We start from the raw sequence: 125,952 nt of genomic DNA, 5'->3' as shown, positions 1-125,952 counted from the left end.
CTGCTGACAGTTAATCTCACACTCTGTGAGCTTCCAGACCCTGAGCTGGAAGGAATGCAGTCTCTAGAGATCCAGCCCCCACCCCCTAGGATCAAATGGGACTAGAGAGTTTGTCTGGGCCAATAGGAAAGATGTCACCAGCAGCCTTACCTTGTCTGCTCCCCATTATGGGCACAGAGCAGGGGCACTTCAGCCAGGATGTACTGACCACCAAATGGGGGCTTGTTTCAGCCAAGCAGAAGGTTTAATCAGGAACACAGGGGTACTCCTTATAAGGAGTTTAGGGGACAAGGCCACCCCTGAAAATTGAACTGCTACTTTCGCAGTACTTGAAAAGCTGATAAAATTGTTGCCTGTGCAAGTGTGTGTGCATGCAGGTCTATACGTGTGTGGGCACACATGTGTGTGTGCACATGAAGGTGGAGGCCAGAAGTTGACATCTAGCTCTCCCTCCAGCACTATGTATTTTATATGTTGAGGAAGTGTCTCTAACTGAACATGGGGCTCCCTGATCCTGATAGTCTAGCTAGCTAGCTTTGGGGAACCCTGTCTCTGACTTCCATCTTGAGAGACTACAGGTGGGTATTTATGTATTTATGGGGAGCTAGGGATTGAAACTCCAGTCCTCACGCTTGTACATTGAGCGCTTTACCTGTTGAGCCACCTACCTGGCCCTAGTTGATAAATTAGACTTCATCAAAATGACAAGCTCTTCATGACACATTCCCAAGAGACTCAAGAGAAACAAAGAGCTAGGAGGCAGGCATGATGGGTAAGACCCATAACATCAGCACAGGACACTGAGGCAGGAGAAATGCTGTGAGTTTGAGACCAGCCTGGGTTACACAATGAGTGCCTGGACTTCATAGCAAGATACCTTCTTATCTGTGTCTGTGCAGGTGTATGTGTTTGGGCACATGTGTACATGTATGCACACATGTGTGGGGAAGGTCAGAAGACAACCCCAGGTGCCATTTCTCAGGTGCCGTACACTTCTTTTTTTGGGATGAGTTCTCTCTTTGGTCTGAAACTTGCCAAGTGGGCTAGGCTGGCCAGGCAGTGAGTTTCGGGGATCCACCCATCTGTGTCCCCCCCCCCCCGCCGTGCGGTAGTTCCAAGCACATACCATGATGCTTGGCTTCTTTTATTTAATGTGTATTCTAAGAATCAAGTTCAAGTCCTCCTGTTCGTATGGCAAGCTCTTTATCGAATAAGCCATCTCCTAGTAAAACCTTGTTTGTTTGTTTTTTTAAAGACAAGAGGAAATGTGTTTGAATTTTAAACATATATCAGATAAACAAATGTATCTAGACTATATGTAAAAACACTTAAACGTTATATTAGGAGACTATAACACTTTTTACGCATTTCAAAAATGGGTAAAAGAATATGAAAAGAAACATTGCTAAAGAAAATATATGGATAAAAAAGCAACACACAAAAAAACACACTCAGACAAGCAGGCTTTGAGAGAGTCTCATCCTACATCCAGTTTTCTCCCTCTGCCTCTTCCTTGCAGTTAAAGATGTGATCTCTCAGCTTCCATGCCTGCTTGCTACCATGCCTCCCCAGCTTGATAGACACACCCATCTGGAATGGTGAGCCCAAATAAACCTTTCTTTATATTTAAAACATACACCCAATACTGTTTGTCATTAGGGTAGTGCAAACCACAACCAAAATAAGATACTACAAAAGCAATCAAGCAAAGCCCCACAGAGCAGCAAGAGTGTTCCCCTGCATTGCCAGTGGGGATATTAACACAGTACACAGAGGCATCGAACAGTTTCCTATAAAATTAAACATATTACCCAGTGATACAGAAGGTCCATCCTAGGGATTTACCCAAAAAGAACGAAGGCTCCCACTCAGTCATTAAAACATGCACACACTCGCTATGGCGACTCTGTTTATAATTGCCCCAAACTGGAAGGAGCCCTGATGACTTTCAGCTGGAGATGCCTCTAAATGAAAAGGGATGCACTGGTCATCCACAAAGCAATGTGGAGGAAAGCCAGGCCCCAGAGCTACAGCTTATGTGATTCTATTTATATGACTTGAAATGGCAAAACTGAAGGGAAGAAACAGACCAGAGCTACCAGGATGTGCTGAGGGGTTCAACAACGAAGGGGTAAGGAGAGGGTCAGGTGGTGAACAATATGTCATGCATGTGTCAAAGTCCAGAGAACACTTCCAACACATCACAAACAATAAACACTACTACATGTGGAATTAAAAAAAAAAAAAACAAACAGAATGTAGGGTAAAGAGAATACAGGCTGTGACATAGGGCCCCCCCCCCACCAAGATTGCATTCTAGGTAATGAACTTGTGTCTTAGTGATTCTGACATGGCTTTTATATACTAAACTGAACAATAAACGAGTCTATTGTAGATAAAGGAGCCACATCCCCCATCGCTATCAAAGAAACAAGAAAAGAGTGAGATTAGAGCAAATATGGTATTTGTTGGTCTGGGGACCAGTTATGAGCTCCTGACACTATAATAGCAACTGATAGATGGAGAAATAGAAATAGATAATTCTGGAGGGATAAAAAAAAAAATGGGTGAAAAGTAGATGGCATGGAGTCAGGACAAGTGTCAACCTGAAAGACCACTTGGGGTTCAAGAGAAGAGTGATGGGATTGGATTGGGACCTACAGAATGAACAGAACACAACATTCCCACAAGGAAAACTCACTGGCATGTAAGCAAGAGTTTGGGGAGAAAAGGATTATTTGTAGAATGTCAGTGTCCTCTTCTCCCTGGATGCAAACATCACCCAGGGCTCCCGCTTTAGTGAGCATCAGTGCTAAGGCACGCTGTTCAGCATGGCGACTGCAGGCACTCCTGCTTGGTACATAAAGGTCCTCGCTGTGCAGTATGCTCACCTCAAGTTAACACGAGAAAGCACAAGGCAGATCAGACAGACAGAGGGACAGTACAAAATAACCCACATGTTAATGTCATCTCAGAAATGAAGAGGAAAGAGTGAGAATGGGCACCGCTGAGTGGAGAGATACAGTGGCTGACACAGTCTGGGACCCAGGAACAAAACGTCTTTTGTCAGAGGAAAACAGTCACGCCTGTTTGTTTGGAACATGCCTCTCGAGGCATTATTAATGATAGTAACACCAGGAGAAGCTAGGCAAAGGTCACACGAGTACTCCCACAGGCAAGTGTCATTAAAAAAATATACCTGCCACCCACCACTTGGAACTAGAGACAAGAGGACAGTGAGTTCAAGACCAGCCTGAACTACATAGAAAGAAACAGAGTGGGTAAGATGGCTCAGCAGGTAAAGGCACTACCAAGTCCGATGATCTTTTCACCTGTTGACCTGATGGTCACCTTTTGTCCATACCCATATGATAGGAGACGGCTGTAGCCTGCAAGTTGACCTTTGACTTCTATATAGCACCACGGCATGAAGATCATACACGCACGCACGCACACACACACATACACACACACACACCACACACAAAATTTAAAATTTAAAACAACAAAACTCTGTACTTATTTTTGCAATTTTATATCTAAACTCATTTCAAAATAAGAGATTTTTGAAAAGCTCACTGGGGTGCTTAACGTCAGAAAGCAGATGAAGTTCCATTACTGCACTCTCTGTGCCAAACATACAGCAACCAGCACCTCCCAGAGCTGCGTCTGGGGGCAGAAACCGACACAGAACCCTGGCTTTGTAGTCCTCAGTGAAGAGGGGGCTTCAGGTCCTGAGCCAGGAGCTGAGATTACAGCATAGATCCCTCACAAATGGCCTGGAGACTGGCAACCATGGGAGAGAGTCCCAATGCAGCAGCGTCGGGTGGTCACACTCACAGCCAGCTCCTGGCCTCCTCACCTGGAGCCTCAGGAGTCAGGGCTCCGTCCTCTCCTCTCACCTCTCTGGTCCATGCAGCTGGCTCTGGGTATGGTTCTGGCTCACTGTCTCTGACCCACCAAAGGTGTGAGCCTGTAGTGAGTGACTGTCCTTGTCTTGAGTGTCTTGAGCCTTTGGGGCTTGGTACTTCTGCAGGTACCAGAAGATGCTATTGTGTGCCTTTTCTGACCAACTGTATCTGAGCATCCACTCTCTCTGATCAGGATGGGGATGAGGAAACTGTTTGCTTGTTCCAGCACCATGCTTAGAGTCAGCCTCTTTTCCAAGAACGCTCGTTCTCTTTATTGTACAGTATGCAGGTCAGCCAGCTGGCCTCAGAGAACCTCTGCCTCTGGTCCCTAGGCTGCCCTGTAGCATGCTGGCTCCTAAGCTAAGAGGTAGCCACGATGTCTCACGCTCTTTCCCTCCACCTTGACCACTCCAACGTTAGTGTGCAGGGATCAGGAGATGCTTTGAGTCGTCTCTAGATCCCAGACTTGCATAATGCTTTTTGGGGAAATTGGGCCCTGATGGTCATAGTTCAAACACAAAAATCTCCCTCACAAGCTTATGCTGTCAATCATGCTTGGTCACTGGCTAGTAGCCTTTGTTTGTTTCTGTTGATGGTGGTTGTGGTGGTTTGAGACACAGGCTCACTATGTTGCCCAATCTAAGCTGAGACTCACAATTCTGCTGCCTCAGCCTTCCAAGTGCTGGAATTACAGGTCTGTGCCATCACGCCTGGTTGGTGGCACTATTTTGACAGGGTCTAGAATCTTCAGGAAGCGGGTCCTAGCTGGGGGAAGGAGGTCATAGGGGATGGGACCTTGCAAGTGTTTTGTCCCTGTCCCCTTTCCTTGCTGCTTCCTGTCTGCTCTGAGATGAGTAGCTCTGCCACACCCTCCTGCCATCAGGATCTATGCCTCCCCACAGTCCCAGAAACCGTGCAGCCAGCCACAAAGGACTGAGACCTCTGGACCCTGGAAGCTATCCCACCAGGCTGTTTTGGCCAGAGCAATACAAGCATAACTAATAGACTGTCCACGTCTATTAATGTCCAGATGGGAAGAAGCATCTGTGAGGGTCAGCCCTGCCCACACTTCCAGCCCTCTTCACCTGGCCCTCTTTTCCCTCTCTCCTGGTTCTGGTTTTTGTCAGTCTGACACAAGCTAGAGTTATTTGAGAAGAGGGTACCACGATTGAGAAAAATGCCTCCCTAAATTGGCCTATAGGTGAGCCTGTGGGGCATTTTCCTAATTAGTGATTGATGTGAGAGGGTACAGATCATTGTGGATGGTGCCAGCATTAGGCAGGTATGTAAGAAAGTAGGCTGGGAGCTGGAGAGATGGCTCAGTGGTTAAGAGCACTGGCCGCTCTCCCAGAGGACCCACATTCCCAGCACCCACACAGTGGCTTACAATCACCCATTACTCCAGTTCTAGGGACCCAACACCCTCTTCTAGCACTGAGAGCATCAGACATGCACTTTGTGTACATACAAACATGGCATTAAAACACTCGTGCATTAAAAGAGGAAGAAGAGGAGGGGAAAAGAAAGGCTGAGCGAGCTGGAAGAATTGAGCGACTAACTTGGATGATGGCTTACATGTAATAAATGCTTTCCTCCCAAGTTGCTTTTAGTAGTGGCGTTTATCACAACAATAGAAGTTCTAACACAACTTCACGTGGGAACTGTTCACACTTAAGGCACAGTCACTCTGCAGGCTCTAGAGGTCCACTTGCCCACAAGTGTAGGAATGGTTGCAGCTAATGGGACAGGCACATCCTGTCACCTAGGGGCCTCTCCAGGAACTTAGGGCTGTTCCCATAGGAAGATGGCATTACCAGAAACCTTTAAGGCCAAAGGCCAGGCACGTGATAATTCCAGATTGGGATTGTTTCTGCCAAGCAAGTAAAAAAACTCCACAGTGACAATGCCGGATTGGGTACAAAAGGCACACAGCAGAAATTTAGATGGCCTGAGACTGTTGCTTAGTCATTCAGCGTTTGCTTGGTTGGAGCACCCCCACATGGCTCATGTTGGCATTTTCTGTAGGGCATAGCCAGGCAACCTCCTCTCTTTTAGAATAAGCCTTTAAGTCAGCTTTCTGACTGTTCCTATAGACACTAGAGGCCACAGAGACCACATACTACCCTGCACAGGGAAGCTGACACACACACACTGAAGACAAGGGAATGGTATGAAATATGCTTCTAAGAACATGCACCCCAGCCGGGCATGGTGGCACATGCCTTTAACCCCAGAACTCAGGGAGCAGAGATAGATGGATCTCTGTGAGTTCGAGGCCAGCCTGGTCTACAAAGCACGTTCAGGACAGCCAGTGTTACACAGAGAAATCTTCTCTCAATAAAAGAAGAAGAAGAAAAAGAAGAAGAAGAAGAAGAAGAAGAAGAAGAAGAAGAAGAAGAAGAAAGAAGAAGAAGAAGAAGGAAAGAAAGAGAGAGAGAGAAAGAAAAATCATGCACCCGAAGGTGACGTGGAAGATGAATAAATATCTCCTATCACCTGCTGAGCAGACAGGTCTCCCAATCTCATGCTCTTTTCACACAGGGGCACCTCTCCAGAACAAAGTTGTCTCATGGAGTTCTGCTGCACAGCACCACCAGAGGAAATGCCCACAGCCCTGGGAAGAAGCCTAGTGTGGAGACCCATCTTGTGGAGTGCTTGGCATGCCACACAAAAGCTACTCTCCACAGGGCATGCTAGTCTTCCCGGACTCCGCTGCCCTTGTTTAGAGACTCAGATTGTGGAAGAGAGGCTTAGTTTAGAGTGGCCAGCCTATAGGGCCTATAGGGAAGACACATGGGAGAGACGGATGCAGGGCCAACACACGGGCGCTCATGAAGAGAAACATGTGCACATGAGAAAGGACTCGTTGGCTATATGAAATTTCTCTTCTACTGCAGGTGGAAAGAGAGTGAGCCTACACTCTGAGGCATGTGTTGGGTCTCCACATGTGACGTATCCTCAGTTTCCATCCCTGTCTCTATAACCTCCCATCCTCTATGCTCACTAATAGGTTCCACCATGTTCTCTGGTAAGTTCTAGGCTCTGCTCTGTTGGTGGGCAGGACAGGTGACCTCACCAGGATGACTCACACATTCCTAGATGGTGGGCCGTCTCTGTCAAACAGATACTGCTGAAGCTAAACACCCCACTGCAAGCTGTAGGTAGCCCTGCACGCCCCCACTGCAAGCTGTAGGTAGCCCTGGATATGAGGACTTGGAACTTCTGTGCCCTTCCCTAAACTGGGCAAGCGCCATTCCTCAGAGGAAGCTGAAACCTGCTGAGGCCTCCCTGTCTCAAGAGATACACACATGTGGACAGTATAATCCTAATTCCCAAAGAGCCTCAGAGTGTCTCTGGGAAGTCTTCCTTGGTCACCTCTTCCCCACAATGGTCTTGATGTGGCCCGGAAGGGAGCAAGCTCTTTTGGTTTGTCACGGGTCCTAGGGCCAACAGGACCATCCTGTCATGGGAATCTGTTCAAAATGCATAGTATAGCTAAGACTGTCATGCCAGCTGCTAGGAAGGCTGTGACAGCAGGATTAGGATTTCAACCCCTGGGGTTCAGCGTGAGTTCTGGGCAACTTAATGAGACACTGTTGGAGAATAAAAGGTGGGGCTGGAGAGACGGCTCAGAGGTTAAAGGCACTGACTGCTCCTCCAGAGGTCCTGAGTTCAATTCCCAGCAACCACATGGTGCCTCACAACAATCTATAATATGATCTGATACCCTCTTCTGGCCTGCAGGTGTATGTGCAGTCAGAGCACTGTATACACAATAATAAATAAATAAATCTTGAAGAAGAAGAAGAAGAAGAAGAAGAAGAGAGGAGGAGGAGGAGAGGAGAGAGAGGAGGAGGAGAAGAGAAGAAGAAGAAGAAGAAGAAGAAGAAGAAGAAGAAGAAGAAGAAGAAGAAGAAGAAGAAGAAGAAGAAGAAGAAGAAGAAGAAAGAGGCCGTGCAGTGGTGGCACACGACTTTAATCCCAGTACTCGGGAGGCAGAGGCAGGTGGATTGTTGTGAGTTTGAGGCCAGCCTGGTCTACAAAGCAAGTCCAGGACAGCCAAACAGCCAAGGCTACACAGAGAAACCCTGTCAAAAAAACAAGAGAGAGAGGGGGTGGAGAGAAAATAAAAAATGAAAAAGAGGGTTAGGGATATTATCTCAGAGGTAGAGACTTTTTCTCGAACATGCCAGACCCTGGGTTCAGTCCATGTTATGTGTGTGATAAATGGATACTGTTTTCACCCACACTGTAGCTGTTTCTTCCATCTTCAGCGAGGACTGGGCAGGTTAGAGGGCTTTGTGTCTCAGAGAAGAGTGTCCAGTCTGTATGGACGGGGACAAGGGTACCCTGGTTTCGTCTGAGCTCACCACTGCCCTGCAGACAGGGAAGTTCCTACTAGGTGAGGGGGCGGGCCACAGGCACAGATGGATCCACGGATTAAAGTAGAAAAGCTTTGTTTCAGAAGTTTTGCTAGCATCCGGGTGAGGCTGGAGTGCACTAGCCATGGCAGCTCAGCTGCTTCCTCAGAGAGCACACTGGCATCTGAGTAAGCATGAACAGGGAAGGCGAGGATCTTACATCTTGGGCTACATCTAGAAATGGATATGGGAAGCCCCCAGGCCAATACCCGCTGGCCCACACAGCCACTCCTGGCTCCTCTGGCAGGAGAGATCTCATTCACAACTCAAAGAATACATTCAATCTGGCAAAAACAGGCTGGCAAACAGTGCGGGAAGGAGGGCTGTCCCCAGTGGACAGATGGTGCCACCTACCTGTAGGCCGTTGTACTGCAGCTACCTTCTGAAGTTCACAGAACCTTAGGCGCATTGTCTTCGTCTTCTCTCCGGGCCCTGTTTCCTATGTGTACAGGCTCTGGACGAGGCCATCTTCAGCTATCTTTATCCCCTGACCTTGTCACCTGAAGTTCCCAGGCTAGGCCCACCTGCTGAGGCTCTTTCAGGCCAGGAGGGCCACACCTTCACCGTGTCTGGGCTGTGTTTTGATCCACATTCTTCGAGGCCAGGCCTCTGCATACTCATCTCATATTCCCCCTGGCCTCTCCTCTGCTCTTTCCACTGTGTTCCTGGCTAGTAGACTGGGTTAGAATTCTAGCCTTGGTGTCTGGGGGGTGGGGTAGAGGGCCCAGTGGGAGGTCATAACTCTCATCCGTCCTCGCAGAGACACCAACGTAACAGAACAAGGTTGGGCATGGGATCTGTCCATCAGCAAGTGCTCAGGACCACAGTGAGTGACTTGAGTGTGACACCCAGGGTCACCACTAAGACCACAGCCTTCATCTTGCCACTTAGGAGCAAGTCTGGGCAGTTCTGAGCTCGTCTTCCAAGATGGTCACTAAGGGAATGAGGGGAAGGGGGTGTCCAGTGTGGGCTCCAACAGGGGAGCAGTTCTTCCCCCTGCATGGCAGGGAACGTTGCACATTGCTGTGATCGGGATGGGGCCTGCTCTCTGGGCTGAAGGTCACGAGGACCCAGCAGCCAAGGTTAGGCCTCTCCTAGAGAAGCACTAGTTAGCAAGACCAGTTCTAGTCCTGGCTCACCCCGAGTGGACAGTGGCTACAGGTCACAGTGTTTTCGCCCTCATCCTCCACAGGGCGGGGCACAGACCCCAAACACTTCCGAGTCTTCAGTGTTGAAATGCAATTTCCCATGTTTTCTCTGCCACCTGCTGCGCTCTGGTCCCATTAGAGGACAAAGATCCACCTTCGCAGAGGGCTGGAGGGAAAGAGACACAAGCACGGGACTTAGGGGATGAAGAGAGATGGCAGATATGACTGCTGCTTCCCTGGAAAAGCTCTCTCTGTACCCTCTGGATAGCAGATCCAGAGGCCTGAGATGAACTGTGTCATCATGCCATAAGTGTCATCACCTCTGAGCAGCATGTGGTGACCAAGTGTGTGGCATATGCTTTGTGTGCAGGCACAGCAATGGCTCTACCATTCCCATGATTGTGAGTGACCCAGTGACTTGGGGATCTGGAATATGAGCTACAGAAGACACAGAAAAATCATAAAGCTACCTTCTGCTGCCTAGTGAACCCTGAGTTCTGTACCAGGTTCCAGTCATGAGCCTGCCTTATACCCTCTCATGGGCCCAAGGCCTGGAAAGGGGCTTCTGGTTTCTGAAGGGAAAGTAGCTTTTCAATGAGCCTCTGGAAGAGCCAGGAGTGGCCTTTCTGCTTCTCTGAGGGCAAGCAGGCAGCTGCCTAGGTGGCAGGACCACCACTGTCTCCCAGGAAAGGGAGCAGGATCTTCACTGGCAAACCCAGCCTCTAATGTACTTACCAGTTCAGGATGCCAAGGGCAGCTATGACCAGAGAATGAAAGCTAGGGAGAAAAACAAGAACAAAAATAAAAACTGAAAAGGAAAGGGGGAAGGTGGAGAAACACAAGGAGAGAAAAAGAAAAAGAAGAGTTTGTAGTTTGTCTGGAAAGAAATGTGCCATGATCATAGACAGAGAGGGACTGTGGCCAGCTGAGGAGCAGGCAAGAACAGGGTGTGTGCAAAAGGCTTCATGAGAAGGCCAGCTTAGGGTGACAATGCTGCCCCCAAATGGGAAACTAGGCACCATCCAAAGGCTCAGCAAGGTGAACTTCCCCAGGGCCGGAAGTCTATGGAGAGTCACTGAGCTGGGGATGATACTGGAACAGCAAGACTGTGTTGGTACCCAGCAAATACAAGTACCATAGTTTAGGTGGTGGTTCCTTTATAAACAACAAAATATACTGATACTCTGAGTAGATCTGACACTTGAAATATTGGTTTGGGTTGGGCGTGGGGCCAGACTAACTGGAAGAAAACCAAGCAACTATATTTAGGCATTTAGTTAAATTTGAAAACCCAGACACCAAACTTAATGATTGCTCTAGTGTTAATTCAAATATGTGCCCTTGGGTTAAGACACAAGATGAAACAGCATACAGTCTGGGAAATACTTTGAGTTGCATTTATTGAATCAGAAGTACCCCATAGAGTAGCTAGCATGCTGGCCCACGCTTGAGCTACCTAGCAGTCCCCAACTTGTAACTTCTCTCTAAATAGAGTGGAAGTCTTTCCACAGGGCTCTACCTTTGGGGACTGATATCCTAAGATTGTCAGGTCAGAAATTATAATGTTGAAAACTAAGGTGAATAGCAAGACCATGTCCTTTCTAGGCCTCGCTGGATGCCCAGTGTGCATGTCAGGTGTTTGCCCATGTGGCCTGGAGTTTGTAGGGAGCCTTGTTGGTGCCTTTTTTCACATCCTCTGCCCTGCTCAACTCTTGGGTTTTATCTTCATGGTAGACTTAGGAATTTATGTCAAGTCTGCTGGGCAGTGACAACAAAATGCCTCACAGATGGCAATTTGTGTCACTCTTAAGGTGGGATGGGCTGGCTGAAATGGCCAGCTGCTGGAGACTGCTCTGCAGAGGGCAAGGAACACTTCTGAGTCCTGGCTAAGACTGGTGAGGAGGTAGGAGGTCTAGAGGCTTTCCTGCTCAATTGTTGCCTCCTGTTCTCCCTAGAAGGAACAACCTGGCAGGTGGGTCCCGCTGCCCACCTCCTGCAGCCTGTCACTCTGATGAGATCTGTCCTACAGGCAGGAGAAATCACAAGCCTCAAGAGAGAAGCCAGGTCTGGCTCCAAATCACACAGAATATGCAACTGCCCTGAAAAGAAAGCACAACAGCCCACAGGCGTCCAGGTTCTTAGGGCGCATACTTTTCAACTTGGTCTGGGTAGCACTGAGTTTGTCCATACCAGTGGACAGAGGCTCTGCACCCCAAGCTACAGAGCCAGAGTCTGGAGAAAGCACTTGAACTCCTGTTCACTTGAAGCCCAGCATTGCCAATACTGAACACACTGCCTGGGGATCAGGGGGAAAGGTTCCTGTGCCCTGTGAGCAGCTCTTGGGGATCATGGGCTGTCTTTCTGGAAACTTATCTTCAGATGGCCAAGCATGAGGGACCTGGAGGGTTAAATGCTTCTGCACTGCCCAGGGCACCAGCATGGAACAGGACCCCAGGTCACTGGTCCAATATATGGATCCAGAGGGGAAACTAAGGCAGTGTAAAGGCCCTGTGAGGGGCTTCTGGTTCTGGCCCAGTGTACCCACAGCTCCGGCCCAATGGGCTCCTTTTTGTTCATCTCCACTCTGCTTTGCCTGGGCTGCCTTGCAGGTCAGCCCTCAGGGGAGCGCAGCTCCCCACCCTGCCACATCCATTCATTTTACCTTTTCTTCCAGTTCCTTTATTTGTCTCTTCTGGGTTTCTATTCTTTCTTCTAACTCTTTGATTCTCTGAAACATTAAAAGAAGGGAAATATTCAATAGTCAGAGAATTGGGTGTGCCAATTATAAAAGGGTCAAGCTCTCCCCCTCACTTTTTTGGTGACCTACAATAGCCCACAAAGCAGCTACTGTGTCGGTCCAGCCTTGCACCACTTCATGGTCCCCAGTTTACTTCTCAAATAGAGTGAGAGTCCTTTCCCACTTCTCCTATGGGAAGGACAGGGCCAATGACCTCTGACTTGGTCAGTGTTTACATGGAAGAGCAAGGAATTACTCTACGGCCTTTTCCCAGGCGACCAGCAGTCAGAACCACCAACCAGAAGAAACTTGCTTCTGTGGCTGAGGCCTGAGGCCTTGGAAGCAGCAGAGTGCTGATGAGAGCCCATTGATGGACCAAAAGCAGAGGGGTGACCCTCCTCATCCTGACCACCCAGAAGCCCAAAAGAGTCCATGGTGGGTTCATGAGCGAAGTGGCTAGTGGTTGACAAGCTCTGTCAGATGGCTGACTGACCATAAAGGGACAGCAGCATCCAGTCTAGTAGCTTAAGTAAATCTGTACTCCAAGCTTTTTTTTAAAGGATGGTCTGGCGTGGGTGGGCTGTGTCCATAGAAACTATTTTCAGGCTAGCCCCACAAAGGCAGAAGCTGTGCCTGTCATAAACCACAGGGCTGGGTGATGGTTAGCTGCTGTCCGCGGACAATGCTCTTACCATTATGGGGCGGTGTCGTATGGAAGACCTGGAAGCCGGTTCCTGGAAAGCTGCCACTCAAAGGCTTTAGCAACACAACTGCTAGACCAGGAGCTAGTTAGGAAGAGCTGCAGCCTTGAGTGTGAAAGGTGGCTGTTGTGTGGTCACTGGAGGACACGGCTGTCAGACCCCTGGGAAGCTGGGTCTTGGGGAGCCCACCCGACCCTCTCTTCCCACCCCCACTGCCAGCACCTGCTGTGCTATCTGCAGCAGTTCCATGCGCTCTCTCAGGATCTGTGCATCACGCTCTCGCAGCTCGCTCATGACCTGGCGCTTCCACTGCTCCACGGCCACCTTGAGCTTCTCCCGCTCTTCTTCTGACAGCAGCTCGGCCACTTTGGCCCCGGCTTCCTGCTGCAGGGCATCATACAACATGGCTTCCAGCTCCAGGATGTGCTGGGGACAGGAGACAGGCATCAGCCCTCCCCTTCTTCGGGAGTGGGCCCATCCTCTCCTGGGTGGACAGCCTTGCCTCTCAGCAGGGTTCCTGCTGCTGAGGGAGTGTGCCTACTTATCTCTGGGGAAGGGCCTGAACTGTCAAAAGTACCTTACCTATATTCTAGCAGGCACCATAGAAGAGCCAGGCCAAACACCAGCCAGGACTCCCTGCAGATGCCCTGGTCCCACAGTGTGCTTACACTCCTGCCTCAGCTGCTGATCAGAGGAAAGGGAACGTAATAAAAATCAGAACCCCACTCTCCTATTGTTTGTTTGGTGCTGGGGATGGGACCCAGCATCTCAGACATGTTGGGCAATAACTCTATTGGTGAGGGTCAGACCCAGACCCTGAGCACCAGCCTTTTAAAACAAGTGTGATTACACATGGCTAAGAATAAACACCAAAGAGGCCTCACATATTCTTGCTATCGAGAATTTTAACCCTCGACTTCATTCATAGTCGAGGATATACCAGAGCATGAGCTGTAGTCTCCCAGACAGACTTCCTTGCCTTTAGACTATAGTCTGAACTATACCATCCTGAACTAGCAATGGCCCTAGAGTAAATATCACCATCATCTGACATACAGCCTTCTGCAACATCAGGGAGTAATCCCAAGGACCTACAGATGGTTGCTCACGTAAGTTCACCACAAGATCATTCTGTGAAGATTGCTGAAATATAATAAAGATGTGTGCTACAATAAAGAGAGCTGCGTTCGAACAATAAATTTTGAAAACCTAGGATGGCACCAAAACTGGAAGCCATCATCATCACTGCAATTACCACCATCATTATCATTATGATTATCACCATGCTACCACCATCATGACCATTAGTCAGCATTACCACCATCACCACAGCTACCATGAGCATCAGCACAATTGCCACTATTATCATCATCATTGCTACTATCAGCAGTACCAGCACTTTCACCACCATCACCATTGCAACCATCACCATCACTGCTAGCACCATCTCATTGCTACCATCATTATAATCACCACCATCACCATTGTTGCCATCACCATCACTGCTAGCACCATCATCATTGCTACCTTCATTATAATCACCACCATCACCATTATCACCATACTCCCACCATCATGACATTAGTCAGCATTAGTCAGCATTAATCAGCATTACCACCATCACTGTCACCATCCCCACCATCATCACTACAGCCACCCCTATCATTGCCACTACCATCATTATCATCTTACCATCACCACCACTGTAATCATCATCGCTCCCATCATTACTACAGCTGCTCCTATCACTACAAATACCATCGCCACTGCCACCACCATCACCTTCACCATCACCGCAATAACTGCCACTATCATCATCCCCACCACCATTAATGCTCAGTCATCCTTATCCTCGTGGCTCTGAGATCTCCCCACTTGAACTGAGTCTCAAGAAGGAACATTTTCACAGCAGTCGGCTCTCCTATACTTCAAGCAGCCAAACAGGTCTCCTCAGAGGCATCAGGACTACCTGTTGGGCATGTTACCCAGGTAGTGTTTGGGGGCAATAGTTTTCAATTTCTAGGTCTCCCTGGCAGTGTCCTCCCCCATATAGCAGGGAGCCAGCTGTATGCGTAGTGACAGGGGTGTGATATTAACTATCCTGGGGAGGCAGCTTCTCTCTCGGGACCTAATATTCATAAGCCAAATTTTCAACCTAGAAAGGGCTCTATGCTCACCCCAGGCACCGGAAAGCCACATACTGTACTGCTGAGCAGATAGCTATAGTTACAAACCCTAGCAGAACTGCAATTGCTCAGGATGTAGCAAGGTGTATGACAACCCACAAAGACATCCTAGCAACGTGCTGGACTCAGACCAGAGTAGGTCTTTGATTCTCCTAGCAAGTTCAGGAGGAAGAGTCGATATCTTTACTTGTCAAGAGGGGCAAAGGCCCCAGCTTCCAGTCTCTCTGCTAGTGAGTGACCAATAAGGCCAAACTCAGACGTTGTCATGCTCCAATGCCCGCACCTGCTCTCAGGCACACTTAGATGACTAGACGCTGTTTCTGAGCTATTGCCATAACCTCTCTGTACCTTTAAGGACACTCAACTGGACAAGACACAGCCTGCAAGATAACAATCCTATACAAGTGTAACTAACTCCTAGAGGGAATATGTGGGCTTTGGTTTCCCCTAGGAACTCTCCTTGTTAAGTGTCCCTATTTCACCAACTATGACCCAGCACTTGACTGAGGTCAGTGTCCTCGGAACAGAAAGGCTAACAAATGTTCCAGTGCAACTCCTTAGTCTCTCAAGCTGATGCTATCAAGGACTGGCTTGTCGGAAGCGACACGAGTGCTGCCTGGTCTGGAAATGGTTTGCGTGTGTCTCTGGAGGTTTGGGGTGCCAGAAGTTTGGTTCCGAACATACTAGTACTAAGGTGGTAGAGACCATTTAGTCATCAGGGTGCTATCCTTAGAAGGACTCAGTGTGGCTCTCAGGGACTCAGAAGTGGATTGCTATAAAACGGGCAACCTTGGCCTCCAAATCCCTCTGGCTGGCTGTCTTGTCATGATCTCTCCCTTCCCCACATACTCTCGCCATGATGCCATGTTGGAAGACAAACAGATTCTTTTGGGGGGGGGTTCGAGACAGGGTCTCTCTGCGTAGCCTTGGCTGTCCTGGACTCGCTTTGTAGACCAGGCTGGCCTCGAACTCACAGTGATCTGCCTGTCTCTGCCTCCTGAGTGCTGGGATTAAAGGCGTGAGCCACCACCACCCGGCGACAAACAGATTCTTTACCAGCAGACGTAGTTGCCTAATTTTGGACTTTCAGCTTCCAGAACCGTGAGCTAAATAGACCTGTCTCCTTTACACATTTCCTGATCTTGAGTATTTTTTTTTAATAGCAACAGAATGCAGACTAACATAGGTAATGATGAAACATCATTGGGCTTTCAATGTTCTCTTTCAACAGGAATATTCCCTTTAGGTTAGACTCCCCAAAGGATGACCAGATAGACGGCACAGGTCAACCTTGCATTTCTCTGAGTTAGTTCCTGATGAACAAAGGGAGGTCTCCAGTAGATTCATGTTCCCTATGAATGTTCAGCTGTGTTCAGTTAACTCCGAAATGCACTATGTTCTCACTAATTGTCATATCAACTAATTCACTGTATCTACTAGTTCTCAATGTGCCTACACTCGTGTGTCCATGTGAGTCCCCCTGTGCTTGTTCTCACACTCATGTGTCCATGTGAGTCCTCCTGTGACTGCACTCACACTCATGTGTCCATGTGAGTCCCCTGCGCCTGCACTCTTGAAGTATTTGCTGAATGAACAGTAACACGTCGTCAGAACTCAGGCTGAGAAAGGCAGAGAGTGACCACATATCCTGTCTTGGTGCCTCTTAAGGGGTTTGAGCCTGGCTGCACAGGCCTCCGAGATGTTCACTGGGGTGGATAAGCAGGCAGATGTCTGCCACGCCTCTCACCTTGTGGGCTTGGTCCAGCACCTGCTTCCTGTAGTCCAGCTCCTCATCCAGGTAGCCTTTCTGCTTACTGAACAGTTCCTGAAACACAGAGGGCCAGAGCTTGGCCTCAGGCACTCAGACCTGGTAACATCAGTTTCAGGGGCACTCGGGGAGATTGCACTGACCTTCTCGCTCTCCAGATCTACCATTTTCCGCTGTAGTGCTGACTCTGTCTCTTCAATCCTTTGGAGCCACTGGGCACAAACACAATGAACAGGTGACGGTGACTCCTAGCATCTCCCTACGAATATCAATGCCAACACCCTCCCACCCAACTTTAAGGAGATAGCCTAGAAGACGATCAAGGGAGGCCTGGCTACGGAAGGGGAGTTAGAATTGAGCTGGCATAGTGGGCTCCAGGTACCCAGCTAGATCCAGGACCCACTAAGCATCCACCTGACATTCAGATCACCTGCCACTCCTGCCTTCCCTGGGAGAGAAGGGACATTTGGTTTGGGGAGCAGCAGAAGCAGGCACATCTTAGAACTCTACCAGGAGAGACTGGATGGTCAGTTTCCCAATATCTTTGTTTACCTGGATCCCCTTTTCCTGCATGGCTAGAGGGCTGAGGAAGAGCTGGTGGCCCACTGAGCAAGTCTAGGCTAAGGGCAGGACCAGGATGAGGCTGGGAGGCTAAACAGAATTAGATCAGGGAACCAAGGACCACTGTCACTTTTACAGACTCCATCCAGCTTCCAACCTCTGGGATGAGATAGAGAGGGGAGTCAGCAACGGGGCAGTGTCTGTGGGAGGAGGTGGAGGTGGAAGTCAGCATTGGGGTAGCATCTGTGGGAGGAGGTGGAGGTGGAAGTCAGCATTGGGGTAGCATCTGTGGGAGGAGGTGGAGGTGGAAGTCAGCATTGGGGTAGCATCTGTGGGAGGAGGTGGAGGTGGAAGTCAGCATTGGGGTAGCATCTGTGGGAGGAGGTGGAGGTGGAAGTCCGCATTGGGGTAGCATCTGTGGGAGGAGGTGGAGGTGGAAGTCTGCATTGGGGCAGCATCTGTGGGAGGAGGTGGAGGTGGAAGTCAACATTGGGGTAGCAACTGTGGGAGGAGGTGGAGGTGGAAGTCAGCATTGGGGTAGCATCTGTGGGAGGAGGTGGAGGAAGAGCTGTTTGGACCAATGTTTGGCTGCATCTCCTCTTTGCAGAGGTATATAGCAGTGCTGTTTGACCTGTGGGGACCAGTTCCCCAGATGGACAAGAAAGACCTAGGGACCATGCCCCTGCCCTGAAGGCCCTCCTTCCAGGGAGAGTATCTATCTACAGGACCCTGGACCCCTCCCAGATGTCTACAAAGTCCTTGTTACCTTCTCTGCCAAGGTCAGGACTGTCCTGGCTTGAATGACAACCACTTGTTCCTCATTGGTCAGATTCTGTGCGCAAAAGCAGAACACAGAGTCAAAGTCAGAGGTGGGGGTGGGGTGGGGGTGGGTGATGAAGGGACATGGAGCTGGGGCTAAAGGTACTTTCATGCATGCAATTATCCACTGCATCTCTGATGCCCTTTACCCCCATCTTGTCCACTCTGGGGCACTGTGCACATCACCCTTCCCTCCCACTGCCAGAACATCAAAAGTCTAAGTGAACCATGCGGGGCCACGTAACCAGCAGGCAGGCTTAAACTACATCTTGGAGACAAGTGTTTCTCTGGCCTGCCCTATCTTTACTTAAAGCCAGAACTATGCTCTTGTAGCCATAGTGAGGATTAAGTATCCATGGCTATAAAAATGATCCCAGTTTCTGTGGGGTGTTGGTTTTGCTTTTTTGGTGGTTCCCCCCCCCCAAAAGAGCTTCTAGGTGATCTTCCCTTAGGTGGTCAAATCTCAGTATTTGTCTGACTTTGGGGACAACTGGGTCCTCTATCTGGATGTGGCGAGCCACACACTCAGAGTAAGGCTGCCAGCTGCATCAGATCTGGCTGCCCAGTTCCCACATGCGATGAACTAAGAGGAGCAGGGGTTGTGGCCAGCTAAGGCTAGAACAGGGGCGCCCCCTCTCTAGAATGTCTATGACTGGCTCACTCAGGAAACTAGCTCTTTCCTCCTGGAAGGTGAGCTCCATAAAGGAAGGTGTCTCTTTCCTTTCCCCAACCTCAGTCAGAATGAGATTCCTCACACATCACTGCTCTGGCAGGCAGGCATGTGGCTGGCACTCCCGGGGATAGGCAAGGTGTCAGCCTTATATACTAGTGCGGGGCCTCAGTCTCCACTACTCCCTTCACCCATACTCTTCTCCCTCACATACCTCCTCACTCAGCATTACTGCTCCTCATCCTTCCTTGCTTCTCATCACCTCTCCTACTCTTCACCATTCCTCCTAGACTCCCTTAGAAGCTTCTAGAAACTCATTTCTTTCTAAAGGCAGAGCCGGGTGGCCACAGCTTTGTCTGCTGGGCAGGATAATGACTGTTGAGGAGGCTGACTACTTGGATGATTCGAAACAGGTTGAAGTGCTGTTGGTGTCATTTTTTTTGGTGTACAGTCTAACCCTCTGACCCCTAGAGATCAGGTCCTAAAGCCCGGCTTTGTCAGAGTGCTGTTTGATTAGTCTGTAGCCCTCTCTGCCCCAGGTGACAGTAGAATGACTGCAGCAGCTTGAGCAGTACCATCTGCAATTAAGGATGGGCTTCCGGCCTTACTGCTTTCTCTACTCTGCCCTCGGTGTCCTGGCTCCTGGGGAACCTGGGGCAGGTAGAAAATGCTCTGGGATTTGTGTCTGATGATGGCAGCCATAGCACTCATGTACTGTGACTATGAAGGTGATAGTCACTTGGTTCCTCACTAGCAAAGCCACTGAGTGCTTCCAGAAAAGGCTCACAAGCTCAGAGTCTGCACAACACACTGCTGGACTGTGACAAGTGCAGAAGGGACTGCCAAGGTCCATATCTGTCCATATTCCTGCTGATTGTAATCCTTATCTGCCCTGTGGTCTATGAGAGTGACCTCAGAGGCTGTATAATAATCCTGAGGTAATCATGCTAAGTGGTACTTTTAAATGAGCAGCTACTGGGTTAAGGAAGAACCCTGACATGCAACTGGATGGGACCATTACCCTAACTGCCATTAAATCAGCTGTGTAACCTTCTGAAGCTTCAGTTTCTCTAGCAGGAAACCAGAAGTTAGAATCCATGGCAGAACTTAAACCTAAAGCTAGACCCCAAGGTAGCTATCCTCGCTATGGTATGGGGATTCACCATCTTTGCTATAAGAAGACCACCAAGAGTGGTTAAGGGGTAGACATGGCCTCAAGGAACTCCCTGACGGTGAGTCTCCCAGCTCTGCTCCTCACTGCTTCCCAGGAAATGGGTAGATAAAGAGAAAGGTTCCTGTCAACACCAAGCCTGACACAGGGGGAGTGGGACAGATCAACAAGTGTGTGATAAAGAGTGGAGGACAAGTAGGTAAGTGAATGCAGGATGGAGGGAAAAAGAGAGAAGGCGAAGGGAGGAAGGGAAGGAGGGCTGATAGAGGACAGATGAGTGGAACTAAGATGTATGGATGGGCCGGGCATGGTGGCGCACGCCTTTAATCCCAGCACTCGGGAGGCAGAGGCAGGTGCATCAATGTGAGTTCGAGGCCAGCCTGGTCTACAAAGCGAGTCTAAGACAGCCAAGGCTACACAGAGAAACCCTGTCTTGAAAAAGAAAGAAAGAAAGAAAGAAAGAAAGAAAGAAAAAGGATAGATGGAAAGAAGATAGATGGATAGCTATGTGGTAAACAGAGCATAGCATGGATGGAACTGGATAGATGGATGATAAAGGGTGGGTGGGCCTGTGTATGGTAGACAGAAGATGCTGCGGATATTTGCTAGGAAGCCGATTGCTGCGTATGGCGCCCCCTCCTGGCTGGTCGCCGCTGGCTATCTTGCACGTCCGTGGCTTCTGTCTGGCTGCTGCCCGCTGGGTGGGTGGTCCTGACTCGTCTCTTGCGGAGTTTGCTGTCTCCTGGCCTTTCCTCCACATTAGCTTTGGAGATTGCCTAAGGACTCTACTTGCATCCCTAAATCAAGGAACTGAGAATCCCAAAAATCCTGAGTTGCCTAAGAATGACACCCTCCCCCAAACAGCCTGCTGTAGTCATGAAAGAGCTATGATCCAAAGAGGGTCCAGACACAGCACGTGTGACCGGAAGTAGCAAGGACTGCAAGGCTGAGCCCTATGGGTATAGAAACAATGAGCCAAGATCAGACTTTCCCCAAATTCAGGGGGCTGTTCCAAGCAGGCTCTTCACCTCAGGGAAGGTCTTTGTCCAGGGTAGCCTGTGATGGGACTGGAGTAGGCTCAGGGGGCCCCTGGGCCTGAGGGCTGGGCTGGGGTGGTCAGCATGAAGAGGCATGCACAAGGCAGGAGAGCAACATACACTTACGGCGTTGTCCCCCAGGATATCGAGCTTCTTCATCAGCTCTGTGACCAGGATGTCCTAGGAGGCAGACAGAGAAACAGGGCAATGTGTAAGCGGCAGCTGGATGGACCACGGGAGGTGCAGCAGGAGAGCATCTTACCGTCACACCTTCGGCTTCACAATACACCTGCAGGGGGCTCTTCCCATCCACGAAAGGTGTATGATGGAAGTTGATGGCAGGTGACTTCCTCTCCCTCTCCTGAGACAAAGAGCAGAAGTTGGGCATGGTAGGGGTGGCCTGGCCTTGCCCTATTGCCTCTCTCTGCTGTCCTGAGCTGGGGCCAGGGGAGCGCTGACCAAGACCCCCCCCCCCCCACTAGGAGTCAAGGTGATGTGGTCCACACTCAGCTCTGGTAGAGTCAGTCCTTGGACAGAAACTTCCATGGATTTGCCCAGAAGATTGTCTCTGTGTGCTTGCTGCCCCAGGTGGTAGGATGCTGGCGTTATGGAGCCTTGGCAATGTGGCCTATGGAACCACTTTATAGTTCACTTGCTCTTCCATCCCCAAGTCCCAGGGAGAAGAGGAGGCTTAGAGGACAGATCTCAGATAGTCACCTATGGGACTTGCACAATGAGCACTGGAGACCACTGATGGTGCTCGTGGACCTTAGACAAAGGACACACACCGGAGCTCAGGACTCATGGAGAGCAGCCAATCAGCGTCTAGCCTTTTGGTGCCAGGAAGGTAGATTGGGAAGACTCTGAGCAGTCGATCGATCTGGACTCAGGCCTGTGTGGGAATGTCCATCAAGGACACACCTGTGCAATAGTTTCCTCTGGATTTAGTGAGCCATACTGCTCATCTGTCTTCACAGTGAAAGGTGGCAGGGTGACCTGTTCCCCCCCCCCCCCCCCCATGCACAGCTTGACCTTCTCACAAGAATCACTGCCTCTCCTCCTCTGTAGGTCCCAGGGGAGGGCACAGGTCAGGGGACAGCAGGGCAAAGTTGATACCACTCCCCCATGGAGCAGCTTCTATGAATAAGAAGGGATGTCTGGTGAGCTGTCCCTGATATGGGTCGCCTCAGTTCACCTGCAGCCACAATGCTTTGCTGAGGTCGTAGGTCTGGAAGCAGTCCTGAGCTTTCTGTTTGTTTTGTTTTCCTTTCTCTTTACAATGATGGCTTCCTGTTTGTCACCCCTCGTCCCTACCCTGGTGACCTCACTTTACCCATCTGCCCCATCCTTCCTGGGAGATACACAGGCCTCTTTCTCTTCCCCATGTGGCCTTTGGGATTCTATTTATAGACTCAAAAGAGCTGAGAGGTCTGGGAAGAGGAGGCCAGCTCATGGTCCTGTGGCCCACCTGCTTGGGTGCCCCGCCCCCTTAGCCTACCCTACCTCAAGCTCCAGGATCCTGAATTCCAACAGCTCATTCTGGTCCTTTCCATCCTGGACCTCGTGCTTCAGCCTGGCCTCCTCTGTTTCCATCTGTTTTATCTGAAGAACAGGAAAGTGGATAAAGTGCGATGGCATCTGATTCCCTCCAGAAGACACAGAGACTAGCTTTCTGGTCATCTGCTTGCTTCTGTGAGAACAGGGCGCTTGCCCGGAACAAGGCTGTCCAGAGAAACAGGCTCCACAACGATGTAGAAGGAAGGAAGCTATTGAGGACAAGTCCATGTGCAATTCCTGAAGCTCAGGCTGGTTCATGACCCCGGGGGAGGAATAAACGGATGTGTGGTTACCTGGTCATGCTCCAGATGTGACATGGATAACTCAGGTGTGTTTAATTAGGCCTAGTACTGAGTGAACCTGATGTAGGGTCCCGCCTTCCTGAGAGCGAATGCACAGGGCTGGTATGTAACTCAGTGTTAAGTGGCAGGGCGTATGCCTAACATGAACAAGGCCCCCGGGTTTGATCACTGGCATCACAAAACAAGACAAAACCCAAAGGTTAACACAGTGTCTGCCGCCAATGGTTCACATCCTCAGCAGCTCCATGGAGACAGGAGGTTCACTGTGGAGCAGGTGGCTGTAGCCATCTCTCCCAACACTGAACTTAGAGGCCCGTAAATTTGTCCTAATATTCAGGAGACCAGCACTGTTGACATCCTCTGAGTGAGCCAAGTTAGCCAGGACTCATACTGAGTGCTGACAGTTCCACAGTGCCAGTACTGAGCAAACCTGTAAAGCACTGCAGATGGAAGACTGTGACTTTGTGCTCATCATCTCCAGAGGAGAGCACAGGTGTATGCGCCTGTGCATGTATGTGCACACACCAGTGTGTGATTTGCACATCTACATGTGTGCATGTGGATGCCCGAAGTTGGCACAAAGCATCTCCTTCAATTTCTCTCTGCTTTGTCTTTTGATACAAGGTTTTGCATTTAGAATTTACTGATTCAGCTGGCTGACAAGCCTCAGAGACCCTCCTGTCTCCAGCACCCTGGTGCTGAGATTGTAGACACACGCTGCTGCACCCAGCTTTGCGGGCGTGCTGGGATCCGAACTCAGGTCCTCATCCTTGCTCAGCAAGCTCTTTACCAACTATCATTCATTCAGCTCCCTGGAGATCACAGATTTTAAATGGGCGTGAGCATCTGGGTGTGCCCATGGGCATTTAAATGTGGGTGTGCATGAATGGCCATGTGTAGTGCTAATGGAATCACACCTTTCCTGTCCAGGCCCACCTAGCGGAAGGTATGGTAGTACCAGGAGGCTGCTGAGGCCCCAGTAAGAATAATGTGAGGGCTCTTCTCATGTGTTTTCTGACCTGTTTTAATTAGATAGACTATATCACAGCCAATAAAGCTACGCCATGAAAATGGGGTTGACATTTTTTGAGTCTCTTATTATCAGAGACCAAGAGAGCCCATAGCTGGCGGTGCTACTAGGTGGTGTCCTATGAGTCGCACAGTCAGGAACAAAATTGCAGGTTCACCTGGGGACTCTCAAAGGGGCTGTAAGGGATGTAACCTGAGGACATTCAGCTTCATGGTGAACTTTGTTAGAAGTTCCCTGACCCACATGGCTCAAAACAAGGTGGTTTCAGTGATCTCTCCAGCCATCCTTACCCATCAGCAGTTACTACAGTGACAGCAGACACAGCTCTGTCAGACCTGGGAGAAGCTGCCCTGGTTTCCTCATCCAGAAAGTGGCATGTCTTGGGCGGCTACAAGGCGAACCAGAGAAAGGCCCAGAACGTATGCCCAAGTCTACTACCAGCCCAGAACGTCTCCCACATACTCCACAAGCATAAAGGTGTCTTTCCAGATGCATGCACAGCTGGGAGTGGGGGGGGGCATACCTTTTCTACAAGCTCTTGATTCCTTCGGTACAACGCTTGCTTCTCCTCAATCCACTTCATATCCTTGAAAATAGAATTGGAATGCAGACATGAGTGCCCTACAGGAGACCACGGCGGGGACACCTCCAGGGCACTGGGCAGAACGGGACACACCAGAACCTGCTTTCACCATGGCCAACCGTGGGCAATGAATGGTAAGGAAAACCTTTGTGTGGTGCCCATTCTGTCTAAGGTCTTGAAAAGAAATCAGGTATAACTAGGCCTGCATCAAGAGGGCATCGCCATGGTGTCATGGGCTACTACACAGACAGCATCCCAGGCCAGGGTTACTGGACCAGGCTCTCAGTGAAGTGGAACTGTCACAAGTCCAGTCCCAGGCAAGTGGGAATTGGTGGCCACGCGGAGTGGAGTCCTGTCCACTATACACTCAAGATAGCACACAGGCACAAATTTTAGGCCTTGGGTTCTGTCAGAAGACACGTATGGGTGCATCTTGACACAGCCTCTGGGTCTGACTTGGGAGGAAATCCAATGTCCCCAACACATCCTTCTTCACCTGGACCCAATGTCCACCCTCCACCACCATTCTTAAGCTTGAAGCCATGTTGGGAAGATAGCAGGCTGCCTTAGACACTGGCCCTCATTGGGAAGTTCTTCCCCACAAAGCCCTGCAGAGGTGTGACCAGATCAGGTCTAGACTGTGAAGGACATGGTGATCTTTTTTGTTTTTTGTTTTTTGTTTTTTCTGTTTTTCGAGACAGGGTTTCTTTGTGTAGCCTTGGCTGTCCTGGACTCGCTTTATAGATCAGGCTGGCCTCAAACTCACAGCGATCCACCTGTTTCTGCCTCCCAAGTGCTGGGATGAAAGGCATGCATCACCACAGCCTGGTGATGATCTTTTTTTTTTTTTTTTTAAATATTGAAAATAGATTTTTTTTCATACACTTGAAACTCCTCCCAGATTCTCCCCACTTCCCCACACATTAAATCCACACCCTTTTTTTCTCTCTCTCACTAGAAAACAAACAGGTATCTAAAAAGAAATAATTACAAAAACAAACAAACCAAAATAGGACAATACAACCAAACAGGAAATTAAAAAAGAGAGCCAAGGAAAAAGTACATGAAACACATATTAACATAGAAACACACACATTTGCACACACAGAAATCCTATAAAAACACAAAACCAGAAACCAGAATATACCAGCAAAAGACCCGTAAGGTCTTTAAAAAAAAATACCATTGATTTTGTTTTGTGTTTGCCATCTATTGCTGGGCCTGGGACCTGCCCTTAAGAGTGATTTGAGGGCTGGAGGGATAGTTCAGTGGTTAAGAGCACTGCCTGCTCTTCCAAAGTACCCGGGTTCAATTCCCAGCACCCACATGGCAGCTCACAATTGTCTGTAACTCCAAGATCTGACACTCCCACATGAACGGACATAAATTAAAATTAAATAAAATATATATTTCTTAAAAAGAGTGATTTGAATGTCCAGTGAGAAAACCAATTTTCTTTACAAGTGGTTATCAATTGGAGATAGCTTCTGGATTAGGGATGGCGCTTGGAGCATGATGTTCTTATCCCTCTTCCCTGACCAGTTTCCTTCTTCTAACACAAACAACAGAACAGCAGCCACCTGGGACACGTCTGTGCTGACTAGACCAGGCATGGTGTGGTCCGAACACCATTGATGTATGGTGACCAGGGAACGGAGGCAAGTGGGTTCTGTGTGCCAAGAGACAAGTGGTTCTACAGCACCGAATCCTGGGGATACTGTCCATAGGGTGTCTTCCTGCATGTTCGTCTTGCATTTAATACATTGAGAGCCAGCTGGTATTGGGGCTGGACAAGGGCCACGGGAGCATGGCCACTGGGGACAGATCTCTCTATGGGACTGAAGCATCTGGAGGTGGTGTTCTGGTATGAGAGGGAATGATAAAAAAAAAAAAAAAATCTTGAGCCATTTGATTCCAGGGGGATGATGGGTCTAGGGCTAAGCCACAAGTAGCTTGAGGCTTCTCCCTCTGATGCCTATGGTGAGGGTATGTAGGAAGTCCTGGAGTTCTGGCCCTGGATCAGAACAGTGGTGGACAAGCCAAGGAGATGCCTTGTTCTGTGGGGAAGCAAATCCCTGCTTCACTCGCAGCATCCTAGGGCATTCCTTCTGGATATTAGAAACTGTGACATATGCTATATCTGCTCAGCTTTGCAGCATGCAGTGAACAGTTCCTATATAGGTGTGTGCTCATCCCCCTCCATCCTTCTTGAACTGGAAACTTGGAAACCACTGAGGGCCATGCCTATCCCAGGATCCCCTAGTACAGATATAAGATGTTAACTCCACAGGCAACCAGAGGAGCTCACCTGCCCCTGCTCAGCCAGTGCCTTTTCCAGGTCTTCCACCCGTGTCTGCGCTCTCTGTATTTCTGCTTGCATCTGCTCACGGGTCTGTAGGATAGGAGGAAGAATACATCAAATTTTCTCTAGGAGCCCAGACAGACAGGCGTACTCGGAGATGCAGGCTGCAGAGCACTCTGCCTCAGTGCAGCCCATTGAGAAGTATGGGTTTTCCCAAAACCCTTAGTTGTAGAATCGCCTCTTTCCCTGCACAGTGAAGAGGAAGAGTGTGGCCAACCAGAACCATGGCCTCACAGCTGCCTGCTTAGGAGAGCCCCACTTCCCCAGGAAGGGGCCTGTCTCCTTACTGCCCCAGCCATAGTTCCTAAGGCGGCTGCCCCTGGAACGCAGTGAGGAAGATCCTCTTCCCTGTGTCCCTCCCTGAGACTTGATGCTCTCATTGCCTTCAATAGCCAGCAGATAGCACCCCCCTCCCTGCCCCCGCTGCCATCCTGACACACATCCACTCCCAGCCCTGCTGGTCAGTGTTGCCTGGATGATGTTGACTGATAGGACATGCCCAGAGGAGCAGACAGGAGTTTTGCAGCTTCTGCTTACAAACCCAGACTCCCCCACTGTCCTTAACCCAACTCTGTGCCTCCAGAGGCTACAAAGGTGGTGACATCTTAGAGGATGCAGGCCCCGTGCACCCAGTTACAGCCTTTGGTAGAGACAAGGACTCCCACCCATATCTGTGCTTCCACCATCTGTGCCAGTCCCACTGCTAGCTCAATTTGACCCAGCCTCAGGTTCCATAACACTGGTTTTTTAATGGCTTCAGGGCTAACACCCAGGACCCAGTAACTATGGGATAAAGGAGTTTAGCTCAGAAGTCTAAGCAAGTGGGGTATCCCTGTAGGGCTTTGGGGACAAGTGGGGACAGGCTGCGTGGGAGTTGGAACGTCGCAGAGTAGAAGTCAGTTAGACCTTAACTTCTCGCTCTGCATCCAGCGTCCCTCCGACTTGTTCCTGCAGCAAGGCGTAGGCTCGCTGCAATGCCTGGTACTCCATGGTCAGCTGCCGGAACCTCAGCTCCGTCTCTTCCTTGGCCATACCCTAGAGAAACACAGGGCACCACGTAAGCACCACATGTGCAAAGAGAGATATAGCATTAACCTGGGCCCCACACAGCAGCACCCCGCAAACAGCCAGGCTCCACTCTTCCCAGTGAGATATAGTGAATAATCTAAGAAGCGAGTCAGGAAGACTTTGCAGCAGCCTGTGAGGAGGAATACTACTTGGGACCCACTTCTTCTTGGAAGGATGCTTTCTTGGGAGGTGACTTTTGACTCCTGAGGTGGGTGGCTGAACTAGCCATGATAAAACCAGGGTAAGCTTCATTGGTTGGTAGCCAGTGACCAAGGAACTCAGCTGGAACTCCTATTTGCCCTGACCTGGGGAGGGTCTTTATGATAGACTTTATGACAGGGTCCCCCACAGTTCTGCTGGCAGAAATGGGTCATGAGATGTACAATTGGGTTTTGTGAAAGGAGTGCAGTTCCAGACAGTGCAGCCCCCACAGACCTGTGCCAAGATTGTTTACCTCAGACTCACACTGGCAGAATCCCCCCTGAATATGTGCTTCTAGCTGCTGCCACAGCGGGTCTGATGTCACCAAGGAGTTTCAGAGTAGGCCATATCTAGGGGTAACTGATATTTCCACAAGGCTGATGGGAGTGGATATGCCATGATAGCTTTGGTTTCTAATAAGCAAGTCTAAAGTCTTTGGGCTGGACTTCCGGCATCCACCAGAGATGGCCATGCTTAGCCTTGCCACTGGACCTGGTCAAGACTGGGAACCACCACTTCTGGTCCATGGGGGCTAGCCAAGCTAGAGGAGTCCCCACAAAGACAGGTCTTGATTTTTATGCCTGGGAGCTGAGGTGGTTGCTGGACTTGACATGACCATTGTCTGGCGGGAAGGGCTAGCCAGACAGGACACTTGGCTGTTTTAACACGCTAAAAGGCTCCTCTCGATACACGGAGGCCCTGATGGGCCCTGGAATGGTGCTGGCTTCTTGCTTGGAGGTTCAGACCTTTCTTTTAAGAGACTTGGGGCTCCCCCCTCTACACCCCTCATAAGGGGTTCAAGCTGAATGGAGGGACGAAGCATGACCAGATAGTGGGGGCAAGAAGTAGCCCCCAGCAGCCCACATACCCAAGTAATATAAATGGTGTTTGTCACTGTGTCCATGGAAGGACTGCCAATGGTGGGCCAGAAGGACTCAAAGGGAGCAGGGTTAACGTGAGACCTCCACCCTATCCCTTGTCACACCTGACCCAGTACCTCACCAACCCCTAAGGACTAGCTAGTCAAAGGACTCTATGGGAGACCCAGGTTACCTCTTCCAGGTCATCCTCAGGGGTGCAAGGGGTCTGATCCGTCCTGTCAGTTTGATAAGAAATGGAAGAACCATCGGATTCCAAGGAAGCTTCTTCATCATAGCCAAAGAAGGTCTCCACGACAACCGGCTTCTGAGTCAAACGCAATGCATTAGTGCAAACCCAGGTGGGCATGGCGGACAGCCCTAGGCCTCCTTGGACCAGGTGTGGGGTCACAGCTGAGAAGCTGTCCCCCCTCTGACTGCACAGCCCCAGTGCAATCCACACCCTTCTCTTTCAGAACCTTGCTGCTGTCCTTCAAAAAGGGCTGGGGGCTGGTCTCCCACAGGCCAAGATAGAGGTCTGGGCCTTATTAGCCAGCTTAGCTATCCTGGAGGAAGGATGGTGGAGGGTAGATGGAGAAGCAGCCCATGGTCCCTGGGTAAGTGGTTCTTGGGCGTGACCTTCTTGCCTGCTGAACTCACACGGGGTGGACAGTGAGGCCCACTCTGCAGTGCATTCACTCCGCAAACACGCCCACTCTCTGCTGTAAGTTTACAAATATCTGCCCTTGACTAGAAACCAAGCAAAACTGGCCCCTCTACTCGCTAGATTGAGAAGCTCTTCCTTCACAATCCTAAGGTTCATCCATCCAGGTCTTAGGAGTACTACAAAGTCCAGAAGGCCCCCATCTTATTTCAGCCACACTTAGGACCCCCTCCTTCCCCAACTGATCCTGCACCAGTGATTGGCCATTGTAGCCTTGGGGCTCTCTGTTGGTCCCTCCTTCAGAACCTTGCAGGGAGTCTTGTACCTGGGACCTATGACCAGCAGGTGCCTCACAGACCACCTGTCCTAGCCCCTTTCCACATTTCCCTCCCCACATCTTCCTCCCACCTAGCAGTGCTCTGGGCTTTTATCCTGAGAGCTGACTGCTACCCTACACCTTTCCAGGTTAATGACCACCAAACACTTGCTTAGCGGAGTTCTGCCTTTTCAGGAGAACTTCCCTGTGCCCCAACCTTCCCCCACCCCTCCTAGGCAGGTTTTCCCCCATAACCCAGTCTTTCCCAGATTTCTCCATAGAAATGTGCAGAAAAGAGGCAAGCCAAAACCCCCACAAGCTTTAGGTGTTTTCATCTCAGCTCCCCCTGGCCTCTGACTGTGAACTTAAGCTGCACCAGTGGCCTGGTCTCCTGTCACATCATCCTGTCTCTGAAGACCCTCACTCTCACCCACTCCACCTCTGTCTTGGCTTTACCTCCTGCTGTCCCCCTCCTGTCCCCCCTGCTGGTGCTGCAAGAGCATCTGTGTGTGCGGAAGCCCCACCAGCTTTTTGTGTTTCGGCTTTTAATTCTGACCTTCTCCCACTTCTCACACACTGAGAACGGAATGGGGGTGTCTTGGTGGAACAGGTCCCAGGTCTGTCCAGTGCCCTGACTGTTGACCTCAGTTGGCTGTACACACCACTGGGCTACACACTGACCTCTGACCTTGGGGACTCACCCACATCAACTTGGGGAAACAGTTTTCACTGCCCATCTCCCCACCTGTGAGACCACCCCACCCCTCCCCAGTTAGAGCCCGAGTTTCTTTCTCCCATTTTGCCAAAATAATGAATATTTCTGACAATGAAGTTAACATGACCTTGGGGCTTGAGCTGTAAAAATTGTCAAGGCCTCTTTATAACCCACTGAGTCCATCAGCGCTGTCTGTGGATGGAGAGGGGGTTGGGGAGGCAGTGAGGGGTCGATACGATCAAAGTACATTGTATAAAATCCTCAACGAATGAATGAAAATTGAAAAAATAGATATCCAGGGCCACAAACAAAGCAAAAAACCTGGAACACACTTTGAAGGCCACTTGAATTTGATGCTCCCAACTACAATTCCACACCCCTCAGATAAACAAAGTCCTGACCTTGGCTGGCAAAATTTAAAATGATAATCAGAAGATTTGCTTGGAGTCCTACGTGGGTTATTTCAGAGTGACATTTTAAATAAAATTTTCTTTCCATGTGTGAAGGAAAAAATTCATTCTTTTTTATTTTTATTTTTATTTATTTATTTATTTATTTTGAGACAGGGTTTCTCTGTGTATCCTTAGCTTTTGTCCTGGACTCACTTTGTAGACCAGGCTGGCCTCGAACTCACAGCGATTAGCCTGCCTCTGCCTCCCGAGTGCTGGGATTAAAGGCGTGCGCCACCATGCCTGGCTAAATTCATTCCTCTTATATGGTTTTTAGAAGCTTGCATTTTATGCCCGAGCCCTCCCCTTCTTTTACCTTGGGTAGTTTTGCCATTTTCTTTCTTTGTTTCCGATATCTCAACAACTTATCACGTTCCTGCAAAAGCCAGTTGGAGAGATCTGTTTAAGTAGCTGAACAGCTGGCTGTCTGGCAAGCGCACAGGTTTAGGATTGCACATCGTGGGGGTCTTGGCCATGACATGGCTTGTTTAGGCAATCATGAACACTATCAACCCTTCGTCAGCCTGAGGCCAGCAGCCTCCATGTAGGTGAGCCCTGGGCTTGGGGAAAACTCGACATTCAAAGAGGATGGGTGGTCCAGGTCCCTTCTGCTCCATGGAAAGGGGTCCTTGTTTATGAAGAAGCAGTTCCTGAGACACTGCCTCCTTCATTATTGTGAAGTTACTCTGTGCCTTTGTGTCTTTGCTGTCCTGAAGGTGGGAAAGCTAAGCCAACACAGCCTGTTCATGTGAGTTGGGAGAAACTGGTTAGGGTGGCAAAGGTGGCCTCTTGGTTATGGCCTTTAGGAAAATCACTGGAGCTGGTGTTGTGTCACCTGGGGCAGCTGTTCCTGTATGACTCAAAAACTGGCTCCCAGGCACCACCACTGCATGCTTGGTCAGGGGGTACTGTGGTGAGTCGCACTCAAGGCTGATGCAGTGGCTTCTGTCTAGACTATAAGGGGGCATGGGCACAGAATGGGTCCGTGCAGCTACATGGGGTAAGGGGAACACATGGCAAGCAAGGCAGTGCCAGTCAGTACTTACCAACACACTCTTCACATAGCCTGCTGTCTCCAGGGTCTAGGAGAAGAAAACACCAATCACACAGTGGGCAGTGCAGACCTTGCTCTTCAGAGGCCAGACAGAATGGCCCCCAAAGTCCCTGAACGCTAACCTCAGAGTCACGTGGCTGGTAGAAACCTACAGGCCATGCACTCACTCCCCAGAGGGAGGTTTAGGCCCTAACGCTCCTTCCTCTTTTCTGGGAGCTCCTTGAACCTTCCAGAACACCAGGAGTCTTTGTTCACAGTGGTATCCTGTTACTCCCTCAGAGCAGGATGAAAGAGGCCATCAGGAACTGCCATGTCATGTACCTGAAATCAACCAGGATTTCAAACTTTTTCATGCTGGAGGTGTGGGGGCTGGCACAAGGACAGAGACATGGAAGCAATGACATGGCAGTCCCCCAAAAGGTGTTCACAACTCTGTCCCCAAACCTGTGAATGGTACCTGATTTCCAAATAGGGTCTTTGAAGGTACAATTAAGTAAAGATACTGTGATAAGACCAGACTAGATTAAGATGGACCCTAAGCCCAAATGACAAAGTTCCTTTAATAAACGGAAGAGGAGGGAGACATGATGGTACTGAGAGGAAAGACATGGCTACAGCTGGGAACACTGAAGTCCACAAGAGCTGCCCAGGGGAAGGAGTGGTCCCTGCCAGAACACATGGATGGAGTGCAGCCACCTGCTCTTTGTGTCTTTGGTCTCCAAACAGATTATATGGCACGTTCTTAAATTATCTGGCTATGGTGGCTTGTTATCAACATGGGCTGCTGGCCTTGGGCTCTGAGGTCCACGGTGTTAGGAGACGCAGGGGCAGAGAGCTGATTAGAGAAGGTCATTTTAAGTGTTACCGTGACGAGGGACAGCTGAGGAGATCCCACAAATGCACCCCTGATCTCTCTTACCTCCATTTCTGCCCTAGAGAACTGAGGTCAAGAGCGTAGCAGTGGAGAATAAAGAGTGTGTAATATGTTGGGTGTGTGGAGCAACAGAGGACCATGTGGGGGCTGTGGGTGGGGTGCAGGCAAAAGCAGAGGATGGGTTAGCAGGGATACTGCTTTAGAGGGACACGGGGTGTCAGGGGAGTACAGCTCCAGAGGGCACAGGGCTGCAGGGGAGCTGGCCGCAGGGGAACTGGCTGCAGAGGGCACAGGGCCACAGGGGAGCAGGCTGCAGAGGGCACAGGGCCACAGGGGAGCTGGCTGCAGAGGGCACAGGGCCACAGGGGAGCAGGCTGCAGAGGGCACAGGGCCTCAGAGGAGCAGGCTGCAGAGGGCACAGGGCCACAGAGGAGCTGGCTGCAGAGGGCACAGGGCCTCAGAGGAGCTGGCTGCAGAGGGCACAGGGCCGCAGAGGAGCTGGCTGCAGAGGGCACAGGGCCACAGAGGAGCTGGCTGCAGAGGGCACAGGGCCACAGGGGAGCTGGCTGCAGAGGGCACAGGGCCTCAGAGGAGCTGGCTGCAGAGGGCACAGGGCCGCAGAGGAGCTGGCTGCAGAGGGCACAGGGCCACAGGGGAGCAGGCTGCAGAGGGCACAGGGCCGCAGAGGAGCTGGCTGCAGAGGGCACAGGGCCGCAGAGGAGCTGGCTGCAGAGGGCACAGGGCCGCAGAGGAACTGGCTGCAGAGGGCACAGGGCCACAGAGGAACTGGCTGCAGAGGGCACAGGGCCACAGAGGAACTGGCTGCAGAGGGCACAGGGCCACAGAGGAACTGGCTGCAGAGGGCACAGGGCCGCAGAGGAGCTGGCTGCAGAGGGCACAGGGCCACAGAGGAACTGGCTGCAGAGGGCACAGGGCCGCAGAGAAGCTGGCTGCAGAGGGGGCACAGGGCCGCAGGGAGTGTAGCACACTCACCTTAGAAAGCTCGTCAATGAGGTTCTGCTGCTCCACAATCTGGAGCTTTAGGAAGTCAATCTCTCTTTCGTCTTGACTTTGGTCAAGGTCATTTAAGGAGCTGGGTCTCCGGATGATGCCTGCTCTCTGCCTCTGAAACACCAAGCATGGTGGGTACAGTAACTGACCTGGATAGTAAGAACTGGGGGCCTCCCTACCAGCCTGGGTGATGGTTCAGATTTCCTTGGTGTGGCAAGGACTGTTCTGCTTGGGCTTGGAGCAGCAGAGCACAGGGGAAACCAAGACCTATATCTTGGTCAGACACCAGGCCCCAGGTAGCTTCCCAGATAGCCCAGACAAACTATCTGAACTGTGTTTTTCCTTCAGCTCAGGATCTGAGGAGATGAGTTGTTGGCTGGAAAGGCTAGCAACATGACTCCCACCACATCCTCGTGTGTCACTCACTCTTAATCTAGTTTGCCTCATGGCCTCTGGGACTTTTAGGGCACGAAGGAACAAACAGACAGGATTAACCACTCTGCAGTCTGTCTCAGTGGCAGGGGCAAGAGTGCAGCTTGCCCTGGCACCTGGCTTGGTGCTCCACACCAGGCCTGAAAACCCTGTCCCTCTATATACAGGGCCTCTTGCTATCTTGTGCGTGGGATGTTCAGGGCTATAAGCTTGCTTGCCTGAACCTCTTATGTTAGAGGAGCCCAGTGGAGATGAGATCCTGCCTCGTTCTGCCCAGGCTGCTTTCCTGCAGACCTCACAGGTGCTTACCATTTCTATGTTCTCCTGAGTGACGAGTTTCAACTTGCTTTCTATGCGCCGCAGAGTGTGAGACAAGTCTTCATTTTTCCGAGAAAGGCGCTTGTTCTTATCCAGCAATGGCTTGTACTGACTTTCAGCTTCTCTCAGCCGCTTTAGCTGAAACGATATTCATTGCATAATGTGAGCTTTCAAATGCCATAGAACTGACAGGCCTTTATACAGAGACAACAAACTGACCAGTCAGAGCTCTGTGTCTGGGATATGCTGAGGACCCACAGTCTGCAGGTGCTCAAATCCCTTGTATAAAGTGACATGCTGTTTGCATGGAACCTATGCCATTCCTGGTATACTGTACATTATAATAGTCTGCTTAGAGAGTAAATATAGTTAGTTAATAGATGGTATGATTTAGGAAACAAAATGAGAGAGAGATTTATTGTGCAAGATGGATGCAATTTTCTTCTTGGTCTTTTCGAGATAAGGCTCTTCTGTGTAGCCTTGGCTGTCCTGGACTCGCTTTGAGGACCAGGCTGGCCTTGAACTCACAGTGATCTGTCTGCCTCTGCCTCTCTGAGTGCTGGGATTACAGGCATGCACCACTGCACCTGTACTGGATGCAATTTTCAAGAAATATTTTTGATCCATAGCTGAATTCATGGATACATACAAAATCTATAGGTGTGTAGCCTTTCAACACATAACCGTAGATGCAGAGTATGTAGGTTAGGGATCTATGAATACAGAATCTGTAGGTGTGAGGCCTATGGATTCAGAACCTGTAAGTGCTGAACTTATAGGTCCGGCCTGCAAAATGTGAAATTTGGCTCAAGCTGCAGGTGGAGTTTTCAGGCAGGTAACTGCTGTCTGCCCACTTAGGGACACTTAGGTGAGCCAGAGGTATCTCAGGGGATGCATCTCAGTGCATCTGAAGATGGACAGAAAGGGGAAGTCCAGCAGGGTAGGGCAGATGCCCTACTTACCAGTAAGTAGGGGTGTGATATGGCCCAACACCTGCTTTTGTTAATAAAGTTTTATTGTATCATGACCAAGACGCCTTGAGGAAAGGCTATCCCTTCACACCATCACTCCTCATGTTCAGGCTGCAGTTCTAACTTATGGAATACAAAGCCCCATCACCACCAGTCACTCACCAGCTCATTCCTTTCTTCAGAGAGCAAGGCATTGCGGTCTTCCAGTTTACGGATGATGGCACTTAACTCAGCGATTTTAAGTTGGAAGCGCCTGGCATCCTTTTCATCCAACTGCTGTTCCTAAAACAAAGATCAACTGCAAATAACTGTTCCTAGACGCAAGTCTTCGCAAACCCCAACCCAACTGGAGAGTAACACACTTCTGCACTGTGACTGCCTTTGCTTCCCAATGGCTGCTGGCGGGGCCCTCCTGGCAGAGGCTCCTTGGCTTGGAGCTCATGCACTGCGCACAGCAAGATGGGAAAGCAAAGGTGTCTGCAATATGCAAATGTGGCGGGTGAGGTTGGTCGTGCAAGTGTGGGAGCCCGGCGTGCAGGTGAGGACCAGCTGCATGCTTCCTCTTGGCCGCTGCCCAGCTGTACATTCCAGACAGGCCTGCTCTGCCAAGCGGCAAGCCACTGTCAAAGGATGAGCACAGGAAAAGACATCCCTTAAGAGACTTTCTAAAGTTGCTTTCCCAAGAAATGTGCTCCCTCAAATTGAGTTTCTAGAACTCAGTTTTGGAACCATGGGAATGTTAAAAAAAAATTTTTTTTTAAAGATAATGCACATTTGGCATCTGGAGTTTAATGCACTGGTCTGTCAAGAACCAGGGCAGGCAGGGAGGGTTGGGTCTAACTCAGTTAAGCCGTTTGTAATATGCTTATAAATGATATTCTCCAAAGTCAATGGCCCAAGGCTGGATCAGCTCAAACTTTTGCCCCTGAATCAAAGAAAAAGATGTCCAGGAAGGGACTGGACGTGGCTCAAATTCCTCATTCAACAGGTGCAGGAGAGGCTGGAGGCCAAAGACGTAGGGCGATACACCGAGGGCCTCCCAGGCTACTGCGGACCACCACAGAGAATCTGAATCAGAAGTGGTAAGGAGACCATGAATGCGCTCGTGGCTGCATGGTTGCTGGCTGCCCCACAAGCTCAGTGGCAGCCTGGGAAGGAGCAGAAAGTGTCGCGGTCATATGAAAAGCAGGTGGGCAGTGACTGGCGATGCTAGCAACAACCGCAAGAGGGGCCAAGCCAGAGACATGGGTGAGGGAGAGCTGGAGCCCGGGCACAGTAGGATGGAAGGGAAGGGAAGCAACTCATGCTTGGAGTGGGTGACCTTCCCACCAACCAAGGGCAGGGTGTGACTGGCGAGTGACCGTTAGCAACCTGGGCCCCAGGAGCCAACAAGATCAGTACTTCTGCTGGGCTGATGATGATGGAAGGAGATGGCCCTCCTGGCCAGAGCCAGGTAAGTAGGGCCTGGCTGTACAGCATCTGGGGCAGGAGGGGCTGGCTGCATACAGGATCTGGACTCCCCCCATGAAGCTGCCACACTGGGTCATACAACTACATGGCACTGTATTTCTGCCACTCGGGGCTGGCTGAGACGAGACCTGGGGGGTGCTTACAGGGCTTCCTGAGTGGTCTGAGGCGTCTCCTGCACCGCTTGCATAAGGAAGTTCCCGTCTGGGGCTGCCTGGGTGCCGCTCAGCCTCTTTGGCCTGGGAAAGCTGCTCATCTAGAGCCTCTTTCTGAAGCTGCAGTCTCTGGGCATGCCCGGCTTGAACCCCTAACTCTCTTTCCAGCACGAAGACTGCTCTGTCTTTAAATCTTATCTCCTCCATCTACAAGGAGAACAGAACACAATCACACGCACAGGCAGGGTACAGATCCGCAGTTACCATAGAAACGGGCAGAGTAGCATTAGGAGAAAATGTCCCTGTGATGGGTAGCCCCACCAGCAAGCATCTTGGGTTCTGGGACCAGAAGCAAAAGCAGACATTCTGGATGAGAGCTGGGTACCCATGATGCACAAAACCCAGTCCAGGGCCATTCAAATCCAACTGGTTCACCCTGGGCTGGTCCTAGTGAGGAGTCCCTTCTAGAGGCCTCAGGTAATATGTGTTCTTGCACTGCCAGCCAGGGTGGCCCAGCAAAAAAGCCCCATCCCTTGCTACACATGTCTGTGACATTGGGCATCACTGGGCAGGCTTGAAAGACCTGATGTTTTTGCTTCCTACAGTACAATGGGCAAAGCAGAGATTCACCCTGACATATCCACACCTGCCACTAAAGGTATGGTGACAAGAGCCTTCTTTAGAACAGGTAGAAAGGAGGTAGACTTGGCTCTAAAGTACAGCCAAGAGCCGAACACACCACAGCCATGCATTTCCAGGCCACATGTACTTCCTGTGAATTTTGCTGCAGGCTAACGGCTTTCAGGGTAGGGTAGGGGTAGCTGGACAAGCTGACTCCAGAAGGCAACACCCACCATATCTAGCCCACCATAACCCCTGGATGCTGCTGGGCTACTGGTGGCCCTCCCACCTTCCCCCAAGGGGCAGTGTGTTTTGTGTTTAGCCTAATTATGGCAGCAAGAAGCCCTTTTGGACACTGATGCTCCCTGCATCCTGGGTCTCTTACTGGGACTGCCCAAGCAGGTATGTGCTCTACCTGAGGCGAACCTAGGTGATGAGGGACCTGGGTGCTGTAAGTATCATAACCAGCACTAGGTTTGTAACAGGACATCATGGAGGGGAATGCCTCAGTGCAAAGCAGATTTCCCAGGACTGCTTCTTTGCTTGCTGTTTAAAGTTTAAAAATACAAATACTTCAGTTATTTGCTGAAGTTAGCTGGAAACACAGACGGATATCTAATTAATCCAGACCACGAATTCCAGGCAAGCCATGGGCAGAACAAGGTGAAAGAACCCCTCCCTGGCTCGATTCCTGTTCAGTGGTAATCAAGAGGGCAGGCTACCTTCCTTTGCTTGCCATCTCCACACCTGGCGAGCACCACCCCTGTGAGTCTGAGCTGAGGGGTTTCCAGTGTGTGCTTCCTGCCACTAAACCCAAAGGAATAGGCCATCTATGCTACTCTCTCTCCTAGACATCTGTGGCAGCTTCCAGACACCACACGCCACCACGTGTCCTCTCCAGTACCCACCCTGTTCTACACTAGAACCAGCAGATACAAATGAAGCCATGTGCCCCTGCTCCTGTGGTGGGAATACCCTTTCCAGACTGAAATTCAGAACCATGCTGGAGGCCACTGGCAACCAGAAGGATTCCTCCTGCTTTTTGCCACCCCCTTTAATACTCAGTTATAGACAATGTCTAGAAAGCACAGAGAGGTTCCTGGGAACTGTGTGCGAGTCTCCAGGAAGAGGTGTTCAGGAGGATGTTTGTCCACAACTTATGATGTCTCATACCCTGACTCCAAGAGCATGTGCAATACAGTGTTGCCCCACAGGAGGCCTTAGGAGCTCTATATTGGAGCTTCTTGGAGCCTTGTCAATGGGCAGATCCTCACCCTTGGACCCAGAGGTAGAGCTTCTTGGGGCACCTCCCCTGATCCCCTGCTGGCTGACACATCTGACACTTGACATGATCCATCTCAGTCCTCCAGTACAGAGAACCATTCCTCCATTTATACCCCAAAATTGTCACCAGGCGTGTCCTCTACTCGGGGCACACTTCCCTCCATGGTGGATCCCTTACAACTGTGGCTGCTTCCATTTGAGCTAACCATGACTTGGTTCCCAGGACAGGCACCTGCCACCCTACCTCAAATATTCTTAGTTCTGCACAGGCTCTAAACTAGGCAGTGCTTCTCCCTGGTGACAGGGGCCGCTCACACCACCTGTCTTCTTCCAGTGGATCTCCAGGTTCTACATAGGACCCCAAACAGATAAACATGCCTTCGGCACCAGTGATTGCTGCTGTTCATCGGGGAGGATGGGAAATGAGGAAGGACACCGTACTTTGTAGTGGAGGCTCATTTTCCTAAAAGCTGGTCCGGGAAGAGCTTAGTCAGGTGGTTAAGAGTAGGCAAGAGTCCTTGAAGGTTGAGATTGAGAAAAGAGACAAGAAGAGAGATGAGAAGAGAGAAGGAAGAAGATGCTGACCAGATGGAGAGCCTGGTGCTGGCCCTGGTACAGCCTAGACACCAGAGGCTATGAGGGGACTAGCTGGGTCGGGACTGAGGATGCCAGAATGACAGCTGCCCTCGCTTCAAGTCATCCTCAGAGGCAGTCTGAGAGTTAGTATGGAGAGGGTAAATAAGATATTCTAGGCTTTGCACACGAGCCCCACCCTCAATGTTTCAGAGACACAGGAAGGTTTGTGGCATGGCTAAGAATTGGTTACTGAGAACTTGAGCTGTGGAAAGGATGCTTGGGGTACCCACAACCTTGTGGCAATCTGCCAGTACAATGACAGTGTTGGATCCCACCGGAATCTTCTAGAAAAGCCCTTTGACATGTTAGCTCCAGACACGGAGGGGGAAATTAGCACTATACTTAGCCTTGTGCTGTCAGCAACTCAGTGGACTAAACAAGCACACAGTGCAAGGGTGGGGTGCTGGAGACAGGGAAGCATGTGGGAGCTTTGGCCTAGCCTTTCTCTAGGGTCTCCTTCCCTGGACACAGCTAACCTTGGTGAACGGGGTGGGCATTAGGCTAGAAGCTAAAAAGGCTGCTGCAGAGTCCACACTACACACTATAACCCAGAACTTCAGCGCGATGAGGGTGAAACAGACCCATTCTAAAACCCAACCAGGTCCAGAAGGAAACTAACTCATTCTGCAGAACCATAAGAACAGAGTGTCGGGAATGTACCAAAATGACAGCAGTTGTTGGGAAGCACGGAAAAGCAACAACCATGAAGATTAAAGCAAGTGTAAAAGCGGGCTTGGAGATGAATGAGCTATAGGAGTTAGCAGGACAGCACCTGAAAAATAATTATGATCAATATACTGAAATGAATCGATAGGGTTAGCACCTGGAAACGTTTTCCTTGCCAGGTGTGAGGGCACACGTCGGTAATCCTAGCTGTTGGAAAGCAGAAGAACAACTAGAAACTCAAGGTCTTCCTCAGCTGCATAACAAGATTACCTGAGGCTGGGGCAATATGAGGCCCTGTCTCGAAGTAAAACAATGCTAGAGAGATGCATTGTGGGTAAGGGGATTTGTTGTATATGCACGAGAACCCGAATTTTGACGTAAAAGGTTGACTGCATCTGTGTATACCTGTAACCCCAGTGTTGTGTGGAGAACAGAGGCAGAAAGACTGCTGGGGCTTCCTGGACTTCAGCCTGTCTCCAGGTTCACTTCATTTCTCAAGGAAATAAGCAGAATGTAATACAACCAGGTACCTGACATCTGTCCTCCTGTTGCCTTCACATGCATTCAGGAGCACATGTACCCATGCACACATGTGTTCATGCAGCACATGCAAGACAACCAGCAAATACACATACGCACACAAATAAAAATTTAAATTAAAAAAAATAAAATATTTTCTCTTAGACATAGAAAATGGTTAAAATGCAATTCAACATCTAAATTGGGAATTTCATTAGCACACTGGACACAGTAGAATCGCAAACCCAGGATAAAAAGTCATAGAAAATACCCATGAAATAAATAGAAAAAACAAATACAAAAACAGTCACTTAAGAAGGAGGAGGGTGGAGGCTGGAGAGATGCCTCAACGGTAAAGAGCATCAGCTGCTCTTCCAGCACACGCATGGCAGGTCACAATTGTGTGTAACTCCAATTCCAGGGCTTCTGACACCCTTGAACAGACATAAATGCAGGAAAAACACCAAAGCACATAAAACAAAAATAATAAATTATTGAAAAGAAGGAGCAGGGTGTAGTTACAATGTTTAATACACACTTGAGTGCACAGAGAGAAAACGGGAAGAAATAGTTGCCTACGTAACGGTCAAGAATTTCTTAAACCCACTAAAAGACTCTTATAGTGGAGTGAGGAGATGGAGGGGAGAGAGAAGGAGGGAACAGAAGGCATAGAAGTGTGGGGGAGAAGGAGAACTCAAGCAGTTATAGATTCCTCAGACACTAAAAAAATAATCAGAGAACACTCAGAGCAGTTTTAATATCCATACACTTAAAGCTTTATATGAATTGAACACGTTCCTTGAGGAACACGGGTTTACAAAACTTGACACAAGAAGTAGGGAATATGAAAATATTTCTATTTATTAAATACATTTCATTCATAATTTGAAAAGATTCCACAAAGAAATTCCAGTCCCAATGATCTTCACTAGTGAATTTGTCCAAGCACTGGAAGAAGAAATAAACTACTAGTAATAATGAAAGAAGCTCAAGGTAGGGGTGGTGGTGCACACCTGTAGTTGCAGCACCTGGGAGTCTGTGTACTCATACAGAGGTGAGTTCAAGGCCAGCCTGGACTACAGAGTATAAGATTCTGCCCACTCCTTCACAATTTCATATGGAGAATAGAAAAAAATGAGTTATTTATAAAAAATCATCTGATAAAGCCAGCCAAATGTAGAAAGCACAGCTTGGCAAGAATCCTGTAATAAAATGGGGGCGGGGCGAGGGGGAGAGGGAATCCTCAATGCTGTAATGAAAATCAAAACAAAACAAAACAAAACAACAACAAGCAAACTGACCATCAACACCAATGTATCACGGCCAAGTAAGATTTATCCCAAGCTTGTCATGTTAAGTTTGCATTTACAAAGCCATGGATGTAACTCCTGTCCTCAGTGAGATAGAGAGACAGCCCACACCATCAGCTGAGTTCATGCGGAGTAAACGCTTGACGAGATTCCAAAGCCACTCCTGGGAAGAGTCTCCAGGAAAGTATCAGGGAGCCCCTGATGGAGGGGATTGCTAACCACCCCGCGCTGACAGCATCTTCAGTTATAAAGACCGTGCTGGTGCCTTTACCTGAGCCGGGAAAGAGGAAGGATCCAGGAATAATCTGCAAAATTATACTTGTGATCTGAACCAGTACACTAAGACAAGACTAGAAACCAAACGTGTAAGAGTGAAAAGGGAGGACCTAGCTGTCTTTCTCCATGGTGGTACGATTACATGAATAAAAATCATGTTTTTTTTTTTTTAAAACCCTTGCACAGGCAGGCAAATGTTCTTGTCATAGAAATATAACCTTGACTCTCTTTCACTGTTTATTTTGAGACAAGTTCTCACTAACGTTTCCAGGCAGGACTTGAACTCACAACCCTCCTGAGTAGCTGGGATTATATGCCTCTGCCACCCTGCCAGGCCACCGCAAATCCAAAGCCAATCTACACATAGGCTATCAGAATTACCAAGAGAAGGCTGAAAGGTTGCAGGTGGAAAAATCAGTTTAAAAAGCAATTATGTACCTATGTATCAGCAGCAAAAGATAGAAAAGACATTCTGAAAGGTCGAAAAGGCAGCACCGAGTCAAATAGCATCAAATATGAAAGACAGACAAGCCAGCAAAAGGACGCAAGACTTAGAGAGAGCTACATGAAGCACTGCTGAAAGACCAAGAAACCCTGCAGGACGGTAGCTTTTCCTAAAAGCAAGGAGAAGTGTTTCTCTGAGGAAACTGATACACTGATCTGAATGGCCCAGGGAAAATTAAGATAATAGCATAGGAGAGAAAGAGCAAAGCTGGAGAGGTTACACTTGGCGAGACTCTGAGGCTTACTTCATGGTGACAGGATTAAGATGAGGAGTGCCATAAGAAGACCAACAGAGCCAACTAACCCAGGGAACATGCTGGTGTGGTTTCCAGGAAGTCGAGACAAGCACGAGCGGGAAGGGTGCCTCTGGGAAGTGTTGTAGGAACTCGCACTCAGCTCACTGATGGTTACACTCAGACACAAGCTGCAGTCACTGTACTGTCCTCTGGATTTGTGCCTTTCTTGCATAGCTGTTATCCCTCAGTCCAAACAAAATGGATTGGCAAACAAGTATGTGTGCGCAGCCTTCAGCTCCAGCTAGGCCTGGATATGGTCTATCTATGCATTGAAGTTTTTCATGCTCGTGGTTTGCCTAAGCACGCTGCAAACAAAGCATCTCCAGTGGACATCTGTGTCCATGGCCTTGCCCATGGGATGGTGCCTTGTCCTCCATATGATTCCCAGAAGTTGGACAAATAGGATGTGAGTTTGGCAGCTGGGCTGTGGTGGCTTAAATTCGAATTCACGGGTCTTTGGCAAGACCTGAGGCACTGCCAGAGAGCACCCAGGGACTTGGGAAAGCTACCGTCACATTTGGTGGCATTGTTTTCAAAGGGAACTAGTGACTCTGTCTGCTCCATTGGAGAAGAGGGCTTCCATGCCTCCCTGACCACCTCCCTGAGACACGTGTCCTTGGTGAAACAAAATCATGGAAATTCAAGGCCAAGCCCAGCCCTCCACCAGGCGCTCTGGGGATTGGTCTGACTTTTATAGCTTTCTTTATAGGATTTTCATTAGTGATGTATATTAGCACATCACATTAGCTAACTGCGCTGAGGGCTGGCAGAAGAAGCTAAAGCTATAAGCCACAGACTTTTTATGAGGGAGAGGAAATTGCCTTTTGTCTGTAATTCCTCTCTTTTATAGAGGTTTTTAATAATAACAGCCCAAGGTTGTGTTTTAGAAAATGTACTCTGCATGCACACAGCAGAGCCCTCCCAGGCTCAATGGCAACTTGCACAAATGCTCCGGCGCTCAGCACAGGCCTGCCCTTGGAAGTATCGTGGGCTGGGGACCCTGAGGAAGGCAGGATTGTGTGGTGGTCATCGTCCCTATCTGAGATTGCAGTGAACGGGTGCAGAAAGTTCCAGAGCCTTTGAGCAGGAGACTCCCTACTTTTTCCATTTCACTATGAAATTGCTAAAAATTTGTACTAGAAAGCCACCTGGGACCCGCCTACCCAAGAGCACTGAGTAGGGTGTGCACACGTGAAACCATGAGAGGTGAACAGGATCCACCTATTACCAGAGACTTGAACTCCCATGCAGGGCAGGAGTGGACATACAGACATAACTCCTCACTCCCAACACTGTGTGGGAGAGATGTGTCTAAGCCCTCACTGTCCCAAGCCCTGCCTGCCTACCCCGGACAGATGTGTCTTGGATGTGTTTCTGGTGGCATCTCGGCCATGCTTCCTTGTCTGACTTCTCTTGGTCAGGAGAGAAGCCTTTCTCTGAGGCTCCTGGGTTCTATCAGGCTACATCCTAGCCCATCATTTAGGGCCCTGGAGATAGCACCCTGCCGGTTCTGATAGCAGATGTGGCTCTGCCTGGCTCCAGATTAGAGTCTGAGTATCAGATGGGCACTTCCTAAAGGCACTACGTTGAACAGACTTGAATCACAGTCCGACAATGCCACTGGCCAGGTCAGAGTGACAGCACTTCAAATTACAGTGCCTGTTTTGGGGGGCTGTGAGATGAACCCAGAGTCTTCTCAGTTCCCTTCTCTAAGCCCAGCTATCCCAGAACATCTGGGCATGGGATCTTGGTCCACTGGGTTGTGTCCCCAGGGTTTGGAGGTCATCAGGATTCCCAGGCCTGTGCCCCACAGCAGCCCCAGTTGTAGCCATGTCCTCTGACTGATGTGCCATTTCTCTGTGGGGCCACAGCTACTGTTCAAAATCTCTAGCTTAGATGACGCATGAAGGGATGGCATCCATCTGTGCAGAGCTCCCAAGGCCCATTGGTCCCTTTAATAGCGTCACTGCTGGTACTTGGCTTTTGTTCATACCACACTGGTCTAAGGCTGCATGCTAACCATTATGCTGGATAAAGAAATGACAGAGTCTCTGCCAAATGGTGCAAGGAGCCTAAGACTGTTAAGTGTTTCCAAATGTAGCTGCAGCCAAGCTTTCTCCAAGGGAAGACTCTGAGAGTCCCAAGCTTATCTTGCCATGTGGGGCTCCTTGATCTCCCCCTACATGAGTGAGCTGAGCTGGTCTGCTGCCTTGGGACTTAGGGATAAGCTTTTTCTGGCCTGCTGGGCCCAGGGAGACCATTGCCCTATCTCTAGGTCAAAGGTCCAGCCAACCTCTGTACTCTCAGACAGACTGGGACTGGGACTCAAGGACTCGGCCACTTCTCTCATCCAGAACCACACTCAGCCCTGTCTCCGGCCTCTGGGGTTAGGCTGCCTATGGGTGACCTCACCTCCCCCTCCTTCTTGCTCTGCCCTGTATCAGCTTCTGCTCCAGATAGCTTCTAGCTCTGGTATCCTCAGAAATGCCTGAGGCTCTTTGTCCATGCAAAGATCTTGCCCTCTCTCCCCAAGCTATAGCAAGCACCTGGGCCTTTGCCCTGCTGGTGTGACCTTCAAAGTACACCACTACTTGTTTAGAAGCCTGACATCCACCTCAGACATATCTGCACTGTGGAGTCTGGAGAGTCAGCCCAAATTCACAATTGAGTTTCAGGCACAGTGTTCTCTTACAAGCTAGGGGCCGAATGAGACAATATAGGCAGTCCTGAGGCCTCCATCAATAAGGAGGCCTTCCCTGGACAGTGGCACAAAAAGAGATGGTCCTGCACCAGGAGCCTTGAGCCTGGCTTCTGGATTCATTAAGTAACAGTGGCTTGACCCAGGGTGACACTGACTTGCTCTGCCATCTCCTGCCTCCTGGGCACAGGGTCTTGTCTGTTTGAGTTTTTCATTATGTCATCAAATTGCACAACACAATTTATCCAAGGCTGGTCCCTGGACGCAGTGGCTGAGGGTGGACTCCAGAGTAGGGAAGAGGTGAGCTGCAACCTCCAATGGCTATTAGGCAGCAGCTGAGGTCAAAGGCCAGAAGAAAGCCCCTATCCCAGCATGAGCGTATGAACAAGTGTTCAATAGTGACACCTGGTGGGAATGGTGAGTAATGCAGCAGATGGGATTGGATGAGAAACCGAGCTCTTGAACTTTTGGGGTGTGTATGTCTTCAGGCATGGAAATGACAGGTAAAGGATAGTCTCCATACTGACTGTGGACGCTATAGGAAAACCCTGAGAGATTTTGACGAAGGCAAAATCACTTCCTAACTGTCTTTTCAGTAGAATGCCTGGCCTTTGGGGACTGTGAGGTCTCTTAAAGAGGTGCACCTTGTGCGTGTCTTGGATATGCCATGGCTCTGCGGAGAGAGTGACTGTCATGAAGAACGCTGCTGCCATGCCCTGTGTGCGCACATCTGAGCGCCGTCTCTATGCTTGTGTAGGCTCTTACTTGTTTTCTCTTCGGTTTAGTGTGTTCTGGGGATAAAACCAAAGCCCAAGGCCTCAAGCAAGGCCCTACCACCTTGCTACATCTTCAGACTTAGTGCATATATTTGTGTATTTATTAGGATGCTTTACAGACAAAGTCATGTCACTTAACAGTGAAAGGCTTAAGTCTTCCTTTCCTCCCTGATGCCTTTAGTTTTTCTTTCTCCAACTAAGGCGACTGGTATTCTTCTTCGGAAAGAAAAGAAAAGGAAAATGTAATTTTTGAAAGTTCACTTTAGATTCCCAGATATGAGACCCCTTACACATTACACACATGCACGCGCACGCGCACACACACGCGCCGTGTGTTTCCCCAGATAGGGTGGATAGGAAAGCTAAGAGAATTGCTCAACAGGAAAGACAGGAATAGAAAGAGGCTCTGCAGTGTCACAGACAATGAAGGAGCTGAACATGTGAAAATAGAATATTCTCAGGGAAGAATTGCTGTTACACCCAAGACTGGAGGAGAGGGAGCCAAAGGGTTGGCTTCAGAGAGCAAGTACCTTTGACACTTAGAATGACTGAAATAAACAGGGAAGTTGAGGACAATTGCTAGAAAATAGAACAGAAAGCTAAGATTGGGAGAAAAATTAATAAATTCAGTGGGAACTCAAAGGACCAACTTCTGATGAGCAGATACGGGAGGGAAGATGAGATACAAGAAGGGGATTTAGACACTCACGGTAGGTCTCCCCAGCTGGAGGACAGTTAGCGGGAGCTCCTGCCGACCTGGTGTGGATGAGCAAGGACCTGTGTCATCCATTCAGCACAGTGACATTTCAGAGGTGTCCTGAGCTCAAGGAGAAGGTAGGGCTAGTGGGGAACAGGGCAGAGGACAGGGCATGGTATTTGAGCAATGCAGAAGAAAGGCCCAGAATTATCAGGCTGTGCACTGTTTAGCCATGTGATGGGGCAAGTTGCAGCACTTTAAGGAGATATCTCAAAGGCGAAGGGTTAAGATTCTGTTTTTGACACATAGAGAGGTTTACCATACTACTGGAGATGTAGACTGCATTAGTGACATAGACACTTAGAAAACTAAGCAAAGGGGAAAAAATAACTCAAAGGAGTACACACAAGTGTCTGAGCTACAAGATACAACTGGGATGGACCCTGAGTGACTGTGTGGACCACAGGTGTGTAACTCTGAGCAACAGGGATGGAACTGCTCATCCTTGCTTTACCCAAGATAGAGCTGCACACTGGATGCTCTCTCTCCCCCTGGATCTTCACTCTACCCTCCTGTCAGGCTCTGTAACCCAAAAGATGGAGCGCTGTGGATGTGGTTCAGTAGTATTGCTTGCCTAGCATGTGTGAGGCCTTAGCCTCAATCCCTACCCTGGAGGGGGGATCTGGTCCCTACGATTGCCCTACCTGTCCCCTCATGTTGGCCTCTGGTCTATGCATCAGTGAGAAGTGAGCAGTTTGGGCCCATGCTCCCTGCTCCCTGTTGGGTTTGGAATTGACAGTAACTGTTTGGGTCCTGCCCCTCACGCTCTCCTGTGCTGCAGTGTTGCCCTTCCCTCTGGATCTGGAGCTCCAGTGGCCAGAGCCAGTGATTACCCATCATGCCCAGGAGTCTTCTTATCATCCTCCTCTAACTTTTCTCAGAAGGATGCCACATCTGTTTCCTGCTGAGATGTACCCAGTATGCTCTAGTGAAGCAGGGCTAGGAGCAAGGAAGGTACAGCACTTTGAGAGGGAGGCATTGGGTGCAGGAGAGAGAAGGCAGCATAGACTAAAGTGAGGTCATGGCCCAAGCATGCTGTGACAGTCTGGGATAAGGCTTGGGGACACCAGATGAAGGAGTCACAGGTATTTGCCTCTGAGGACCCAGAACAGAGTGGGAGGGTACTCTGGAGCACAGTTATTTTCTGTTACAAGCTTTGTGGAGAAGTAAGGTTGTTGTCCTCTGCTACAGGCACTGACTCCAAGCGGGACGAAGGAAAGGGTAGACAGAGCAGGTGCAGTGCATTCTTTCCCAGCAGCCTGACGATGTTTTTCTCACTTCCCCAGAGCCACACAATGTGACATCCCATTATGTGGGGTCTCAGGCCTCCTCCTGTGGTCACTAATAACAGCATATGGTTCTGAACACATGGAGAATGGTAGAGGTATTGGAGTAGGGAACATTCTGGAAAGGGACGGGGCTTCCAGGTTAGCAACAGGGTAGGCACCCTGTGTTCATCATGGCAAAGCCGTGTTCCCGTCACAATGCCCAGATTCTTCTTTCTGGCAATGTCCAGAAAATTGCTGCCATCTCCTGAAATTCCATGACGTGGTGGCCTATAGCATGCCTCTGGACACCAGGAACCCAGGTAAGTCGGGGAAGGATGACTCCTTGGGTACCCTAACTGGAAAAATGGCTGCATACTACCGAGGAGTACCTCATGACTAGGGTACCTGGATTCTCGTGACGGTTTGAATGAGATGTCCCTCATAAGGATCTGGTATTGAATACTTGACGCCCAGTTTGTAGCTGTTTGGAAAGGTTAGGAGGCATGTCACTGGGGGGGCAGGCTCAAGGCTCTAGAAGCCTCCATCCCTACCGTCTCCAGTGCTCTCTCTGTGTTTCCTGCTCCAGACCTGCCACCTGCTACCTCCACTCAGATGCCGACCCTTTCTTTCTTTTCTTTCTTTCTTTTTTTTTTTTTTTGTTTGTTTTGTTTTGTTTTGTTTTTCGAGACAGGGTCTCTCTGTGTTAGCCTTGGCTGTGCTGGACTCGCTTTGTAGAGCAGGCTGGCCTTGAACTTATAGCATTCCGCCTGCCTCTGCCTCCTGAGTGCTGGGATTAAAGGTGTGCGCTGCTACGCCCGGCTAACCCTTTCTTTTATAAGTCACCTTGGCCATGGGGTCTTATCACATCAATAGAAAAGTAATCAATGCTGTCCTGATGGAGTGCAGGATGGGTAAGTGGCACGTGCCTCTAAGGTGGAACTCCATCTCCTCCCAAAATGTGAGAAATACGCTTCTCAAGAAAGGAGTCACACCCAATTCATTTCCCACAACTCCTGAATTTTCTCTTCCACTTTTTAACACTGGGCCTGAAAATGCTGGCTGTGCCAGCCGTTGCCTCGGGATACCTGGTGTGTGGGCTTCTTAGGATACACAGCTGCTCTCAGCCATCAAATACAATAGCCTACAGAAGCACAATGGCCTATGAAACTGGCCATCTCATGGGGTCAGGCTTAGGAGAATGTCTTCCTCAAGGTGCACACAGCACAGGAATCTCAAGGCTACTCCAGGCACCTTGCCAACATGGAGACCTCTTAGTCTCTCCTCTCTTGATTTGGAGTCCAGCGACTCAGAATCCTCCTACCATTAGTGTGTGAGCCTCACCTGGCTTCTAGCTTAACCTGGGACTCCCCCATAGCTTCTTGGAGAAGACAGGATCTCCTCCTGTTCTAAGAGGAGATCAGGGACCACTGCTGGCTATGGTGGGAGGGCAGGTGGGGTCTCACCTACCTGTGGGTACCTGGTTCTGGATTCCTGCCCCTCTGGGGTCCTCAGAACTAATACAGAGGGTGTGAGGCAAGTGAGTGAGAAAATGGGCTGGTGAGGGACCAGAGCCATGCCCTGCTGCCCACCCTCCCACCTGCCCACCAGCCACGTACCAGCCTGCGGATCTCACGTTCACACTCCTTCTTGATGCGGATGATTTCTTCCTGGTGCAGATGGTAGACACTCCTGATCTCCGCAGCCTTGATCTTGTCGGCCTGGATGACCATCGTCAGCGCCTCTTCCACCTGCCTCTTGGCCCCTTTGAGCTCTGAGATCTCTTGTTGCATCTTGACCTTCTCCACCTCAAACCCCTTCTTGGCCTCCTCCTTAGCCTCACACAGAAGCACGGTCTTCACCTTGTCGGGCGCGCCATCCCGCAGGGTGTTGAGCAGCACCTGTAGCCGCTGGTTCTCGTTGTCCTTAATCTTAATGACCCTCAGCAGCTCGGCTTCGTGCTGCCGCAACAGCGCCTCCCGCACGGCCTGCAGCTCCTTCATCTTCTCCTCGTGCAGCTTGGTCTTGAGCTCGGTGACCAGGACCGCGTGCTTGCGCTGCTCGTGCTCACGGACCTGTTTCAGTTCCTGGCTCTTCTCCCGCTCGACTTTGCTGACCTGAAAGACAGGTGAGAATGAGGCTGTTGGAGCCCGGAGCACCTGCACCCCCTGAAACGTGCCTGCGTATGTAAAGGATTGCCTTCCTGCGCGCTTAGGTGTTATCTGACGCTCCAAATGTGCTTTTAACTGCTGGTTAAACTAAGTCACCCTGCTCGGTGGATGACATGGATGTGCGTGGTGGTTCTGTGGCATACACGGGCCAGCACTGTAGCTGGAGAGGAGGTCATGCCCACGGAGACTGCCCATGGACATCTACCACAGGTCCTTCTAGGAGGAAGCTGAGCAGGAGAACAAGGGGAGCTTCTCGATGGACAGGGGAGGGGCACTGGAGGGCTGTGCCTGTGAAGAGCTGCGAAGCTCGCTCCCTCCGGATCCCATTTCCTCACACAGAAGGGAACTGGTTGCGGGTAACCTTCTATGGCCTCCTTGGCAAATGGGGATGCCCTCTTAGCGGCCAAGCCATTTGTCTAGAAGACATCTAGTGTCTGGGTTTTGGAAACACTGTGACCACATGCTTTGTGTTCATCCAGATGTTTGGGGCCTCTGGCTAAGTGGTCACCACACTATAACAGGTATTATGTAATTGGTAGTGGATAAAATTCCCATGTACCCTGTCTGTCCTGTGCCTAGAGACCCCAAGAGCTCCCCTGGGGTCCACAGACCCCAGCTTTCCCTGATGATCAGCTAAGCTCCGCGATGTGGAGTCCTCAGTGGTCCGTCCTCCTGGCAGCATTTGCCTTTGCATCCCTTCATCAGACCCACAGGCTCTGCTTGGCTGCTCCCACAGCAGGGACTGCCCCAGCTCTGTAGCCTACACCTCTCTGACTACTCACTCCGCAGGCCTCCAGGAACCCACATACACTGATCCCCAATCACTCTTTGTCTCTCCGGTCCTGACTCTCTCAGAATTCCAAGAGCCAGTTTACTTGGGAGTGCTAAGGGCTGTACCCCACCACCTGCACCCCGGAGGGACCTGCCGCCTGCTGTGTGCTTAATGGCTTTCCTGGCCTTCTAAGCCCCTCTTTGGGATCATCCACTCATGCCCTAGAAGGATACAGGGATGATGTCACAGCCCCCTGCATCCCACTGCAGGGAAATGAACAGCCTATTTCTCTTAGAAAAACATTCCTCTCCCAGGCTGCTACAGTTCTGATCAACTTCCTGCTCACGTAGGTGTGCACAGTCCCCTTAGCAGCTTCTGGAAGACAGTGTCTCTGTGCATCTCAGAGACATGCCTGGGGGTCCATCCACTTCCTTCCGACCCAGAAACAGTCACCCTATCCTGAATTTGTTCAAAGAGGGCTCCCCAGGTCTTGATTACCTTCAAGTCTCTCCCTCCCATAGGGGGCATCTTCAGCTGTGATATGACTGATAGTTTCCACATACCACTTTTCTGTTGCAGCCAACTCTTGTGACCCTTTCCTGGGCTGGATATCTATTTAACCCTTGCGTGCCCTTCATCTTCTATTTCTTCTCCTTATATTCTTCGGGAAGAATCATGCTGGTACCATCTTTGAGGCTCCCGTTTTCCTTATCCAATGCCACCAAAACGGTAGCAAAGCTGCCCGCTCCATGTCCAAGTACACCTAAGGCCCTTATGCTCGCACAGCAAGTATTTACCTACTGAGATGTCTCCCAGCCCAGGCCTACTTCCTAAAGGCTCCTCCAACTTAATTACTGCCTTCGTCTTGGGACCAAACCTTTAACGCAGGGGTCTTTGGTGACATTTAAGATCTAAACTGTTCCTAGCTTATTTGCCTCTGCGGCTGTCCTTTCTGACTTTCTCTCCCACCCCATCCCCACCAGAGGTAACTTTCAGGGGCTGGAAGATAGGCCTGTTTGCTGCTGATGCTTCTCCCATAAAACTGGCATGTGACACTGACTCACACAGCTGGCGCCAAGGCTGGCAGTTTTATTGTCCTCTTAAAGTCCATCAGGCCTGTGGCCATCCCTTGTGCACACAAGACAACAGGCAGCAACCCAGCAATTTGGAATTCTGCTTTGCTGAACAGACTGCAAAGTACAGTGAACAGGCACCTGTTGAAGTGAGATTCCCCCTTTTCCAGTTTTAATGGAATCTCAGATATGGAAAAAGAAAAAGCAGGGTTTTTTTTTTTTTTTTCGGGGGAGGTTGTTTGGGTTTTTTGAGACAGGGTCTCACGATGTAGCTGAGGTTAGCCCAGAGTTCACACTATGCAGTCCCAGCTAACCTCAAACTCACAGAAATCCTCCCACTTCAGCCACCCAAATGTGGCGAGATTATAGGCATGAGCCACCATGTGGCATTTCTGAATTATTTAAAGAAAGTCCTTCTCTTCTTCCATGGATCCTTTGGAATATTCCAGAACACTCTCTACTTTTAAAGGAAGGAGGGAAGAATGGCTGGGTGGTACAGAGATAGCCAATTTCCCCTGTGGGTTAGGCCCTGAGGGTGTATTGAGTCCTGAGTGGTAAAGCCGAACCACCATCAGTAACCACGGCCCTGCGCTTGGCTCTGTTCTCTCACCAAGTAACTACACAGCCCCTGTGAAAACTTCCCAAATGGGAAAGAGCAAAGGGAAAACAAGCACATCCTGCATCATAGAGTAGATTATGGAGAGTGGGGAGCAGAGTAAGCCAGGCAGCCCGAGGTGGGATGAGTCTGTATCCCACCTTTAAGCTATTGGAGACGAGACACCCCTGCTTCCGCTTGCTCCTGCCCATGCCTTGAGACTTTGCCATGGATCAGAGCCTCTAACTGTGCCCCATGCATGGAAGGTTTGGATAAAACCCAGCCAACTACCAGAAGCCCTCTCCTCTCCGGCTCCTCCCAAAGCACACACAGGGCTCTTAGACTGGGCTACTAGCTTCCAGCAAAGCATATGGCAAAGTAGGACACCCATCCAGGGACAGCCATAGAAGCTGGGCAGGAGTTAGTCCCTGGAGGATCCTGGGAGACTCCTCTGTGCCCTGGAGAAATGCTGCTAGGGGGTCCTCAAGGCTCAACACAAAAAGCAGGTAGCTTTCCTGGGATTCTGGGAGGCTGGCTAAAGACAGACAAGGTGGGGAGGAAGGATCGTGTTGGCTCATAGCGTCAGGGGGTTCCATCCATGGTCACTTGGCTCTACTGCTTCTGGGCCTGTGGCAGGCTGGTGGGGGCATGAGGGGGAAAAGACCATCATAGTAGAGGAGGAACAGTGAAAGGAACAAAGTCAATGACCTCATGGTGGCCAGGAGCCAAGGCTAGCCACTCTGCCTTCCACTTTTGTTCCTCTGGTCCCCAAAGACTACAGAGCAGTGACATTCACACGTTGAGCAGTTTTTTTCTTCTTAGCTATTGTTCCTCATGCCACCTGACTCTGGACAGCCTCACAAACATGCCCAGGGGTGTGCTTTAGTGATGCAGGTGTCTCTCAGTCTAGCAAAGTTTATGACCAAGACTAATCGTCACACCCACTTGAATCTCATGACAGGCAGAAAGTGGCATCAGGGGTGTTAGCTGCTGTGAGAAACATTACATCCTTCTCAGACACAAGGCGGCCACAGATACCTTCCAGGGCCACAGGGCCAGGGGGAACCCTCTGACACGGCTTTTGCTTTCCTGCTGGTGCTTCTGGCCTTTCAGGAAGATCCGAAGGATGCAATGGGAGGGGGGAGTTCTTCGCTCAGGGTTGGGGGTGCCTTCCTTCAGCTGCTGTTTTGTTGGGGTGGGAAAGCAAGATAAATAATTGATTCCTTCCTCTAATTAGTCAGTTGTGAGATAATAAACCGGCTCCCTGCCAACCTTGGAGTACCAACTAACTGTTTCCTGAGGAGCTTGTGGATTCAAGCATACTTGATGGGCTTCGGTTCTCTGCAAATTTCTTGGGGTGTTGGTCCCATTTGTGGTCGGTGAACACCTCTTCAGGAGGCTCTTGAACCCTCTTGTTGAGACTCTCATAGTTTCCCACAGTGTGGGGTGTGGCATAGATCAGATTTGTTTTGCTCATCTCTAGCTGCTGTGACTGCATTTCATCTGCATAGAAAGTGATGTTTCAAGGTCACAGCCATGGCTTTAGACCCCCTCATTCCTCCTAGATAGGACAAGTCACAGCGTATGTATGTATGTATGTATGTATGCAAATAGATAGCTATATACTGTTATATCACAGGCACATACATCTTGCAAGTTCACACCAAAATTAAGTTCAAAGTCAAGACCACAGAGTTCCTGCCTAACGCTCTGCGCACAGCTGAATCTCTGTTTTTTTCACACTGAGCATTTTTGTTCTTGAGCTATCAGGAGGTGATGTAATCACTCATTCCCAGCACTCACATTACACAGACAACTGTTTCAGGACTCAGTTGTTTTGATACTGACACTGCCACCGAGGGTGATGGCCGTGAATGGGTGGTGTTCTTGCACTTTCCGTATGCCCCCACCCCCACTGAGTGGTTGCACGGCCAGTGCCACAGCCATTCTAACGTGCTCTCCCTTCACGCTTTCATTTTTTTCTCTCCCCTGAGGAGTCTCAAAGTATTTTCTAAATCTCAAAATACTTCATAATTCCTGATGAACTTATACAGCTCAAGTCTAGCAGGCTACCCTAAGCACGAGTCACACGTCACTTCTGTTTTTTTTTTTTTTTTTTTTTTTGCAGGAGGGGTTCAAGACAGGGTTTCTCTGTGTTGCCATGACTGTCCTGGACTCACTTTGTAGACCAGGCTGGCCTCGAACTCACAATGATCCTCCTACCTCTGCCTCCCAAAAAATTTATTTATTTAATTATATGGTGTTTTACCTGCATGTACGCGTGCCTGCCAGAAGACGGCACCAGATCTCATTATAGGTGGTTATGAGCCACGATGTGGTTGCTGGGAATTGAACTCATGACCTTTGGAAGACATATGTCACTTCTAATGCCTTCATCTTCTCTGGGCTCTAACTCACAGAGGGACTCTGGGTCCCATGCTCATGGCCTGATTGGTGTCTTTGTCCACTTCAGTGTCTGAAGAGTCCTTAGGGGCAACCAAAGGAGTGATGCCACCTGAATCCTTACATGATGTCCCTGTTTATGACTGGATGCAGGCTTTACCAGACACAAACCACTCAGCTTACGCTTGCTGCTCATTCTCTCTCTGTTCACAGTGGCTCTCAGCTGTCTCACCATCTTCTTTTTGTCTCCTTTCCTTCCTGCACAGTGAACATTAGCACCTTGTGGAGGACCCAGGTTGGAGTCCTGGCACCCATATGGAGCCTCACAACTGCCTGTGACTCCAGTGCCAGGGGAATCTAATATCCTCTTCTGGTCTCCACCAGCTCCGGTGCACATAAACTCATACAAACACATGCACATACAAAAAATTAAATAAATTGAATTTAAAATTACATTTCTTTCTTTCTTTGTTTTGGCAGGTGGCACATGCTATGTCGCAGGTATGGAGGTCAAGTGACAATTTGTAGAAGCTGGTTCTCTCTTTTCACCATGTGCGTTCTGGGGACCAAACTCAGGTTGTCAGTCTTGGTGGTAAGTGCTCTTACCCTCTGAGCCATCTCGGAAACCTCTGGCTTCCTTTTAGAACACAGGCACATTTCTCTCTCTCTCTCTCTCTCTTTCTCTCTCTCTCTCTCTCTCTCTCTCTCTCTCTCTCTCTCTCTCTCTCTCTCTCTTTCTCTTTTCTAATTTGCTTTTGTTTTTGTTTTTCAAGACAGGGTTTCTCTGTGTAGTCCTGGCTGTCCTGGACTCACTTTGTAGACCAAGCTGGGAACCCACAGAGATGCGCCTAATTCTGTCTCCCAGAGAGCTGGGATTACAGGCGTGCACCACTGAGCCCAGCTAGGCAGATTTTTATTTAAGTGGCATGTATCTGTGCTTTCTTTTTGTGTCTCCATCATCTTCAGGGACCTCTACTGTCCTGTTCATCTTCAATATTTACCTATTTTCTTTTCAGCTTTGTCTTCATTTTGTTTATATTTTCTCTCCTGCTCTCCTTCAATTTCTCATTATTTGCTGGGCTCATACATTCATGTTCCTTCTAGATATATACTTCTAAAATGTTGTTTCTAATTCATGAGTCATGACATCAGTTACGCATTTTTCTAACTTGGATGCATGTCCTGTCTGAGCTTCCCACCTGCCATTTCTGGAGTGGTTTGTCCAATGTGGGCTAGAAAACTGCAGGGGTGTTCCCAGCGCTCCACACAGTCCTTTTGTTTGCTTATATTTTATATATGTGTATATAAACTTAGTATGCATGTATACATACATGCACACATGTATGTATACATACTACACACACACACACACACACATATACACAATTTCAGGATAGAGGCCAGGTGGTGGTGGTGGTAATGGCGCACGCCTTTAATCGCAGCACTTGGGAACCAGAGACAGGCAGATTGCTGTGAGTTCAAGGCCAGCCTGGTCTACAAAGCGAGTCTAGGATAGTCAAGGCTACACACAGAGAAACCCTGCCTCAAAAAAAAAAAAAAAAAAAAATTGGGACAGAGTCTCTCTATGTAGCCTAGGCTGGCTCCTGCTTCAATTTCCTCAGTATTATTTTTTTGGGCTCATACATTCATGGTTCCTTTTAAGTCTATAATTCTAAATTTTTGCTTCTAATTCATGAGTCCTGGTACATCAGTTGCACATTTTTCTAACTTGGATTTATGCCCTGTCTTACCCAGTTTTCCTGATGTCTTTCAGATCCATTGTAAACAACTGCCGGTATGACGGACAGTTACCACCATATCTATGTAAAAAAAACCAATGCCATTTAGAAGATGCTTGGCTGCCACGATGGAGCCCCTTTCCTGGTACTGGGTCCTGCTAGGCTCCTTTGGTGCCTTACACATGTGGCCGCCTTTCTCCATGTGTCCGGTGCTGCTCATTCCCTCACCAAGTCATCCCTCTGTGGGTCTGGCGGTCCACCTCAGGTCAGCTTGGCATCCCAGAATGACTGGCTAGGAAACGGGCTCCTCTCCAAGTAGGTCACAGCACGTGCCTCACCCCTTCTTTCCTGGGGAATAAACTGCAGCGGATTCAAAGACTCGGAGTTTGCAAGCCCCTCAGTGGCTGAGCGGCAGCCGGAGGGGTGGCAGGAAGGCCAGGGATGCATGTTTTGCCATGAAGGTCACAGCCCCACCCACCCCATCTGGTAATAAATGTTCTTCTATTGCAGTCTTCAGAAATAAGCACCAGTGATGTCTCGTTGTGTGTGTGTCTTTTCCTCTTCCCCAACCAAAACATTCACTGTAACCAGCTCTAGGGAAGTCACATGAAAACTGCTTTCATTTTAGAAACCAAAACTTCTTAACATTCCATTGCGTTTGCTAGCCTGTTCTCTTTACTGTTGAACATCTAGACTATCTCTGACGTTGCCATGTTTAAAAAAAATATATTTCATTTTTATTTATGTATGTGTGCATGCATGTACATATGCCCCTCTGTGTGAGTACTTGCAGATGCCAGAAGGGGGCACTGGATTCCTGGAGCCAGCATTATAGGCAGTTGTAAGCCACCTGACATGGGTGCTGGGAATCGAACTCTGATCCTCTGCAAGAGCAGTAAGTGCTCTTAACCCCTGAGCATATCTCCAGCCCCAATCATAGTGCTTTTTTCTGTTTACAGATACTGAAGGCTGTGAGAATACAAACCCAACATAGCTGGACGGTAGTAGTGCTCACCTTTAATTCCAGCATTTGGGAGGCAGAGACAGGCAGATCTCTGAGTTTGAGGTCAGCCTAGCCTATGGAGTGCGTTCCAGGACAGCCAGGGCTCCATGAGTCCCGTCTGAAAGCAAAACAAAACACCAAGTATAACACAATCACCACAGAACCCTTAAACAGAGAATTTGGGTCAAAGGGACCTGTGTATGTAGTGAACTCTGGCCTGGCTTGATGTTCCAGGAGACTGCAAAGTAATATGGATTGTCTTTGGTAGCCAACTGGTTGAACCTCAGCCAACTACAGAAGGCAAACCCTCGCTGAGTCTGTGAAATTATGCACCAAACATGGCCACTAAACTGCACTTCTCCTGTCATTTTCTCTGGCTACAAAAACAGTTACTAGATGCAACTCAGGTCAGTCTCCAGGTTTTCTAATCCAACCCAATTATCTACCTGGTCTGGAAAAAAAAAAAAAATCAAGCGGTAGCTTCATCGTGTGTGCTCATATGTCCCTGCCACCTACTGTCAAGTTTAGCCATTTCCAACCAGTTCTTGCACACCTAACCCTTCCAGATTAGAATTCAAGGACGGTGGGCCAGTGGTTCAGTGTGTCTCCCTGAAACTAACAGCCTCGGGAAAAATACACCCCCGCAAACATAAGGAAATAGCCAAGCACTTGTTAGAACACAAGCACTGGCCAGTGACATTTGGCTTCCTGAGCTGTGAGCACACACAGCCTCTGCCTCCTACTGTGACCACCTTATGCTCTCTTTTGGGTCGAAGGAGAGGCTGAAGCTCACGCATTTTAGGAAGGTCTGGAGACATAGAGCACTGGTTATTCCTCCAGAGGATCCAAGTTCAATTCCCAGTACCCTCCCAGTGGCTCACAACTATCTATAACTTTAGATCCAGGGTATCTGCCAGCCAGTGTTGACCTCTGTAGGCACTGCATATACACGGTACATATACATGTATGCAGGCAAAACATTCACGCACATAAAAATAAGTCTAGAAAATGTCTCCTAAGAAGTGTGTAGTTCTAGCAACAGGCTGCTATACAGAGTTGAGAGGCATAGCACTGGAAGGCTTGCCCTAATGCTCTTCAGAACAGTGGACACCGGAACCAAAAATGCCAGGTAGGCTGCAGGGATCCTGTGCCAGACATGGTGTTGGGACTTGCTTGGGATGAGCACTTCCCACTTGAGGGAGTGTGTCCATACCCCTGGCTGGAATACACATCTGGTCCTGTAGGGGCCCCTGGCACAGCTGTTTATAGCTGCAGCAACCATCTGTATTCACGTAGCAAAAGTATTTATGGCTCTTGACTAATAGTTAGCAATACTGCCGAGCCCTTCAGACAGCCTGAAGGTTTTGAGGTTTTTCAATTAGACAGATGACAGGGTGCAGTCCCACCTCTTAACTCAAAGTGATGCTTAATTAGCCACTTTTTGCTGGAAAGGACATGTTCTTTGAATATTTTTATGAAAATAGTCTGCTAGCCTTCAACTGTGAGTGGTCTAGAATCCAAGGTCATCTTCACAGATCAACTCTCCGAAGCCTAATTCTCTTATAAGAATAGACACCAAACAGAACACCCGCATCTGAGCCCATTTGCTGCACCTGCACCCATGGTCTGTCTATTTTAATTTCACCAGAGATGGTTGAAAGATGATGATGACGACGACGACGACGACAACAACAACAACAACAACAACAACAATAACAATAAAAACTGCCAAGCAAAGCTTTGCCTTGCAAAGGCCCAAATGAGCAGCAGAGATGACAGGTGGCTTTTGCTGAGGCCTTTGTCTGGCCATTAGTTGGGGAGAAGCTGAGATGTCACTCTGGCCATGAGGGGTGGGGACTGTATCCTTAGGTGACCTCTGCTCTTTAGAACAGTGCCTGAGCATGCCCAGCTAGGCTGCAGGATGAACCACAGCAGTGTTTGGTGACTAGTTGATGGTTCTAATTTGGCTATATAGGCATGTGCTACTGTATCTGAGAACTGTCTATTGGGTTGGAGCACCACCTTATGGGGGGGGGCATGTCCTCTCACTAGGGGCATGCTCCCGCACTGGCTTGTGGTTCTCCCACATGCTGACAAAATGTGCGTTTTTTAAAGATTGGTTAAATGAATGTGATGAGGGACAAGAAGTTCAAATGTGACCAAATCAACCGGATTTCTATGTCATTAGGAATGAAATTGCTAGAATGAGCCATCTATCAGATCAAATGCCTCTACACACATGCTAAGAAACACACCCGGGACCTCTGCATTGAAAACTACAGTCTGTTAGAAAGTCAAGTGGGCGAAATAAACAGAATCAATTCTGTTGTTCATAAACCCAATCACCCAATAGTATAAACAAGCGAGCTTTCCCCAGACTGACTGATAGATTCCATGTAACCTAATACACTAGGGGTGCTAAGTAAACAGAATTAACAAGTAGATTCTAAAATTTGAGTGGAAACACAAAGACTCAGGATGACCTAGAGCAACTTTTAAGAAAAGGAGCAAAACAAGAACACACCCACTACAGAGTCAAGTCCTGCCATGGAGGCGTTAGAAACAGAACTGGCCTCAGACAGACACAAGGAAAACAGGCCCCCAGCTCACAATGATGGGGCCTGGCTCAGCTAGTGGCTAAATGGTGCTTCTCTTGGGAATGGTAGCTAATCTAGATGCATCTTCCTTGGAGTGATGCAAGAGGCAAAAGGATAAGCAGAAAAACAGGGGACCAGGTTCAAGCCTAGATCACTGCTGTGCTGTCAAAGCAAAGCAGGACCCCAGTCACATGACCTGGGACATCACTCAGGAGGACAAAGGGTGCAGCCCACAGTGCTTTCCTGCATGGACTCACATACAAGTACCTTCTGTTGGTTATAAATATGTGCCATGGTGCAGGGTGTAAGGCCATTTCTTTATAATAAGTAGGCTGACCTGGATCTTGCCATCTTCCTGTTTCCCCATCCTGAGTGCTGAGATCATATATGGTTGCCCTCCATGCTCTGTGTTATAGCCTTTAAAAATTAAATATGTGGATGGAGGAAAAGAAAGGGAAACTATGTAATTACATTATAATCCCCTCAATATAAAATAAATATTTTTTGAAAATATGTAAATATGAAGCTGGTCATGGTGACACATGTCTTTAATCCCAGTACTCAGGAGTCAGAGGCAGGCAGATTTCTGTGAGTTCAAGGCCAGCCTGGTATACAAAGTGAGTTCCAGGATAGCCTGGGCTATCATACTGAGAAGCCCTGTCTTGTAAAAGCAAAACCCAAAAGAGTAAATGTGTTGTGCCTGCTCTATTACACATTCATTTGGAAGTCTAAGTTGCTCTGGAAAGCTTTGGGTTTGTGGGAGGCAAAACATGAAATTTCTAGGAGAGAGGCTGGGAAGATGGCCCAGTAGGTGTAGCACTTGCTACAAAAGACAGAGGACCAGTGGCTGGATACCCCGTGGCCACATAAGTGTGGCGCAGGCATGGCAATCTACTTGTGATCCTAATGCTTGGGATGATGGAGGATCCCTGGAGCGAGGAGCAAGCTTGACAGCTACAGTAACCTCGCAGTGAACTCTGGGTTCAGATGAGGAACTCTGCCTCCACAGCTAAGGCAGTAAGTGACTGAGAGAGATATTTGACGTCAACCTTGGTCCTGTCAATACAGGTGAACGCACATGCATGCATATCCACACCCACATACATGCCCTACACATGAACGTACACCACATACATATATACTCAAGCAAAAGAGAACTAGGAGAAAGCATAGTAAAGTGTCTCCATGACATCAGCACAGGCAAAGATTCTTCAAGTATGAGGGGAATCTGCAGTCTGTGCTTCCTAGGCCTCCTCTCCCCCACAGCAACTGTTTCCCCATCAGCAAACATTCATTCCCAGTGAGGTCCTGAGTCCCCAAAGCAGTGTACTGTGTGCGCATAGGCTGGCCTCCTTAGCCATTTCCCTGGCCTGGATAATGAGGTGGCTGCATTAGCAGAGCTGAGATCAGTATTCTGCACATTTCTGCTCATCTCTGAATGTTTTCCTTCAGACATTCCCAGGAATAGCTGGACTGAAAGAGCAGCAGTATCTTTCATGTCCTGCTGTGGAGTCTCCTGCAGAGCAGGGGACCAGTCCATTGTCAATAGCAGCTTCTAAGGGTATTGACCCCAACTAGCCAGGAACTTGCGAACTAGTGACTCATTAAAATAATGTGGCATATAAACACTGGCTTTCACTTGTGTTCCTTGGATAAAGCTCTCTGGTCATGGCCTACTGTCCCCTGAGATGGATTAGTGACTTCTGTGGAGAAGCTTGGTTTGATGAAGCCAGGTCAAGACCATTAGTGGGCCATGAGTTTAGGTGACAAATGCTTTGCAACTAAGTGTGTGTGGTGTTGCAATCACAAGGTAGGCACATTTCTTACTGTAGGTCATGCTAACAACAACAAAAAAGTGTGAAAGCTGAAGTCTCAAAACCCAGTCATGGGGCTGGAGAGATGCCTCAGTGGTTAAGAGCACTGGCTGCTCTTCCAGAGCACCCACATGGTAGGTCACAACTATCTGTAACTCTAGTTCAAGAACGTCCCAGGGCACCAGTCATGCATGTGATACACAGGCATACACACAGGCAAAACACCCACACACACATATTTTTTTTAATTAATTAAAAGAAAAAGCTAGCCCTGTTGCAGATCTAGAGACCCAAAGGATTTCCTTTTCTTATTATGAGGACTGAGGAAAATGGAAAATCAGACATGGCTGCAGAGAGACACAGGGGCTGAAGAATGAAGGGGATCACACCCCAACAACTGAGGGCGAGGGCTTGTCTGACAAATGTGCAGAACAAAGCTGGCCTCTGGCAGGGTCAAGGAAACCAGGTTACCTGCTCCATGCAGAAAGAGCCATAGCTCCAGGCAATAAAGAGAATCCTATTCTTTGCACCCCAGCTAACTCCAAAGCTCCTTATGGGAATATTTTTCCCACTCCATGAGCACAGAACCATTAATGCTCAGAATAGTATGCAGACGGTCCCCCCAGGGAAACACTAGCGAGTTCCCTCTTTTTAAGTTCAAGACATTGGCATCAAGTGCTGTGAAAGTACAGCCACCTGGGACTGTGCAGATAAAAACACAGATCAGCCACGACTAAGCGCAGTCATTAGGCCAGTGACATGTGGCTTCTTTCTTGCTTGTCTTCCTTCACTGGCAGCCACCTGAAGGTTCCACATGTCTCACTGGATCCCTTTACTTATACTGTCGAATTGAAATTCCCCCCAATATCTGGTGGCTCCCACACCCACCCAGGCCCAGTACTCCCTAAGAAATGGCAGACAGATGCTCAGATGCTCAGATGCCCAGCCAACAACCTCCATTTACCTGCATTGGCAAGTCTCCCAGGTACCTGCCAAACCACAGCTCTGGACCTCCTTACAAACTCCTCACCCAGACTTCCCTCAACAGCTTAGGCCGAAAGCTGGGGACTATCTTGCCTGCATATTTACCTGCATACTCACATTTCTGACTTGGTCCATCCAGGGCACAGGGAACTAGCTTCCATCCTCTCTATTCTCCCAACTCTTTCCTCAGCTTCCTCAGGCCCTCCCACAGTAGTCTACCGGTATTTTGAACTGTCCATCAATGTGCATTCAGTCCCCTGTATCTGAGGTTATAGTAAATATTCAAAAATGAGTATGTCCTATCTGTCCTGAATAGAAGCAGATTTTTTCCTAAGCAATACAGTACATCAGCCATTCTCAGAACCAGACAATGATGCTAAAACACTGGGGCTTAGATGCAAGGCATACATATTATGAGTTGCAGAGTTTATTGTACGTAATTTCTGTCCCTACCATCATCGCTCAGCATGTAAGTATCAAATGAGTATATCTTTGGATTGTAGTGTGTTAGAACGTTTAATTGTAAAAACTACTATTTGAGCCAGGCGCTGTTGGTGTGCTCCTTTAATCCCAGCATTTGGGAGGCAAAGGCAGGCAGATCTTTGTGATCCTGAAGTTAGCCTGATCTACAAAGCAAGTTTCAGGACAGCCAGGGCTATTACAGAGAGAAACCCTGTCTCAAAAAGCTAAAAAATGAGTGGTAGCCTGGTGTGGTGGCTCACCCCTCTAATCCTGGCACTTGGAAAGCAGAGGCAGGTATATCTTTGTGAATACCAGGCTACCTGCCAAGGCTACATAGTGAAACTATGTCCTTAAAAATAATAAAATAAAATAAGATGTGGCACAACCCAACAGGTAATCTGTCTTAGTCAGTGTTCTATTGATGTGAAGAGACACCATGACCATGGCAACTCTTAGAAAAGCATCTTATTGAGGCCGGCTTACAGTTTCAAGGTCCAAAGGCATTATGGCAGGGAGCATGGCAGCATGCAGACAAACATGGTGCTGGAGAAACAGCTAACCTACATGCTCTATATCTGGATCCACAGGCAGCAGGATGGGCACAGCCTCTGGGCCTGGATTGGGCTCTTAAAGCGTTAAAGCTCACCCCTAGTGACACACTTCCTCCAACAAGGACACATCTCCTAATCCTTTCAAGTGGTGACCAAACATTTTAAATCTATGAGCCTATGGCGGCCATTATTACTCAAACTAGCACACAGTCCAAATATAAGGAGGTCTGAGGCAAAGCAATGCTGCTGCCTGCCTTCGCTTCTGAGTGAGTGTGCCTATCCCGCTGCTGCCGTTCTCTACTGAGCTCAGCATCCAGCTATTTCACCCTTCCTACATAGACTGAACACCACAGACACCCCCAAGGAATTTCCAGGCCTTTAGTGCAGCATCAGGACTGCTAAGGGAGCCACCTGGCTTAATAGCCCTTACAGGTTCTCAGCCTCTCCACTATGCAGAGAGCAGACCGCCATTATTGAACTGCCCAGCCCCCATTGCACGAGTCCTGTTTGATCGGCACCCTTCCACTGACAAGCCTTAATACCCTCAATACTCCTCAAGAACTCCGCTGCTGGTGAAGTATGAGGCGCTTGGCTTCTAGCTGCTGCAGTTGTTGGCTTCCTTCCACACTTGACTCTGAGCATCGCAGAGTAAAGCATTGCTGTTGCAGAGCATCAGTGCACTGAGAATTCCCAGGCAGAGAAGGGAGCCTGCACTGGGCACTAGGCCAGGACCACACCCGAGACACTCAGAGGCTGCAGGTTTGATTGCTGGGTCCAAACCAAGGTTGCGTTCCCAATAGAAGTGATCGCACATAACCTGTATCCATACCCCTGTGTCATGGGTTCTGAATGTGGGTCTTCCGTTAGGGTGGGGAAGGCCAGGCTCTGTCAGGGCAGTAGTACACTTTGGAGTGTCCTGCCTGTGTCGCAACTCATAGCACAGGTCTAGCTGCCCTAATCACCAGTAAAGCCTGGAGCCCACCAAGCCCAGTCGGTTTCCAGGTGGCTCAAAGGGCTATATATCCCTTCAAGACACACTCAGAGGTCCGTGGCAAGTTTATCTATCTAGGAAGAGTTTCCCACCCCGACCCTGGCCATCTATTGGTGTTCTTTATTTACCAGAAGCTTCCGAAGCAATTAGAATCTCTTGAAAGCTAGACATACCTACCAGTTCTAGAGCTAGTTCTGTCTTGCAGCTGGAATTAAGATATTAATTTTGACACAAACAGCGGAAAGACTCCAGAAAGACCAAGGACTAACATCGTTAGTGACTATAACGTTCAACTTCATTCTTTACGTCCTAGTTGGCCGTGACTGTGAGGTTAATATTGTCAACATGGCAGGATCCAGACTTGCCTAAGAGACAAACCTTTGTGCACGCCTGTGAAGGAGTTTCTAGACTGAGTTACTTAAGGTCGGAAGATCCATCCTAAAATTGGGTGGCACCATTTTGTGCCAGGGTCCTGGCATGAATAAAAGGGAAGGTGAGCTGTGGGCCGTTCATCTCCCTGCTTCCTGACTGCAGAGGCAGTGGGAGTGGCTGTCTCAAGCTCCAGACACCATCCTTTCCTCACGGCCATGATGGACTGGGCCTTTAGACTGTGGGAGAAAACAAGCCCCTCCTTCCTCATGTTGTTTCTGTCAGGCATTTTGTGACGGCAACAAGGAAAATAACGAATACAACTTATGCCAGTCCTCCCTCCGGTGAGTGATAAGTGAGTGGGGGCATGGAATCCTGTCAGCTTCCTACAGCCTTATTTCCTGCAGTTCACGGGAGACTTGAAGGCTACATCTGGCGTGTGCCTTCATTTACTGAGTGGGTTGTAAAGGGAAGAGGCACAGCACAGGTGAGACCTGGAAAAGGAGCCGGATGAGATGATGGCAGGGACGCAAGTCCTTGTGATGTGCTGTGCCCATGTCTTCCCACTAATTCCAATCCCCACCCCCACCCCTGCTTGAGGACTCTGAGCATATCCAGCTCCCGGGATCACCTTCTGCAGCTCCCTTTCCCTGCACTACGCTCTGTGTCCACACAGACCCAGGGGTACCGTCTTACTGCTGTCAATCTTGCAAGTACCTTCTCTGCTAGATTCCTGCTACGCGGTTCCAAGATGAATGACGGAGCTGCTGAACCTGGAGGCAGCCGAATGCTATAGGCAGGTGAAGGTACCCTCAGGATGTGTGAGATGGATGTGTTTTCGCAAACTGCACACAGAGCACGTGCGGTGCTGCTGCAGAGGGGTAGGTGACAGAAATTCTCTGCTTGGCGATCTCCATAGCACAAAAGTCTTTATACGGAAAAGATCCTTGTTGGTACATGAGGACAGAAGGCCCCCATACTGCCGGGTCCTTAACAAGTCACTTATCCTATCTGCAAAATGCTTTGGAGGAAGGCAAGAGAAAGGTCTGGGGCTACAAGTGTGGTCACCAGCATGATCCAGTCACACTAAGAGGCTCTCAATGTCTGGGCCATCTTTTCCTGCATGCACACAGAGGGTAGTTTAGTTTTCAATGCACAGCTATTATTGGCACATGGCTGGCTTCACAAAGCAGTCGCTGGACTCTGAGTTTATGTGTACCCATACAAACTTATTCTGTTTAGCTCATGGTGGCTACAGACACTTCAGGAAAAACTCAGTGGCTCTAGGACTGTGATATTTGACAAGGGCCCCCAAGGACCCAAAGGCATTCACCCTCTATGGAAGGTCAGGGGTCAGGGGTCACCTACCATTCTCTTCCCTAGAGATACCCACCAGGATAATGGAATGGGTACCTCTGCAGAGACCTGGCTATATCCTCCTTTATAGAGGATCATTTGGACCAGAGGCAGGAGCTTGGGGCAGGGGACTGGGGCAGGAGCTTGGGGCAGGGGACCTGGGGCAGGAGCTTGGGGCAGGGGACCTGGGGCAGGAGCTTGGGGCAGAGGACTTGGGGCGAGAGTCTGGGGCAGGGGTCCTGGGGCAGGAGCTTGGGGCAAGGGACCTGGGGCAGGAGCTTGGGGCAGGGGTCCTGGGGCAGGAGCTTGGGGCAAGGGACCTGGGGCAGGAGCTTGGGGCAGGGGACCTGGGGCAGGAGCTTGGGCCAGGGGACGTGGGGCAGGAGCCTGGGGCAGGGGACCTGGGGCAGGGGACCTGGGGCAGGAGCCTAAGGCAGGGGACCTGGGGCAGGAGCCTAGGGCAGGGGACCTGGGGCAGGAGCCTGGGGCAGGGGACCTGGGGTGGGAACTTGGGGCAGGAGCCTGGGGCAGGGGACCTGGGGCAGGAGCCTGGGGCAGGGGACCTGGGGTGACTTGGGGCAAGGGACCTGGGGCAGGAGCCTGGGGCAGGGGACCTGGGGCAGGAGCCTGGGGCAGGGGACCTGGGGTGGGAACTTGGGGCAGGGGACCTGGGGCAGAAGCCTGGAGCAGGGGACCTGGGGCAGGAGCCTAGGGCAGGGGACATGGGGTGGGAGCCTGGGGCAGGGGACCCGGAGCAGAGGCTTAAGCTCCCACCTTGCTCTTCTCCTGCTGCAGCTCGATCTGGATGTCCGTGAGCTTGGCTCGCAGCTCCTCGTTGGCAGCCTGTAATGCGGCTAGTGTCTCTGCTTTGTCTCCCTTGGCCCGGCTGCCCGCACCTTTCTTTGACATGGTGAGGCTGGATGACCAGAAAGATGCCCAGGGGCAGCTGCTCTGTCTGGGCCAGGGTATCCACGCCAAGCTCTTGGCAGGTGTCACTCCGCTACATTTTCTCACTCACCTGAAGGAAAAACATACCCACAATGAGCAGACTGCACATGGCCAGATGCCACAGCAGCCCCTCAGCCATGGGGCCTCAGTCTAGAGCTCAGGGCCTTGGTACTGAGGCAGGGGCATAGATGACTCCTCATCCACTCTCATCCCAGATGCTGTCCTGATGGTGATCACTGAGAAACAACACTGATCACAGAGACATCTGCCGCTGTGCAGTATCCTCAGACAGAGACCCCATGCATTGGAGATGCCAATCCTTTGCTCCTTTATGAAGAACCTGGTGTGCAAATCCAAACCTAGAGTTTCATATGTGGATATGGGATGCCCTGGCAGCAACAGGAAGTGCAAACCATGAGCTAAAAATAGATGGTGAAATGGAGACTACAATCCAGGGTCATCCCAGGAATCCATAAACTTCACCCAGGAAACTCAGGAGGTAAGAGAGGAGTAGGAGTGAAGAGAAGGGGAGGGGAAGGGGAAGGGAGGGGAGAGAGCACACAGGTCTCAAGGAGCTATTTGTACTTTCACATAGAAGTAGGGTACCAGCTTACCAAGGAAGAACCCACAAACCCTGGCAGGGCTCCCAGGAGCACTAGATAGATCTCATTTAACCCTGGGCAGCTGCCTGATGCTCTTCCCTCCTCAGAATGGAGGCCTTGGGTGTGAGCTCTCTGTTGCTATGCAACTAGCTGTGACGCCTCCCAGTTGTCTGTCCATCACCCATGCCTAGGGCCTGGGAGCCTCCTAGGCTGGTCTCTCAAGTGGGTTGGTTTATACTATTGGCCAGAAAGACCAGCATTTTTACAAAAGTGACTGAGCAAAATGATAGACCAAGGCTGGGCAGTAGTGGCACAGGCCTTTAGTCCCAGGAAGGTCTACAAAGTGACTTCCAGGACAGCCAGGGTACACAGAGAAACTCTGTCTTGAAAGACAAAACATAATCCCAGCACCCGGGAGGCAGAGGCAGCGGGATTTCTGTGAGTTCGAGGCCAGCCTGGTCTACAAAGCGAGTCCAAGACAGCCAAGGCTACACAGAGAGACCCTGTCTCAAAACAACAACAACAACAAAACACAACCAACTAAACAACAACAAACAAATAAACAATCAAGTACCCAGGCGGTCTCGGATTAGGGAATTATCATGGATGGTGGACTTACCATCTGGTACGGCCTCCTCAGACCTTGGTCTACATCAGCGGTTCTTAACCTTCCTGATGCTGTTACCCTTCAAAACAGTTCCTCATGTTGTGGTGACTGCTAGCCATAAAAGTATTGCATTGCTACTTCATAACTGCAATTTTACTGCTGTTTGAATCATCATGTAAATATCTGATATATAGGATATCTGATATGCAACCCCCAAAGGGGTTAGGGCCCATAGATTGAGAACCACTGCTCTAGATGGAAGGAGCCATAGGCCCTAGTGTAGTTTCACCAACCTCTGTGAGCAAGGTGTAGTCTTTTGTCCAGCTTCTGGGTCTCCATATCCTGCCCAGCTAGGCCTGCTGCCCATCCTGCCCATTGGGATGAGGCAATGCAGTACCAGCTTCCAGACAACAGTATCAGACACAGCCTAGAACCATGTACAGAAGATGCTTGCTTTAATTTGTCCCCCCCCCCCCCAACACACCTCGCTTATCAGCTGCCAGCAAGGTTCAAGGTCATGATTAGGACCACCATAGCCACTCCAAGGCACCAATATTTACCCAGTATCTTAACTAGGTTTTTTTTGTTGTTGTTGTTGTTGTTTTTATTTATTTTAAAATTCTCCTGGGTGTGGTATTGCACATACATTCAGGAGATAGAAGCTGGCAGATTTCTATGAGTTCAAGGCCAGCCAGGTGTACATATCAAGCCCTAGGACAGCCAAGACTACAAAGTGAGAACCCCCCATCTCAAACAAAAACAAAAACAGAAAAAGAAAAATAATCTACAGGCCTTTCCTTGATAAAGTCACATTACCAGGCATACACCAAGGTATCCGGCTTGAAGAGGGAGGGAGGAAAACAAAGCAGGTCTGAGCTTCCGGGCAGCTTCCAGAGGCTCTGTGCTCACAGTCCAAGTTGCTATGCTGATGAGACAGCACAGGCCCCTGTGGTCTGAGAAGGGCCATCTTGGGCCACCACTGGCCAAAGCTCTGCCAAACTTTGCCTGCTTGGAGTAGTTGGGGGTGTTGGGGGGGGGAGGGTTGGGGCAGAAGTCAGCAGCAGGCTGCAGCGGCACAAGAGTGGAGCAGCGACCTCACTTTGATCAGGGCTCTCATAGGATGGAACCCAGAGACTTGGAGACTAAGGATGTCCTCATCTTCACTTCAGCTCAGCCCCAGACACAATGCAGAGAGGTTGAAGAGGTGAGCTACAGGAAGGGAGGTAGGCACTCCTGAGCTATGCACTCAATCCAGGAGGGCACAGGGCAGGGGCAGCCAAGGGACAGTCACTTTAAGTGACTCTGGTAAAGCATCTGTAACTTACTATGTTTGTATAAGAATTAGTACCAAAAAAATGTTGGTTATTGAGCTAGAGAGATGACTTGAGGAGTGCTGTGGGTTAAGAACACTGGCAGCTTTTCGAGAGGAACTGGGTTCGAATCCCAACACTGACATGGCAGCTCATAATCATCTGTAAATACAGTTTCAGGGGGATCCGAGGCCCCCTTCTGGTTTCTGCAGGAACCAACATGAAGGTGGTGCACAGACATATGTGCAGACAAATTATCCACTCACATACAATAAAAACAAATCTTAAAAAAAAAAGTTGGTTGTCTTAAATGTTCGTTAAAGCATGTTTGCTCATTAGTGAAATAAAGATTCCTAGAATTCTCCTCAGAGTATGAGGGAAGCCTAAGCTCTTTCCCTGGGGCTTCTCAGCTCCCAGGCGAGTGCTGCTTTGTTGTTGTCAGTGCAGAGCCGAAGTGAATTTTTCATGTTTCCTTTGGTGAAGTCATTAAATTAATAGCTCCATTTACCATCTTTTGTTTTGGGGTCTCCAAGGAAGTAATAAATTTTCTTCCCAAGACCACAGTAGAAGGGTTGGGCTGACCTCTGCCCGTCTATGATGAGACACAGCAGGCAGGCAGAGTGTTAAGTTTGATGAATGCGCCTGCCCCTCGTGTGGGTTAATCTCCATTGTAAACCTCAGGGTGCTCAATGGAGGCCCATCTGGGCACAGCTACCCTCCTTGCTCTGTCCCTTCTGGCCCTCAGGTTTGTTTAACGTCTAGCTCTGACACGTGTTTTGATGTCGCCGTGTGACCTAAAGGACATGGGGAGATCAGAGTAAGCCGTCATCACCAAACAGCCTTGGGAGCACTGTCTCCTCCCTGGTCTGGCCCGTAATTCACTGTCTGGATTGTAACATGAAACCTTGCAGTCTTTAAAGCAGGCTTGGGTTTTTTTTCTGGTTAACTTGTTTATGGAGAAGAGATTGTGACTCTGGCAATTCATTTCCATGGAAACCTGAAGTTTTGCTGGGGGAGGTAGGTGACAGGTCCACCAAATACGGGGGCTGAGAGAGCAACTAGGAGAGAGACAAGAACTCCAGGCCATGGGGCCAGTGTGATCCAGTGGGCCCTGCTGTCCATAGAGGGCCATAGGGAGGACAGCAGTGTCCGCTTCTGAGTTTCTTCCAGGGATGTGGACCTGGTGAGGCCCCATGGTAGTGGAATAGATATACCTCTCTTGCAGCTAAATGCCTATAAGCAGAACCACCCTCACAAGGACAAATCAACTGGCCATTGGTGTCTAGTCACAAATGCTGGTGACCACAGAGCAGGATCCAACCTGGAAGCCAGAGGAAGAACAGGGAGCTTCCAGAGTGGACAGTTAGAAGGGGTGGCCCTCCAGAACACTGACTGGACTCGGAATGCGGCTGGGAAGCTGGTGCTGTGGAGGAGGATTTTGGTGGAAGGCACTGGAGGGTAAATAACACTTAGAGCAAAGCTGAGATCTGACTACTTGTGCTGAATCCCAGTGTCCAGAGTTTGCCCCCAACGCTGCTGGCTGTGACCACTTCCAGACCTAGAGAGAGCCTTTGACTGAAATCCAGGGCTCTGACTCACACGGCAGAGAAAGGCTTTCTCTTGTGGACTCCCATGTAAACTTTGTAAACCCTCAAGGCAAGTAAGTGGCCAGGCCCCTGCCTCAGGAGTTCCAGCAGTCAGGCCCCTCCCCACCCCTCTGTCATAACTGTGTTTCTGACCTCTGAAACTATCATAAAGGTCATCTCTAGCCCCTCAGTAGGATCCTTCCCAAATTATACTATTTTTAGGTGAAAAGTCTGAACAAAACCACACCAATCCTTGAGCAGGAAAACCCACCAAACCCTGAACAGAAAACCTCACCAATCCCTGAACAGGAAAACCCACCAATCCCTGGACAGGAAAACCCACCAATCCCTGGACAGGAAAACCCACCAATCCCTGAATAGGAAAGCCCACCAATCCTTGAGCTCCCTGAGCTCAGTACTTGAAATCTCACCAATCCTCATCCTAGAAATCTCTGCCTTAGAAAGCTCCACCCTCTAAGAAATCTATGTAAAGGCTGTGTCTGCTCAGTTCCCTGATGTCCCAGAAGCAGAGGCAGCCAACCCTGGGTTTGTCCCTTCACACCCTGAACCCTCCCAATAAATCTCTTTTATGAGATGTGTTGCCTGGTGTGACTCTCATTGGAAGAAGCCAAAAAACAGTGAAGAGATGAAGTGAAGAAATGGAGCAGGGCTGAAGCTCCTGAGCTCCTGAGCTCAGCTGGGGATAGCCTCCCCTGGGATCTGGAATACCTATGAGGCCTCCTCTCAAAGCTGTATGGTTCCTGGGCTCCCAAACCCCAAGACACCCTTCCATCCAAGCAGGAAAGCCAATACCCAGGGTCCTATATGAGGTATACAATCACATGTGTAGCAGGCCGTACATGGGAGAACATCTAAGCAAGTCTGACAGCACATGTGTTTTCTAGTCACTACAGGCAGAGGCCCAAGTAGAAGCAGAGCCATATGGTGACTTGGTGGCAGCTCCCTAGGCTGGCCAGGAACTGGAGTGTCTCAAGAGCAGAATGTCAGAACTGCACATCCCCCCAACAGGCCAGCCACACCCTCAGCCAATCACCAGGCTCTAGCTCAAGCCTCTACTCATACCTGCCATAACTGGGCAGAAGATCTCTCCTTCTCCTAGGAATTCAGCCCTGGTTTCTCACCACTGAGTCAAGCCCAGCTGGGCAGCCTAACCTCTGTGGGGACAGCTGCTCAGCAGATGTTCTCTTGGGCATTCAAAGGCCCAAGGAAGTGATGATATATAAGCCAGGCACCAAAGTGAGGCTTTTCCCCAAAGCCACTGACTCAAAGCAGGATGTCTTTAACCTCCCTAGGCCTCTCAGGATGGAGAGAACATAGCTAGGCACCTGCTGAATCTGCCGCTAGGCTGTTTTATGGACGGTTCAGGAACCATCCTCTCCAGCCTTTAAAAGTGGGCATCAAGTCACTAGTCTTCCAAGGAACATCCCTTGTCCCTTCTATGCTGAACTCAACTTCACGGACATCTACTGTGCCATGTTGTCTTTCCAGAAATTTACAAGCAGTAGCATATTACCAACTTGGCAAGAAAAACAAAATATTCTATGTGGGTACTGTCGAAATCATCGGGATAGACTTCTGACATGTTGTCCTTCAGTTATGACAATCAATGAGACAGCTTGCTGCAGGTGTGATGCAACGTGTGAAAAAGTTCTTATCGTGACAAGCTGGCAGCAGCTGTCATTTATTAGCTGAAAGATAGAATTATCCAAGACTTGGGTTGCAGCCTCATTTCTAACTGAATTTCAAAGAAATCACTTATATTGATCATTTACTAACCCCTGGGAGAAAAGAGGTTTACAGAAATCAGGTGGTGGAACTTAGTGGGAAGCGTGGGGGAGGTGTGTGGGGAGAGGAAACCTTCCAATAAGAAAACGCTTCAGCTTCTGTCTGGGGTTTCCGTGAGGCACTCACAACCCAGCCAGACAAGCCACGCCCACTAAGAGCTTATGATTGACAGGCGCTGTTTAGTTTGAGATTATTTTTTGTGCTGGTCAGTTTTTGTCAACTTGACACAAACTAGAGTCATCTGAAAAGAAGGAACCTCAATTGAGGAATTGATAGTCTTTTTTTCTTTCCTTTTTCCTTTTTTTAGTCATTTTGGCAAAGAATGCTGAAGCCATAATTTTAATTACAGTTGTAATTTGAAAGCCTATAACAGCTCATGTAAACACATGAGCTTAATTACCACAAGGATACCCAGTGAGGTACCTGCTGTAGGCTGCCATTCCCTGGTCCCTTGGAGGGCTCTGGCTGTTCCCTCTGCCGTACTGTCTATCAGTGAGTGGCTAATGGCTTCTTCAGAGTTTCTAGGGTCATCAGGCCCCTAGTCAGCTGCCTCTGTCCCTCTTCAGTGTTTTCTTGTATTGGTTTTACAATCCAAAGACTACTGAGAGGAGCGGGGAAAACACATGCATTGGCCACATCTTCCGAGACACACAGCCTTGCTGTAGCTTTTTAATCAAAGAAGGAAATTTTGGGCTTACAGTTTCCCTTCTTTTATTTATACAGCAGATGTGACTTGAAATTCTCCAGTGCTCTTCTCAAGGTGGAAGGCAGATGTTATATTAATGACCAGAGAGCCCATCACCCAGGGTGAAGAAACGGGGTCACCTCTTCATCTCCAGGGAATCGCCATCTTCAGGCTGAGTGGCAAGGCCTTGAGCTGTGTGGTCCTAATTGGCCTGGTTACTTTATTTGAGACATAAGGATGAGCAGCAACTGAGGTGACAAGACAGCACATGACATTACTTGCTGCCAAGCCTGAGACCTCACCTGAAGAAGAAAAATCCCACCTCTGCTAGCTGCCCTCTGACCTTCATATGCACACAAAGAAACTGAATGCAAGACAAATGTGATAACCACTGTCCCACAGAGGACAGCAAAATAAATGTTGTTTTTTTTTTTTTTAAACAACCCAGCATATAAAGATACTTGTTGCTGGAAGAAGGAGAGAACTGACTCTTACAAGTCGCCCTCTGACTGACACATGCACACCATGGCATGTGCAAACCTACATGCTTGCACATGTGCATACACATGCATGCATGCACATGCACACACATAGCACACAATAAATAAATAAATGTAAAACTTTTTTTTTTGATAAAGAGTTATTACCACCAAGACTGATGACCCAAGTTTGATCCTGGGGACCTAGTTGATAGGAGAGATTTCACTCTCACAAGCTGACCTACGATAGCCACATAGGTTCCATGGTGCATGGATGGATGGGCACAGACAAAGATAAATGAAGAGGGAAATGGGCAGCTGGAGTTGTTTTATGAAATAAACACAGACACACTGAATATTTTAGAATAACAGACATGGCTTCCACGGAAGTCAGAACCTTCAGAACGCCTCGGGTAAGAAGGAGGCTCCAAGCACAGAGCCCACCGTGCTGACTGAAGGCCATGGCCATCACGAACATCAGGACATCATGGCCCCAACTTGGGGAAGTGCCTGAGCAAGTCGGGGACCTCGAGGCCTTTCTTCTCACACCCCAGCTGTGCTGAGCAAACAGCAGCCAGTCTGAGATAAGAGAGGCACTGAGATGAGCTGGGCAGCTGGCTTGGTAGGTAGATCCAGATGAGTGGATGGATGGACAGAGGGCAGGCCTACACCTCCTCCTTCCAGAAGACCTCCGTCTCGAGTTGCATCAGTTCTTCCTGCTTCTCCTGAAGTTCTACTGGGCCTAGATGAGGATCCACACATTCAAGAGAGGTGTTAATGTTTCCTTACCCAAAACAAGCATTGGGCAAGCATTGCCCTGCACCTCTCCATCTTCCTTAGGATGCAGGTGATGCCCTGTGCCCTGTGGCCTCTGTGTCAGTGAAGGTTGCGCCTAATGGAGGGCTTACATGAAGAACTGTTGACAGATATTTGGAATCATGGGGGAAAAAAACCTGAGACAATGAGAATACTCAACACAAATGCCTCACACGAGGCTATATTCAAAAAACATACAAGACCTCTTACAACCAGTAAGGGAAAGTCAGCCAATCCAATAGGAAAATAATAGCAGAAGGCATGGACAGGCGCTTCCCAGAGAGCACGTGCATGCCATGAGCACAGGATGGGTCCGGGGGCTGTCAGGAGCAGACCATCAGAGCCCCGAAAGAGTTCCTCATGCTGGGCAGGAGAAGGCTCTGCAGCAGGCCAGCTCCAAGAGGCCTGGTGAGCTCCCAGTCAGGACACAGCGAGCCTCCTGCTCTGCACACTGTCATCTCCAGATCTCCTTCAGCTTCTGCAGTCTGGCTCAGGGTGGGCTGCGGCAACCAGCTGCAGTCAGAGGCCACATGCCAGCTGGGCTCACAGCCTAGCTACCCTGTCACCGCTTCAGAGCACTGCACCATCCACGACGAATGGCAGAGGACAGTAGGTACTGGAAGTCTTGAGCAAGGCTCTCCGAACCAGTTGTTTTTCATCACAACCGCAAGACGAAACCAGGAAAGCCTCTTTTCATGAAAATGCCTCGTGATTAGTATTTTGCAAGTATAATCCTAGGAGGAAGTGCTACTGTGGTTGGCTCCCTGTATTACTCTTTGTCAAAAGTAGCTAGAAAACATATATGTGTCCTTTTAAGAACAATGCTGCTTTATAAAGTAGGGCTGTCGTGGGAACTTGGAAATGAGAGGGCCAGGAGCACACAGCCTCAGGGCTGCTCCCATCTGGGACAGGAGAGCTGAGGATAGCATGGCCCTGATGTGTGTGTGTGTGTGTGTGTGTGTGTGTGTGTGTGTGTGTGTGTGTGTGTGCGCGTACGTGCTACATGTGTGTGCAGGTGCCCAGAGTCAAAAGAGGGTACCGAATCAGCTGGAGCCACCTGGCCTCAATACTGGAAACCAAACTCGGGGCCTCTTAACCACTGTCATCTCTCTAGCCCCCCAAATCTCAAACTTTTACCCTTGAAATTGCTCTCCAGAAAAAAAAGGGGGCCTTCTAACTCAGCTCAGCTGAGGACACACGCTCCCACATAGGACTCTATGAACCTGTACTCAGTGTGTCTGGCTGAGGAAGTGCCGTGCAGACACCATGTAGGCTGCGACTGATTCCAATGACGACAGCCCCCTGTAACTAGCATCCCACACCAGAGACTAATTCCTGGTGTGCATAGTCCAAAAGGACTGGCTGCTTCAGAGCTGGGTGCATTGGCCAGGAAGCACTGCTGCCATTGACCTCTGGCGGGAATAAAATGGCCCTTGATTCCCTCGAAGTCCCTGCACTTTCTTCATTGGTGTGGGCTTGTGCTTGCAAAGCTTACTGCACTCCAGTCAAGTTTGATTTTATCTATTTTTATTAACTAGTACATGTCATTTAGTTTTCAATGAAAACAGACTTAGAATTATAAAATGCCATTATCAGTGAGTCTTTATATAAAATTACCATCCTTATTATCAATCAATATCTCTGCCTTTTCATCTATAGGAACAATTTGTTTTAGATGTTTTTCTTTCTTTCTTTTTTCTTTTTTCTTCTTGAGTCAGGGTCCTGCTACGCACTCCTGGCTGACTTGGAATTCACTGTGCAGAACTTGCCATCTTCCTGCCTCAGTTTCCTGAGTGCTGAGACTCCAAGTATGCATCCACATGCCCAGTGAATTGACACACACAAACTCATATGCTTGAACACTTAGTTCCAGGTTGAGGGAACTGTTTTGGGCGGGGGGCGGTCAAGGAACATTTTGTGTAAGCGGTCTAGCTGGTGGACTTAGGACAAACATAGGTGCAGGACTAGAGGGTTATAGATGCCTTGTTGTGGTCTGAGCTCTCTGCTTTTTGTGATCAGCAGCCCAGACGGAAGCAAGCTACGTGACAATCATATGAATAGTTCCCTCTGTCACACCTTTCCCACCACGAAATTACATTTCCTCAAATCTTGACCCAAAATCAACCCTTTCTTTACACTACTTGAGCCAGGTGCTTTATCTGATTTTCCTTAAATATAGCATTTCTCAGGCACACAGTTCTCACAGCAGAAGGAGCTCCACTAAAGTTTTGGGCACTATCCTGGGGTACAGTGTGTGTTAGGGAGAATAACGATGTCTCAATATTGTCCACAGTTGATTGTGTTATATCACAAAGCAGTGCCATACATGTGACTAAGGACCTGGATATCAAATGGCCCCATCTAACCACATAAGTCCCAAAGAGCAAGCGTCTTCCACACAGGGGTCAGGCAGATAGGCACAAGAAGGCCAGACGATAGTGGTGTATGCCTTTAATCCCAACACTCAGAAGGTAGAGAAGCAGACAGATCTCGGTGAGTTCGAGGCCAGCCTGGTCAACAGAGCAAGTTCCAGGACAGCCAGCACCACACAGAGAAACCCTTGCTGTGCCCTGAGGAGGTTACCCTAAACCAAGTACCAGTGCATTCCTCTAAGTTACACAGAACACAGGAGGGGGGACTTGAATCCAACTACCAAGCCTCGGAATAAGAACTGAATGGCAGGTCCCCGGAGGTGGCTGGCAAATATGCTAGCTATCCATGCCTATCAACCACCACACAGCAGCAGAAACAAGAGAGACTCTGCTTCAAAGCAAAGTGGAAGGGGAGAACTGACACTGCCAGGAAGTTCTCTCTCTCTCTCTCTCTCTCTCTCTCTCTCTCTCTCTCTCTCTCTCTCTCTCTCTCTCTCTCACACACACACACACACACACACACACACACACCTCTTTTTAAAAAGAACTGAGTTGTGTAGGGCTAAATATACATAAGAAAAAAATGAGACCCAGAAGGCAACCCTCAAGTGTGTGGGCTCATAAACAGGCTCTGATTGCACACTCACTTCTCTGCAGGTCGCATCTAAGTAAAGCATTTTGACAAGGCCACCTACATCACTCAGGAGAGGCTGCACAGCTTTCCCAACTCATGGTACTGAGGAAACTACAGACCCACATGTACAGTACAGCCAATTGGACCCCGGCCTCCACCATATACAACAACTAACTTAAAGCAGATAGAATCTTCGAGATAAAACCATAAAACTCAGGCAGGAGTGGCGGTGCATACCTTTAATCCCAGCACTCAGAAGGCAGAGGAAGGCGGATCTCTGTGAGTTCGAGGCCAGCCTGGTCTACAAAGAGAGTTCCAGGATAGCCAAGGCTACACAAAGAAACTCTGTCTCGAAAATCCAAAATCACAAAACAAAACAAAAACAAAAAACAACAGAAAAACCAAAACCACAACAACAACAACAACAAACCCACAAAACTCTTAGTCCAGTGGCTTTCAACCTGTGGGTCATGATCCCCTTTGGTCACCTAAGACCACTGGAAACCACGAAAATTTACATTACAATTCATAACAGTGGTAAAGTTACAGTTATAAAATAGCAATGAAAATAACTCTATAGTGGGGCGAAGGATCGCCACAGCACAATGAACTGTATTAAAGTGTCACAGCATGAGGAAGGTTGAGAGCCACTGTCCTAGAGGATAACACAGGGCAAAAGCCTCGTAGCATTTGGAGTTAGTGATTGTTTCTCTGACAGTAAAGCAGAGAAGATAAGACAAATTGGACTGGAACCTTCCATGCATTAAAGAATGAAAAAGCTCACAGGAAGAGAGAGAACACTGGCAGATCATGGGCTTTATGAGGTAGTTTACCCACAGTGTGTGGATGCCTCCTAGGGCACAATGAGAAAGGACATGTCTGACCTAAGTGGGGGAAGAATTCCAACAGGTATTTCTCTAAAGAAGATGGTCAACAGCCAAAAAGCACACAGGAAGATGCTCAGGGAAACAAACAAACTGGCTAAGAGGTGCCACCTGACACTAATTAGGACAACTGCTGTCAAAAATAAATTAGTGCACGGAAGGACGTGGGAACTGGCACCTTGTGCAGTACCGATGGCGACGTAAAATGGCATGACTGCTGTGGAGCGCAGTCTGGCGGATCCTATGAAATTGAAAATAGAATTGCCGTGGGCCCCAGAAATTCCATTTTTGGGCACACACTCAGGAGAACTGAAAGGAGGATCTGCATATCCCATAACAGCTCAGAGGTGGAAGCCAGACAGTCCGTCTACAGACGAGCAGGTGTGGTTCACAGGTAAGCAGGAATGTCACTGTATAGGTTACTTTTCTTGGTGTTATAACAAAGCAACTTAAGAATGGGTTTCTTCTGGTATAGTTCCTAATGTCCACATCAGCAAACGTCTCCTGGCAGAAGTGTGAAGTGGCTGGTCACATGGTATATGCAGCCAGGAAATAAGCAGGCCAGGAAGTAGGGCTCAGCAATAAAGTCTCAAAGTCACTCCCGCCGACCCGCTGCCTCCAGCAAGCCTCTGCTTTATACTGCTTCCATGGTCCTCCAGATCATAGCTAACATGTGAGCCTATGAAGTGCACTGAGAATTCTAGAACTTTGGTTTCTTTAACAACACATATCATAAGAATGTTTTTGCCGGGCGCGGTGGTGTACCCCTTTAATCCCATCACTCAGGAAGCAGAGGCAGGCAGATCGCTGTGAGTTCGAGGCCAGCCTGGTCTACAAAGTGAGTCTAGGACAGCCAAGGCTTTGCCAGCTGCAGATAGTTTCTACAATTGTGTGATGTCTGGGGTTCTGTGAACTTCTCAGAGGGTATATAAATGCTAGGGCCCCTGAGAGGTGGAGATGGTGGTTGCTGTTAGGGAGATTGGTTGCAGTTTGCTAGTAGCCATGGTCAAAGAAGAAACAAGAACAAATAGATTAAATTCAGAGACCTCTATCTCTCTCTTCCTCTCCTCTGTCCTTCTTTCTCTCTTATCCAGTGATAAGGGGTGAAAACAGGGGGCTAAAGGGTGGGGTGGGGGGAAAGAGCCAACAAAGTAGCAAAGACAAGCTACAATGAAGGACATTCTTCCTATGAACTGCAATGGTTGCTCAACCTTAAAAGGGAAGGAAATGACATGAATGGGCTTAAAGACGTGCTAAGTGAAATAAGCCACCACAAAAGGACACTGTGCATAGGAATCCACTCACAGGAGGTGCTGGAGTGTCAGCCTCACAGAGACAGAAAGTGAGACAGTGTTACAGACCTCACCAGACGTTTCAGTTTTCCAAGGTAAAAAAAGCTCTAGAGATCAGCAGCACAGCAAAACGGATCCATTAAACACACTGAACCATGTGATTATGAACTGTGATGACAAACTTTATCTTCTGTGCATCTTGACAAGAAGTAACAAAAGAGTGGTGTTCATTAGTGTGCCACGACACCATCTTTACTCTTGCTTGCATATAAATAGTCAAACCTGCCAGCTCAGATTCTATCTTGGGAAGCACAGGTAACTATTGGCATGTGTGCTTAAATAAACACCTTTCAAGCCAAAAACCACAGTGGTCAAGTTGATATAAACCTGGCCAGCACCACTAGCATATTCTATGCTTACATAGAAGGTTGGGCCTGCTCCAGGACAAACAGATGTGGACATCAGTATGGCGACTACCAGGAACTCATCACCTAAGTGAGCCAGGAAAGAGACCCAGAGCCTCCTAGAGAGTAGCTCTCCAGCACTGTAGCCCACCCCAGTCTGCTGGCTGTGGGCTCTAACACATACACTGCCTTGTTTTAAACTATAAGAACATGGCAGCTGTTCACAACAGCGACAGACAACACGTGCAGGCCCAGATGATTAAAAAAAGAGCACAAGGTCCTGGAACAGACCTGACCTTCAATGTAAGCATAGGATATGCTAGCTGTGCTGGCTAGTTTTATGTCAACTTGACACAAGCTAGAGTCATCTGAAAGGAAAGAACCTCAACTGAGAAAATGTCTGCGTAACATCTGCCTGTGGGGCGTTTTCTTAATTAGTGACTGGTGGGGGAGGGCCCAGCTCATTGTGAGTGCTGCCATTCCTGGGCTAGTGATCCTGGGTTTATGAGAAAGCAGCTGAGCAAGCCAATAAGCAGCCTCCCTCATGGCCTCTGCATCGGCTCCTGCCTCCAGGTTCCTGCCCGCTTGAGTTCCCGCCCTCACTGCTTCAGATGATGAGCTATTATATAGAACTGAGAGTGAAGTAAACGCTTTCCTCCTGAGTTGCTTTTGGTCACCCAACTAAGACACTAGACAATGGGCAAATATGGAACACTGTCCGTAACATTGAGAGAGCTAGCTGGCTGGTGAGAGAGGAAAATAGCCCCACCAATATTATTTTCCTAAACTGCAAAATGCCAAGTGGATTAAAGAGAATTGAGGGGGGCGGGCAGATAAAAGCATGGAAACTGCTGGGACCAAGTGAGAGTGAGTGTTCGTCAAAGCTCCAGAGAGCAGAGCCTTTCCAGGCTTAAACAAGATGAAAGGGGCTCACTCGGGAAAGATCAATAACTTCCACTGCGAATCTTTATTATAAATGTGCGGAGCAATTAGGAGGCTGATAACAGTGGGGGCCACGCTTGCAGGAATGCGCCAGGAAGTATCTGCAGTACATTAACAAGCTGTGGAAAAACAAAAACAACAAAAGATGCCTTACTAGACACCCTACCAGATGGAATAATTTACAGAAAAGAGAAGTCAAATTGATTTTAGGCATTGTGAGAAGGCAGCTAAGGTCAGTGGTGAGAAGCACTTAGTGTTCTCTCAAAGAAGGGCTGGAGTTTGGTTCCCAGCACTCAGGTTAGGAAGCTCCCCACTGCTTGCAACTCAAGAACCAGGGGATATGACACTCTCTTCTTGCCCCCCATGGGCACCAACATATGTATAACATTCACCCACATAGGTACTTGCTTGCACATAAATAAAAATAAAATAAATCAGCTAACCGGTGGTGATGCACACCTTTGAGCCCAGCACTGGGGAGGAAGAGGCAGGCAGATCTTTGTGAGTTCAAGGCCAGCCTGATCTGTATAGCAAGTTCCTGGTTAGCCAGAGATACATAGAAAGACCCTGCTACAATAAATAAATAAATAAATCAGCGAAAGAAAGAACAACACATTCCAAAAGTTCAGGTGGCACTCAGCTGTAAACCCAGCACTCTGGGCGCAGAGGCAGGAGGATCTCTGTGAGCTCGAGGCCAGCCTACTTTACAAAGTAAGTCTAGGACAACCAGGGCTTGATACATAGAGAAAACATGTCTCAAAAAAATTTTTTTCAGAGTTCAGTTGGCAGAGTGTCTGTCTAGAATACATGAAGTACATGAAGTCCTATGGTTGGATCCCCAGCACCATATAACCCTGGTGTGGACCTTTAATTCCAACCCTTGGAAGGCGGAGTCAGAAGTATCAGAAGTTTAGGGTCATCCTTAGCTACCTAGTAAGTTCAAGGCCATCCTGGTCAACATGAGATGCTTCCTCAAATATAAACGTATATATGAGAGCTGAGTGTGATAGTGCAGACTTACGCTGCCAGAGCTCTAGAGGGAGGCTGAGACAAGAACAGAGCAAACCTGAGCTACATAGCAAAACTCTGTCTCAAAAAATATCTAACAGGGCTGGGTATATAGCTCAGTGGTAGATCATTTGCCTAATATGCATGAGGGAGGGAGGGAGGGAAAGAGGGAGGGAGGGAGGGAGAGAGACAGAGAGAAAGAGAGAGAGAGAGAGAGAGAGAGAAAGAGAGAGAGAGAGAGAGAGAGAGAAAGAGAGAGAGAGAGGATGAATTAACCCTGAGTATAACCACTTCTGATTAAGATCTGGGAAATTACAAGATAATGTCTTCCTGAAAAGGCACATAATCTACAAAATCCCATCTGTCTTCCAGCCCACTGAGGAGCTTAAAGGATCCCAGGAGGCTCAATTCCAGTGACAACCCCACAACAGAGAACCTGGCCACAAAACTGCAGAGCACAGGAAAAGATCTGAGTAAGAAGAATCCAGGTGAAATAACAGGAGCCAGATATGGCCAGCCCACGGGGAGTTCAGACCCTGTTCCTCCTGAGAGGCATGTGCCAGGCACTCACCAGAGAGACCAAGCTTAGACGGCGGAGGAGCTGGAGTGTGCAGCAAGGCTAGCCACCCCTTGGCGCAGCATGAAGCCCTGCTCTCCTCCCAGAGCCTGTCTCTGAAGCCCTACGCCCCTGAGAGGAGGGCACCTGGGCCCTTCTGCCTGCTCCAGGAACCAGACAGCGGTGAGGGAAAGCAGCAGTAAATGCTGGCTAGAGAAAGGAAAGCGACTCGCGTCAGAGTCCTTGCCAAGCAGGTGGAGATGGCTGCTGCCAAGGTAGTAGGAAGACTCAGACACAGGGGTAAAGAGAGATACAGAAGCATGGCGGCTGCTTAAAGACAGCTATGCCATGCCTCGGCATACCTAAAAAGAGCAAAAGCTTTGTCCAGCCAAAGGCCTGCAGACAAGCGTCCACCGCGGTGTCACTCATTTTAGAGTAAAGGTGGAAACCACCTATCCAAAAGTTCACCAGATCTTTAGCCAAGAAACAAAATGGATCTGTCCCCACAATGGCTATCATTGCACAGTGAAAAAGACTGGGAACCAGCCGGGCGGAGGCACGGGCCTGTAACCCCAGCACTTGGGAGACAGAGGCAGGCAGATCTTTGTGAGTTCAAGGCCAGCCTGGTAGACAAAGTGAGTCCAGGACAGCCAGACCTACACAGAGAAATCTTGTCTCAATTTAAAAAATAAAATAAAAATTGAAGCCAGGTGTGGTGGTGTATGCCTTTAATCTCAGCACTCAGGAAGCAGAGTCAGGCAGATCTCTATGAATATGAATTCGAGGCCAGCCTGGTTGACAAAGTGAGTCCAGGGCAGCCAAGGCTACACAGAGAAACCCTGTCTCCAAAAAAAGTGTGTGTGTGTGTGTGTGTGTGTGTGTGTGTGTGTGTGTGTGTGTGTGTGTGTGTGTGTGTGTGTGTGTGTGAGGCTCAGCGGTTAAGAGCACTGATTACTCTTCCAGAGTCCTGAGTTCAATTCCCAGCAACCACATGGTGGCTCACAACCATCTATACTGTGATCTGATGCCCTCTTCTGGCCTGCCGGTGTACATGCAGGCAGAGCACTATATACATAATAATAAGTATATCTTTAAAGCGGGGTGGGGGGGACCAATACATGCCTTGAAAACACTGTTCTCAGTAAAAGAAATCAGACATGAAGCACAACTTTTGGGGGGGGTGTTGAGACAGGGTTTCTCTGTGTATCCCTGGCTGTCCTGGACTCGCTTTGTAGACCAGGCTGGCCTCGAACTCACAATGATCCGCCTGCCTCTGCCTCCCAAGTGCTGGGATTAAAGGCGTGCGCCACCATGCCAAGCTGAAGCACAACATTTAAGGTTCTATTTACATGAACTGTTCAGAATGGGTGAAGCCATGGAGGCAGGAGATAGAGTGTTGGTCACTGTGGCTGGGGCAGGTGGGTACATGACTGCCAAAGGGTTCAGAGTTCAGGGTTGATGGAAATGTTATTAATTCATAAATGCTGTCTCACGAGTTCTATTTACATGAGCAGATAAATGTATGCGTCGTACATTATTAAAGTGGTCCCTAAAAGTGAAAAGGAGAAACCGAGACTTTCCAGGAAAGCACGAAAGGGCTCTCTGCACTGGATAAGGCTACACACACACACACACACACACACACACACACACACACACACAAACAATGCTGAAGGAAGTCTTCCAGGCGGAAATGGGCAAACGGAAGACAAGTCTACCCACAGAATCCAACACTGCCCAGGCTAGCAAATGTGAGGTTGTGTGTTACAAGAGGCTTTGTTCTTTTTTTTTTCACCGTGGGAATGATGATATACACAAAACACCTGATAAAACAGCCATGGGGTGGGGGTGGGGAAGCCTCAGTGCGTGAAGCAGTAGTCACCTTCAGGAAGAACTGTGGTGAGATAGTGAGATACTCCATCCAAAAGAAAGAAAGAACAAAGAGATGACACACATAGAAAACACATGGGGGGAGGGTGGGCTGGAGGGATAGCTCAGGGGTTAAGAGCCCTGGCTGCTCTTCCAGAAGACCTAGGTTCAATTCCCAGCACCCACATGGTAGCTCACAACTGTCTGTAATTCCTGTTTCTGGGGATCTGAAACATCCACACAGACATACATGCAGTCAAAACAACAATGTACATAAAGTAAAAATAAATAAAGAAGACAAATAAGGGGAAAAACAGATTTAAATCCAACCATATCACCAAATCTTATAAAAAGTAAGATAACTATGTAAGACACTTTCTGGTTATACTCTTTAAGAGTCAAGAATCTGCTTTACGCCGGGCGGTGGCAGTGCTCGCCTTTAATCCCAGCACTTGAGAGGCAGAGGCAGGTGGCTCTCCGTGAGTTTGAGGCCAACCTGGTCTACAAAGTGAGTCCAGGACAGACAGAGCTGTCACACAGAGAAACTCTGTCTCGGAAAAAAAAAGAATAAAAAACAAAACAAACAAACAAACAAAAAGAATCTGCTTTATGCCATCTACCACTAACTCCCTTCAAAACAAAGGTCAGGTCAAGAGCTCAAGGGTATCCTTGACTACAGCTCAAACTCAAAGCCAGCCTGTGTCAAAGGACCAGAACTCAGCGGCTGAGAGAAGCCCCAGTGTTAGGAGTGTGTACTGCTCCTACAGAGCCTGACCTCAGTTCCCAGCACCCATGTGGAGCAGTTCACAATCACCTACAACTCCAGCTCCAGGGAATTTAACGCCCTCTTCTGGTGTCCGAGGCCACCCAAAGGTACATGTGCACATGTACACATATACACAAATAAAAATAAAATAAATCTCTTATTTTAAAAAAAAAAACCCAAAATGCAAAACAAAACAAAACACCTGATGTCCACTGTGTAAGCCATAGATGGGTGAAAAGACCAGGAAAGGTAAACGGAGCCAAGTGAGACCCTGAAGTGGCTTCTTTCCTATTAAACAGGGGTTGGTGTCAGAGTAAGGGAGGAACCAGGGACCAGGAAGGGCTCTATCACAATAAAGCAAACACTTCACCGGGTGGTGGTGGTGCACGCCTTTAATGCCAGCCCTTGGGAGGCAGAGGCAGATGATAGATCTTTGTGAGTTCAAGGCTACCATGGTCTACAAATGAGTCCAGGACAGCCAACACTACACAGAGAAAGAAAACCCTCAGCACAGAGGCATTTGCTGGAGAAATGCACCCACCATTTACAGTACCATTACCCACCAAAACCAGGCTGGAGGTCGAGGAGAGATAGATTAGTCAGTGAGCATGAGGACCTGAGTTTAATCTCTACAACCCATGTAAAAATCCAGGCACAGCAGTGTGTGATTGTAGTAAAATCAGTGCTGAGGAAGGCAGAGACAATCAGATCCGTCAGGCTTGTTGCCCTGACAACATAACCTAATCGGTGAGCTTGAGGTCAGTAAAAGACCATGTCTCGAAGAATAAAGTGGATGGCTCCTTAAGAATGGCATCTGAAGTTGACTGCTGGCATCCATGCACAAGACACACACACACACACACACACACACACACACACGCACACACACACGCACACGCACACACACACACACGCACATGCACACACACACACACACACACCAAAACAGCAGAAATATTCCAGAAAGAGAATACCCCTCATGAGGATGCACTAAAAACCTCTTAACCAAACTAGCTACTCAAATTCAACAGTAAGTTTGATCAGGTGGGGACATATTACAGATAAGGAAATTTGGTTAAATATTTCCAAGTGAGTCCATTCCATTTGTCACTATATTAATGTACTGAAAAAAATCACCTCAAAAAATGCAGAAATCACTGAAAACATTCCAAATACATCCACAGAAAACAATTTCATAAAATGAAGAATGAACAAAAACATCCTCAGCTCGATAAACAGCAGCTGCTTAAAAGCCACAGCGAGGTGGCTCAGTGGGTGAAGACACCTGCCACCAAACAGGACCACTGGAGGTGTCCAGTTCAGGAAGACATGAGGTAGAAAGACAGAGTAGCTCCTACCCTTGCCCTCTGACTTCCACGTGTGCAGCTTGGCGTGTACACATAGCCCCCTCCCAACAAAGCAAACACATAAACAAACAATGTAGTAAAGGCTACAACTAACAGCACATGTGATGAGCTGTTTTCTTGTCTCTAAAACAGAAACCAATGCAAGAATCTCTTTATTATTTCTGCTCAGAATTACACAGGAGAAAAAGTGCTAAAGGGCATGATAAATGGAGACAGAGACTCGTTGATAACCACACTGGATGTAGTCATCTACATATAAGGGCCTAAAGAATCTACTATGAGCCAGGTGGTGGTGGCGCATGCCTTTAATCCCAGCACTTGGGAGGCAGAGGCAAGAGGATCTCTGTGAGTTCGAGGCCAACCTGGTCTACAAAGCGAGTGTCAGGACAGCCAGAGCTGTCAGAGAAACACTGTCTCAAAACCAAACCAAACCAAACAAACAAACAAAAAAGAATCTACCATGAGCACATATGTGATTTAGAAAGTTAAAACAATAGATGGTCAAAAGAAAAATAAAACATTTATCAATTCTGTTTACCATTATATTTCTATTTTACAGCAACAATTTTACTTTAAGATAATTTCATATACTATAGCATCAAAATAAAATGAAATTCTTAGGTACAAATCTAGCTAAGTAGTTACAATGTTTGTGTACTTGGAGTTAGGAGGCATTCATGAGAGAAAATTAAAGAACCTTGAATGGCATCTGAAGTTGACTGCTGGCATCCATGCGCAAGACACACACACACAAACACAGAGAAACAAGCCATGTTCATGGGCTGAGGAACTCGGATGTGGCTAAGTTGTTGTTTTCCAAAATGCAATAGAAATGAGAAAGAATCCCTGTGAAAATCCCAAACAACCTACTTCTAAATAAAAATATAGAAAAAGAAGCATCCAAATTACCCAAGCGTTTCTGGAAAACAAAAGACCAATTTGGACTTAGAAATTTCTACCTGATTTCAAATTTACAATAAAGCTATAGCAACTGTGGTAGTATGGTTTTACATAAGAACTGCTGTACATAAGGGAAAAGAGAGCAAAAAAATCACCCTCGTGCTATGTAGTCTCTGATTTATGAAAAGGGGTCTAAAAGAACTCTATGGGGATTGGTCTTGTCAACTCGTTGGGATTTGGAGTCACCTAGGAGGTACACCTCTAGGTGTCTATGACATTTCCAAGGAGGTTTAAATGAGGTGGGAAGACCCGCCACTGAATATGGGCATCACGGTCCTACAGATTGGGGTCCCAGAATGAAAGGAAAGGAGGACAGAGTAGAAGCCAATTGTTCATCAGCATTCATCTCTCCACTTCCTGACTGAATGCAACATGACCAGGCTCTCACACTCGTGTTGCCATGCTTTCCCTGCCCCGATGGACCATGTCCTCTCTTTAAACATTAAGCCAAAATAAGTCCGTTCCCTCTCCTTAACTGCTCCTCTTCTCAGGTACTTTGTCACAAGAAGGAATAACTATTATAAATTTAATGAAGGCAGCCCTGTCATTATGCTGGGACCACTCTACATCTACAGAACAAAGAACCACACTCCATGACCCTAAGAGACCACCTAGATGACTGCAAATGTGAGGATGAAACCAGACAGCATCTTCAGAATGCTGGGCCAGGAAAAGATGGCTTAGGACAAAAAAAATAAAGGGAACCCAAAATGGAGATGGTAATTCTGTGATTCCAGGAAGCTGAGGAAAAAAGATAACAGGTTCTAAATCATCCTGGGCTGCTTAGGAAGGCTCTATGGAGAGTGAGCAGAAAGGGAGGAGGCAAAAGAGGAGGTTGGGGCCAGAGAAGGACATTTGCTGGTGCATAAACAGAAGAGATGGTCTGGGAAAAGCTCCAGAGTGACTAGCTTTCCAGCCCAGCTCTCCTTTCTTACTTCAATGTCTTCATTTCCTTCCTGCTCTGAGGTCAAAGGCATACAGCAAGCAACCAAACTAATAGCCCTGCCAAGTGTGCTTTTTAATAAACTGTAGTGGGATTTTCCAGCTGGCACTGCAGGAAGCCAACCACAGAAGCCTGAGGTTAGCACTCAGGGTTAGTGCTGGGCAATCACAAGAAGCCACTTCAAACAGGCCCTAGGACTTCAGGAACTATGCCCAGTCTTATTTCTTTTCAGTGAGCCTATGAAGGTCATGGGGGGAGGGTTCTGTGAGGGAGTGTAGCACACAAAGGCCCCTCCACTTCTGGAGCTCAGACTGTGAGCATCACACAGACACAGGGCTCTTCCACAACTCAGACCCTGCTGCCTGGGCTGTACCATGGCTGACCCTGATGGTGTGTTCACACAGATTTCTAGTGGAGACTTCAAATACCAGAATTCCTTGCGGGGGAAGGAGTCAAAGCCAGCCCAGCCAACCAACCAGGAGACAAGGTCATGGTGTATAAGAGCAGTGATTCAGAGCTGGCGACATGGCTCAGTGGGTAAAGATGTTTGCTATACAACCCTGGAGACCTGAGTTTGGTCTCTGGGTTCCACTCCAACTCCTCAAAGGTGTCATTTTACTTCCACATGCACGCCTACCATGCTGCGTGAGCATGCACACACTCGGGTGCACACAAACTCACACAAATATTTTCTGGTGGGGTTGAAGGCCAGATAGTTTAGTCTTTCAATTAAGCTTAGTAGGTTAGGGCTTAAGCTGTATTTAGAAGCCAGGCGTGGTGGCACACACCTTTAATGCCAGCACTTGGGAGGCAGAGGCAGGTGGATCGCTGTGAGTTTGAGGTCAACCTGGTCTACAAAGTGAGTCCAAGACAGCCAAGGCTACACAGAGAAACCCTGCCTTGAAAAACCAAAAAAAAAAAAAAAAAAAAAAGATGTTTTATATTAATAGAGATAAGATATGATAAATATTGCTCTTCGTTCGGAAATGTAGACCTAACAAGATAGGAAAGCTGTTTACTTCAAGTTTGCCAAATACAAATGGCCAAATCACTATGAATGTAACATTTATATAATTCCTGATTGTCTTGTGGCTCTTCCTGTTGTATGTAGTTTATTTTAATCATGTGTAATAATATATAAATGTATACGTTTACAAAGAAACATAATAGCTCAGAAATTTGGTTGTGTTGTTGTTGATGTTTGTCTGTTTTGAGGCAGTCTTATTTTGTAGGCTGGCCTGGAGCTCTCAGCTACCACCCTGCCTTAGTCTCCTGAGTGCTGGAATTACAGATGTGCTATATTCATTAATGTTATCTGCCAACTTGACAGACTTGAGAATCACCTGGGAGACAAACTCTGAGCATGACGTGTCATCTTGATTATGTCAACTGAAGTGGAAAGACCCATCCTAATGGTGAGTGGGACTGTCCCCTGCAGGGGACCCTATACTGTACAAGATGGAGGCATCAGGCTGAGCCTAGGCATTCACCATTTCTCAGCCTGTCTACTGCAGGTGTGGCCTGACCAGCTGCCTCAAGCTCCTCCTGCCAGGACCTCTACACTGATGGACTGGGCCTTGGAATTGTTAGACAAGATAAACCCTTTCTCCCATAAGATGTTTTTGTTGGGGGTAAAGTTATAGTGACAGGAAAAGTAGCTAAGAGACATTGACATCTCCACTCTTGGCACAGAGAGCATTTAAGCAAGCAAGCAAACAAACACAAATACCAAACAGGGTCTCACTGTGTAGCCCTGGGTGATTCAGAATTTTCTATGTAACTTTCTTTTTCTTTTTCTTTTTTAAGATTTATTTATTTGTATGTATGAGTGCTCTATCTGCATGTGCACCTGCATGCCAGAAGAGGACATCACATCAAATTATAGATGGTTGTGAACCACCATGTAATTGCTGGGAATTGAACTCAAGACCTCTGGAAGAGCAGACAGTGCTCTTAACCACTGAGCCATCTCTCCAGCCCCCTCTATGTAACTTTCAACGTACCAGACTGGCCTCAAACTCTAGAGATCCACCTACCTCTGAATCTTTAGTATTGGAATTAAAGGCATGTACCACCACACCTGGGCCCTAAGAGAATTTTAATAAGTTCATAGCCTAGAGAAAACATAACCTTGGGCAGGCTTTCTTCTTCCTTGGATTGAACATCCTATTTACCCAGCTGAAGCAGAAGTGACCCCATATCAAATAGAGGTTAGGTCCATATGGTTGAGCCTTCTTCTTGAGCGAAACCCTTCTTACAAGGCGGGACTGAACCTCCAGGCACATAACCGAGCTCCTGTGAGGCCAGCCTTTCCAGCTCTCTGTGTTGCTGACATGATCCCTGTGACACCCATGCCCAGAGACACCAAGAGAATGACAACACAGACAGTTGTCATACAGTGTAGCTGCCCTGGTGGAGCTCCTGAAGTCTTCCAGGGGAAGCAGAGCAATCAGGGCGGCATCAAAGGCAGGGCAAGCAGCACTGGGTGCTGGGGTGTGGATGGAGGACTCAGCCTGTGCTCCTCACATCATCTGATGCTCAGCCCTTTTCTCTAGGGGATAAGGGTTGCATGACGGTGCTCATCTGTGCAAAGGCTGCAATCCAAGAAGTCTCAGGTCTCCAACTCTGACCTTGGATTCAAAGGAGGAAGACTGACCTGTTTGCAACTTCTTCTCACATTACAAACCAAGATCAAAATAACAGGTTATAGCCTGTAAATGTAACTGGCGTGTGCAGGTTCATGGCTACTCAGATGCCTGGTGGTTACCCTCAGGCTAACTTGAATTATTGGCAGTTACCCGCAATCTTTCCACTGTGGTTCTGCCAACCCCAGTCAACACTGGGTTTTCTCTGAGCAGCTGGAGAAACTGAGGCACCCTGTAAAAATAAGGTAACAGAAGGGTATCTCTTGATACAAGCTGCTGCTTCCCCTACTTCCCTGTTTAGAAGTGATTCCTAACTAAGTTTTAGAGAGAAGACACCCTCCAATCAGAGGGCAGGTGGAAGACTAGTCCTGAAGCCAAAGCCACACAAGAAAACAAAAGGCAAGCCCAATCCATCAGCTCATTCATCTGGGGAGGGGGAGGCAACGGAGGTTCCCAGGCTGTGCCCAGAGTTTCCAGATGCTCTGCTCATGGGATATTTGTCACCATGGAACCAAAGTTGCCACCCAGATTCTCCACAAATGCCATCCTGGTTGCCAGGCACAAGGCTCTGCTTTGCACAGTCAGTCAGCTAGACATCCATGTTTTAAAGGAGCACTATGTGAGAATCGGGGCCCAGCCACCCCACAAGGACACGCATGAGTGTGCATATAAAATCACATCTGTAATATTGTCCTCTGCGTGTCCTGCACACTCAGGATAGCACACTGGTAACTTTTTAGCACATATATGTGCATGCTAAATATAGCAGAGAATTCAAACGGAGTAAAGCTAGAGAGGCAAGCCTAAGCCTGGGTGGAAAAAACAACAAAGCCTCTGCAGCACTCAGAACACATACTTACATTCTCAAGCCTTGGGTTCTGTTCTCTTTGCCCATCTCTCATCTAGATGCTGTGGCTCTCTGTTTGCCCGGCTTGTGCAAATCAGCTCCAAAGCTCCTATGACTCAGCAAAGAACTCTGCTTTTATTTTTCAGATGGAATTTACCACGCTGTGACTACATCCAGGGGGAGGAACCATTTCTCCAGCCGTTTCCAAGCGGAGCCCTGCAGCTAACATGACTGGAGCTCTCCCCAAATGCAGAGGCTTCTCTCAGTAACCCTGGGCTCATTCACTGGATGTGGAGGCCCAGGGCTCAGGATAACCACAGCTGGGAAGGCTCAGGCACTGCACTGCCCCTGGGGATCCTGTGTGTTCTGAGCAGCGCTCAGATGCTCTTGAGAGCATCTAGACAGAGCCTCACATAAATGGGAGGGTGAGGAGCAGAGGCCAGAACTGGACAGCTCCTACTCCGGGCTGGCTGCTTCTGCATTCTTTTCTGCTCCCCCTTTCCTTTGGGGCACCGAATCCCTGAAGGGATTTTATGTCACTGTAAGGTCACTAGCGAAATGCGTTTAGGTAGAACACTGAATAACGAAAATGGAAGAGTGTCCTCGAGTACCATGGTCTGAGTGACTCTGGGAACTCAGCTGCCCCTGCAAAACGGCTCCTTAGAAAATGAGTGGTTGGGGCTGGAGAGAGGGCACAGTGGGTAGGAGCGCTGCCTGCTCTCCCAGAGGTCCTGAGTTCAATTCCCAGTAATCACATGGTGGCTCACAACCATCTGTAATGTGATCTGATGTCCTCTTTTACAGATAAGGTACTCATAGACAATAAATAAATAGATTTTTTTTTTAAACTTAAAAAAAAAAGAAGAAAGAAAGAAAGAAAAGAAAGTGGGTGGTCAGCCAGGCATGGTAGCATAGGCCTTTAATCCCAGCACTCAGGAAGCAGAGGCAGGTGGATCGCTGTGAGTTCGAGGCCAGCCTGGTCTACAAAGCAAGCCAAGGACAGCCAAGGCTACACAGAGAAACCCTGTCTTCAAAAAACAAAGAAACAAACAACAACAACAAAGAAAGTAGCTGGTCTCCTGAGTTCCCCCAACAGCAGGAGAGCACTCTAGATCCATCTGGCTTGGCTGAACTGGGGAAGAAATAATTAAAGTAACTCTGGCTGCAGGACTTAACCACCAGGAAAAGAACTGTGGCTACAGCTGAGTCTAGATCCTGTTCATATGGGCACCCAGGCCTGGTTGGGAGACCGCATGCCCACTTTGCTCCCACCCCCAAGTGCCCTGACCTGCATCACCCTTTCCTCCCACTGACCACTTCTAGTCAGACCCCAAAGTCATGTCCCCCAAACTAGACCCAGCAAGCATCTGTCTCACCCCACAGAAAAGTCTGATAATGATAGAACACTGCACACTAAGGCAGGTCGCCTGATATCTGTTGTCCATCTGGGTCTGTTTGAGCAAATGACCAGTTTGTGGTGACAACAGTAACGCTGCTAAGATGCCGCCCTATACTTCTTTCCCATCTCAGCTGCCAGCCAAGGTAGCCTCAGAACTGATCACAGCTATAATTGCTGTTTCACCACTGAGAGAACTTAGGTCAAGACACCTGTCCTCAAACCCACCAGTAACTTGTGTGGTGCAGGGATGGGGGCAGGGTCTGAGGTCAGGATCCCAACCTCCCCCTGTGCTGTAGCACAAGATGGACCATCAACACAGTAGGGCCATCAAGAGTCCCAGCACCCAGTCGGAGGACAGCTCCTTTTCCCCTCCATGTCAGGTGCTGGCATCTAGTAGAATAGACACACGCGTTGTCTTATTTCATAATACACCTAGTTACACCAGGCGGTGCTCTAAGAATGAAATATGACTCATTTGAAGAGGATTATGGCAATGTTCCCAATAATACAAGAGCAGAACACTGGAAGCAGGCTAAAGGTTCAACAGCGGAGAAAGAATGCACTCCAACAGCAAAAGGCAAACATTTGTGTGTAATGGCTCCATTGACAAGTGCCCTAAGTTTGTGCTGCCAGTGAGTAAGACAGAAACAGTGGGCCCCAGGTTCAAGTCCCAGCATGGTGAGAAATAAAAAATAAGTGTACAGAGTGTGTGTGTGCATGTGTGTGTGTGTGTGTGTGTGCATATGTGTGTGAGTTAGTGCATGTGTGCTCACGTAAGTATATGCACACTTTTGCAGGGGATCCTCACCTTAGTCACATAACATTCATAGGAAAATTAAAAGGGTGGGCTGTAAACATCAGCAGGTAAAGCTACTTGCTGCATAAGCCCTAAACTTGAGTTGATCCCTGGAAGCCACGTTTGTAAAAGTCTGGGCATGCATATATTAAAATATCACATGGTTTTATGCCTATGTGACAGAGTCACAGATGAGGTGACCTTTCACTTTATGTATTTCTGCATTTAAGACAATGAATGTATATTGTAAGTTACAAATTTACTCAATGTGTTAACGGCAACAAATGTGTTCTCCAAAAGGCTGTCCTTACCTGGGCCTCAGAAAAGGACAGCACCATTCTGGAATCCCCAGGCTGAGTGGAAGTTAAAGGGACAGGGTCTGGACACCAAATTAAGGCATGACTCATCAGTAGCAGCTAGCTGATTTAAACAGTATCTGTTTCATAACTATAAAAATAAAATATACTCAGCACGCCAGGCGCAGTGTCACACACCTGTGGTCCCAGCACTCAAGGAGGCAGAGGCAGAGGATCTTTGTGAGTTCGAGGCCAGCCTGGTCTACAAAGCAAGTCCAGGACAGCCAAGTCCAGGATTTTTACACAGAGAAACCCTGTCTCAAAACAAAAACACTCAGCGTTTGAAAGGAAGGGGATGCAGATGAATCTCTAAGAGTTTGAGATCAGCCTGGACTACAAAGTGGGCTCTAGGACAACCAGGGCTACACAGTGAGATCCTGATTTAAAAATAAATTGTTGTTGTTGTTGTTGTTGTTGTTATTGATGATGATGATGATGATGAATCTTTGGGGGCTGGGGAGATGGCTCAGCAGTTAAGAGCATGCACTGCACTTGACAAGGGCCTTATTTCCACTCCCAGTACCCATGCCCCACTGCTTACAATTGCACTCATGTGTACAGACATACTCACTCACATGCACATTTTTTTTGTTGTTGTTTGGTTTTTGCTTTCTTGAGAAAGGGTTTCTCTATGTAACCTTGGCTGTCCTGCACTTGATTTATAGACCAGGCTGGCCTCAAACTCATAGAGATAAGCCTGCCTCTGCCTTCCCAAGTGCTTGGATCACAGGTGTGCACCACCATGCCTAATGTGTACATAAACTTTAAAAAAAAAATCTACTCATTGTAGAGAATTTAGAAAATAAAGAAGTGATAAGAAAACTGGAGGCCCTTCATGCCTTTTCCTGAAGCCCAGCCAGCTGTCAGAAGCACAGCCCAGCCCCCAGTGTGGCCCAGCCCCCAGTGTAGCCCAGCCCCCAGGGTGGCCCAGCCCCCAGTGTGGCTCAGCCCCCAGCGTGGTCCCAACAGACTAACAGGAGTGGGCCTGGAGTCTGCAACCTGACAAACTGGGAGCTGGACCTTCAAATACCAGGGCCACTCATGTCATAGCACTTGGGCAACTGTGAGTCCCTATGGAATCTTGTGTCATGTTTCCAGCCACCAAGAGGGCCCTGTATTGACTTCTACCTGTCTTACACTTGTTCTTTTTCCTTTAGGGGGCCACTGTCATCCCATCCCATCCATGGTCACGGCACTCACAGCAATTGCTTATGGTTTAGACCTACTTCCATTACTCCTGTGAGTGGCTTTATACGCTCACTTCACAAGTCTATGTTTTGGGCAGAATTATACATCTTCACTAATGTGGTGGTTAGTGTTAATTTTCAGTTTGACAGAGTACTGGAGTCACCCAGGGGATGTGGCTCTGGGCATGCACGTGGATAGTTTACATGAACTGAGCTGGGAAGATCTGCTCACCGTGAGCATTCCTTGGGTGGAGATCCTGGATTGAATGAAGAGGAGAGAGGGAGCCTTGCATGCATTCATTGCTCTCTGTATCTGATGGTGGTTGTGATATAACTAAGTGCTTCAGGCTCTTGCCACCTTGACTTCTTCAGCGTGATAAACTGTAGCCTTGAGCTGTGAGACAGGATAGATCCTTTCTCCCTTAAGATGCTTTTGTCAGAGGGTTTTTATCACAGCTACATGATATATAGGTGTGTGTCTCTGTGTCTCTGTGTGTCTGTCTGTCTGTCTGGGTGATGGTGCTAGGGTTAAACCTAAGCCTTATGCAGTCTAGGTAGCCACTCTACCACCGAGTCACATCCCAATACAACTTCACTGAAAGGCATTTTAAAACTTCCAGCTGGAAGGTGAACGGTGCTGTGATGACGTAGAAGAGACAATTTCACAGAGGCATCGGTTTCTCTCCAGGGACCCTTTAACCTCAAAACAGTTCCAAAGTCCAAACACGACTTCACTGAACATGGCAAGTTGGCTCAGAGAGGTTAAGTCTTAATGTCAGGGCAGAGGACACAAACTGTCCAGACACCAGGCCTTTGTCCAGGATTACAGAAGTAACAGTGGTGCTGGTGTCGATGACAGAGGCCAGCACGCTGTGAGGTGGCGATGGGTAAGTGAGAGCCACTGGGCTAGCAGGTGACATAGGGAAACCACAGGTGAAAAAAATCAAAACTAAAAAACCTTCCAAAGAACTCCTAACGTAAGGACTTTTTACTCATACAGCAGAGATTTCTTATGCAATAAATGAAAACATTTTTAAAACATAGGGGAAATGATGGATAAAATGGTTAATGTCACTGTAGAGAGAAGACTACCTAAAAACTGAAAGAAAAATAAAACTAGTGACAACTTCACCAGTAAAGGGTTAATAGCCAAGAAAGCCTATTCAGGCAGTGAGTGGCATTACTCCTTGAGGACAGGGAGGGGCTGAGGACAGGGAGGGGCCACAGGAACCATGGACACAGGCCTGAGCAGCCAGAAAGCACATCTAATAAGATGCTTCTCTCTGGTCATTAAGGAGAGCAGATCAAACTCAGCCAGTGTGGGCAGCATGGAGGATGGCCAGGTGTGGTGAGCAGGCATTTTACAACTGGCTCCAGCTTTGGGCTTCAGTGCTTAACAAGGTCAGGAGTCCTGGTTCCCTTTGGGAGCTCCTCCTCCCACTTTCCTGCTTCAAAGACACCTGGGCAGGTGGGTGTGAGATCTGCACCAGGGTTTCACTGTAGCACCGTTTATGAAAATGCAAAAACGGAATCCGCCCAACTCCTCATCAGTAGAGAGGAGGTGGGAAAATTCAACCATGTGATTTTTTTTTTTTTTAACATCTGTAAAAATACAGTGGGAACAAATGAAGATCTACACACCCCAGTGTGGATAAACATCAAGAGCACAGAGTTGGGCGAAAGGCTCTGCTGAGTCTGACGTCACTTATGCCGCGTTCCACAACACATAGAGCAATAATAGGATGGTCATGAATGTGGACTTGTGGGGTGAAAGCACAAAGCCACCCACGGGAGTAATGGAAGTAGGTCTGAGCTGTGAGCAATTGCTGTGGGTGGTGTGACCAGGAATGGGACATAGGAGCGCCTCTGGTGGGGCTCCCGGCAGAAGCTGGCATGGCGGTAGCTCAGATGGGTGGTGAGGCTGTGAGCTGCAGGAGAGCCAGGGACCAGGTGTTGCTTCATTCAGCTCATTAGTGGGTAGTGAACCAGGAGCTGAAATAGAAGGAGAATGGACTTTGTGGGGAGGACAGAGCATCTGGACAGTCCTGAGACGTACCTGAGAGGCCAGCGGGAGACTGTGTGGAACTGGGTTGCCAGTGATGAGGTAGCAGCTCTGTGGGTTTGGAGAGGACAGATGACAATGGCTACTTTCTCCATGCCCCTCCAGAAGTACCTCATGCCTGCAGCTCACTGTTCCTCCTGACCAGGGTACCACCCAGTCCCATGCCACCATTACCTCCAGACAGGAAATCTCAAGTCAAGCCTCAAACGGGGGAGAGGAAAGACCTGATTCTTCACAGTCTCCCTAAAATGCTTTCACACAGAGCTGGTGGTGACAGGAAAGTTTTTCTTGGGTCTTAATGGGAGTTTTTAGTCCAGTCTTATATCTGGTAGCTCTTGGGGGAGGAGGGTCTGAGAACTGGGGAGGGTCTAAATTGCAACTTCCTATAGTAAAGTCTGCCTGTGGGACATAATGGCTCAGGATTAATGGGGAAGGGTAGAGGCAGCTTCAACCCCAGATACCTCTGGTGAAGGCAGCAGGAGTTGGCTCCCCTCCCCTCTCCCAGTGTGACTCCAGAAAGCTAGTTGCCTCACTATGAGCCCCTGTAAGAATTTACTACCCTGACAGTTAACAAAATTCATTCCTCATCTAACCTTATAAGGGTTTTCCCCCTGGGAACCCTTAGCCCCTGAGTATGCAGATGAGATATCTTCCAATATCCCTGTCCTGGCCAATTATACATGGCCACACAAACCTTGCCCCAGAGAACCTGCCCACCTCCCCAGGGGCATAAATACCCCCCTTAACTCCCAATAAACTGAACCAGTTCTCCAAAGCTGTTCCCAGTGTGTGTGTTCTTTACCTGAGGACTCATTGCCAACCAAGGCCCTGCATTTCACACACACACCCTGGCCAAGCTTCCTTTTCTCCTCCTCAGCATGGTGGGGAACAGGCTGGCTAGCCCCAGAGGGAGAAGTGGGCACTGAGTGGCATCTGCCCTCCTACTCCTATCTATGATTGGGTAAGAAAATACATTTGTCGATGGAGGAGCCCTGCCACTGGCCCTAGCAGCTTCAGCTGTGGCTCTTGGGCTTTTAGCTCCAGGGTTCATTTTCCTGATGCCAAAATCAGCCCCTCCTTTTTTCTCTCCCTTATCTATCTCTCCATTTCTTCCTCTCCCTCCTGGAGCCCTGGCCTAGAGCCATTTCCAGTGGCATTTAAGCCCGGCATTATGAGAGTTGGTAAAGGAGAATGGAACAGGAGTTGTAATCTTGCCAGCAATTCTATTTACTTTTTAAAGAAGCATCTGTACTCTATTACCAAAAGGTTAAAGCATGAATAACCTCCCAACATCCCTCAGGGCTCAAATAAGCCTTTTCTCTGGATCTCCGACTCCTGCGTCACTGCAGCTGATGATAGCGATGGGGAGTGGTGCAGTCTGGGTAGCCCAGGCCAGCTTTCATTCATGCCCCGACCTCCACTGTGAGTGAATAGGGTCTTTGCCACAGTCTGTGAAACTTGCAAACTGGCAGGTGCCAGGTTCTCCTGAGGGCACTCATACACCATTATGGAGCAAATGGCCTCAATGTGAGACTTGAGGCTGGGGCATCTGAGGGCTGGCTCAGCATCACTCTTCACTGTGGAGGTAGAATTGGGAAAACAGAAGTAGAAGGCCCAGTCCTGGCTTCTGTTCCCATACATGGTCAGGGGTGCCTCCTTACAGTGGCCGTGTTCACCGTGTTAAACTATGTAGAACTAGGTGGACACTAGCACATCAGAGTCCCTTCCCCCCACCCACAGAAACACAGCAAAGCTTGGCTTCTACAAAAACAATACTATCCTCAGTTAGAAAACAGAGGCTGATGGCAGCACAGCCAGTGCCACCGTTTGAACCATAGCGAGGTTCTCCCACCCTCTGCACTAGTAAGAGAGTGGCTGGCATTGGGACCTCCCAAAGGAGAAGCAAAGTTTAGAAGGGAGAAATGCTTTTTTTTTTTTTCCCACACCTGCAAAACCCAAAGAAGGTTCCAGTATGGGTGTGTAGCTGAAACTCCATTGTCATCACTGTGACTGACTATCCAGGGTTAGACAGGTCAGAAGCCACCTAACAATCCCAGAGCATGGAGACGTGATAGCCCACAATGTCCCTCTGTCATGCCCAACCTTGAAGTCCCCTAAACCTTGGGAGCTGTGCCAAGCAATGGACTCCACAGCCCTGGAAAAGGTGGCCAGTGAATTGACATAGCCCCTCCCACTGCTTTGTGTAATAGGTGTGCCTGGGTCCCTTTGGAACAAGTGGCACTCACAGGTTCTAGGAGCAGCACCAATAGAGCACTATGCACATTCATCCCCAGGAGCCCCAAGACCTGGGGCCCAGGAGGAATATGGACCAGTGCACACTCACAGGAAAGAGAGCTGAGGATTCCACAGAACCCCTGTCTGGCCTTGGGGAGACAACTGGCAGGGCCTCTTGCTGGGGTGTCTTCTGAGTACCCTCCCTGACTTATACAGTATGCAAAGTGAACACAGCACTATTATGTCCTTGCTAGTTAGCATATGTCATGCAAACCACAGCAGAGAATGCACAGCATTCATGCTGGCGGAGCAGGGAAGAGGATGGTGCCACTTTCACGTGGGTTAATACGGAGCACAGCTGCTGCCTTCAGCCCAGAGTACCCAGCACCGAGGGCCCCACATTTCTGCCACACTGGAAGGGAGGAGGTACCTTTTTGTGGGGCTATAGAAGCCAAAAAGGCACAAATAGTACCTGTCATGTTGTAACTGCTGGCCTCCTGGCTTTGACCATATGCTGGGTTCTCTTATGTGCTCTGCACTGGGTCTCAGCCAGTCCTGATACCAACTGAGAGGGTGTGAATGTTCTGAACACTTTCTGTCCAGCATAGCCTGAGAGCAGAGCACTTGGCCATGTATTTGTGCACACTTTGGGTTTCAGCTTTGTGACCGCTGCAGGGTGTGACCTATGCCCTGCTCAGCACTCTAGAAACAGAGTCTCCTTTGCACAAGGCATACATAAGCAATGCCCTGCCAGCAGGGTCAAGAGGGGCATTCTGCACTCCCCTTCCCTTTCTGTGCCTGGCAACTGTGACCTTTGTTGCACTTGCTTCTCTTGAAGGGGGATTGCTACAGCCATAGTAGAAGCCAAGCAACAATACCCCCATCACATACCCTGCAGGTAGCCTACCCTCCCTCCTCAAAGTGGTTTTCCCTACCCCTGATCCCTGGGGTCCCTTCCTAAGATACCTACAAGCCTTGTCTCAAATCTTAAAGAGGAGGAGAGAAACTCTGGGGAAATGCAGGCTGACAGCTTATGCCTGGGGTCGTGGAGGGGATGAATATGATTCTGGGAGCTAAAGAAGAAATCTGGAACACAGAGCAGGAATCTGGAACCCAGGACAGGAGTCTAGAACCCTGGGGTGGGAATCTAGAACCCAGAGCCTGGAATCCAGAGTTTGGGTTTGCAAACTAGGACAAGAGTCTAGAACCCAGAGTGTGAGTCTGGAAGCCAGGACAAGAGTCTGGAGCCCAAGATGGGAGTCTGGAAGCCAGGACAAGATTCTGGAACTCAGGATGCCAGTCTGGAACTCAAGAAGACAGTCTGGAGGCCAGGGGAAGAGTCTAGAACCTAGGGTGAGAGTCTGGACTCAATAGATTTTGGCACATCATATGGGATTCCAAAAAGAATATTTGTCATACTTGCTTGGGTAAGCCCCTGCCGCTGCTGGGCCTGGGGAGGTCCTGTCTCTGGTATCCAACAGTAGAGGGGGGAAGGGGCTGCAGCATCTGCTTGATCCCAGGGCTCCATAGCTGAGCAAAGACAGGAATTGGGTCCCTGAAGAACACCTCAAGTCTCACCAGTCGCTAGCTTAAAGCTCATCATGGCTCCAGAGCCCATGTGATGAAGGGAGAACCAATCTCTGAGGAATTACAACCCCACATGGACTAGTCACACAGACAGCCAGATTTCCCCACTCCCAGACCTGCAGCTCCACACCACAAAAACTGAATCAGGGGAGAGAAGCATGGGTCTTCTGAGGATGTTTGACATAGGATCTAGGGTGATAGTGACCCCAAGAGATACAAAATGCCATCAGGGGTTCATGGAGTATAAGGTTGTGGAGTATAAGGGTTGGGGTAGTGGATGAAGCCAGTGCCGTACAGCTGTTTCCTTCAGATTTGATTATCATAACCACGTGCATCTTGTAACAGAGAAGCCGTGATGGCCTCATGAGATTGTGCCCATTAACGTTCTCCTGTGGAGGGAAGGGAGTCACAGACTCTGCAAGATTCCAGTTGCCGCTATGTAAAACCCAATCAGTTGGCTGGGAACTTATAGAAGTGGAGCTGCCTGCAGGTCACCCACAGGGCTTCCCAAGGTGAGTCTCCCATGCTCCATAGGTAGCCTACATAAAATCATGGGCTCACTGACCTGGACTTGGATGGACCCTTCCCTTGTTCTGTCCCTGGCCTGTCTGTCCTGGGTGAATAGATTTCTTTTTAACATCTTCCCAAGAAGAGCCACACAACACTCAACCTACAGGGTGCAGAGTTGGGAGCGGGGCTCCTTTTCTGGGAAGTCAGAGGCAGCAGATGGGGCCCCACAGCTGTACCCCACACTCTGGCTGAGCCAACAGGGAGAATCTCCTTATTCTAGATGAGGCCCAGAAATGAGTTTTAGAGGCTCAGAGAGTCAGGGGGCAGCCACACCAAAGCCTCTCAGTCCACCCGGAAGACCTGTAACCAGCCAGTCATAGTAGGGTCAGGAACAGGAGAAACTCGACGCTCCAGTGGCAGCTGCCATGCCTGATGCAGGTCTTTACTGCTCAAACTGGTAAAGCCCAGACAAGCTGTTCTACCATCCACCTAGCAACCGTCTCCATTCCATACTCCAATAGCAGGGAGGAGGGACAATAGCCTGTTCGCATGTGGGAAGTACATCAGTCACCCTTCCTCCCCTCAGCCTTGTCCAAGCTTGTAAAGACCCCCAGCTCCATCCAGGGTGGACTCACAGAGATCTAAGCAGACTTCAGATCACATGTTGTCTGCCATCTTGTAGGAAGCATGTAGAATGGAGCATCCACCATCATGCCCAAGTGCTGGTAAACAGTCCCGAGCTATCCTGTGAGTCTTACTGCAGCAAGCCCTGCTCACCTGAGACACCTGGCAGCCCCGGCAGTAGCAGGCAGAGTCTGGTTTGAGGCCTGTGTGTTAAGGGAAGAACCACTTTGTTCTTTCAAAGATTTTATGGCCCGTTCCCCATTCCTGTGAGGACAGAACATTCAGACAGTTTCTGTGCCTTTCTACTCAGGAGCAAAGATGAGGGCTTTCCAAGCATTGACTTGAGCCCAAGGCAGGGGGCAGGAAAAGTCACACCCCCTTGTGTCCTTCTAAAGAGCTTGGTGGCCCCTCTCCAGCTGTGAGACTCACTCTCTGGGACTTCCCTCAATGTCAAGGTTATTAGACGTGTGCATTTCAAAAACTTTTATCCTCCTCGTGAACAACAGTAAACTGCAAAAGCGTTAGGGGCGCGCCATATCTACCACTTCCAGGCAGCTGGCTCTGGGCACTTTTGTTAGCAAAGCTTCACAGGCTGGGCTGTAGAAAATGTCAAGGTATTGGGAAGGCAGGACTCAGCAATGCAAGAGGAAGTACCCAAAGCCCACTGCCCACTGGGAATAAGGCTAGGTTGTGCCCGGATTTTAGACGGTGGAGTCAGACTTTGAGCCACAAGTACCTCTTTGACTTGAATCCAGAAAGTGGTAGAACCTTTAAGAAGCAGGTCCCAGTGGAGGATGTTGGGTTAGAGGGTGTGCCTTTAAGGGGACACTGGGACCACAGTGCCATCCTGACCACCACTAGATGACCAGTCTCCTGTACTATGGCGTGCAGTGGCAGCATCGGCTCACGGACCCCGGAAGTTAGTCACGGCCTCTACAATCCTGAACCAAAACTTTCTTTCTTGGTAAGCTGATTATCACAGGAACAGAAAACTCACCATAATGACAAGTTTGTAGCCAATGCTGGTAAGGGCAGACAGACAAGGGCAGTACCAGGTAGACCAGGCTCAACAGTGCCTTGCAAATTCATTTGGAATGGCTTTGTTCCCTATCAAATTCCAGTGTATAGGTGAGGCTGAAATTTCTCCTCGAGGTCTTTGACCCAGATGAGGAAAGCAGAGTTTGATACCCACAGTTCCTATGGAGAGAAGGCTAGTTATCGGGGTGAAGGCGACCTCTGGTGTGAGAGGAGTCAAAACCAGGATGCCAATGCTAGGCTCCTGCTGACAAAGTTCCCAAGTTGAAACAAAAAGTTTAAGATGTTAAGCAAAGAGAAACAGCAAGGTCAGGCAGGGATACGACACACACATGAGCAGGCATTAATTAAAGCCGAGGCTTGAGGCAACCTGCATGCCCAGACCCTGCCAGCTGGCTCTGCTGACATGTGGACCATGGCTGTGATTTGCCACTCTCTCTCTTTTCCTCTTTCTGGTTCATCATAGCCACCAGGCACTCTGGCAGAGCTGACTGGCATCCGGTACCCCCTCTAATGCTGAGGGAGAAAGGCTGCGTTTTAATCTACTCACACCACGTCTCAAATGCTGCTGCGTTCTCCACCCGAGGCACCAAAGCACAACTCCACAAGCACTCTGTGGGCTGCTAGAGGAGGAGGGCATTTGTCATGGATACTGGGACAGCCCACTTCACACACCTGCTCCAGCCTCTCTGAGGCTATCTGCGGAGATGCTGGGCCTGTGAATCAATTTCCCTGGCCACCAAGAACCAAAGGGCTCCTGTGGAAATAGTTTGTTCTCCACTTCCTAGGTAAGAGCTCAACTTGAACAGCTGTCAAAGGGAAGAAATGGCATGAGTGCCAGCGGCCAGTCCTAGAACAGCCATCTAGGAGGCAGGGACAGAGGCTAGCCAGTTTAGTGAAATCAAGGAGCTCCATAGTTAATGAGACACCTCCCTCAAAAGGTTTTTTTTCCCTTTATTTCTTGAGACAGGGCTTCTCTGTGTAGCCCTGGCTGACATGGAACTCACTCTGTAGACCAGATTGGCCTGGAACTCAGAGACCCTCCTTCCTCTGCCTCCCAAGTACTGGGATTAAAGGTGAGTACTACCACCTGCCTGGTCCCTGCTTCAAAAAGTAAAGATGGTGATCTTTGGGCCTACACACACACACACACACACACACACACACACACACACACACATCTCTATCCTATGGCCCAGCAGTTCTACTAGGAGGAATTTCTCCAGAAATACTAAAGTGCCCACAGACTTGTACAAGAGTGATCATCATAAAAGATCATGTACGATTGGACTAACCAGCTCCTTAAACCATACAAATAACTCCACAGCCTTAAAAAGTCTTCACAGATCTACACTTAAAGTCAGAAAATACCAAAATTGTCAAGCAAATGTGACTGAAAAAGAAAAGAAGCAGATCCCAGTCTGCATCACTCCTGCTGTTCACCCATTCCAGCGTCAGGCCCTTATGGCAAACAAAGGCAGGCCAGGAAAACTCACAAGGGATAGACAGGAAAGGAAGGAGTTAGTACACAGCCCACCAGCTAGAGGAAACTGTGAGTTGCTGGCTAGGTCACAGCAAGGTCTCAAAGAACTCAGAAGGCCACCTCCTCCCCCTAGGAAAAGAGCAAGCATGCAGACATGTGACATACAGGCATGTGACTTAATGACAGGTAAGGGTAGGGTAGGGATGTAGTTTAACAGCAGAGTGCTTGCCTAGCCTGTTTGAAGCCCTGGGTTCAATCCTCAGAGCCACTCATAAAAATCTACCATGTTGGATTGTATCTCAGTGCTAGCACTAGCCTAAAGAGGCGAGGGTATCCGGGCATGGTGCGCACACTTGTAATCCCAGCACTAAGAAGGCTGAGGTGAAAGAACAGGCAAGCTCAAAGCCAATCTGGGCTACATAGAGGGAAGAAGAGGCAGGGGAAAGGGATGATGGTGCAAAGAGGAAGAGAGAAGACAGAGAGAAGAGAGCAGAGGAGAGTAGAGGAGACCCTGACTGAGGTAAAGACAGTCAGACAAAGGGGACAGAAAGCAGAGGACAACAGAGATCATATTTAAAGCTATAACCAGGAATGTCTCCGCAGTTAAGAGCATTGGCTGCTCTTCCAGAGGACAAGGGTTATTATTACAGCACTAATATGGAAGAATACAACTTTTTCTGTAACTTCAGGTCCAGCGCCCTCTTTTGGCCTTCTTGAGCACTGCACATACATGCTGCACTGACATAAACAGCCAAAATATCCATACACAGAAAATAAATAAATAAAAATTAAAGCTATAACAAGAAAGTTGCCCACATAGATTTTTAAAACCTGAATTTCAAAGGGCTCACCAGGTCCCTAGAAGACTAAATCCAGTTTATTGACTTCAACACGTATCTAGTAAACCTATAAGATATCAAAGCTAAAGATAAAATCCTTGAGGCTTTCAGGCAAAAAGATCAATAAAGCTCCAGAAGCAAGAGCAGACAGGCATGAAGCTCTAGACACACGGCTGGTGCAGTGAGTGCATGCCTATCACCCCAGCACTGTGGGAGGCTAGGGCACAAGGACCTTAGCTCAAACCCAGCCTGGGCTACAGAGTGACATCCTCTCTCTTGACCCAGGGTCTTAGTCAGGGATTCTATGCTGTAAAGAGACACCATGACCACTGCAACTCTTATAAAGGACAGCATTTGGTTGGGGCTGGCTTAGAGCTCAGAGGTTGAGTCCATCGTTGTCTTGGTGGGAAGCATGGTGGGAAGTAGGCACACATGGTGCTGGAGAGGTGGCTGAGAGTTCCAGATCTAGTTAGGCAGGCAACAGGAAGAGACTCTGAGACCTCAACCCCATCCACCTCCAAAGCACTTCCTCATATAAAGCCCCACCTCCCAATAATGCCACACCCTTCGGACCATAGGACTCAAACACTTGAGTCTATGGGGGCCATTCTTTTTTCTTTCTTTCGTGGTTTTTTGTTTTTTGTTTGTTTGTTTGTTTGGTTGGTTGGTTGGTTGGTTTTTCGAGACAGGGTTTCTCTGTGTAGCCTTGGCTGTCCTGGACTCACTTTGTAGACCAGGCTGGCCTCGAACTTACAGAGATCTGCCTGCCTCTGCCTCCGGAGTGCTGGGATTAAAGTCATGTGCGCTAAAGCCCAGCTATGGGGGCCATTCTTATTCAAACCACCACCCAGGCTTATGGAAAGCTTGCAGGGGCCTCTCTGTCTCTAAAAGTCGAAACTTGAGACAGTCATAAAGCTAAGTAAAGGCTGTTGTCACTGGAATTTAGCCTTGGCATAAAGTAACTACCTGGGTCCTAAGCATATCGCCAAGGGGTGGGAGCCATCTTTCCTCACCACAAAACGCCGTTTAGTGGATACAAATGGGAAGAAAGGACTTGCAGTCTTGGGAGCTCCGCACCAGAGCCCACAGATGCTAGTGTGGACTTTCTGAGTCAGCCGCAGAAGCTGTAAATGACAGCCCAGGCTCTGTGTGACATCGAACAACTAGCTAGGGATAGCTGCCACTTTATAGAGCATTTCACACAGGGCGCTGGCAGTGGGAAGTGCAGGAAGTCCAACACCCTGGATCCAGTGTCCTTACTGAAGGTCCCAGATCACACCCTCCTTCAGATCATGACACACCAGATAAACCCAACTTTACAAACACCTCCAAAAACCATCCATGGCCTCTCAGGCCTTGAGGCCATGGGAACTGTAAGGCTGAGTCAGGGGCCTCATCACTGGTGCAACATGAGGACCAGGATGGAACCCTGGGTCAGGAAATAAGACAGGTTGATAGGCTTCTTCTTTAAAAACAAACAAACAAACAAACAGAAAACCAGAGGCTCACTGTGTAGCCCTGTCTAGACCTCATTAGATAGACCAGGCTGGCCTCAAAGTTATAGAAATCCCTCTTGCCTCTACCTCCTGAGTGCTAGGACTAAAAGCCAGGCTAATAGTTCTGTTTTAATGTTCTGCTTTTGATAAATATGGATTGTCCACACAACATGCAAGAGGTGACTCAGTGGAGTTTTGTAGTTTTTCTGTAATCTACAATTGGGGCACGAATATAGAAAGGGGACTATGGGAGGGGAGGAAGAGGTCTAAAGGGAAGCTAGCGCTGTGGCTTGCAGCTGTAATCCCAGCACTCTCCCAGGAGAGGCAGGCAGATAGATCTCTGTGAGTTCAAGACCAGCCTGGTCTACAAACTGAGTCCAGGTCAGCCAAGGCTACACAGAGAAACCCTGTCTTGAAAAACCAAAAAGAAAAGAGAAAAGAGAATAGAAGTGGAGTGGACCAGGGAGGAAAGGGACCAGCCGAGGGGACAGAGGACAGAGGAGGGAAATGAAGGAAGGAACAGATAAGAATGAAACGTGAAGCCCATGCTGTACATGCCAGCATGGAATCTGTATTCCCGGGTTCCCAGTACCTGTCTTGAAAAAACAAAAAAAAAAAAAAAAAAAAAAAAAAAAAAGAAAAGAAAAAAAGGAAAAGAAAAGAAAGAATGAAATATAATGAAATGCATTTCTTTGTATACTAACCAAAACTTAACTATAGTTTTAACATATGTATAAAGAAGCCATAGTATAACTCATTACTTTGTATGCTAATGTGAAACATTTCATTGAAAAATAAATAATTAGGACCAGCAAGATGACTCAGTGGGTAAAGGCACCTGCTGCCACGTCTGATGACCTGAGTTCAATTACTGAAACCCACATCATGGAAGGAGAGAACTGACTCCTGAAAACTGTACGCGCGCACACACACACACACACACACACACACACACACACACACACACAGGCACGCACACAGACACACACAAATAAATTAAATAAATAAATGTTTAAAATAAAATAAAATTGGACAAAAATAAAACTTTGCTTTTTAGAAAAAGATTATCAAGCCAGGCATAGTGCTGTATACCTTTAATCCCAGCACTGGGAAGACAGAGGAAGGAATTGTTAACTGAAAGCCAGCCTGTTCTATATAGCGAGTTCCAGGACAGTTAGGGCAAAAGAGGAGGAAGAGGAGGGGGAGGAAGAGAAAAGGAAAAATAAATATCAAGAAAGAATTTTTTTTTAATGAGAGCCTGAGACTGGCAGCTGCCCTGTGTCCCTCAGCAGGTGAACGGATGAAAGGGGGATGTAGCTACAATGGACCGCTCCTCAGCAAAGATGAAAGAATTATCGACACAGATGAAAGTGGGTCAGCCCAGAAACACGGCACTCATGAAAGAGCCCAGACACAAAGGCACAGCCTGCTGGGTCTGTTCTTGTGAAGTGCAGAGGCTGAGCTAATGTGCCTGGGGAGGGGACAGAGACACCTTTTCCTGTTGGGCAGCAGGGTTGGGGAAGGCTTTTGGGGTGGGGATCCTCCAGTGTGTGCCAGAGCTGGGGTGTGTGTCCCTCATACATGTGCAACCCAGGAGGAGAGGTGGTTGCCACCAAGAGATGCTACTGTGTAAATTTAACCCCCCTCCAAAGAAAAACTCTTAAAATAAAGCTTAGTTTAAGAAAGCACTATAAATAAACTCCTTCATTTTTTTCCAGTTACTTTGCTCACTGTGCTCCAGGCTCCTCTAACAGCTGGAGGGCCTGAGCTATACCGGCAGCCTTCCTCACCTGCACCTAGGGAGAGGGTGGCAGAGAGTCACTTATGGATCGTCTCAAAAAAGCTTAAAACCTACTGGAAGAGGCAGATGGGTGCCCCCCAAAGATGTCAAGAAGAAAGGAGACGTCAGTATACAAATGGCAGCAACCATAGAAGTGGATGTTCACAGTTAGTAACCAACCACCAGTGACGTGTCAATCAAAAGCACAATGTGACACCACCTTGTAGCCACCACAGAATAAACAGAAAGCCAAGTACGACACAGAATTTGCAACCGCTGGTGGGAATGGAAACTGAGGCAGACGCCATGGAAACAGCATGGCAGTACATCAAGCAGAATGCCATGTGATCTTAAGCTCCACCCTGGGTGAAGGCAGTGGTTTTGTTGTTGTTGTTTGTTTATTTTCTATGAAAGTCTCAGGGCTGGGTGTGGTGGTGCATGCCTTTAATCCCATCACTTAGCAAGCAAAAGCAGGCAGATCTCTGTGAGTTTGAGGACAAAGCTAGTTCAAGGCCAACCAGGGATAGATAGATAGATAGATAGATAGATAGATAGATAGATAGATAGACAGATAGAGTGATGGCTCAGATATTCACATAACTATGTTTATAGTGGACTCTGACAACAGGCAGTATTTAAAACAATCTCAGCTATTCCCATAGCCACACTCACAGTGGCACTATATACAAATCTAAAAGTGTGGAGCCACACACATGTGCTGAAGGATAAATGCGAAGAGATTATGGTCCTCCTCAGCCTTAGAGGCTGGAAAGACAGCTTATCAGTTAAGAACACTGTTGATTTTCTAGAGGATACTAGTTCAAATCCCAGCACCAATGTCAGGCAGCTCCCAACTGCCTGCAACTCCAGCTCCAGGGAATTTGATGCCATTTTCTGGACCTGCTGATGCCGGAGACATATACGCATGAATAAAGACTTTTTTTTTTTCATTAAAAAGAAGATGGGCTGAGTGATGGTGGTGCACACCTTTAATCCCAACACTTGAGAGGCAGAGGCAGGTGGATCTTAGAGCCTGGTCTACAGAGCAAGTTCCAGGACAGCCATGGCTACACAGAGAAACCCTGTCTCAAAAAAAACAAACGAACAAACAAACAAACGAATAAATAAATAAATAAATAAAAAGAACATGGAAGGGGATGGCAGCACATTCAGCAACATAGTACAGCATGGAGAAAAATGATGCTTGGTGAAATAAGCCAATCACAAGAAGTTCCACACTATGAGTTCACTTCTGATGTCCCCAGGACGGTCAGAAAAGAGATAGAAGCACGGGAGGCCAATGGGGAGTTGGCATCTAAGACAGATGAAGTTTCAGGGTTTAAAAAAAAATTTTTTTTTTCCCCAACAGGGTTTCTCTGTGTAGCCTTGGCTGTCCTGGACTCGCTCTGTAGACCAGGCTAGCCTCAAACTCACAGTGATCTGCTTGACTCTGCCTCCTGAGTGCTGGGATTGAAGGCATGAGCCACCATGCCCTGCTAAAAAAAGATATTTTTTTTTTTAAACAACTTTTTAATTTGTTTAATGTATGTGTCTGTGTGTCTACAGAGACCAGAAAGGGATGTCATATCTTTTGGAGCTGAAGTTACAGGCAGATATGAGATGTCCAAGGTAGGTGCTGGGAACTGGGATCAGGTCTTGTTGTGAGAAACAACATTTTATTCTCTCAGAGTTAGCCAGCCCCACCAAATTCCAATATCCCACAAGCCCTCCCCCACCGTTAAAACTTTTGTTTACACACATTGTGGATGCAGTCACCACCTGCCTTGGGATAAAAGTCAAGCACTCTTCCTGCTCCGGTGTGCTTGCTAAGCCCCACCCCTCTATCAAAAAGAAATCACTTATTCCTTTGTGCAACACCAAGATTATGTTTTGTTTCTAACATTTGGAAGAGCCCAAAGAGCTCTTAACTGCTGAGCTGTTTCTCCAGCCCCTAAAGTTTCCGTTTTGAAAGATGAAAACAGATCCGGAAGTGGGCAGTGATCATAATGGTTTCAAAAAAGGATAAATGTGCTTAATACCACAGAACCACACACTGCTCAACAGGTGCCAAATGTTGTACCGTGTTTATTTCACCACAGTTATATGCATAGCCTCCATAGCCACCTCCATCACTCTCTAAGCCTGCCATGGAATCCCTCGGTGGGAACACTGGGAGATAGTGGCTGCTTCCTCTGGTGCCTCCAGAAAGGCCTCACTGACCTTGCCTTGGGTAGCCCTACCTGTCCGTCCCCACCCTCAGAGTCAGGGCTTGTGCTGGGATAAAGGTAGGTGTGAGAAAATCTTGAATCGCATTTTCACTTGGGTTTACTTCCTGGGTTACTTCCAAAATGTTCTCCTCCTCCTGGGGTTTTAATTCAAATACTACAGACAAAAAAAAAAAAGAAAAGAAAAAGAAAAAAGCCAGAGCATTAGCTTTGCAGCCCAGGGAAGAGTACACAGGCTCCCAAGCCCTGGCTCCAGAGGATGCCTCTCCCTGGAGTAAGCTGATAGCTGTGGCAGCTGGAAAGTCCCCCTAACTTAGGCTTCCTGGTGATATCGATTCTTCAACATGTCACCCTGAACTGGCGAGGACACAGGCTTCACCGGTGCCCTGTGGATGTGGCAAAGAACAGGCACCTGCCGACCTCCCATCAAAGGTGAGCCCTGGGACGACACACTCCAGCTCTGCATTTTCCCACTCTTTTTGTTTTGTTTGTTTGTTTGTTTGTTTTTTGTGTTTTGTTTTTTGAGACGGAGTTTCTCTGTGTAGCCTTGGCTATCCTGGACTCACTTTGTACACCAGGCTGGCCTCAAACTTACAGAGATCTGCCTGCCTCTGCCTCCTGAGTTCTGGGATCAAAGGCATGCGCTACCACCGCCTGGCCATTTCTCACTCTTCAAGACACCAACCTAGAATAGCCTGGGTGTAACAGGAACATGCACGTAGCAGGAACATGTGTGTAGCAGGAACACCAAATGGAAATACCAAGGCCATCAACATCAGCAGAGGGGAAACAGCCAAGTTAGAAAGTAAGCCATCAAAAGGCTAGGTGTGGTGGTGCACACCCATAATCCCGACATACAGGAGGCCAGGACAGGAGAACTGCATTAAATTCAAGACCAAGCTGGGCTACATAGTGAATTCAGCCCAAGCCAGCCTGGGTTGCACAGTGAGACTCCATCTCAAAACAACAAAAGAAAAAAAAAATGAAATAAAGAAAAGAAAAAAGAAGGCTGTAGAGATAGCTCAAAAGGTCCTAACCACTCTATGAAAGTGTGAAAACTTGAGTTTGAATCCCCAGAACCCATGAGAAAAATCCAGGTGTGGGTAGCATGTCAGCGATCCTTGCACCTTTCTGTGAGATGGGAGTTGGAGACAGAAGAACCCAAAAGCCCTGGAGACAGCCACCCTGAAACTTGCAGTAGCAAACAAGAGACCCTGTCTCAAGGTAGAAGTTGAGGATCAAGGGCTGGAGAGATGGCTCAGAGGTTAAGAGCACTGTCTGTTCTTCCAAAGGTCCTGAGTTCAATTCCCAGCAACTATGTGGTGGCTCACAACCATCTATAATGTGAACTGGTGCCCTCTTCTGGAGCGCAGGTGTACATGCAGGCAGAGCACTGTATACATAATAATAATTAAATCTTAAAAAAAAAAAAAAAAGTTGAGAATCCAAATCTTCCTCTGGCCTCCATATATGTATGGTATGATGTATGCACCCATTTGCATGCCTGAGCACACACACACACACACACACACACACACACCATACATACATACATACATATATATGTACACAAAAGAGAAAGGAAGAAAGCAGGCAGAAGTGGCTTTCTGAGTGGCCAGCAACCTGCTTGTGTCTAATATCTGAAGGGTGATTTGAATAAACAGTCATTCTGGAACATCGGACTGTGTGGAATCAGAGCTGTAGAGGAATCCAGAACATGCAAGCACGGCGGTAAGGTCAGCAAGGCCCTCACGGTAAAAAGACTGTTGTCAGCCGTGGTGGCGCACGCCTTTAATCCTAGCATGCGGGGAGGCAGAGGCAGGCGGATTGCTGTGAGTTCGAGGTTAGCCTGGTCTACAAAGTGAGTCCAGGACAGCCAAAGCTACACAGAGAGACCTGTCTCAAAAAATGAGAGAGACAGAGAGGGGGAGAGAGAGAGAGAGAGAGAGAGAGAGAGAGAGAGAGAGAGAGAGAGAGAGAGAGAGAGAAAGAAAGACTGTTGTCACCAGTTGCTCCATGCTGGACCTGCCCTCACATCTTCCAGTCCCAGTAAGGGACAAGGAACACTAGGTAAATCCAACCTGGCTGACTATAGAAGGGAGTGAAGAAAGAGGCACACAACATGAAAAGGGAACCAGGACCTCCAAAGGGAACCAGGTAGAATGTCCCTGAGGACACCATAGTAGACCCTGCCCTTGAGTTTCACTTATGGCCAGGGACAGTTTAAGCCCCTCTGCAGCTCAGCTGTGCCCTTTACGGTAACAGCCACACCAAGCAACAGCTTTTGTTCAATGCCATGTATTCCTAGACAACCACCAACAATAGGGAACACCTACAGGGTGTGAGGAGACCCAGTGGATATAGTAGTCTTGCTGGTCTGGGCCAGCCAGTGTGGGCTGCGCCCCAACCAAGCCTCTTATATTCTTAGTACTCAAAGGAAGCAGCTAAGTAGGCCATGACCATGGCTAGCATCATGCCCACCCCAACTCCAGGCTGTGACACCTGTACCCAAGCTGGGCCAGCAATTCCAGGGACACAGCCCTTGGTGCTGTCCCCTTCCCCAGCACCATGCCTAGCTCCCACACACAACCTCCCCAGACCGGGCAAGTCCAGAAGAACACACATAGCCCTCCCTGAGGCCACTTCCTTCCCAGCCAACTCTTGACTTCCTAGAAGACACTTGTGATACTATAGGTGACCAACAGCAATTCCATTAGCATAAGGTGGGTTGAGAGCGCTCATCAAGCAGGGGTTGAAAAACGTGACGTGCACCTGGTAAGGTAGCACTTGACAAAGAAGGAAATTGCACCGTGAACAGTAGCATAGTTGAACATGTATGGCTCCACTTATGAGGTATCCACCATGGTCAAGCCAGACAGTCATGAGATTGCAATGGTGGGCAGTAGAAGCAGGCACGAGCTCTAGCTATCTGCTATAAAGGACAGCGTGACTAGCACTGGCGGTTGGCCATGATTGACGCTGGAAGTATTATGAATTTTGGGCTTCTCTCTCATTGCTGCTACCCAATACTCAGCCAAGGGGAACTTAAAGAGGAGTGATTTTATTGTAGTTCAGTTTCACAGCAGGAGGGCATGGCGGCTGGGACTCTGAAGACAAGATGTTCACACGTGACATTTCACGCTGAAGCCATTATACTTAGAATCTGTTAAGAAGACAGACATCCTGAAAAGTGCTCTCACCTGCCATAGTAAAGGCAAAAATAGAAAGGAGGCAGGGAAAGAGACCATCTGGCTGTTCTGATGGAGAAGGCCATGCTGTTCTCACTAGAGACCTAGGCAAGGTGGTGGTGAAGGGTTCGTGTACTTCAACCCTGGTGCTACTTATGAAAGGATTCCTCTTTCTTATCTTTTCATTTCTCATAGTAACACATTCTACTGATTTTGGTATTGAGATAATGTCATATTCTGTAGCCCAGGTTGGTCCAGAAAACACTACATAGCCCAGTCTAAACTCAAAGCAATCCTCCTGCCTCAACCCTCAGAGTGCTAGGTTCATAGATGTGAGCCACCATGCACAGCAATAATTTTTAAATTATTGTAACATTTTCCCCCTCTCCTGAATTTTGAAAGCACATGGAACACAAACTTTGGTACCCAACCCCCAGGCCTTGAACTGGCTGGCTGGCTGAGGGGTTGGCTGAATGCCATCAATGGCCACCTGTGTTCAAATCATGGGTGGCAGATTCCTTCAGCATGAGAAACAGGAGAAGCAGGCTAGCAAAAACCACTAGTGACAGGTTCCCGGGCTATCGGGACTCAGCCTTCATCCATCTTTTCCTCTCCAAATCACAATGTTTGATTATCTATTTTTTGAACTAGCTGTGATGGCTTGTAAATGGCTAGCTGACTACTCTTTTGTTGTTGTTTTTTTGTTTATTTGTTTGTTTGTTTGTTTTTTGTTTTTTTTCTTTTCTTTTTCTTTTTTTTTTTTTTTTCGAGACAGAGTTCCTCTGTGTATCCTTGGCTGTCCAGGAGTCACTTTGTAGACCAGGCAGGTGACAAACTCACAGCAATCTGCCTGCCTCTACCTCCCGAGTGCTGGGATTAAAGGCGTGCGCCACTACGCCCGGCCATGACTTCTCTTTTTTTAAACTAGTGTCAGACCAGTTTGTATGGCATTTCCTTACAGCTGGGGAACCTGCTGGTTCTGCCAGGACAATCCCTGGCAAGGGGACACAGGTCCACTGGCACCGAAAACCACATGGACCCACCTGGGCTTGACCAGCTCTCTTTCTGCCGAAAAAAGTCTTCAGTGTTTTCTGTGCCTCAAAGCTTGGTTAGAAGAAGGTAAACCAGGCTCAGCCAAGCCTCCAGGGTAGAGAGAAATACTCGGGTCACTGCTGTAAGGGTGTCAGTTCACAAGCACAGTTGGCTTCCTGAGAGAAGAGGGCCAAGAAGGCCCTGTGCTCCTCGTTTTAATTCTATATTAAAATGGGAAAGAGGACCCTAGCCTTCTTCGCTCCACCCACACCGCAAGCTGGAAGCATTCCCTGCCACAACTCAGCTCTTCTAGTCTGGGCCCCACAACCAAGGCCAGAGCCATTTCTGGTGTCCTGCTGTTCTGCCAGTGAGCACCCAGATCTTAGTCACTGCAGCTTCACCACCAGCTTACTATATTTGCAAGCAGCCTGCAAAACCCGTTTCACCGCCTTATGGAGAAAGCTTGAATCTAGCTGGGAAACAGAAGGTTTTTATTTTCTTTCTTTCTTTTTAATTCCAATGTTTTTTAAAACAGGCAAGGTCGAACTAATAGGCAGATCTTTTGCCTAGGAAAACTGGCCAGGCTAGTGTCCTCTCACCAACTCCCTAACGCAAGCAAACAGTAATTCAGAGGCCTCGCACATCCTCAGCATCCCAGTTCTGTGCGTCCATCTCATCTCGGAAAGGGGGACACGGAAAATAATTTAAGCCATCTGCCAAAAGAATAAAAATCTAAAAAGGCCCGGCAGCACCATTCTGAAGGAGATTCTATGGTTAGGACTAGTCGAGAGTCCCCAGCGGCGGCAGCCGCGGCGGCGCACCTGCGCGTCCACACCCAGCGCAGCGTCACCCTCATCTCCTTAGGCCTGCGCAGGGCTGGCTCTGCTCCCGCACACCGCGGGAAACCGGTGCTGTGAAATAAATGGCCAGTGGAGCGCGAGAAATCTCCTAGAGAGGCAAAGATCTCAATCCAGGCAAGGCCTCCCGAACCCCCGACCACCCGGAGAGTCAAGCAAGCCCCGCCACCATGCTCCATGCCGGTGCCACCCTGCTCCATCCCAGTGCCACCCTGCGCGACCCTGCGAGAGAGTCGCTACCCTGCGCCATCCCTTCCACCCTGGGCGTCACCACTCTTTTCTATTCCGGTGCCATCTCCGCCACCCTGGGCGTCACCACCTCGCTCCATTCCTATGTCATCCCCGGCACCCGACACCACCTCCAGCCCACAGCGCAGGGCATCCGTCAGCCCTGGACACTCGGTGCCAGGCGCCAATGGAGCGTATAGGGCCCTGCAGAGTGCGCCCCTCGTCCCCTCCCGGGTTAACTGTGGGGTGCGATGAATCCTGAGGACCGCGCCGCTGCTCACCAAGGTTCCCGGCGATCAGGCTTCAGGCGGCAGCGTCCGACGGGCTCAGCCATCGCAGTGGCGCTGCGGCGGGCGGGGGCCGCGCGTCACCGCGGGCAGCGCCCCGAACCCCGGCCCGCCCCTGCGGGCGCTCCAGCCCGCGCCGGCCCAGCGTCGCCCGCCCCCTGCTTTCCCCAGTTCGCTCCGCTTATTCCTTTAAGAAACAAGTCTTGTATCCGTTAAAGTGAGAAACGACATTGCTGAAAATGACCCTGGTGCTGCAGAGGACCCTGCTGCGCCGGGTGGGGATCTAAAAGCCAGCCAGATTTAATGTGTCTGCGGGTCGCCAAGGGCCACACTCGTGCGAGGGACTATCCGTGGTAGGAGTCACTCACCCTCATTGCGTGCTGGATGTGAGCAGCCATGAGCAGCGCCCTCGAGTTGCACGTGGGTGTTCCAACCCTTAACCCTTTGCGTCCCAGCTCCAAGAGCTGCTTTCCAGGGCTCGGTAGGGAGAGAAACGTTTTTCAGGACTCAGTGAGCAAATGTTAGTCCGCATTCTAGCACTCAAAGTCTGTCCTCCCTGCTTCCCTTTGCCCATGCCCCTTCTTAACTATAACATAGGATCCTTGGGTGTTCTGGAACTTACTGTATTGGCCAGGCTGGCCTCAATTTACAGTGAGCCCCCTACCTCTGCCTCTAAAGTGCTGGGATTACAGGTACGGTAACAACTGGCTTTTTAAAAAATTCTGTGACAGGTTTCACTATCTTCTTCTGGCTATGTAGCCTGGGGACTCCTGAACTTGCAATATTCTTCCCTCAGCCTTCTGGGTGGTTGAGATTAGAGGTCTGTATCTCCATGTTGGGTTTCTTTGCCACTTCTAAACATGTCCAGGTGTGGTGGCATTATCCAAGTCCAGAAGGCTGGGGTAGGAAGATTGTTAGAGCTCAGCCCGGGCTACATAGTAAATTTCAGGCCAACAAGGGCTACAGGGTAAGATTCTGTCTCAAGCCAAACCAACAACAAACCGCACAAAATATATAAATACTCTGTCTGGGCCTTCACTCGATAGAGTCCTAAGCTGCTAGATGGTTGAATGACAGGACAAATGCAGGGAGGGTGAATACTTGACTGAAGAGCCCCATTCAAGTAGACGGAATGCAGCGCACACACGCACGCGCACACACGCACACACGCACGCACGCACGCACGCACACACTGGGGGATGGGGATGGAGGGTGTCAGGCGGCAGAGTCTTGAGGTAACAGTCCTCAGAGGACTGCAAACAAAAGTCATACCCAAAAGTAAGGGTCTGTTCAAATAAAGATAGAAGATCACTGCTTGCTCCCCAGGGTATGAGGTGGGTCCACACCGCAGGGCAACTGGGAATCTCTAGCACTGCCAGGCGTCTTGGAACCTGTGCCAGCCTCAAAGGTAGAATCATTGGTGCCCTGGCTCTACTCTGTACGCCTCAGCCAGCTTGTTTAGGGACCTTTCCAAAACACTACAGCTGCAGGTGGAATGAAGGAAGGGGAGGAGAGCAGGAAAGCAAGTGTGCCCAGAGGGACGCTGCCTCTGCCACAAGATGAAGAAGTTCTTGACATGCCTGAGAGAAATCTTCTGTTTATGACAGGGTGTCGTGTAGCCAAACTGGTCTAGAACTTACAGGTAGCTGAAGATGACATTGAATTTCTTATCACCTTGCCTACAGCTCTCAAGTGCTAAGATTGGGGGAAAAAAAAAAGTGCCAGGGCCAGAGAGATTGCTTAGAGGTTAAGAGCATTGTCTGCTCTCCCAGAGGTCCTGAGCTCAATTCCTAGCAACCACATGGTGGCTCACAACAATCTATAATGTGATATGATGCCCTCTTCTGGAGTACAGGTGTACATGCAGGGAGAGCACTATATTCATAATAAATCAATAAATCTTTAAAAAAAAAAAAAAAGTGCCACCATTTGAGACAGATTTCTGTGTAGCCCAGGTTGACCTTTAACTTGCTGTATAACTGGGGCGATATTGAAATCTTGATCCTTCTGCCTCCACCTCCCAAGTGTTGGGATTGAACAAGCACACCCAAATGGAAACAATCTTGTCTGTGTTTGGTTTATCAGGCTGCTTTGAATTGCAAAGTGAGAGGAGACAACTCATTGCAACTTATGGCTTTTACCACAAAGGGTGTTGTGAACTTTGGGGGCAATATGTACAAAATTTGGGCATGCATTTCTATTTGCAGCATTACCCAGTCCCATGCTGCCGCCGGAGCTAATGCTGTAGCAAGCTCTTGGTCTCTCATCCCAGCATGCCTGTGCCTTCAGCCAGGTGTCTGCGCAGCTGCTGCTTCCTGCCTGTGAAGCATGTGGGTGAGCTGTTTCTGGTATATATGGCTAGTAGGCCCCAGTGTCACTGGCCTGGGTCCCTTTGGACTAAATTGTGGCACAGTACAGAGCTGGCGGAGTTGGCAAGCTGTTAAATCAAGCCCACAAAGACTTGGTTGCCGCCACACAACATCTGACAAAGTGACATAAGGGACAAGAGGTTGATTTTGGCTCACAGTTCAGAGAGGGACAATCCATCCAGTGGAGAAAGCATGGTGGCCGAAGAGGTTTTGTTTTGTTGTTGTTGTTGTTGTTTTGTTTGGTTGGTTTTTTTGGTAGAGGCAGAAACTTCAGGAATGGATTTTTATATTTTGGAGATTTAAAAAAGAGAGAGTTTTGGCCAGAACAAGAGGTGACTATTAACTCCCGGGCCCATCCCAGGAGTTTGCATCTGCCTGCTGGGATCCACGTGGAAAAAAAAAAAAAAATGTTCCACCAACTCCTAAAGGGTCGCCACCTGCTGGAGACAAGGTTCAAACACAGGGGCCTGTAGACAGCAGACCACACACACACAGTGCCTCCCACAGTTCAGTCTGGTTTTGGGGAGTTTTTGTTTTTGTTTTTTGTTTTTCCCCGAGACAGGGTTTCTCTGTGTAGCCTTGGCTGTCCTGGAATAGCTTTGTAGACCAGGCTGGCCTCGAACTTTCAGTGATGTGCCTGCCTTTGCCTCCCAAGTGCTGGGATTAAAGGCATGCACCACCACGCCTGGCAAAAAGGAACTTTCACTGCCTCATTCTGCCTCAGTTGTAAAAATAAAAACACTGTTTGCTTTTAGAGCGAAGATAAAAATACCCAATCCCAGAGACAGAACAACCACAGTACAGTCCTTAGAGGACAGACCACAAGCAAGGCATTTCATTCATGGAAAACTTAGCTGCATTTTATTTATTTTTGAGACACAGTTTCATGTAGCTCAGGCTGGCCCTAAACTCACAATCCTCCGACCTCCATCTCCTCAGTGCTGGGACTACAAACATAAATCACCATGCCCAACTAATTAATTTTCTTCCTCCATCTCCTTTTTCTTTTTGAAAGCATCTAGACATAAAACAATGAGAGTGCTTAGGAAACCAATAACTCACCTAGCAAAACACTTTGGAGACAGGAGGGATATGCATGTTATGTGTGTGCAGTACCCACAGCTGTCTGAAGAGGGCATCAGATCCCCTGGGGAGGGAGATGAAGGCAGTTGTGAGTTGCTCAACATGGGTACCGGAAACTGAACTCAGGTCCTCTGCAAGAGCAGCAAGCACTCGCAACCACAGAACCCTCTCCAGCTCTACGTTGTTTTGTTTTGTTTTTAATTTTTATTATTTTTAATTTTTATTTTTATTTATTTATTTTTTTTTTTTATTGGTTTTCTGAGACAGGCTTTCTCAGTGTTAGCCTTGGCTGTCCTAGACTCACTTTGTAGACCAGGCTGGCCTGGAACTCACAGTGGTCCACCTGTCTCTGCCTCCTGAGTGCTGGGATTAAAGGCCCCCTAGATAGTTTTACTTTATATGTATAAGTGTTTTGCCTGGATGTCTGTCTACCACATGTGTGCTATGCCTGGGAGCCTAGAAGAGGGCATCAGATCCTCTGGAATTGACGTTACAGATACTTGTTAGCAACCCATGTTGATGCTGGGGATCAAATTGAAGTTCTCCAGAAGAGCAGTCAGTGTGCTTCTCCTGCACTCTCCTGCACTCCCCCACATCTAAAATTTAAAAACAGCTTGAAAGTAAAAGTGAGTAAAACAGACAAAACAAATTGTGGGTAAATTCCAACAGCTCTGCCCCAAGGCAAGTGTATCCATCTTACTGTCTTAAAAAATAGACTGAAGGCAAGATGCCTTTCCAGAAATAATGATAATCACTCAGAAGAAAGAGTTTGATTCATCAGGAAGACTTCCAAATTTGCGAGATGCATGTGCACAATGTTATAACTTTTTTGGGGTCTTTCTGTGTAGCCTTGGCTGTCCTAAACTCGCTTTGTAGACCAGGCTGGCCTCGAACTCACAGAGAGTCACCTGTCTCTGCCTCCCAAGTGCTAGGATTAAAGACATGTGCCACCACTGCCTGATTTACAATGACATAACTTAAACCACAGAAAGCAAATTTGACAGGCACATTAAGAAAAATGCAACCGGGCATGGTGTCAGATGCCTATGACCCCAACACTCAGGGAGGCAGAAGAAAGCCGATCTCTGTGAGTTCATGGCCATCCTGGTTTACAAAGCATGTCTAAGACAGCAAAGGCTACAGAAAAACCCTGTGCAGTGAAAGTTTTGGGTTCTTTAACAACTCAGCTATGTTATACAAATTTGTTTTTGTTTTCATCCCAAGTGTGGGATAGGGGCCTGCCTTAATTTATCCACAGCTGATAAGTGCCTCGTGGGGCGTGGATTAGCCACTGTGGCTGGAGAGATGACTCAAGAGTTAAGAACACTGGGCGCAAGGCAGGGTCTGGTGGTGCACGCGTTTAATCCCAGCAGTTGAGAGGCAGAGGCAGGTGGATTGCTGTGAGTTTGAGGCCAGCCTGGCCTACAAAGTGAATCCAGGACAGCTAAGGCTACACAGAGAAACCATGTCTCAAAAGAAATGAAAAACAGAAGAAAAAAGAAAGAAAGGAAGGAAGGAAGGAAGAAAGAAAGAAATTAGCCAGACATGGTGGTACATGCCTTTAATCCCAGCATTTGGGAGGCAGAGGCAGGCTGATTGCTGTGAGTTTGAGGCCAGCCTGGTCTACAAAGTGAATCCAGAATAGTCAAGGCTACACAGAGAAACCCCATTTCAAAAAACAAAAATGAAAAAAAGAAAGAAAAAGAAAACGCTTCCTCTGGGGGCTGGAGAGGCGGCATAGCAGCAGTTAAGAGCACTGGCAGCTCTTCCAGAGGTCCTGGTCCTGTGTTCATTCCCAGCAACCACATGGTGGCTCACAACCATATGTAATAAAATCTGACTCCCATTTCTGGTGTGCCTAAAAACAGAGCACTCATATACCTAAAATAAATAAGTAAATCTTAAAAAGAAGGAAGAAGCCCGGCGTGGTGGCGCTTGCCTTTAATTCCAGCACTCAGGAGGCAGAGACAGGCAGATCACTGTGAGTTCGAGGCCAGCCTGGTCTACAAAGTGAGTCCAGGACAGCCAACACTACACAGAGAAACCCTGTCTCAACAAAACAAAACAAAACAAAACAAAAAAAGAGCATGATCTTTGCCAGCTGGAGAGAGTTTAATTCTGAGAACTTGGGGAGGGTATTAATTCGAGAACCCAGTACAGGGGAGGCAAAAACAGGTAGATCAAGGTGAGTTCAAGGCCAGCCTGGTATACAATGAGAGTTCCAGGGCAGCCAGGGCTGTTACACAGATAAACCCTGTCTCAAAAGAGAGACAGAGAGACAGAGAGAGAGACAGACAGAGAGAGAGAGAGAGAGAGAGAGAGAGAGAGAGAGAGAGAGAGAGAGAGAGAGAGAGAGAGAGAGAGAGAGAGAGAGGAGAGAGAGTGCGAGCATGAGCGCCCAGAGTGGAGTGTTAGGGTTCAGATTATCTACTGAAGAAAGACACCAAGTGCTATGCAAAAGCAAGAGTGTTTTTATTCTAGCATGCTAGGACAACCTCTCTCCTCTAGAGGGCGACCCGAAATGAGCACACAGGCTCAATTTATAGACAGTTGGAGGGGTCTATGACAACAGAACTGAGTCAGAGTGTACAAGGGGATTCAGGACTGGCTGTTTGTTTGGTTATTGGGGACTTTTGCATCACTGAAGTTTTGACTCTTACTCAGGAGTTGGCCTTTATTTGATTGGATGGGGCCAGCTGTGTTCTTTACCAAGGCCATGAAGTAATATAAACGTGTCTAGTCATTTTGTTCTATGAGCTGATTAACTGCCCATGAGCTGTCCATAACTTGTGGTTTTTTTTTTCAGGAATTATTAGAAACTTCGCCTAGTAGCTGGGCGGTGGTGGCAAATGCCTTTAATCCCAGTACTTGGGAGGCAGAGGCAGGCAGATTGCTGTGAATTCAAGGCAAATATGGTCTACAAAGTGAGTCCAGGACAGTCAAGGCTACACAGAGAAACCCT

General features: G+C 48.7%; 1 protein-coding gene across 15 annotated transcripts; it reads right to left on the bottom strand.

Moving 5' to 3' along the window:
- Positions 1 to 10,219: 10,219 nt before the first annotated feature.
- On the bottom strand, positions 10,220 to 119,952 carry Jakmip3 (Janus kinase and microtubule interacting protein 3). Of its 15 annotated transcripts, none has more exons than XM_051145528.1 (22): positions 119,907 to 119,952; positions 68,779 to 69,022; positions 50,744 to 51,241; positions 37,508 to 37,723; positions 36,057 to 36,176; positions 34,915 to 35,061; positions 34,156 to 34,287; positions 32,281 to 32,316; positions 31,551 to 31,610; positions 29,287 to 29,418; positions 27,871 to 27,999; positions 26,911 to 26,994; positions 24,543 to 24,605; positions 22,634 to 22,732; positions 21,393 to 21,491; positions 21,251 to 21,310; positions 18,200 to 18,265; positions 17,016 to 17,084; positions 16,852 to 16,929; positions 13,141 to 13,344; positions 12,143 to 12,208; positions 10,220 to 10,288 (listed from the first exon to the last, which is right to left on the bottom strand). In XM_051145528.1, exons 2-22 carry the CDS (start codon positions 68,911 to 68,913, stop codon positions 10,238 to 10,240), a joined length of 2,544 nt encoding a protein of 847 aa, XP_051001485.1. In that variant the 5' UTR covers positions 68,914 to 69,022; positions 119,907 to 119,952; the 3' UTR covers positions 10,220 to 10,237. The 15 variants fall into 15 exon arrangements, with proteins under 15 accessions (XP_051001485.1, XP_051001484.1, XP_051001490.1 ...); XM_051145527.1 differs by lacking the exon at positions 119,907 to 119,952 and adding an exon at positions 119,533 to 119,616; XM_051145533.1 differs by lacking the exon at positions 119,907 to 119,952 and adding an exon at positions 94,346 to 94,681 and having other exon boundaries at positions 13,141 to 13,302.
- Between the last annotated feature and the right edge of the window lie 6,000 nt (positions 119,953 to 125,952).

This window comes from Acomys russatus, chromosome 5 (genome assembly GCF_903995435.1).
Source record: "Acomys russatus chromosome 5, mAcoRus1.1, whole genome shotgun sequence".
Taxonomy (NCBI): Eukaryota; Metazoa; Chordata; class Mammalia; order Rodentia; family Muridae; genus Acomys; species Acomys russatus.
Note: the sequence above shows the minus strand (reverse complement) of the source record. Positions and strands in the feature narration are given on the sequence as shown.

What these genes read in the sequence shown, in the direction of transcription:
- Jakmip3 (XM_051145528.1), bottom strand. Translation starts at nt 68,913, where the DNA reads ATGTCAAAGAAAGGTGCGGGCAGCCGGGCCAAGGGAGACAAAGCAGAG. An exon ending in CTGAAGAAAGGAATGAGCTG is followed by an intron (nt 35,062 to 36,056) that starts GTGAGTGACTGG and finishes ATATCGTTTCAG; the next exon opens with CTAAAGCGGCTGAGAGAAGC. An exon ending in ATCAAGAGCTTGTAGAAAAG is followed by an intron (nt 22,733 to 24,542) that starts GTATGCCCCCCC and finishes CCTGTTCTTCAG; the next exon opens with ATAAAACAGATGGAAACAGA.